We start from the raw sequence: 128,615 nt of genomic DNA on the forward strand, positions 1-128,615 counted from the left end.
AAAAGATTGTCCTTTCTCCATTCAATGGTCTTGGAACACTCATTGAAAATCAACTGACAATATATGCGAGGGTTTATTTCTGGGCTGTGAGCTGAGATTTTAAGAATGAACAGGAGTTAACTAGATGACAAAACAGAAAAAGATCCCTCTAAATTGAGCAACAGTAGGTATTGACTTTCTTTTCAAGGAATGTAGCTTTGATATCTCACTTTTCTATTCCTTTTACACATACTGCATTAAATTAATGTGGTATTTAAAATCTCTTTTGGAGAAGATTCTGAGTTATTTACTCTACTCTGGGGTCTCCAGCAGAATGGTACAGGGCGACACTAAATCCATTCTCCTTCATCTTTCAACCAACGTGGTCATAAATGTGCCACTTTTCTTCTTCTAGTATCCAACAGGTAGCAGTGATTCAGAAAAGCACCACTCACAAGGTCAAACATTAATTCTCATAGATAGTAGAGAACAAAATTACAAGGAGGAAAGACCTAATTATCTAACAATTAGTGAAGTCCACCTTGACCATAATAAAATTAGTAATCGCACTATTATGAAGAGCAGCGTTAGAAAAGCTCCTCCTAGGCTATTAAAGGATTTGAAGGAGGGAAGAAAATGGGGATTGTTTTTGTCAGTAGAGATTTAATGAGAATTAACATGGGAAATTTCTGTAATTTACACTAGTTTTATTTAACTATTTACATTATCTGTGACATGTCTCTACTTCATTAATCTAATTCTAATTCTAATTAATCTAATCTAACTCTTTGTCTCCTGTCACCAGCAGAACTTCAATTTTATTTGTGCAGCATTCATTTCCCCATCCCTTCCAGGTGTGAATGGAACGAATGAATACGATACAGTTAAGAAATTTGATCTATTTTCCAATATGGAAATAAACCATTTCATGTTTTCATTTAAAGTGATTAAAGTCTTTAAGCCTATATTTTTGTTGAATTTAAATGTAACTATACCATGATTTTTCTTAATCATCTCCCACTTCTACACTGCATCCTTCTGGGTTTATAATAAATAAAAAGTGAGCTCATTTCTAAGTTTTATCCCTTTTCACTATTGCTGCTTTAGCTACACAAAGACTCAGATGAAGCCTTGAAATGACTGTTTGTAAGAGCCTAATCAATTTTAAGACAGGTCAACATCTTCTTCCATCTCTCTTTGGGCTGTGAACATGCAGAGAAAGGTGGGAGAGGGAGAGGAGAAGAGGTGGAAAACAGGGAAGAATGGCAATTTTGTCCTTCCAATTGTGTGTGTGTGTTGTATGTGCGTATTTAAACTCCATGGTTTAAATGTTACAAAATTATTTATTTAATTTTAACAGTATTATTTTGCACTGTCACTGATGGTTCCATTTCTATTTGAGAAATTAAAGAGTCAAGTGCCCCCAAAATATATCCCTCTTATATGAATATTTCTGGAAATGCAAAAGACAACAGTTCATTTAAGTATATCACAAAATGTGGAAGAGACTTTTTGTTACTTGCTACAATGAAGAAATTTCACAGTGTTCTTATTCCATTGATTTACCGTAGAAATTGTTCTAGAATATTATGCTTATTAGGAATTGTACTTGGTTTGACATCTGCCACTTTAATTATGCTTTCTATATCTGAATGCTTCCTTGTTAGCTTCTATCTATTTACCTTTAGATAAGTGAACTATATCATTGGCTTTTATCTTCTATCTATGATTTGCAAAGTTAACACCCTATTTTAAAGATAATCTTACATGATAATCTTAAAACATTAAAATTCTTCTAACCTAATTATGCCAACAATAACTACCGACTTCCTTTGATGGATGTCAAGGAAGTTAATGCTGATGACATCCCCATCTTTGCTATTTCCCTTTCATGTTTTGCATTATACTAATCTGGAGTTTAAAATCTCCTTTAAAAAAAAGACTTTCTTTTTATATTTACATTGAATATTTTACTTTTGTTGCTATAATTACCCTCAAATACCTAATTTTCCTCTTATTACTGGCTAATGATTTGCACGTTTGTATTTATTTATCTTATAATTTTAGATAGTTTCAGTGATTATAACCACTTTTTCTCAATCACAACTTCCCTAAAGAAGAATGCAATTGCTTATTCATCTCTTAATTGTTGAGAGTACAATTGTATCTTGCCGGAAAACATACCTGAGTGGTAAATGTTCTAAGAATTTGCAGATCTGAGAATAATCTTATCTTGCCTTTTGAAAAGAATAAGGTCTTGGCTGGGAATCTAATACTTGAGTCTATATCCAATAGATATGTATAAAGCTGCATGTAACAAAAATCACAATTACAGGTGCTTATTTTTCTCATGCCATGAGAAGTGTACGTGCTTGCCGGCTTTGGCTCAGCTGCTAACATGGCTGCTGCAGATCCAGCCATCATGTCTATGGTAGGCAGAATAATGGTCCCCAAAGATATTCACATCCTAGTCCTCGGAATCTGTTATGTTAGATTACATGATAAAGGGGAATTAAGATTGCTAATCAATTGACCGAGAGATGGAGAGATTATCTTGGACTATCGGGAGGTGGGCCCAGTATAAACACAAGGGTCTTTACAAGTGGAGGATGGAGACAGAAGACAGCATGAGAAGGAGCAAGGCCAACATTCTGGGTTTTGAAAACACAGAAGGCCATGAGTTAAGGAACACAGGAGTCTCTAGAAGTCACACTAGAAAAGGCAAGGAAACAGATTCTCCCTAGAGCCTCCAGAAGGAACACAGACCTGCCTCCATTTTGTTTTTTAACTGAATTAGATTCATTTTGGACTTCAGACCTCCAGAACTGTAAGATAATACGTTTGTGTAGTTTTCAGCCACTGGGTTGTTTGTGGCAATGATAGGAAACCAGTACAATGTCTAAAGGATGATTTCAAAGCAAGACAAAGGAAAAAGGGCCGCATTTGTCAAATCTGTGTCTTTTTTATCAGAAACGAAAAGCTTTCTCAGAAGTACCCCCAGCAGAATTCAGTTCTCTTCTCCTGAACCAGATTAGGTCTGTTATCCACTCCTGACTGTGAGGAAGGCTAGGAGGGCAATCATTCAGCTTCCGAGCCTCAATGTTTTAGGTAGATTAGAAGAAGAGTTGGGAATGACTTTTCAGAGGTTGATCAATAGTGTTTTATCCTTTTCTTCTGAAAACTCTGAAAGTCTTATTCCATCACTTCTCATTAATCAATGCCCGTATAAGAAATATGAATGTATCTTGATTTTAACTCTTATTAAAAGTAAACTCTGTGTGTATGTGTGAACCTATAAGGTACTGACTGGAAAACTCTTACCAGAATATATCTTGGCATTGATTTCTGCTTATCAGTTTTGCTTAGAAGATAGCAAAATCTCTAAATTTTCAGTCTCATGACTCTTTTTAGTTAATTCAACTATTTAATAAATATTTGTTAAGTACTTGATATGTGCCAGATGCTAAAATAAATTTCTTGAATTTTGTCTTTTTTTTCGCCCCCTCTCTTGTGTATTTGATCTGTCTTCTCATTCTGGAATTATTGTCATTTTAAGTTTAGAACTCCCTATTGTATTTTCCAGACCTTTTAACTTCTCTGTTATTTAAAAAATAATCTATTTATGTCTCACATCTTGAATGTGTTCCCAGGTTCATGCTATATTTCACTGGTTTGTTTTTCCCAGACTTTTGTCCTTTTTTTTCTTTCTGCATGACTGAGGTTTTATTTTGGCTATTGTGCTTTTTTTTCCCACTCCCTTTTTATCCCAAGCTTCAAAAATAGATTCTGTATCTGCTTTTGACTCACTAAGAATATAAAGTGAAGACTTTTTCTTTACACTCTTATATCGTCACTGCTTTTCCACTTTGCCTTCGATTTTTAAAAGGTCTCTGGTTTTGTTGCTGTTCTTTCCCCATTTTTGATATTGACTTGTTTGTTTGTTATTGGTGCTTGAAGGTCTGATGGGAGAGATTCCAGAATCCCGCATGAAAGTAGCAAGAAAGATATAATCTAGGGGAGGGGAACATCCAGCAGCCTGAGAACCAGGAAATGCTACAGCCACATCTAGAGCTGCAGGCACATCTTGCAGCAATGCAGGTTACCCTTCCTGTTTCAGGGGATGTGGATGTTTTCAGAGAACACCGTGTGGGACCAGAGCAAGAGGACAAGACTGCATTTGACAGGAAGAGCAGACTGAGATCCTCTGCTCCATGATATAGATCACCACATCTCCTGTCTGGATCTGAAGTGGAAGGAGGACACAGCTCAGACAAGGGAAAGAGAACTGTGGCGTCCTGTCCTGCACATGGGGACTGCTCAAATTCTTATTAAAATCTAGAACGTTTTCAACTCTTATTGTTTACATGAGTAACTGTAGAGCATTTGTTTATTGTTCTTTTGAGGTGGTGTCATAGTTGTGTTAGTGAGAGGAGGCTTCTAGCACTTCCATTCACTCCACTAACTTCCTAGGACTCATCTTTAAACATTAAAAATATGTATTAAAGATTATGGTCTGGGGGGGAAATACTGGCAAGGATGTCCTATGAAAAGCCTCTATCTTTGTAAATTGCAGGAAAAGATGTAGATAATCGTGATCATCTTGGCTCCTTTGGGGTGGAGGCTGCTGGTTGCTGGTCTAATATTCTTTGTCTTCTCTCACCAGCAGAACTTCAATTTTATTTGTGCAGCATGCATTTCCCCATCCCTTCCAGGTAAAGGTGGTCATGTGACACAGTCTTGGCTTATAATATATAAGAAATCTCTGGATGGGGCTTCCAGAAAGTTCTTAAAGGGTGCTAACTCAGCTGAAGCTATGCCCTTTATTCCATGTCCATCTTCTTTTTCTTGGCTGAAACTAATGGACATTATAACTGGTGCTCTGGCTGACATGCTGAGAACCTGAGAACAAGTCTTCACCCTAAAGAGGCAGGGCAGAAACCCAAGTCTTATTGACCTGGGGCTTCCATGGCATTCCCGGATTGCTCAATTTGTTTACACCACTGCTGTCCAACTTTTCTGGTACAAGCAGCTGAAGTTAATCTCTAACTGACAAAACATTCTGTTATGAGAGAAGAGCCCTCCTCTTTCTCTCCGTGCACTAATACCTTGGAATGTCTTTTTATTATTGCTTGGTTACAGTAATGTCCAAGTGTAAGACTCTCCTGGGGAAACTGAAGATCACTCAGGGACCATCCATGCTACCAATCACCACTGGGCTACAAATCAGTTGCAAACTAATTTTGTCTTTTAAATAAACCAGTATTATAGGAGAACCCTGGCACACTCTAGAAGTTTCTGAACAGAAAGAAAAAATGAAAAAGTTTCATTGTATACATGGGCATTTGACACTTTTATTGGTTAAACTATTTGGAGACCAGACTCCAGTTTTGGGGAAGTAAGATGCACCCAGAGGCCACAGGCCCTGCAGACAGTTCAGAGAAGGGCCTTGGACCCCGTCAGGTTGTACATCTGGAGCTATAACTAATGTCTTGAATCAGAGATCTGGGGGCTCAGCCAATTCCTTTATTGCTTTTTACTAGAAGTCTTATCACTGAAATTACTTGTAAAGCTCTTTGTTTATAATAACATCATCTTGCACTAGCCATTCTAAAGGGAAATAAGGCAGAAGAAAACTGCACACCCTTGGGGAGTGATAGATGCTGAAGAGAAGAAAGCCCAAGCAGGAGGCAAAAACAGGGGGAAAAAAAAAAGAGGCAGATCGAATCAAAGAACCATCCCAAACCACCTGGACTTTTCTACTCAGGAGCAACTTTTGGCTCCAAATTTACATTTAGATGGCTGTGCCCCAAGATAATGAATTCTGTGAGCCACCAACTTTACTAGGTCCTGCTCTTTAGCACCAAACAAATTTAAATACTATTACTTTTTATTTACTCATTCTGAAACACTTCCAATTTTCGAGTTTCACAACAACAGGAAGAAACAATATATAGCTAGACTCACCAGTGCAAGCGGATTTATTACGTCCCAGTGCAGACTCATTCAACATCATTAGGCTTATTAACTGACTCCAGATATTGGACGTGAACAACCCCCTCGCCAAGTGGGAACTAGTTCAGCCTCCCTTTTCTTTGCTTCTATCACTCATGCAGCCAATTCATTAAAGCCTGTTTGTTTCTCCCAGGTGCCTCCTAATGAGTTTCATTGTTTTGGTTAGCGTGCTTGTTGGCTCATAGATCTCTTTCACAATTTTCCTTGGTTTCTGAAAGCTCCTTAAGTACCAGTTTTATCAGCTCATTTGCAGCTAGTGCTTTAATAAACATGTCTTGGATAAAAGAAGAAAGTAGAATACTATGGGACAGGGTGATATGGGGAGGGGGCAAAGGGCCAGAGGGAATTCCACCAGATGCCTGTATTCTTGTAAGAACCAGCAGGTGGTAGCAACACTTTGTGGGAAGGCCCCCATCGGCGCTGCAGGCCCTGAACAATAGACCCCAAATCCTGCCCTCGGTTTGAAAAGAGGCTAGGGGTGGGCGGAAACATCTTTCCGCGGAGCGCCCCCTCCTTTCCTCAGCCCCTCCTTCCAAGCACCCGCTGCGAGTACCCTCCATCGCCTCTCATCCCTGTGGGAAGTTCTCTCTGGGAAGGGGGCAAGGGAGAAGGCACCCAGAGGTGCAGCGAGTAGCCGAGGCCATGCAAAAGCCAGACACGGACATCAGGCCTCCCCGTTCAGACCCAGGCTTCCATGCCCTTTGGGAGGGTGGAGTCAGAAGCCCCAACGCTGACCAAGATCCAGGGTCACGAAGCCAGAGAGGAGTTTAAGGCTAGATCAGAGGTACTCAGATACCCAGACGCCCCCCTCCCGTGCTTTCTAACCACTTCCACCACCCCCGTACCCTCCGAGATCTCTCAGTTTGTCTTCCCCTCCGCCCCCTTCTTTTGCTTCTTTCTCTTTTCCTCAGCTCACGCCCACCTTAATTCAAACCTGAGTAGGAACTAAAACCCACTGTTTTAGTTCCTAGAGTTGAAGCAGAAAAGCAGGACGGTGAGAGGGCGCGGGTGTTTGGGCCGGCTGCTGCCCTGCCCTGCCCTGCCCTGGGCATCGGCCGCCCGCCAGCCAGGTGCGCTTCCCTCCCGGGGGCCCGAGCCCGCGCCCGCCCCGGGGGTTTTAAAGAAGTCTCCTGGCGTTCGGATTCCCGCCTCCTCCGGGCCCCTCACGCGTGCCAGCCTCCCTGCCCACGTCCCTCCGCCCCCGGCCCAGCGCACAGGCGGGCCCAGGGCGAGCCCCGCGCCCCCACTTCGCTCTCCCCCGCGCGCCGGGGCCGCAGAGCGGGCGCCGCGCATCGCCGCCCAGGCCGGGAGGGCGGGCTCGGCTCCCCGGAAGAGGGGAGAGGGAGGGCGGCCACGGGGCCCGGAGAGGGGCGGGCCGGGCCGGGCTGGGAGGGACGCGGAGGGGGCGGGCCGGGCTGCGCTCGCTCCAGCCGCCTCCCCGGAGCAGAGCAGCGGGCTGCGGGCCCCGCGACCGAGCGCGGCGACTGCGAGCGCGACGCGGGCCCCGCGCGATCCCCCGGCGCCCCGCCTCCGGAGCAGCCCCTGCCGCCAGCCACCGCCCCCCGGCCGCCCCGGAACGCCAGAGACGCACGGCGCCCAGCGGACGGGCCGCGGGGAGCTGAGTCCCCGCACCCGAACGGAGACGCGGGCGGCGCTGGGCGAGCGCGGGGCCTCGGGGGGCGAGAGACCTGCGGAGCCTGCGGCCGGCGGGAAGGTGAGCCGCGGGGTCGCAGGCGGTGTTGAAGGATGGGGGCGGTGTGCCTGGGGACGGAAGGATTAGGTTTGCCAAAGTAGAGGAGCCCTCCAGACCGGGCCTTTGCACATCCTCAGTATCCCTCCCCAAGGCGAGAGCGGGGTTCCTGAGGGGCGAGGAACTGGCCCACCTGGCTCCCCCACCCCACCCCCTTGACTGGCCGTCATTGACACCCCCGTTACTCTTGCTGCTGCGATCCCCCACTGTGTTTGCTGAGGCACTCGTCTGGCACTGATATAGGTAGGGGGTCCTAATACAGGGGTCCTCGCAGAGGCTGGGCTACCAGCCTTCTGAAGAGGTTGCCCACCCCTCTGACCCAGTGGCATCTCTCCAATCCCGGTGGAGCTGGGAGGAGCTAAGAGGTCCATCCCACACCTCCCCCCAGCTCCCTGCAGCCTATCCTGCTCCCCCACGGCCATCACCACACGTAAGCCTTGGTGTGGAGTGAAGGCTTGGCTCGTGCTCCCCAGCCACAACCCCCAAGTTGCAACCGAAGTCTACTGCTTGCTGCGGCCCCAGCTCGTCGTCTTTGTACATCTGGGTGCTTGGCCCTGCCTGTCCCACAACCCCACCCACCAATCTTGGCTGTCTGGCACTCTCTCTCCTCCCATCCCTGGGGGACCTGGCATAGACCCAGCATAGCCGATGTTGTAATGTCCCTGGCACTGCCCACGGAGAGAAGCGGCTGGGCCTGTTCCCAATCAGTTAACCTGGGCCCTCCCCGCCAGGGGAACTTGACTCAGGCTCTGGAAGGGGACATGCTGCTTCAGTGGGAAAGGAGCTGTGGGACTGTTGGCAGTCCATGGAAGCTGTCCAAGTAATAAGACACTGGGAGATGGAGAATTGCTGGGTGCTGTTCAGGGGGGCCACTTGGCTCTTTCAGGGCACTGGGCCTTTTTTGTCCCGGGAAGGTTAGGGTGGGGTCTCCTATGTACCTACCTAGTGGCCTGGGGAGGAGGACTCCTTTGGATTCTATTGGTTCATACAGGGTGCAAGAAGATGGATGGCAATGACCGTTGTTGTCACCAGAATGCTGGGGAGCAACAGGCAGTGATGGGCTGAGCATGAGAAGGGCAGGACCCTTCCGCCTCTGGCCCAGCTGCGCTCCGAGCTCATCACCATCTCCTGAGCTGGGCCCTGGGCCCCTTGTCCCCACCACTCTACCTCTAGCTGGAAGGGTTCCAGGGGTTCTGGAAGCCTCAGGTTTCCCTTTCTCTACTTCCTGTTACCTCCCTCTCCCAGCCCAGGTGTTTTTGCAGAAGCAACTCCTAGGGCAGAGAGCAGTTCACAGCCTGACTCAGGGTGAGGTAGAGACAGACCCAGGATGAGAGAGGAGGGGAAGGGCTCATGGGTGTCTGCCACCAGCATGAGGACCACTCTGGATGGGCACTGCTCTGCATGCTCTCACACACACATACCTCCCAGCGTGCACCATCCTGCTCCACACCTATCTCACCTCATGCACACTCCCTTACTCAGTCTCACACTTGCTCTCATAGGCTCTGGTCCTGGCACTCGTGGGCTTTCTTCCACAATCATCCACTTACTCATCCCGTGCACATTTACAGACCGCCCCACTGCCCTTCCTTATGTCCTTTTCCAGAGCCACACACGTCCCCGGTCAGGGCACAGCCAGAGCAGCTCGTTCTAAGTGGCTGTCTGGCTAGACCCAGACACTGCCTGCATCTTAAAAGCCTCCCCCAGCTCCACAGCCTGGGAGTGGGAGGCATATTCATTTGTCTGCATCTGCGTGCTCTGGGGGACATTCTCGGAGACTGGAGGCCTCAGGGGACACAGGACTGTTCTCTGCTAGGTTATCCACAAATTGGCTTCTCCAGCCAGGGCAGAAGGGGCTAGAAGCACTGGAGGACAGCTGCCTCTTCACTGTCTGCTTTGGAAGCCACTGTAAAGGCCAATGGGATCCTTTTCAAGGCGGGCAGCCAGAGCTAGAAGAGAGTGGTCCCAAAACCATATCCAAGGTGGAGATTAAAGGGTGGAGGCTGCAGCATTAAGCTGATCAAGGATTATACAGGAATTTCCTGGGTGTTGAACAGCTGCAGAACAGGATAGAGGACTGAGCCTGTGGTGCTGACCCCTCCCACGCTGACCCTGTGGCTAACAGGTGTGAGGACCAGCTCAACAACCACCCCAGACATCAAACCATTGACCTTCTGCCTTTGAGACTTTCCCTCGCCCCGCTGGCCCCTGCAGCCTGCTCTGCCTCAATGAATGTTCCTGTCTGGGCTCAGTTTGTAGCAATGCCACTCGTCGTGTGATCTGAATGTACAGCCTCCTCTGGTCCCTTTTTCCCTTTGAAGTCACCGTCCTTTGCTGGACACCATGTAAGGGTAGCACGATATTGTCAGTGGGACAATTTGAACTTCTTGGGGAGCGAAGCTTAAACAAAATCAAAGGAAAAAAGTTATTTTGCTCATTCATTCCCAGCTCCTACTTTCTCTCCATCTCTGCTGTCTTCTTATACATGAAAATTTCTAGGTATTTCGAAACCTAGAGGGAAAAAGGGAAGGGGGGATAAAATTTAAACATATGCTCTACTGGTCTAGGTTTTGAAAATATTTTCCTATTTTTTGTTTAGATTTTAATTATGGGATTTTATTTTAATTATAAACTAGGATATGCTCATTGTAACAAGAAAAACAATCAAGAATGTGTAAGACAAACTTAATATTCCCCCCACCTACCATCCTCCACTTCTACCTCCTACAGGAACCAATTTTAATGCCCGATATATCTCCCAGCCTGTCTTCCTCCAAGCTTATTTGGCTTACATTTTTAAATTTTTTAAAATTCACTTTGTGGATTGAGGCGCAAAAGCTATATTGTCAGCTTGGTTTGTTCATAAGATTATCATGTTTAACACTTTAATTTGAGCACGGTTAATTTTTTAAATTCTTACAGATTTACTCATTTAATTTATTTTTAAATCTTTCATTTTTATACATAACGGAACTCATAAGCTATGATTTAGAGGGTAAGATTCCACAAATCTTTAATCTATGCCAGTTTCTGAAAACAAAATACATCGGGACGATGCCTACAAAACTGTTATATTTTTGTAAAGCAAAGAAATGTAGCAGACTTGTGGATGTGGTGTCGCTACAGTATCAAAAAGACATAAAGTGATATATCCAGAAAAGGAGCTGAGAAAAAAAAATGTGAAGTCATAGAATGCAATTTTTGTTACAGGAAACTTTGTGTAATCAGTCTCATTTTCTGAGCTATCATTTCACATCCACATTTCTGCTGCTTCTGGTGTTTTACATTTTTAAAACCATATACACATCTGAAATTTGAATGTTTTCCTGATTGAGAGAAATTTTCTGCTCTTTTGTGGGTTGGAGGATTTCTAAACACTGACCAGTTCCTTTCATGAGCTGGAGAAGTTTGAGGATTCTGAAGCAGACCACGAGGAAGAAGAGCAGGGGCCTGGCCTTGCTGTCCCCCTCCGTGTGACAGTGGGAGGCTGCTCCCAGAGTGCTCCCCTGGACCAAATGTGGAAAGATGTCCTAGTCCTCAGCCATTGAAGGCACCTTTGAAAATCAAGTTCTAAGTCCTGATTGTTTCGTATTCCAGGCATGTGGATGGAACAGCCGTGTTCTTGTCACTTACATTTCTGCCTTTGAAACTTGTTTCAAAAGAATCTGCAGCAGTAGGAATTAGTTCACAGCAATTTATTCCATATCTTCATAAAGTTCCCTCTTTATTTTTATTCTAGCCATAGAGATACACTCAGATTCTCTTCATGTATTAAAAAATAAAAGTTAGATTGATCTGGTTTGTTTGATAAGCAAGAACTGACCTAACTTCTTAGTCTCGCTCAGCCACAATTTTTTCCTGAGGAAACTTGTTTATAACCTTCGATCTTCTGAATTCGAATCTAAAAGCTGTCCTCATCAAATAAGAAGAGTACACTTCTGGGTACTTGAAGGTCCTCAAGCATTTCTTGTTAGTGAATATCTTTGTTAGTGAAATTTCAAAAAATTACTGAAGTGGCAATCCATAGGCAGTCTCCATTTTATTCTTTTCTTTCTGATTCCTCTTGATGACAGAGGCTGAGTGGCTTTAACATGTGTCATAACTGTTTTTGTTTTTTTCTGGATTTTCTGGAGAGAGGCCAGCTTCATGTTGTCACTAAGATGCATGCTAAGGCTGAGTATGCACACTCCACTGCAGCTACAAGTCACTGTGTTACTTGTAGTGTGGGTCATCAGAGCAAATGCTTTTCCATTCGTCCTCTTCTAGAATGTTCCATATTGCACAGCTGATATTATCTGCAGTGCATCTCTTTCTCATGTTTTGCTGTTTTTCAAAAAAATTCAATGAGATGTATCCAAAGTATTTATTCTTCCCTCTCCATGACTAGCTGTCTAGCTGTAAGTTTAGGAAGACACAGTTCTTATAGTTTCTTCTTTGTACAGATTCCAGAATCCATCCATGTTCTGACTGAAAGAAGCTATTTTAAAGAATATCTGCTGGGCAAATGGTATAATAGCCTTCATTGTTTAAAGATTTTCTGCTGGCATTTTAGATCTTGATAACAGCATTCCTAAAGATTCTCCAGCCCTGGACAGAATCTGATCTGCTTTGGTGTGACAACTGTGTCTCCTCTTTAAGCCATTGAGAATTTGGGGTGTACCTACAATATGAATTATTTCAGGATTTTTTTTAATTCTTTTTTTTTTTTTTTTGGAAAGATTTGCCCTGAGCTAACATCTGTTGCCAGTCTTCCTCTTTTTCTTTTTTTTCTTTCTCCCCAAAGCCTCAGTGCATGATTGTATATCCTAGTTGTAAGTCCTTCTAGTTCTTCTATGTGAGAACCACAACATGGCAACTGATAGATGGGTGGTGTGGTTCTGCGACTGGGAAACAAACCCAGGCCACTAAAGTGGTAACAGCAGTGAACTTTAACCAGTAGGCCATCAGGGCTGGCATGTCAGGATACTTTTTAAATAGCCATTGGTGACGGGGCCGTGCTTTTTACTTCATAATCTCCCTGTACTTTTTTGAAGCATTTATTCAATCTGCAAATGATTCTAGTAGCATTTGAGGTAGTATTTGCAAACAACCTCTGTTTGTTAGGAATAATTTGCCAAATGGAAATGCTTCTTTTTTTCCCCCAGCTTTATTGAGATACAATTAAGATATAACATTGTGCAAGTTTAAGATACACAACGTGATGATTTGGAAATGCTTCTTACTTGCCTCCATATGCTATATGTTGAATTCTCTTTCACAAATAGGGTTCCAGAGGCATGAAGGGTAAATTTCAGTGGCTAGCTGGCAGATACCCACTACACAGCAGCCCATAAAGGTGTAGAAACAGTGTCCTTCCACAATAACCACATAGACATAACACTGAAGGCTTCATCTTACAGTATAGCTAGCATTACCAGAAAAAATTAGATTAGTAGGAATCAAATTATGATTTTCATATTCATCAAAGTTAAATATAGTTTAATCGATTTCAGCTTCACTGTGAAATATGTAGTTTTGGATAGCACTGTGCATCACATGGCCACAAATATCCAGGAGGAACCAGGTTCTAACCTCCGACTGGCTTCTTTTTAATTCTCAATTTCCTGTCTTTTGAGCAATATGCTTCTTGTTTTCTTCTCAAGGGAAATAAATGGAATCTACTGCTCTTATCCATGCAACTCACAGATTTTTGAGACTCAGTCACAGGAGAGAGATAGGTCACCACCAATCTCTAGACCCACAAGCGAAGGAAGGCCTGAGCCGTTTGTCTTCCCTGCGACAGTGGAGGCGGCCGTGCCTCCAGGCCATGTGCGTGTGAGCTGTAGTGTGTGTTTATAAGGGCTTGGGAACGTTTTATATAAGAGGGTAGCTTACTCCATAGTCCCGGAAAGCATTTTAAAGGTATAAACACTATTTTGATTCATTTTACTAACAAGTTATTATGTACAGATTTAAAGGAAACCTTAATTAATGATTTAATTGAAAAGATAATGTATATACAAGATTTTAAAAATACAAAAATCAAAGAGAATGCAGTGAGCATAAGTCTCCCTTGTACTAGCCCTGTCCTGGCCCTCTCCCTTTCTCCCCAGGTTTGTCTATCCTTTATAAAAATCCTTACATACATATGTATTTGTATGTGTATGTCCTTCTCGAGTTACCAATCAGGAGCATCCTTTCTACTGTTCTACACTGGACTACTTTCACTTGGAAAGTATTTTCACATCGGCACAGTAGCCCATATTCCTTTTTAACGTTGTGCCATAATTGTTTAACCTCTTCCTATGGATCAGCAGCTAGTTTACAGTCTTTCCCCTTGCAAACAATTCTGCAATGAATATTCTTGTTCACTCATCTGTGGAAACGGATCCAAGTATACGGTACCTGAAGGACAAATTCTTAGAAGTGAAGCTGCTGAAGAGACATTGCCGAGGAGATTCCAATTTGAACTCCTCAGCGCAGTGAATATAAGAGAGCCTATTTCCTCTACCTTCTGTAACCCAGTGCATTGCTAATCTCATAGGACAGAATGGCATGTCATTGCTGTTTCAACATGCCTTTTGTTCATTATGAGCAGATTTGAAGCATCTTTTCATGTATTTAAGACGTACATTTATTTTTCTGTAAGCCACGGAAAAAATGTGCTGGTTATGCAGAGAGGATCTTTGTTCACAAAATGTAGGTATGCCAACCTACATAGGTCCATCCCTTCTCTATACTGGCTCATTTATCAGACAGAATCTTTATGCCTCTGTTCTTTCTGCATCTGTTCTCACACGCTCCCTCCCATCATACCCCACAGCTCTCCTTCTGTGGTCCCTCTCGCTTCACTGCCTCTGAAATGTCTAGAGTGTCCAAGTCTGATGGGGGTCAGGAAGTGTTGGGGGGGGGGGCGGAATCTGTGTGTCCCTAGGGAAGGAGTAGCTTTTAAACCCCTGTTTTTAATAAGAAGAACTTCTGGCTTCCAATACAGGTCAGGAGGAAGAGAAGAGAGTAAATGAAGAGAGAGAACTGGAATAGCTCCTCCCAGAAGAAAAGGGTAAGATTGGCCCAGAACTAACTACCCTGAGTTAGAAGAGGGAGGGCCATGAGAAATGAATGCTCAGAGATGGGGTCACCTACAGGGAGTAGGGAGGGAGCAACTCTGCACATGGCCGTCCAAGATGGTGGACTTTGCACAGATCAGGAGAAAGGCAGGGCTCTGCCAGCTCTCACCCTGTGGTTGCTGCTGGGGCAGTTTGAGAATGTAGGAGGAGATACAGCATCAGGTTTTGGAGCCTGGGCCATCCGAGAAGCAATGCAGTTACCTCCCTCTTCTGTTCCTAGGAAGTAAGCTTGGCTGCAGACCCCAGTCTTGCAAAGCAGCAGCCCCGCCTTGGAGCAGGGTGGTGGCCTGGGCAATGGTGAGAGCCCTGAAGATGTCCCATGGCTGCTGAGGGGGCTGCCTGGTCAGGAAGCGGAGTGGTGGGCATGGTGTGCAGCCTGTGCAGCCTGGTCCTGGTGTCCTCAGTTCTGGCGCTGGAAGGTAAGAGGAAGTGGAGACCAGAGAACCCCCAATTGCCAGTAGAGACCCAGCTCAGGTGGGAAATGGGAAAGATTCAGAAAAGGCAGAAAAGAGTGAAGATATCAAATGGGAGAAGAGAATGGGGAGAGTTTCAGAGAAAGTCTCCTGACAGACAGCTGTACTCCTGCTGGTTAATTAAATGGACCAGGGAGGGAAATCCCTTTTTCCTCATAGGAATGGGGAGGGGGTTAGCAGTGCTGGCTAGAGGCTTGGCCACTGCGTGCCCCTTCTTATCTCTGGGCAGAGGTATTGCTGGACACCACTGGAGAGACATCTGAGATTGGCTGGCTCACCTACCCGCCAGGTGGAGTGAGTGTCACTCTTTCATTCTGAACCCATCACCCCTCCTCCTCCCTGCTTGCTAGAGTGCAGAATTCAGGAAGGAAACCCTGGGTAGAGATTGATGGGCTAAGACTCCTTCCCTCTTCCCTCTGGAGGAACAGGGCTTGGGATAGCCTCACCCTGCTTTGTATGTCGTTAATTTTAAGTCTCAGCTATGCCCACCACCGCCGTGCACCATCCAATCTCTGAGCAGCTAACACTGTCCTTGCCCCCCCTCCCTGCAGTGGGATGAAGTGAGCGTTCTGGACGACCAGCGACGCCTGACTCGGACCTTCGAGGCATGCCACGTGGCAGGGGCCCGTCCAGGCACTGGGCAGGACAACTGGCTGCAAACCCACTTTGTGGAGCGGCGAGGGGCCCAGAGGGCACACATCCGACTCCACTTCTCTGTGCGGGCCTGCTCCAGCCTGGGCGTGGCCGGAGGCACCTGCCGGGAGACCTTCACGCTCTACTACCGCCAGGCCGAGGAGCCCGACAGCTCCGATGGCATTGCCACCTGGCACCACAAACGCTGGACCAAGGTGGACACAATTGCAGCAGATGAGAGCTTCCCTGCCTCCTCCGCGTGGACTGTGGGGCCTCGTGGCTCCGGGCAGCGGGCTGGGCTGCAATTGAATGTCAAAGAGCGGAGCTTCGGCCCCCTCACCCAGCGCGGCTTCTACGTGGCCTTCCAGGACACCGGGGCCTGCCTGGCCCTCGTGGCGGTCAAACTCTTCTCCTACGCCTGCCCCTCCGTGCTCCGTGCCTTTGCCTCTTTTCCTGAGACGCAGGCCAGTGGGGCCGGGGGGGCCTCCCTGGTGGCAGCCGTGGGCACTTGTGTGGCTCATGCAGAGCCAGAGGAGGATGGAGGGGGTGGCCAGGCAGGGGTCAGCACCCCCAGGCTGCACTGCAACGGGGAGGGCAAGTGGATGGTAGCTGTTGGGGGCTGCCGCTGCCAGCCGGGGCACCAGCCCATGCGTGGAGACAAGGCCTGCCAAGGTGAGACCCTGCTGCCTTACACTTGCCCCAGATGCCGCCATATGCCTCCAATCTTCAGGTTCCTCTCCTAGACACTCCAAACTACGTTTTGTCCTCAAAAGTTCAGGGATTAGCTATTTTAGGAAAGGACTCCTGTTTTCTCCAGATCTATTTCCTAAAACACACAGACTTGCTCTCATTTGCTCATCGGAAATTTCCAGAACCTTCTGGAGACTTCTGCAGCCGTTCCTGAGGATCCTAGGGCTGCAGGCCTGAGAAGTGATGGGGATCAAGAGGAGTTAAACTCCTGGGTTATCATGGGATGGGGTCCTTTGTCCACTTTGGCCATCTAATTAGGGAGGAATCATCCCAGGGCTGGGTGACCAGGATGCAGGTGGGAGAAGGCAGTGGATGCCGGCTAAGGAGAATGATTCTGCTGCTAGGTGGAGGATGCAGGAGGCCTCAGCAGAGGGATTATGCAATCAAGTCAGACACCTACATCTAGTGCTTGGCCTGCCCATAGGCCCCACCCACCTCATTTTTTCCATCAGTAGAAATGCAATTCCACCTAGCGAAATGGCAGAAGTAATCTCTGTGAGAGGGAGGGAAAGAGGGGAGAGAGGGGTTGGGGTTAGATCTCAGGAGGAAAGGAGGAAGCGACCCTGGGGAATGGAATGGAAGGTTGGGAAGCCGCCTCTGTGCAGCTGTGTGGGGCTCAGGAGAGGGTAGACAGTGAGCCTGATGCCTACACCCTCCTCTACTCCTCAGCCTGCCCCGGGGGCTCCTACAAGGCCTTGGCTGGGAATGCTGCCTGCTCACCGTGCCCTGCCCGCAGCCATGCCCCCGACCCTGCAGCCCCTGTTTGCCCCTGCCTCTCGGGCTTCTACAGGGCCAGTTCTGACCCCCCAGAGGCCCCCTGCACTGGTGAGTCCCCCACCTTCCACAGGGGTGGGAACAGGACTGGAGTGGGGCTAGAAGAGGGGGACCTGAGGGCAACACGGGGGGCTGGTTGCATCTGAGTGACTTCTTTTCCTCCTGTGTTCTTGGTTTCCTCCATGTTGCCCTACCCTTCCCTCTCTACCCTCACTCCCAACCTGGCCCACCTCCTGTGTCTCCTCCCACCTACCTTCTCTGCTTTCTGGTCCCCAACCCATGCTCTCTGTCTCCTCCCCTGCCTCCTTCCTTCCTCAATCTTCCCCACCCCACAACTGCCTCCCATCGTGGCCCTTCCCTGGCTGCACCTGCTGCCTTCACAGGCCCTCCGTCAGCCCCCCGGGAGCTTTGGTTCGAGGTGCAAGGCTCAGCACTCATGTTGCACTGGCGCCTGCCCCAGGAACTTGGAGGGCGAGGGGACCTGCTCTTCAACGTCGTATGCAAGGAGTGTGGAGGCCACCAGGAGCCCAGCAGTGGGACCGCCGCTTGTCGCCGCTGCAGGGATGAGGTGCATTTTGACCCCCGTCAGAGGGGCCTGACTGAGAGCCGAGTGTTAGTCGGGGGTCTCCGGGCACATGTTCCTTACATCTTGGAGGTGCAGGCTGTCAACGGGGTGTCAGAACTTAGCCCCGACCCTCCCCAGGCTGCAGCCATCAATGTCAGCACCAGCCATGCAGGTGAGCCTCACCTTCCACCTAAGGCCTTACCTGCCTAACACCTTCCCTAGCCTCCTTGGAACCCCCTCCCCCACTCCTGCTCCCCAGCCCATGGAAAGCCCCCCTTCTCACCCCCCCCCCCCCCCCCCAGTTCCCTCTGCAGTCCCTGCTGTGCACCAGGTGAGCCGAGCATCCAACAGCATCACAGTGTCCTGGCCACAGCCAGACCAGACCAACGGGAATATCCTGGACTATCAGCTCCGCTACTGTGACCAGGTCGGGAGGAAAGGGGTGCCCAGCAGGGCTGATGGGAACTCTCAGTGCCCCACCATGGGGCTAGAGGTGGGGAGGGCAGGAAAGGTGCCAAGGAGCCCTGTAGCAGGGGGTACAGGGATTGTGGGTGAGGCAGGGATGGGGGGGGAGGGGGCCGGCAGGGAGTGAGTGGCTGTCACCCCCAGGCAGAAGATGAATCCCACTCCTTCACCCTGACCAGCGAGACCAACATGGCCACTGTGACACAGCTGAGCCCAGGCCACATCTATGGCTTCCAGGTGCGGGCGCGGACTGCTGCAGGCCACGGCCCCTACGGGGGCAAGGTCTATTTCCAGACACTGCCTCAAGGTGAGAGGAAGCCTGGATGGGGAAGGAGGCACTGAGGGTAGTGAGAAGAGGCCCAGGGGCCATCGCCTACCACCCTCCAGACCAGAGGCTGTGAGGAGAGTGCTCGTGGCTGAGCAGCTGACCTTCAGGTCTTTGCGTGGGTGTGTGGGGAGGTACATGGGGGGTATGTGGGTGCGTGAGGGGTATGTGGGTGGGGGTGTATATGGGTGCATGCTCTTGTGCAGCCTTGCCCATCTGTGATCCTGGGTGACTGGTTCCTCAGGTGAGCTGTCTGCCCAGCTTCCAGAGAGACTCTCCTTGGTAATTGGGTCCATCCTGGGGGCCTTGGCCTTCCTCTTGCTGGCAGCCATCACCGTGCTGGCTATTGTCTTCCAGAGGTGAGCCTCTCCTGCCACACCACTCATTTCGCAGCGCAACCCCAGGTCCTAACAGCCCCAAAGCCCACTGCAGAAACCCCCACCGACACCCTCTCCCACCATCCAGGCCCCCTCTCTGGGCCCATGTGGAGGTGGGAAGCGGGGACCAGGCATCTCTCACTCCATACATCCCTGGTTGATCAGCAGCCTGAGTGAGTCTAGAAGAGGGAGGAAATGGGAGTGAGTGTCACTCCAGAACTCTGATTTGTCCCTCAGGAAGTGGCGTGGGACAGGCTACACAGAGCAACTGCAGCAGTACAGCAGCCCAGGTGAGGGGGTCGATTGAGGGATGCACCGACGAAGAGCTGGGGGCTCTGGCTGGGAGCACACCAGGCATGGCTGCGTTCCCCCGAGGTTGAGGGGTGCCCCTTGGCACCTTTTTTGGAAGTGGGAGGGCCTGCCTGGGGTGTGTGGGCAGTCAGGCCTTGCACCACCCTCACAACAAACTCCATATGCCTATAGGCCTTGGGGTAAAGTACTACATTGACCCCTCCACATATGAGGACCCCTGCCAGGCTGTCCGAGAATTTGCCCGGGAGGTGGACCCTGCATATGTCAAGATCGAGGAGGTCATTGGGGCAGGTACTGCAGGGGCAGAGGGAGGGCATGGGATGGACTCGCTTGTCCCACCCACCACCATGGGCCTCCATGCAGGATCCCTTCTAAACATATCAGGAAGCCATGAGCCCATGGTTCTTCCTTGACCACCCTCCCAACCTATACCTGTGCTTCCAGGCTCCTTTGGAGAAGTGCGCCGGGGCCGGCTGCAGCCCCGGGGACGGCGGGAGCAGGCAGTGGCCATCCAGGCCCTATGGGCTGGAGGGACTGAGAGCCTACAGATGACATTTCTAGGCCAGGCCGCAGTGCTGGGCCAGTTCCAGCACCCCAACATCCTGAGGCTGGAGGGCGTGGTCACCAAGAGCCGGCCTCTCATGGTGCTGACGGAGCTTATGGAGCTGGGACCCCTGGACAGCTTTCTCAGGGTCAGTTGGGCCTGGGGGAAGGAAGCGGGCCCTTGGCTCTGGGAAAGTTTGCAATTCTCAACTCTCCCAGAGACTGAACACTGTATCTTTGCTCCCTCCCGTCCCATCTCCCTTGGTGCTCTTCATCCTTCATTCCCAGGCCATTTTCTGATTCCCAAATGCCCTCTCCCTCTCCTGTGATGTCTGCTGTGCTGTGTTGAGGTTCCCCACCCAGGTGCTGACCTCTGCCCTCTGCCCTTCAGCAGCGGGAGGGCCAGTTCAGCAGCCTGCAGCTGGTGGCCATGCAGCGAGGGGTGGCCGCCGCCATGCAGTACCTGTCCAGCTTCACCTTCGTCCACCGCACCCTCTCTGCCCACAGTGTACTGGTGAATAGCCACCTGGTGTGCAAAGTGGCTGGTCTTGGCCACAGTCTTCAGGTGAGAGCACAACCTTGGGGCTTCTGCATCCTCAGCGGGTGCTGGAGGATGAGCTGGAACATGGGGTGGGTCCCTCAGTGGCATCATAGTGTCTGAAGGGATGGCACTCACCTGTGCTCCATCCAGGATAGAAGCCTGGGCAAGGAGGGCATGGAGGACTTTCAGGGACCAAGACCACTGGGGAAGGCAGGAGACCTGCGAAAACCTAGAAGCACCTCCTGCCCTTTCCCGGGTGCCCACAGACTCTAGAGTCAGAGCAGCCGGGTACAAATCCTGAGCACTCCACCCTAAGCTCTGTGACTTTGCACAAGTTCATATTTCTCTGTGCCTCACCCTCTGCATCTGTAAAATGGAGATAATATCATCCACCCTACAGCATTCTTGTGAGGATTAAATAAGATATTGATAGAAAACCCTTAACACACATCCACACATGTAGTAGTTGCTCAATAAACTTGACTCCTGTTTTGATTATTGTTGTTACTTTTAACCAACCCTTCAGGGCCCAAATGGGATGCTTCGCTGGGCAGCCCCAGAGGTCATTGCACACGGAAAATACACAACATCCAGCGATGTCTGGAGCTTCGGGATAGTGATGTGGGAAGTGATGAGTTATGGAGAACGGCCCTACTGGGACATGAGTGACCAGGAGGTGAGCTCTTGACCTAGACGTTGCTGATTCCCCACCCGGATCCCTACAACCCTCCAAACCTCACAGATTCACACATTCTAAGACCTCTATTCTCTAATCCCCTCACATTCTGAGATCTCATGGCTCTTGTTTTCCATATTTTTAAGTTCTTTCCCCACACCAGCCTCATGCTCCTCCTGCTCCCAGCCCACCACCTCACCCCTAACAATACACTGCCTTCCACCTGCAATAGCTTCCCCTCACCATAGGCTGCCTGTAACCCCCAGGTGCTAAATGCAATAGAGCAGGAGTTCCGGCTGCCGCCACCTCCAGGCTGTCCTCCTGCACTACATCTGCTTATGCTGGACACTTGGCAGAAGGACCGTACCCAGCGACCTCACTTTGACCAGCTGGTGTCTGCATTTGACAAGATGATCCGCAAGCCAGACACTCTGCAGGCTGGCGGGGGCCCCGGGGACAGGTCTGGAGCTTGGGGCTGCAGCCTGGGAAAGCCAGGGAGGGTAGATGCAAACCAAAAAGAAAAATGAGGAGAGGGGGCTAGGATGAAGAGGGGACTTTGACCTGCTTGCCCCTCCCCCCTTAGACCTTCCCAGGCCCTCCTGAACCCTGTGGCCCTGGACTTTCCTTCTCTGGACTCACCCCAGGCCTGGCTTTCGGCCATTGGACTGGAGTGCTATCAGGACAACTTCTCCAAGTTTGGCCTCTGCACCTTCAGTGATGTGGCTCAGCTCAGCCTGGAGTAAGCAGGGAGAGGTGGGGTGGGGGGAGCCTCTGGGCCCTAGGCCAGGGGTCATGCCTGGGATCTTGGAGAAGCTGGCCCAGACTTGATCCGCTCCTTCCCCACCAGAGACCTGCCTGCCCTGGGCATCACCCTGGCCGGTCACCAGAAGAAACTGCTGCACAACATCCAGCTCCTCCAGCAGCACCTGAGGCAGCCGGGCTCAGTGGAGGTCTGAGGCCCAGGCAGGAAGCTGTGAACTGACACTGCCTACGACCCAGCCCTGGACACAGGTCCAAGGAGGGATATGGGAGACGCAAGCCAGTCTCCATCTTGGCCTCCATGAGAGGCGCCCAGCACACTAAACCCAACCTTCCTGTGGATGCTTCATTCCCCAATTCTCCACCCCTCCACCGCCCTCCCCACATTAAAGGGAAAGAAGGGATTTTGCAAGTTGGAGGTGTGGTGAGGCCTCAGTCTGCAAGGAGGGGCTAGGGAGGCTTTGAGCAGAAGCAGAGGGCAGGGCCGGGATGGCCACGCCGCAGAACAGAATGCACGAGAGGAGCAGAGCAGAGAACAACTTTATTGGAAAGTAGAAGTTAGCAAGACACAGCCAGCTTCACCCCACCCTCAAAGTGGTACCTCTTTCCTCGCTCACACACTTTCCGCAAGCCTCCCCACAAATGTCTGAGCTCTCCCCACCCCCTCGGACACTGAGGTGGAGACTGGATGCCTGTCCTTAAAGTGCTTGGCTTCGACAGTGCAGAGTACTTCAGTAAGGCCCAAGAGCGGGCACAGGCCGGGGCCTCATTGGCTTTCGCACTCAGCCTGTGCTCGGGGTGAGGCATGGGCCACTTCCTTGAGTGCCATTTGCCCCAGAGCTGAAGGAGTAGTGGAGACGTGGGCACAGTTATTCCCATTCCTAGTGCATTCTACTTTCCTTTCCCCTCTGACCTGAGAGATTAGACTTTTAAGTATTTGGGGTTTTGTTTTCGTGTTTGTGATGCTCCCAGGAAAATGAGGGCATCTGCAGCTCTCAGATCTGATATTCCCAGCCCTCCCCATCTTCCAAACCCCTGTTGAGCACTCCCTTCAATTCTCTCCCTAGGGTCCCCTGCCGAAGCCTCTCCCAGTTGGTGCTGCTACGGGAGGTACTCCGAGACACCGAGGGGGTAGCAAGGGACAGGTAGGGGCTGAAGGGGAGGCCCAGCTGCAGTCTTTCAGCATCTTTGTCCAGCGCCGATTCTTTGCCCAGCGCCGATGCCTTGTCCGCCTCATCGTCGGAGCCCGGGTTATGGAAGATCTGTGCATAGCGCCGGAGTCGCTGCTGGTTGAGATCCTGTTTGTCTTCCACCCTGTGAAGAACGGATGGCTTGAGAGGCAGCCAGGGATAGAAGTGCTGATCTCGGGCCAGTGTTTGTCTCCTATCCATACCCCATCCCCACCATGATTGGCCTTTTTCCTTGTCTGTGGCTGGTGTGCACACAGTGGACACCAGCCTCTCAGCAGCCAGGCCTCTCGGGAAGTTGCGCCTCCTGGCCTAGCGGCTCTGTGCATACTTTCAGGGGCCCAAGCACCCAGTGAGCCCCTTCCCTTAGCAGCAACTTCAGTCTGCAGGCATAGAGCCTCAGGAGTGCACAGACCCACACAGGGCCTCTGGAAGCAGGAGGGTGTCTGCGCAGAGGAACCCAGCCCCACACTGTCACTCACCGCAGGAACCAGCGGTCCCCCAGTCCATACTCTCGCCCGCAGATCCCGGACCGAGGCCACAGGCAGCGAGGCATCTTCCGCTCCAGCATCACTGTGGTGGCCACGACCTGCATGTTGGGACAAAAGGGGACATCAGAAGCTGGGTGCAGACTGAGAAATACAGACTGAGAAGAAGGGCAGAGGACAAGAGAGAACATCAGGCAGAGGGACGGCAGTTTAGCAACAGCTAGGAATCTCAGGAGCTCATGGTTTCCCAGAGGTGACAGACAACAGCCCTAAGCTGAGGATGGTGGTGTCAGCTTTGTGGACCCACTTCTTTGGAAGAGAGTCAACGGGACATGAGCCCCAGAATTCTCCGGCCAGTGACCTGACATCCATGCCAATGCCAGGCTGGTCCTGCAGGAGGTTGAGACCTCACTCCAAGGTGACAGGAAAGAGAGCAAAGCAAATAGAAAGGGGGCCTCAGGGCTACAGGGTATTTTGACCCTACAGACGTAAAGCTCATTTATAAATGCAAAGTCCCACTGAGAAATCTAATATCAATACATTTGCATGGAAAAATATCTTCCTGAGCAAACCCCATTTAGCCACTTTAGGGTTTTAACTCCATTTTCTATACAGCACAGTTAAATGCCATCCAATTTTCAGGATTTCCATTTTGCTGAAATTATTTTTGTTGAGATAAATTATTTTGTAAGTGTATTTTTAAATGATGATTTGATTTGTTTAATGGTCTTTTGTCCCCATGATGATGATCTGACTGAAGATAGCTTCTGCTATTATAGGGAGTTTTTGTGGCATTTTTAACATGTTCAATTTTTCTGGGTCGAATTTTGCAGACTTAAATATTTCCAAGATGTGATACACCAGTTTTTATCCAGTAGCAAAACTTACTGAGTGCCCTTTTGGCCACTATTAACTTTATTTCTTGTTGATTATTCTGGAAAAGACTGAGGTTTTAGCTTTTGAGAAAACTGTCAAGTATTTTTTTCAGCTATTCCAATATTGCTCGGTTGTATTGCCAATCCAATTCTTCTGTACACTTTCCATTACTTTGTGTACTATCTAATACCCGTCCAAACATATTTGGGGTCAAAATATCCTGCTTCTCTCTGAGCTCTGCCAGTTCCTTGGCAGGGAGGGAGTGACTTGCGCTAACCCTCCCAGCCACCAGAGGGCTCACCTGGGCCCTCCAGAGCTCATCCCGCTCATGGGCCACCCTCCAGTGAGTGTCACCCATCATGGCGATAAGGAGGTTGAGCATGAGCAGCGTGGCGATGATGGCGAAGGCAGCATAGGTGAGGCTGTACATGAAGGGCAGATTCACGTCATAGTTGGCAGGGCCATCGATGACGGTGAGGAAGAGCTCAAAGGTGCTGAACAGTGCCATGGGGTAATCGTGGAAATGGCCCAGCTCTTTGGGGGACTCTGTCTGGAAGATGATATAGAAGGCTGCCCACCCAAGGGGGTGAGCGTTACCATGGCAACCATGCATGTGACTGGATTACAGCCAGCTGTTTGCTGCCCATTTCAGTCCTGTTTCCCCCATCTCTAGTATCACCATCTCAGCCCTCCATCACTCCATACTTTGGTTTTTTACGTTCTCTTATTTTCCATATGGCTCGTCCTCCTGATCCCAAGAGACACCTCTTCCTAACACTCCCAGCTTTCCCTCACCTGTGAGGGATGTCCCATCTTCAGACACTATAGCACCTCTTACCTCTGCCTTGCCTCCCTTGTTTCCCCAAGTTTATCAGAGGCATTCTGTGCTCTCTGGATGTCTCTCCTCTCCTTCCCATGGCCCCCCCATCCTGGACAGAAGACTTACCTGAGGCAAAGCCCAGGATTACCACTGCCATCAGCCAGCAGAATCGCATCAGGTCACCAAAAATCATCTAGAGAGAGGAGGGAGGGAGACCGTCTCCAGCCCTGTCGCTTGAGCAACTACCCCTTCCAGCCTCCAGCAGACTAACTCTGAGAAGTCCAGACTCGTCCAGAGCACACCTCTAAGACAGGGTTGACAAACTATGACCTGCAGGCCAAATCTACTTGGCCTGTTTTGGTATGGCCCTTGAACAAAGAACGGTTTTAACATTTTTAAAGGATTGTTAAAAATTTTTAAGAAAAGAAAAAGGAGAAAGAAAAAAAGAAGAACATGCAACAATATGTGGCTCACAAAACCTGAGATATCTATTATCTGGCCCTTTACAGAAATGTTTGTAGTCCTGCTTTGGGACCTTTATCTAGGAAGCATGGGGGGAGGCACTGACCTTCTGGATCATGATGGTGAAGGGGCCCAGCATCTGGAATCCTCGGGCAAAGTACATGACGTTGCACCAGCCCAGTACCAGGGCAAAGGACATGGGCACTGCCTCTCCTTCGGTGTTAGTGAGCCGCATCACCATGGTCACCAGCACCATGCAGGAATAGGTGATCCTGGAAAGAGAGCAGGGAGGGGGGTGATGAGAGGGAGACTGGGATTATCCTGGGGACCCAAGAGCAAGAGTGTGACTGAGACAGTACCCACACACTCAGATTCAGCCTTTGCAAGTTCAGTACACAGGGTCACACACACGTCACTGGGGAGGGACCTCTGGAGTTACAGTTCTCCAGGGGTCAGGAATCCAGAGAGTGAAAATGGAATCCTAGGGAGGGAAGGGATGGGAATGAGAGGAAGGAGACTCACGTGATGACATGGAACGGTCCTCCAAGGATGGTCTGTCCAAAGAAGCAAGTGAACCCCACTCTCAAGATGTCTGGAATCTGGAAAGAGGCCAGGAGGAAACATAGGCGCTTATAGACGGGCTTGGTTTGGATCCCTGAGACAAACAGCCTCACCCTGGATCCTGTCCATACCTCACCTCTGCAAGCAGAAGGATCACAGCTCCAACGACACTCACCAGCTCCCCCACCAGTCGGATGCCATCCTTAGGGGTCAAGTAGGCCTCCTAAGGTGGGGGTTGGGGGGATGGGCGGGGAACATGGTCAGAGAACTCAGGGCTTCCATGCATCTGCCCTGCCTGCCCCTGGCCAGAAGTCAATGTCCCTTGTAAGGGTCACCAGCATCATCAGATTCTTTTTAACTTGTTAGATTTGGTTATCTCAAGCTCTCTTCCTAGAGCCTATGTGTGTTTCTGTGTGGACGTAGTTTGAGTTTGTGCCTATATATTTGAGACCTGAGTGAGGGGAGAAATGTGAGTTGTAGGACAGAAAAGGGATAGAAGAGAAAGGGCAGAAAGTTGACCCAAATCCTGCTCCAAAGCTCTGCTGCTCCTAGGGTATCACCTGGAGCAGCTTCTGCTGTAGGATAATGATGTCCTCGGCGCCAGTGCAGTTACTGGTGATGGGCTTGAGGGGGCGGTAGATGCAGCACATGGTGAAGCAGATCATGTACAGCAGGTAAATGGCACCCAGCATGCAGAAGTATGGCTGCCCATATCTTTTCCACTTGAGGCTCACCAGCTCCTTCACCGGCGTCTGGTCCAGGATCTGGCGAGCCTGTGCAGAAAGAATAGAGCAAGCAGCTCAGAGATCCTGACTTCTCTCCCCAGCTACTCTCTAACCTGAAGACCCCATACCTCCCGCTTCTTGGTGGTAACAATAAGTTCCAGCAGAGATTGCTCATCCCCCGAGGAGTCAATCTCCGTGATGTCATAGATAGTGGAGGTCAGCGGCCCACATGTCCACTGGATATGCTTCCGCTTCTGCATCAGGTGCTGGAACATCTAAGAGAGGGGGAGATGCATGAGGAGGGGCAAGCAAAGGGGATGGTCACGGTGTGAGTGGGAAGCTTGTCCAGGAGGGTGGTTGCTCTTCACTCAATGACCATAGCCTTTTGGGCAGAAGAAACTGTCTTCATGCTGACCTCCTACATTCCTCTCCTTCCGCTAGAACTCCGTCTAGAGCTTAGGAAGAGGAGGGGAGAGGCTGGAGGGCTGCTGCTCTGTAGGCTGAAAGGGGGGTGGACATGGGCATTACTACCCCCCTCGGGTGGCATCTAGACTCTATAAGCACCCAACACCTCAGGGGAGAGGAAGTGGGCAAGACATGGGACGGGACAAGAGAGACAGGGGCTGAGAAAGAAATTCCAATCTGAGCTGTAAGTAGGACTGAGCATCAGAGATGAGTGTTCATATCTATTTCCTCAAAGGGCCAGAAGTGAAGGATGAAGTTCTTTAGAAAGACATGTGGGGTTGGGGAGTGTCCCTCACCACAGTGTTGCCCTCCACTCCGGCCAGCTTGAAGGGGGTGAGACCTTGGAGATTGGGCACAAGGTCCAGGGACTGCAGGTGGTTCCCGCGCCCATCATAGGACAGCAGCAGGTTGTACATCTGGCAGGCAAAGGTTTTGTTGGGCTGGAGGATGAGGATGTGCAACACTGTGTTTCCTGGGGGAGGACACTGGTGTCACATGACCACTGGAGCAAAGTCCATGATGTTCCCTGTGCCCACCCTCAGGGTAGGCCTGAGGGCTCTCCCAGCCCCTCCCCTCACACCCCTAGCTCCCCAGCTGTCCTCCCCAGCTCTTACCTAGGGAGTCCTGGGCCCGGATGTCAGCTCCGTGCTCAATAAGCAGCCTCACAATCTCTTCACTGCCCACACAGGCAGCAAAGGACAAAGGGTGCTCCCCTGGGGACACAGAGGGCTCCATGGCAGGAGTGTCTGATGGGATGGGCAGTCTCCCCAAGTGACTGCCTCCTTCCCCTCATCTCACCTCTGGGCTTGGGGAGATTTGTCAGCAGAACCAGAGGAAGGGATGGTGCAAAGGGCAGTGGAGGGAATGGGCTGACCACTCCCAGCTTCCCCAGGGTGGAACCCTCCTCAGCCCACCCCCCCTACTCCTGCCCACCTCTCCACCTCCCCTTCATGCCAGCCGTGGCCATGGCTCTCACCAAAGTAGATACGGTTATGGGGGCTGCGGTGGAAAGCTGTGCCTGTAGCTCTGGCAGAAACACTGGCCCCGTGGGCAAGCAGGGCTCTCACCAAGTTCACATTCTGATTCATAATGGCTACATGCAATGCAGTTTGACCTGGCCCAGAAAGAGTCCTCAGTCAGGGGGTCTGTCCTCGGGATGCTGCAGGGGGTCCTTCCCATATCTATACCTGGTCCTCTTCACCAGAGCAGGCTGGGGTTGGAGGAGGATGGAGAGCCCTGGGGTGGGGGAGGATGGGGAGCCCTGGGGTTGGCAGGGTTCCCAGGGGGTCCAGCTGCTGCTCATCTCTTCCCACTCTCTAGGTCTTCCCATTTCAGAGGTTGGGTGCTCTGATGTTGTGCAGTGAGGACGATAAGGAAGAAGGGAGTTGCAGGGGGGAATAAGGAGTAGGGGGCTCAGATCCCCTCCTTGGTGTCCCCAAATAATCCACCACAGAGACTGACCTGAAATATCCAACAGATCACCCCTTCCCTCCATCCTGGGTCCCTTGCCTCCTCACCCTCAAAGAGCTCAGATGTCATGGGCTCAAAGACAAGTTCCGGGGCAGCCTCCATCAGCACCAAGGCCGCCTCCAAGTTGTCAGAGAGAGCAGCTATGTGCAGTGCTGTCTCCCCCATGGCTCCTGGCATTGACAGAAAGGAGAGTCATATGGTTTCTATTGGGCAGGGCAATGGGGACAATAGAGATTCAGGGGCCCACAGCAGAAGGTCCTGGGCTATACTGGGTTGATCCAGGAGGAGAGCCATGCTGAGGGCTCTGCTCCTTACCTCTCTGGAGCACCTCACAGGCCCCATTCTTGAGCAGCTTGTTGAGAGCCTTTACATCATTCTCTTTGGCAGCTAGAAGGAGAGGGTACTCCCAGATCCTACAAGGGAATGGGATCAGAAAGGTGGCAATAGTGAGTATGCCCAACTGTGGAGCAAGCAGCAATGACTTTGGTCCATCTTACACAAATGTGTGTACCTCAGTGGTAATGAACCCCAAGGTCCCTGATCCAGAGAAGTGAGGCTATTAGGGTACAAGGGGTTGCCTTATCTCTTTTTGCATGATCAGTTAGTTAACCCAAACCAACTTTTCCCCTTTTGGCTTGAATGGGGGAGCCTCAGTGATTCAGTTCCTATCCCCTGGGTGCTGGGGCCAGAATGTTGTGAATGTGTTATCTGTGCATATTAGGTATGGAGGAGAGGAGTTTTACTTAAACACTTGTTGACCTGACCCATTGACTTCTGGAGTAACCCTGTTTTAGCTTCACTAAGTGCCCTGAGATTACCCTTCAAGATAAGCCTTGTTTTCGTGGACTAGGGATACAGGGAATTCCTGCTTCATATTTGTGGAGGAAGTCAACATGTAGAGGCTAGCAGATTTTCTCCTGTTGCACGATGCCCTTCTTTCTAGACCTTTTCAGCAAAGCCCCTTGATCCTGGCACTCTCCTCTCTACAACAGCATCTTCAGGGCTCAATCAAAAAGCAACAGTGGATTCTTTTTTCTTCTGGCTCTTAAGTCAGATTATTGTCTCTTCCTACTTCCTATCTGCTGCTCACTTGTCTCAGGAAAAGTTCATCTTCTCTGATGATTTGGTCTCCAAATCCTCTCTTGAGTTTTATTCCTACAATGAACTAAAAACGTTTTTTAAGTCAAAACTTACTCCAACTAAGATACATGGGCCCCTTTTACTGAATTTTCTCTCTTGGCCTAGAGCCATTTGGCTTTTCAATGGAAGCAAATGAGGTAACACATAGATGGCCAAATATGTGGCATATAAAAAGACACAGACAGAAGCTCACACAATGAAACACTGGCAGTGGCAGGAAATCAACTCCAAGAGTCGGGGTAGGGGGCAGATCAGGAGAGGAGGAATGAGCAGGAGACGCACATCTCCATAAGAGTTGGCTCCAGCCCCTCCTATGCCACCTAGGCAACCACCAGGCCCTGCCAGTTCAACATCTAAAATTCTCTCTCCATTCAGTCCCCACCTCCTCGTCCCTACTGACTCTCATTAATTCATGTCCTCACTCTCCAGCCCAAGATTAGCAAAATATCCTCCTAATTAGTTTCCTGACACCCGAATCCATCCTTCTTGATGCTGCCAAGATGCTCTTTCTAGATGGCAAGTGTAATCACAGCTTACAAAAGTCTGATGGGTCCTGAAATGCTCAAGGAGAGGGAACCCAGAGGTCCTTTACAGTCTTTGTGCAACTACTTTTCCATGCTCTCCTCCTCCCACTCACTCCTCACACCCAGCATTTCCGCCTCACCTCCCCACAGCACACCACTCTCCTGATGCCTGCACGGCAAAAACTCTCCTTCCACTGGAATCCAGCTCCCCACCCACCCTTCATTGTATAGACTTTGCTCCGGATGCCTAGGGATGTGCCCAGCCTCTGGTAAACACCCACCACTATCTGTGGAACAGATAAATCTATAGCAGAGCCAGAAGGTCGTTTGGCTTTACTTATTATCCCCACTGGCCACTTCCTAAGCCAACCTTAGGCAAATATATCATCTACGTAAAAAATAGTATGCTTGGTACACAAAGGCAGCCGCCAAACAAGTTTTCTACATCCTCTTCACCACCACCTTTCTGACCATTTGCCCAAAACCCTACTCTATCCTAGTGACAGAGAGCAACAACTTTCTTATCTTTGCATCCTTTCCCAGCTCTTCTCCAATTAGCTTCTAGTTTTGTGCCCCATTTTGACTAAATGTATGACAGGTTAGTGGATCCAAGGGGGGTCATTACCCAAGTTCCAGATTTGTCATATCTCACTGCTCCCTAAGATATAAGTGGGGAGGTTAGTCAGTGGCAGGCTCAAAGATATTCCTTTTGGTCCCTACACATCTCTGAAGTCCGTAAATGTCCTCCACAAACCTCCATTCCTATGTGTTTCTTTTCTTGCCTCTGCTGACTGCCCCAGTGGGCCTGGGAAGCACAAGGAGCCACTGTCCAGCCTGGGCTTGCCAGATTTACCAAATAAAAATACAAGATGCTCAGTTAGATTTGAATTTTAAATATACAACAAATAATTTTTTTAATAAAGCACTTTTTTTCCTTTTGTTAATTGACGTCACTTTGATTTATAACATAAGTTTCAGGCGTACAACCTTATAATTCAGCTTCTGTCTAGACTATAGGTATGCTCACTATATAAGTATGTCTCATGCAATATTTGGGACATACTTATACTAACCACTTATTCGTTGTTTATTTGAAATTCAAATTTAACTCAGTATCCTCTATTTTATCTGGCAACCCCATTCAGACCACACTCTGCACAAAAACCAGCTTATGACCCAACCCAGCAAGGTTTGTAGAGAAGTGGCCTCCTCTGGTAGCAAACTCCAGAATCCAGCAAAAAGGAAGGCAGTATATGCATGGTTCTGAGGGGATCAGGTCATAAATCAAAGCCATCACTTGCAATAGAATCATAGGGCCACAAGGGGACAGCAGAGAAAGCCCTTGCTCACAGTTCTTGGCAGTAAGGCAGACCCCTCAAAACACCTGACTGCCCTTGGGCCCCATAGAAAGGGCATAAGAGCAGACCTATCCAAAGATTCTTGTGCCTGAGGCACAAATAGTTTCTTCCACAACAACCCAGCACAGAAGTTTAAATCTGGTCTTTGCTATACTCCTCCTTAGTGCAGGAAGAGGGGGAGATCCTGATAAAATATCTTCCAGTTTGGATGGTTAAATTATACTCACTCTCTTCCAGGGGAAAATTTCACTTTATTTGATAGAATAGTTCACATTACTACCAGAAACTCTTATTTACAGTGCTTTGGAGCAGTGGTTCTCCACCAGGAGTGAGCACTTGCCCCCTCCCCAAGGAATTTGGCGATATCTGGAGACATTTTTGGTTGTCATGACTGGGGGAGGAGGTGCTACTGGCATCTAGTGGGTAGAAGGCAAGGATGCCATTAAGCATCTTATACAGGGCAGCGTCCTGTAACAAAGAATTTTCTTGCCCAATGTGTCCGTAGTGCCAAGGTAGACGAATTCTGACTTAGAAGTACAATTATTCATAATCCTTTTTTTTAAAAAAAAGATTGGCCCTGAGCTAACATCTGTTGCCAATCTTTTTTTTCTTTTTCTTCTTCTTCCCAAAGGCTCCCAGTACATAGTTGCATATTCTAGTTGTAAGTCCTTCTAGTCTGCTATGTGGGACGCCGCCTCAGCATGGCTTGATGAGCGGTGCTAGGTCCGCGCCTAGGATCCAAACAGATGAAACCCTGGGCCACCAAAGAGGAGCACACGAACTTAACCACTCAGCCACACGGCCAGCCCTGATAATCCATTTTTTAAAAATGGATTTCTTCACATTAAAAAGAATGAGAAATCCACTATACATGTTTTCTTACAATTAGGTACTTAACTAAAAGAGAGGTAAAAAGGTGAAGCCTTTTAAGCACCCAGTGATTAAGTAGACAAAAGAAATTATAGAGCAAATCTGAAATTATAACAATATGAAAGGTGTTTTCAGGATTTAGAATGTTTTGTTTTGATGGACAATTAATTATAAAATTGAACGGTCTGGTTCAATATTAGACTGGTGGAAAACCCACTCTAGGATTCCTGGCCTAAACCCTAGCACATATTTTGCAGAATAAACACATACTTGGTTTACCCCTCAGGGTTCCCTCTGGGCTATCAAGTGGGGATCTCCCATATCCCTCTCTCTGTTCCCGCCACCCTGTCCTCCCCTCCTCCATTCTTGCAGATGTGTATAGGACTCTGTGTGCACACACTTATGTGTGCAGTGTGCACAAGTGAAGTTTTGTATTTAGTTGCTGGGGAAACAAGACAGGACCAAGAGTGCCTGCAGGAAAATTCAAATCAGAATTTTAGAGCAAGAAAGTCTCTAGAAAATTCATCTAGTCTGTTCACTGTAACAGATGAAGAAAGTGGCCTGGAGTCCTGAAGCGACTTGTCCAAACAAGTCAGAGGCAGAGTTCAACTAGTTTCCCACTGGCCATTTCTCTGTCCCTGTTATCTGTGTTAACCAGGGTTGAAGAGGGGTTACAGGAGGTGCAGAGGACTGTATCCACACGCACGGGTCCCACAAGCACGTCTCAGATGAGTATGCCAACTGGGAAGGAGGGCGCACGCAATATGTAGCTCAGAGTACGGGTTTCCAGGGTGGATACAGTTCTGATAGGAGCAAGCGCACAACCCCTCTAACACTTTTCATCACAATAGTCCCATTTGTTAAATGCGCTTTTCAGCGTCCAAAGCAGCACCTCACTATTGCCACCTTTGTTCCTTACAGCCCTGTAACACAGGCTGAATCAGTCTCTCATTTTCCAGAAAAGGAAAGTGAGGCAGCATAGCCAAATCATTGCCAGAATATCACAGAGTTAAAGGCAGAATGCTTGGCCAAGAACCTAGACTCAGGCTCTCACCACTAAATTATGTGGTTCTTCTAGTTTTACGGCTTTTCTTGATTTTTCTCGGCCAGCCCGGAGCAGTGACCATAGATGAAAGAAAGAGCAGTCATGTGCGGGGAAGAGGCATGCACCGGCCACATGTTGGCCACCTCCCTCCAGCTCAGGTTCTTGGCAATGGGATGAGGAAGCCAAAGCTCCAGGGAAAGTGGCTATTTCCAGACTTGGAGTCCGGCCTCCTTTCTAACTGCCACAACTCCGTCACCTGTGCCTGCAAGTATGCATGTGTGCGTGTGTATTTACTGAGGTAAGGAGTCCTACTATGCTGGATGGAGAGTCCCAGAGCTTACTTTCCACAGACAAGTCAGTTCACATGTATTTACACAGATATCTGTCTAAACAGAGGAGAGCCTCCAGGGTTCCCTCCTTCCCCGGCCAACTAGTGGAAAGGAGGATGTGCCAGCAAGATGGTCAGGTTTGAGGGTCTGTTGGCAGCCCCTGGAAGCTGCCCAGCCTACCCCACACCAGCTGAAATCAGATACTACGCTATCTTCCTCTATGCTCCCACAACACTTGTTTGCATCCTTCTTAGGACACTCATCAAGCTCACTTTTAACCCAAGTAGATGCATATCAGTGCGTGTTACTGATGAGAATGTGAGCTCCTTGAGAGCAGGGAATGTGTCATGTTAATTTTCTGCAAACCTAGCGTAGAACTTTATGCTCAATAAATGTTTAGTATATTGGGTCTCAGGAAATAAGACAATTCAAGGCCCCGGGAGAGAGGATGCAGAAGAAATGGGAGAAAAGTAAGAGTTCAGCTTGGATCCTAATGACGTGAATTTAAGCAGAGGGGGCAGCGTGACTGAGACCCAAGACAAGTCTACCAGACAGAGAGGAACGTTGGGTTCTCAATCATCCTGAGAGACCATAAAACCTTCCCTTTTCATTGGACCATGCTCCACCTCCTGGAATCCTCTCAACCCCACTCATAGTCCCCCTCTAAGCTCTTGTCACAAATCCTGACTTCACCACTTGCTCATTCTGGGCCTGTCTCCTTCACAGGGGGAGAACAGGCCCTACCTCCCAAGGCTGGTTTGGGTATTATATGAGATAAAGAGGCGCCGGTAACATTGTTGGCTGCTTTCGTCCATCAGTTCACCTCCTCACCTGGCACATTGTCCTCGCTTACGTGGTTATCTCATATTTATCTAGTTGCCCACAAGACTTCCCGTAGCCTGGTTCACTGCACAGCCGAGGACACTCCCTTTCCCAGCACTTTCAGTGTCCTTCTAGGGTGTACTCATTCAGAGGGGAATCAGTACTCTAGGCTCCTGGCATCTAGTAAGAAGAGAGCCAAGAAACTGTAGAGTCAGGTGGGGATATCAGGAATGTAGGGGGAACACCTTAAAGTGGTGACATCAGGCTTTCTTAGCCCAAGGTATAAGAAGAGAAGCACCAATTGGTCTTAAGGAAAAATAGGGTCAGAAAAAACAAGTGGAAGCAGCCCACTCCCAGCCAGACTGTCTTTCACTCTGTCTCTGCCTCACGTCACACAGGGAACCTCCGCCACCCCTTCCAAGCCCTAGGCCTTTCTGTTCTCTGTGCCTGGCTCCCCCAGCCCCAGGGTCCTGAGTGGGAAGGGGTGAGTGGAACCAGTGATGACCTCTTCTACAACAACAGTGCCATTCTGTTGCCTCAAGATGTCATCAGCCAAACATGTACTCAGCCCCCACTCTCCCAGCCTGGGGAGGAGAGAGGTGGGTGGCTGATGAGAGAGACAGGAAGCCAAAACTCAAAAAATGAGCACATCCCCAGTCCAGAATCCTCGAGCAGAAGAAGAAAAACCCCAGGGGCTCCAGGCAGCCTCTAACCTCCTTGTCCGGCTCTAGCAGGCCCCTAATCTTGGAGGTAGAGGAAGAGCCTCAGACGCAAAACCTTTGGGCTTTCCCCTATGAACAGCCTATTATCTGCCTTCTTAGGGGCCAGGGAAAGCCTCAATAGGAGGACATCCTTCTAGCGTGCCACCGCCACAGAGACTTTGGAGAAAAAACCACACACAGGAATGGGCTCAAGCTTTGCCATCTCCCCTCCTCCCCAGCTCTCAACTCTAAGCCACTAGCAGGGTGGGGGGACATCAAATGAGTTCAGGGAAGTTTTCAGGGGGCTAGAAGCAACCAGTGAGATTTACTTAGGGCTCCAACTCTAGAACCTCTTAAATTCCTCAACCTGGATGAAAGAATGGATGAGCATTGGTCATAAACACATCTGGTATTTTGGCCAGTCACGCATGCCCCTCTCCACACAATAGACAGTAATAAATTCCGGGGGGTCCCAGCTTTGTTCATCTTCATACCACCCCATCTGCAGTGTCCGGCATTCAGGCCTTAGTCAATGGCTGATGCGATAAATGCAGAGGAATGCTGACCATTACCACAGTTTGTCTTATTTTGTGCTGGTTACCAGTGTCTACAGTTCCCCTCTGCTCTGTTCATTCAATCATTCATTCATTCATTCCCACATACATACATACATGTGCTATGTATTTCTGCCAGAGAGATTGTTCCAGGGGCAGGGAGTAGAGATATATAAGGCATTGTCTCGACCCGCCAGCACCTCTGTGGTAGAGGTTCAATGATACCACAATCCTGTCAAGGCCCAGAAAGGTGCTTGGCCTTTAGGGAAGTACTCAGAAGAGGTTTGCATAATTTAATTGGATCTTAAAGATGGTGAACACCTGTGTCCATGCCAGCCCCCACAGCTTCCACCTGGCATTCTGGGGTGCTAGCCCCACAGACCAAGACTCTTGAGACAAAATGCTCCAGAGGAGCCAGGATTGGAAGGGCAGTCTGTCCAGACAAAGGTGCCAAAAGATGGAGAGGGGGAAAGAGGGAGGCAGAGGGAGAGGAGGGGTGAGGAGCAGATTGAGGCTTACCTCTTCTGCTGCAGCAGGTACTGCTCATCTTGGCTCTGAGCCCAGGACTCCTGTCTCTGGAACCATCTACAGAACTTTCTCCACAGGCAGAGAATGAGCCCCTTTTCCTTGGGGAACGGCAAACCCATGGAGTGTAGGGCCGGCTCCTTGGAGGGCTGAGGCCAAGCCCAGACCCTGACAGGACTCAGCCTTGGGGCCACATGGGCCCCCCTCCGGAGCTGGCCTGCCCTCTCCCAGTAGAGGTCCCTCCGTCTCCTACCTCCCTGGTCCTGGCAGGAGTCTCCCTGAGGCACACCAGCCAGACTGGGGAGAGCTCCAAGTTTGTTGTGCTTGGCAGAAGTGGGACTCCCTCCGCCAGGCTCCTCTGTCAGGAGCTCCTCCTGGGAGTGAGGGCGAGCCTTGCAGACACTCCCTCCCTCCTCCCAAATTACCTGAGATTTAAAGAGACAGACAGCCTGCCATCTGGGACTTTCCTAACTCCTTCTCCACCTGAGTCTCTCTCCCTGCCCCCAGGCGAGTCCACAGAGGAGAGGTCTTCAAAGAGCCTGGAGAGTCCTCCCTTGGACTTTGGAACACTCGGTGACCTTTTATAGAAAGGCCTGGACAGGTCAGAGGAGGCTGAGAGACTCCAGGCAGTGAGGGAGGAGGGGGCGGAGTCAGCAGGCCACTGGGGATTGAGGGGCACCCCGGAGAGCAAGTTGCTGGTGAGCCCTCACCGTTCTCACAGGACCTTTCTATCTTCCTCCCCCTCCTTGTTTTGTGCCTCCCCCTCCTGAGCTTTTCTTGACTCTTCCACTTTAATCTCTTGCCTGACCCAGAATAAGCGTATGAATATTGAAAACTCTTAGTCTCCTTACCAACTATGGGTCAGCAAACTCTTTCTGTAAAGGGCCAGATAGTAAGTGTAAATATTTTAGGCTTTGTAAGCCACATACAGGTATACAGTATCTGACACATAGTCTTCTTTGTTTGGTTGGGGTTTTTTTCACAGCCCTTTAAAGATGTAAAGTCCATTCTTATCTCATGGGCTAGGGCACAAAAGGGAGCTGCGGGCAGGATTTGGCCCCCTGGACAGAGTTCACAGCCCCCTACTATGGATCTGGAGAGACGTTCCCCCCCCCCGCCCAACACAACATATCTGCCCAGTTCAGTTTGAATTTCAGATAAACAATGAAGACTTTTTTTAGTATAAATATTTCCCAAACATTGTGAATATTTTCCCTGGCATCCTCCCGTGGAGGCATCATGGACTTGCCCGCTGCTGCTTACTGGGCCCTTGGTGGAGTGTTCCCATGTAACTCACACAAACCTTCGAGGCAGGTATGATTATCCGCATTTTACTGATGGAAAAGAAATAAAACCCCAAAGCTCAAAGTGGTAAAGTAAATCACCCCAAGTCATATAGTCAGTTAGCGACAGACTGGATTCAGAGCCACTCCCCTGATGCCACAGCCCACCGTCTTTCTGCCCTACCACACCCCTTCATTCCAACTGGCAAAGAAAGTTCTAGAGAGGTGAAGGCACTTGTGCAGACATTGAAGAATGATGACAGAAAGCACAGCCCATCCTAGTCCCACTGCGTAGAACTCTGACATGAGCAAACTGGGAGCCATCATGAACATCTTTTAGTTCAACCTTCTCCTTGGAAAGAAACTGAGACCCCAGCTTATGCAAAGTCCCAGGGCAAGCCAGGGACCAGATGGCCTGGGGCATGGGTGTCTGGGCATTTAGAGTCACAGGTGTGTGTGTGTCACTCCCTAGCTTCAGAGTCTGTTTTCCACTACTTGTCTCTGATTCAGAGAGCTGGAGGCCACAGCGAGGAGAGTGTCTGTGTGTTTGTGTGTGTGGTTTGTGCATGTGCGTAATGTGTGGCATGTGCATATGGATATATGTGTGTGTGGTATATGCATGTGTGTACCTATGTGCATGTGTATGTAGGGGAGAGGGAAAGGTAGGTCCAGGGGTGGGGTGTCTCTGTGGGTGGGTGTAGGAGGCCCACCCTCAAACCTAAAGGGAAAGCAGCGATTCTGTTCCTATTGTTGGGCCCAAGGCCAGGCTATAGCACCCTGAGTAAACAGTGCAGTTCAATTAGCTGCCTTCCCCACCCACCCAGGGGTCAGTGGGTGCGAGCTGGGTGGGGGGAAGCTTCTGGAACCCAAACCTTGAACCCAGGACCTTTGTGCCCATTAAGCCACTGTTTTTCTGTCTGCTGACCCACCCACTTTCTCTGTCCTATTGGGTTCCAGGCAAAGACCCCATTTCAGTGCCTGGTTGGGGAGGAGATTAGCCGATGAGGTATTTGCCACGTAGGGAGGGAGGCTACAGGAGGACTCTGTCATTCCCAACTTTCCTTTCCTTCCTTGGCTTCTTCCACCTAGTGCTGACTTTGCATGGGTCACCATGACAGATGGGAAATTGAGATTCAAAATGGGCAGGGAGGGCTGGGAGGGAAGGAGGCAGTGTGCTGGATACAAGCTTCTGCCGACAGTGCCCTCTCAGTTCTTGAACTCAACATCACGTGCTTGGACGTGAGGGAAGGTGGGCCAGGGGGTGGGTGACACTATCCACATGGGTTCTCTCACATCTTAAAGCCACACTCCCTATACCTCTCCAGGATTGCTGGCTCCAAGGGGACAGGAAGGATGCCCTGGTGCTCCTCCTCTCTTGAGGAGTGTTGCATGGCTCCCTGGCCCGCTCCAAGGCCTGTGCTATTCGGTGCTTGGGCAGCACTTCCTGAGATGGAAGGACTCGGTTGGTTCTGCAACCCAGAATCCAGGACTCGAGCGTCCAAATATAGGAGGCTGTAGGTGAAGGGGGTGAGGGAGCAAGACGGAGATTGGAACTCATAGGAGGATGGTCACAGTTACCAGCCTCACGTAGTGAGACTTGCCATCATACCCTCTCCCCTTGCCCAGAATCCAAATTTAAGAAGACTTTTATGACTCTAGGCAAGTCATTGTCCCTCCCAATGGTCCCATCTGTAATGACAAGTGTATGGACTTGGAATGGCTGACGTCCAGTCTGCCCCTCACCTCATGGTGGTCAGTCTCTGATATACCCTTGGGAGGACTGAAGGGGTCAGAGCCCATGGGGAAGGAAGGACTAGAGGATCAAGCTGGACTGCGTCTGGAACAGGCCGAGAATGCGCAGAAGGCGTCTAGCCAGTTCTTCCTGCCTCAGGCTGAGCTCGAACTCCAAGCAAAAGTTAGGTTCTCAGAATTCAACGGTGGGGCCAGGACCACTAGTTTGTCAACACGAGTATGACTGGCCTCCTCTGGGGGCCACATTGGCAGGGGTTGGAGGTGGTCAGGGAGGTGATGTGTGTGTGCATGTGTCAGTATGTGTAGGACTGGGGCCCAGCCCTGATTGGGGGTGGGGGAGCTGCTTGATGCTGATTTCTGCATTTCGGGCACAGTTTCTCAACCTGGGCACCATTGATATTTTGAAACAAATAATTCTTCAGTGTGGGGCTGTCCTCCGCATTGTCAGATGGTTAGCCACCCCTCACTGGGTGACAGTAGTGTTCCCCCTTTGCTCAGTTGTGACAACCAAAAATGTCTTTTGACATTACCTGTTGTCCCCTGACAGGTAAAATCACTCTCCATTGAGAACTGCTGCTTTAAGGCAAAAAATTATGTATAAGTATTTTTCTTCTGGTTTTGTACCTCTTTTGTTTACTCTCTGTCTTTCTATTTCCGTTTCTCCTCCCTCCCTGGCTCTGTCTCTCTGAAGTTGTATCTGCTCCCTTGGTCTTAGTCTCTATGCCGGTGTGTATGGGGCTTGTGTGCATGTGTGTATGTGAGGCGTGTGTGTGTGGTATATGGGGGATATGGTGTGTGGTGTATCCTGTGTGTGTGGTTGTGGTGTATGATATGGGGTGTGTGTGTATCTGACCACGACTCTGTGGTTTCTTTGTGAACCCTAGCTTTCTTTTTCTTCTTTCTCTTGCTCTCTACCCCTTTGTTTTTTTCCTTGTTGCTAAGTGCGTCACCCCATCCCTGCTCCCTACGCCCTCTTAGAGGGTATCTCTTTAGCTCTGTTGTCATGAGCAGGGTTGACTAGGCAGGCCAAGGGGCTGGAAGGATGGAGCCAGCACAGGGCAACAAGGTCTAAATCGCCGCTCCCTCAGCTTGGAGTTTGTTCCAGTCACTGAGTTCACAAGCCCTTGTTTGCCCGCCCGTGAGGCCGTTCAAGGAGTAGATGACTGATCAGCAGGTAAACACACACACATACACACGTGTCATAAGTACCGCCCAGGGGTCAAGCAGGTTGGTGTACTGCTAAAATGTCTGCCTGGGAGCCAGGTGAGCTGGGCTCTAGTGCTGGATCTGTGGCTACCTAGGTGGCAGTTTGTGCAAGAAGCCCTCTAAAGTCCTTTTCAACTCAAACCTTCTGTGATCCTGAAGAAATATGTCATGTGGTTCCACGTATACCGAAGGAAAGATAAAGGCACTTTAGCTTTCACAGGTCAAAAGGTCTAAATTCATGCAGAACCATCATGTACTTTTCCCTAAAATGTGATCTTTGTCCCCAGTCCCATCCCAGTTGTTCTCATCCCAGTTATTTATTGTAGCTCCATCCCTTTGCCCTCCTCTCCTGCAACCTCTCCATCCTCAAGCCACCTAAGCCCTCACGCCATGGTGACATTGGAAAGGAGCTTCAGACTCTGTGTGCTTTCTTGGAAAGATCTGGGGCAGGCAAAGAAGGTGGTTGGAGAGCTCAGTTGGTGGTGGAAACAGGGCTTAGGGGAGAGGGAAGAGGCCGTGACAAACCTCACTGTGTGGCTAGTTCCACCTTCTCAGATATGGATGTGCACTGTATTTGACATATATTTATGTAGGGTATATTTTATGTCAAATGAATCAATATGTTGTAGCAATGTTTTAGAACAGTTGTGTGTGTGTGCGTATGTGTCTGGTGTCCTTCTAAGTCTGTAGATTTTTAAATTCATAGGCATTGGTCCCCCTGGACCCCTACCCCTTTGCAGAATGTGCCCAAAGGGCATAGATGGGCATATGGATGTAAGCATCTTCCCCTTCCCTTGTCCATTTCCCTCCACTCTCGGCCAGTTCCCCTCCTTCCCCACCTCTGCATGGGAGATCGTCTGATCCAGCCTTGCTAGGTTTGTGGCCCCTTTTGCCTCTCAATGATTTTGAGCTTCTTGTTTCCTAGGTCCCCCATCTCAAAGGTCACTGAGTGCTGCTTGGGGGAGAAGTGGGGGTGCTGGGTCTCCTGGTTTGTGAGAGGAGGCCTGAAGCTTTAGAAGGAGCCTCATCAAGAGCTCTGACCTCACCCTCTCTCTTGAGCCCTCTGCAGGCTGGAGTCATGATTCATGGCCCCAGAGTGGCCCCTCTGGAGATAGGGCAGTGTGCAGGATGGTGTCATAGTCCACAGCCTTCCAGCTGGCCAGGCTTCCCCAAGCCTCTTTTTCCTTTCTCCTTTTTTTCTCTCTTCCTCTTGAGACCCTGAGTGTTTCTCCCTTCCAAAGCCAACCCCTCTGTTCTGCCATCTCCCCCTATCCTCTTTCATCCCACCTTACCTGGCCCTAGTGTCATTTCGTTCAGGCTCTGAAATCAACCAGGAGTGAAGCTGGTGAAATGTGTGCAGCCCCCAAATAGCTTTCCCAATATGCCAAATGTGCCATGAGGCTGGCTTCTGGAAGAGGCAAAACAGAGAACAACTGATATGTAATCAGGACAGCTGCATTCCAACCCCAGTTTGACCAGAAATCACTGTGGGACCTTGGCCAAGTCACTTACCTTTTTCAGTTTCCTGGTCTGCAAAAATAAGGATTCTTAGGTTCTTAAGATTCACTGTTCCTTTCAACATTGTCCACTCCCCCAGGTAGCCCCCCTCAACTTCTACATGCAGAAAAGGTAGAGCTCAAAAGCAGCCTCATTTCAGAAAGGGCTCTTATTTCTCGGGCTAAATCTGTCTCTCTTTGTCTCTGAAACACAGGGGCAGAGGCTCCAAGTGGCAGGGGGAGAGAGAGAAGGTAGGCCGGCAGAACATGGGGACACATGGCTTCTGATCATCCTCTAGCCTGATAAATGGCAAGATCCCGTGACCCCGGTCATTCTGGGTGAGGAGAGGGAGAAGCTCCCTCACCAGGGAGATTCCCAGAGCTCAGGGAGACAGCCTGAGACAGGGCTGGGGACCAGGTGTGTGGTCATTCTGACAAGGCAGGAGCGGGTTAACTCTCCACTCCACTTCATTCCACTCCTGGCAGTGTCCAGACACTGGGCTCAGGGCAGGTGAGAAGGAAGCCACTGGGCCACTAAGCCCAGAGTAAACAGTCTTGGCTTGGGACTCAGGAGACGGGATCCACCCATTATCCCAAATCAGATCATTGCTATCAAAAACCCCAAAGAAAGGCAAGACGCTTTTCCAAAAGCATGTGTTCAAACTGGAAACCACAGCCTTTTCCAGCAGCAGCCCTGCAGTGCAGCATTTTATCAGTAATCTTCCTCCAGTTTGTCCCCATTTGCACTTCTTATGTGTTTTCTCTCCCCACCCCAGCAAACTTAGTGAAAGGGCAGCGGGGCTGTGATAAGAACTCTTTCAAATTCTATTTATTTAGCACAAGCATTCACTCAAACACCCCAGCACCTCTGTCATAAAAACCAAGCAAAATTCCAGACTCATTCTGAAAGTAGGGGCAGTTTTTGAATGTGCACAGCGCTGTGCCAGCCATGGGAGGGAACAGCAGGAACAGGCAAGCGCACTTCCTCCTCAAGGCCTGGGGCTGAGAGTCAGGTATAGGGATCAAGGAGCAGAACAGAGAAGGAAATGCGCTGGGGTCCAAGAGACTGCACACTAAGAGGCAGGCCTGGGAGGAAGCTCTGGGCCTCCTCTTCCTGCAGCTGGGCCTATAAGTTCACCTTGATGGAGCAGCAGCAGGGAGGGGAGGGAGGGCCTCCCCCTGGACTGTGAGGCAGCGCCAAGCTAGGGCATGAGGGGCTGGGCAGACTGTGGCAGATACCAGAGCAGGGCACCGTGGCAGACTGAGAGGAGGGTGGGGAGACTGAAGCCAGGGGGCTAAGAGGTGATGTCCCAGCTGGATACAGGAAGGAACCCAAGCCAAGCAGTACGTTCTCCAGAAGGCTGTTGGGCAATTCTGGACCTACCTAAGCACCAGGAGCCTGAAGTGTCTAGTCAGCCACTACAATAACAGTAGCTAGGAAAGAAAGAAAAAGATGGTAGCTATTCTGCACCTCGCCCTCCTCTCCTGCCCCCAGCCACAGGCTTCCCGGACATGGTGGTGGCCCTGTGCGTGTGGGAGTGTGGCTGTGGGGTTTGTGTCGACACGTAAGCACTGATACATGCATGAGGGCATTTGTGGAGTCTACAGTGATCTCTTGATAGGGATCTGTTCGCAGGCTCTGAGGAATGGCACATCATCCACATGCCGTGCCCTGGGGGCACTTCTCAGGTCACTGGCTCCCCTCCCTGAGCCCTCCTCCTTCTCCTGGCCTTGCTGAAGTTCCCAACTCCAAGAGCTGACTTTGATGTGTCCCCTAGCTACAGGGAAGTCCAGAAACCATTATGTAATCAAGGGCTGGGCCTAAAATACTTGTGAACAGACCAGAGTGCAGGAGACCTCAGAGCCCAGGGCTGCCTGTTGGAATCTACATTGAAGGTGTCAGTGGGTGATTCTGTGGCTGAGGTTGTGTGCCCATCGTCGAGGGTGGCTGATGGATGTCCTAAGACATTTACTCTGAGTTATGCAAGTGCCTGTGAGCTAGCATTGTACTGAGTTGTCTCTGAGACCCTCCACTGTGTTGGCCCTTGCTGCACCCTTGGTATAGAGGGTAGACCCTATCCACTCAGGTCTGGATTTTTCCATCTGTCCATACAGGTAGGTAAGGGAGTCGTTGTGAGGACAGGTCTCTCCAGGAGCCCAGGAGCCCCAGTTACTGTCCTGCTCTGCACTGGTCTGTGACCTCAGTCATACAATCTCTCTGAGAATCAGCTTCCTTGTCTGTAAAATGAGGATAAGAATTCTTCCCTATTATTCTACAGGGTTGTTGTTTTTATTAAAGAAGATAATGGCAATGAAGAGACTTTATATGCTGTACCGTATCATATGAAGGCAACTCATTGCTTTCTCATCTTTGCTTGGATGGGAGTATTTGAAATTGAGCGCATCCAGGAAATAACTTTCTGGTAGAGACCTTAGAGCTGCCTTGTCTCAGGGATCCTGAATCTTGTAGTGGAAGGAGCACAGACCTTAGGGCCAGATAAATTTGGATTCAAAGTCACACTCTGCTAATTACTGGTTGAGTAATGTTGGCCAAATTAGTCCACCTCTCTGAGCCTCAGTTTTTCCGTCTACAAAATGAGCACAGTCGTAGTCACTTGAGCTTGCGCAAGGCCCTCACCCTCTCTGGGCTTTAGTTCCCAGTTGTAAAAGGAGACTAACAACAGCTAAGGTGCAGCAGGTTCATTGTGAGAGTTGGATGCTACAGGCTCAGAGGCACGTGGCTCACAGCAAATGCACAGTGATAGCCTTTGTTTCTAGTCTGTCATTCACTTTTCTGCTGCTTTTTTTTGTGTCTTAGAGACTTTTCAGGGAGCAACTTACTCTCCCATGGGCCAAACCCCGCCATGAGACTAGAGCAGATGCAACTTCAGACTGTTACCACTTGCACAAGGTGGGTTTCTGTGTTATTCATCCCATGGACCTCACCCCCTATCCCTCCCAAAGAAACTGTTTAAATCTAACTCCTTGTTCATTGTTGAACTGAGTAGGGAAGAAATCAGGTGTATGGCATTTCCCCTATACCAGACTCTGTAACCACATCAGTCCTGCCCCTGTTCAAGGAGATGCTTTACATTAATTATCTGGTTTATAAACTCCAGCTCATTCCTTGCAGCTCAACTCAAATGTCATATTCTCCCTTTTCTTTTCTCTGCACCCATCCTCCCCCTGCCAGGGCTAGTCCCAGTCTCCTTTGTGCTCCCAGCTCCCTTTCTTCATGCCCTTTATGTAAAGAATAGTACTGCATTAGCATTGTCCCTTTATATGCTCATCTCTCCTACTTGCAGAACCTTAGAGGAAGAGGCTAAATCACATCATCATCTTCTCCTCCTCATCGGGCACTTGGCATCAAGTGGATGTTGAACTGTGTTTTATGGACCATGATCTGTGCCAAGGCAATTGCAAGCTATTTGCAAGCAATTGCAAATGTATTTCCTTTCCTAGCCCTCAAAGGCAAAGGTGGGCCAATGTGCAAGGTGACAGGGAACAAGGGAAGGTGGCGGGGAACTGTGTATGTGTGTGTGCTTATGGTGTATGTCCTGGGAGGGAGGAGGGTGTTTGTCAATCCCCAGCCCACACACAGAGAAAATAACTTCTGCTCTTGAAAGATTAATTGGCCTGCAGAAGGTGGGAAGTGAGCGGCCGCTGGGATGAAGGGGAGGGTGTGGTGTGTCTAGGTAGCAAAGGCACCTGTGGCTGCAGCCACTCCCTCCATCCCCCCTCCTGTTCTGAGCCTGGCTCCTGGCTGACCTGGGACCCAGGAGGAGGGAGTTATCACTGACTTAAGGTTTAGAGGGTGTAGGCTAGAGGCCACAGTGTCTAAGAGCTGTCTCCCATTTGCCCACCAGGTTTATCCATGGAGGGATAGAGAAGACGAAGAGGCAAAGACTTCTGCCTGGGAAAAGGAAGACCAATTTGCAGCTCTCCTCTCTAGACCTGGTTTATGTGGGGAGAGGCAGGGTTGGGGTCTCAGAGTCCCTGGGAGAAGAGACTAGCCATCCATTTTGGGGTTGTACTCTATGACCCAGGGGCAGGAGAGCATCTCTAAGGACTGGGTCAGAAGTCGCCTTCATGGAACCACAGTCTTTAGTATATCTGTCCCTCTCTCTTACCTTCTTCCTCTGAATTAGAAGGCAGTGCCCAGAGAGGTATGAGGAAAAGCAGAGGGAACGAGAGCGTAAGAGAGGGGAACTAGGGGAAGGCAAAGACATTGCGATAACAACTCCTTACGTCAGTGATGTTTCAGTGACCCTTGTATGTTGTGCTATTGTATTGTCACAACCATGGTAGGTAGGCAAGTCAGGAATCATCAGCTAACATCGTGGCAGAGCAGGTAACTGAAATTGGGTTTTCACCTATACATTTCATCCCTGAAGGGCCCTAGCTCTCCAGTGGGGATGCTCATGGGCATGAGAAAGTTGGCAGAGGCGACCTGAGTGGCCCTCAGGTTAGCTCAGAACTCAAGATAGTCACTGGCCAATGAAGTCCATGGTCGGGGTGAGGTGGGGGTACGGTGGGGAGGAGAGGAAGAGTGACAGTGATGGTGTCTCTTGGAAGAACCTTGTGCCCGATGCCTTGGTTGATCCCACAGCTTGATCAAGAAGGAGTTAGGTGGGCTGGCCCAGTGGCACAGCGGTTGAGTTAGTATGCTCCACTTCAGTGGCCCAGGGTTTGCTGGTTTGGATGCTGGGCGCAGACCTATGCACCGCTTATCAAGCCATGCTGTGACAGGCATCACATATATAAAATAGAGGAAGATGGGCACAGACGTTAGCTCAGAGCCCATCTTCCTCAGAAAAAAGAGGAGGATTGGTGGCAGATGTTAGCTTAGGGTTAATCTTCCTCAAAAAAATAGAAGGAGTTAGGCAATCAACTCCAGCAGGATGGAGAAAAGCAAAAGTGTCGTTGAGAAACCAGCCCATTAAGAACCATTCGCACATGCGCTCACAAGCAGACCCCCTCACAGATGCCTGGCACTGCATAGGTAAGTGGGGACATGCGTGCTCAGTCCCTCCAGCTGCAGCCTGGCCTTGCACAAGCCCCCCACTCCCTCAGGCCCCATGGGCATAAGTGCCTCCTCCTCCATGTTGGGGACAACAAAGAAGAGGTACAAGCAAAGGGAAGTGGGTGTGCCCAGTCCTCCCCCGGGTGGCTCTGCCTGGCTGCCCTCCCAAGGCAGACAGAGGGGGCCACTTACCCAACCTTCTCGTTTGATGTGACACCATTCAGTGCTACCTGATCAAAGTATTTCTTTCCTTGTTCATTTCTCATTTTTTCCTCATTAGCCTTTAACAAACAAGTGGGCCTGGCCCAGGAAAGTAAGTGATCCTTGAGCCCACGTAAGGCACTTTCTCAGCTTTTCATTGAGTGATCTCAGGTGTGTGAAGGGACCTTCTGGACACCACAGTTTGCCCTGTCTTTGCCATGCCATCCCACCACAGGGACCTACAAGTCAGCTCTTTCTTCACTCATCTCCCCTTCCCTTCTCCCTTCCCTCAGCTTCAGTGCTTTAGCTCTTATCTTTCATTTCTTCTGTGTAGTACAAGAGAGGGACATTGACCTCTGCCCTTCATTCCCGAGGCTACAGGCAAAGCCATTCCTCAGGGGCGACATAACCACTCTTACCAGAACCGTGTCAATAAAATACTTTGCAAACAGTTGGGAGAGGACATATTTTTAAAGTCCAATGACACCTGTGAGAACAAGACCTTCCATGGCCTCCTTGCCTCTGGCCTGTGCAGCCCACAGAAGCAAGAATTTTCTATGTTCTGTATTCTGAAGTGACTGGGAAGGGGAAAGGCAGGAGGGGAGAACGGTAATCATTTGGGGTTACCTGAAGTATTCTTGAGGCAGGAACAGCAGTCTTTCTCTTACTTTATTCCTCATGCCTGTCTCCAAAGCCCCATAAATAAGCCTTGCAGCTTCCTGGCAGGACAAGAACATCTGCCAGCTGTTTGAACCCTTCAGCACATGGTTCACTTACCCCATCTGCCGCAGGGTACAGCAACATCTGTGTGTGCTTCTTCTCCTTTCCCACTTGGGCTCCAGAGGGCAGCCGTAGAATCTTGTAGATTGCTTCTTTCAGACGACACCACATCCCAGATGGTTCAGGAGGCTCTGTCCCAGAGCCTTGCTGCTGGAGTTCTTCCCCTCTTTTCCCCTTCTTCATAATATTCCACATCTCCTCTTCCTTATCCTCCTCCTTCTTTCTTCTCTCCTTGTCTCTCTGTCTCTCTGTGTCTTTCTCACACACACAGAAGTATATTTAAGCTGAGAAAATTTCCCTATAATCACTTACATTTGCATTGGTGTTTATTCTTTTCAAAGTGTTTCCGCACACATTATATAGGTGGAAAAATTCCACACATATTTGACAAGTAAAAATAACTGGAGTATGGCCAGTAGGAGAACTTAGAATAAAAACAGGTGAATCATTCGTAGATTCAGTTAGTGACTATTTGTTACACACTACATTGTCCCAGGAATTATGCCAGGCACTGAGAACACAATGATGAATAAGTGGGCACTATCTTTGAATCTGTGTAACTACAGTCTACTGATGAAGGCAGACATTAACTTATTAAACAAATAAGTACAATAGAGTGCAGGATGTATAATAAAAAAGAAACTATAGATGGCCTGGAAACACAGAACAGGTGGACTCTAACATAGCCTGTGAGTCAGGGACCTCCCTCAAACACACACACAAACACGCAGCCAATGTATTATCCTGTTAGGCTGAGAACAGCAGGATAAATAGAAGTTACAAAGATGGAAGGGAGAGTGGGTGCAGAGAGGTGGAAAGGCCCAGAAGTTGTGAAGGCCAAGAAGAAGGAGAATATAGCACCATCCAGGAACTCATAATAATTCAGCTAGGTGAACTAGAGTGCAAGAGGTGTGAGGTATGAGGAGCCTGGAGGGGTTGCCGGGAGTCGCTTCAAGGAAGAATTTCCAGAAGATCACAGTTTGAGGCAGGAGTTGCATCTTACACGATCAGCTTGGCTGTAGTGTCAAGTGTGGACTGCAGAAGTCCAAGGCTTCATGCAAGGAGAGCAGTTAACGAACCTACTCCTGTAATGCAGGCGGGAGATGATGGTGGCCCATTTTAGAATAACGGTAGTAGGACTCGGAGAACCAGAGGTAGTGAATAGTGAAAGTTTTTTTTTACGTTATATTGGTATGGAATTGTCTTCAAAATATGCTAAATGAAAAAAGCAAGAATTATTTTTCTAATATCCTATACTCTTCTATGTGTTGTTAGAAGCGTATATACATAAATATGCTTGGATATGCTTAGAGTATTTTTGGAAGGAGAAGAACGAATTTTTATTCATGAATGTCTCTGAGGAGAATACCTCCAGGGCTAGGACAGAGGTAGGAAAGCATTTTTTCCCTGTGTATCTTGTGTGCTCTTTGAATTTTCACCATTTGATGCATTATCTAACCAAATTTATTATTTTTCAAATAACAGGGAATAGAGTTCACAAGACTTGAGATTTACTGGATACGATCTCAAGAATTAAAGACAGCAGTGTTGAGGACCATGCCTAGGATTCTAGCTTAGGCAACCTGGCCTACTATTTGGTTGGGAAGACTGGTGGAGGAGCAGGTTTGGTGAGGAAGAAAAGCTGTGCAGTTTGGCACACAGTGAGTTTGAGGTGTGTGTAAATTATCCTGGTAGAGCTGTCCAACAGATAGGTGTCCAAGCTGTTCATGCCTGGAGCTCAAGACAATCTACACGGAGATAGCGAGTTGGGAATAGTGAACCTGTGCATGTTAATATAATCTATGGAAGTAGGTTGGACTGTCCAGGTGGTGAGGAAAACAGAGAGCCTTGTGGACCAAAAATATTTAAGGGATTGGTAGACAGAAGAGAAGCAGACAGAGTGGTGGGAGTGTGTGGCACTAGACATGCTGAGAGGTGATGAGTGGTTGACTAAAATCTGAATGCTACAGAGAATTCAAGCAAGATTGAGACTACTCGGTGGGATTAGCCACAGCTAGATAACCTTGTGGGAGTGCTATCAATAGCATGAAGAGGTAAGGTCAAATCACAATGGGCTGAGGATGCTGTGTGAGGGCAGTAGACAATGGAGTCTTTTCTTAAGAAATTTGGCCCTGAAAAGGGAATAAAAAATGATAGGGCACTAGCTGAAAGGAGAGGTGGGGATTGAGGGAGGGCGTAGGCAATTTCTTTGAAGATGGAAAAGAATAGAGCATGGTTATTTGCTGACCCTTAGAGCTAGCTGAGAGGGAGAGGTTGAAGATACACAAATGAGAAGAGTTAGAGGAGACAAGCGATGGACACAGCTGTCTGAAGAGACAGAAAGAAAACTGAATTTGGAACACAGATGGGAGTTTAGCTTTACACAGGCAAGGAAGTGCTTCCATTACAAAAGAAAATAAGAAGAATCCAGGTGACTGAGCAAATAAGAGGAATCACAGTGACTGAGTATTTTTAGACACCATACCTCCTGTGTACCAGCATGTGAGTGTGTGCATGCACATTCATGTGGTCCCTCACTGTTCCACACTCATCTGTGCTTTCCATGAGTAGCTGGATGAACCTGCCTGTAGTTTCGCAAATCCCCCTTAAACACTTTGCTATTCCAGACCACAGTGGTCTTAAAAGTCTTTTATGGCTTTTTAGTGAGGGTGATAATAAGGCTGGGATGAGAAGTAGAGGGATGGAGACAAGAGGGAGGCTGTGCAAGAGCCCCTGTAATGGGTGCCCTGGACACTTAGCTCCCAGTTTCCTTCCTGGAGAGGGATAGCCCATCCTCTGTTTTTGCTGTTCACCCCACAACTCAGCACAGGGGCAAAGGGAGATAGGGGTGAAGGATATCTGCTGCTGGAGGCATAGGTGGTAGCCTGCTACCTCCAGGCACAAGGATGATTAGCTGCCAATGAGCCACCTGAGGGACAGACCACGGACAGTCCCATAACTGGGCCATTCAAGCATAGAAAGGCATAATTTACCACACATGCATAAAAACACACCAGGATGCAAATGAGATATAAATACTTTAGACTCTAAGACTCAAAAAGCAAGGATAAGGCAACTCAAAAATGACAACAAAAAACTCAACACAATTCAAAAATGGGCAAAGGACTTGAATAGACATTTCTCAAAAAAAAAAAAAAAAAGATATACAAATGGCCAATAAGCACATGAAAAATGTTCAATGTCATTAGTCATTAGGGAAATGCAAATCAAAACCTCAATGAGATACCACTTCATACCTATTAGGATGGCTAGTATCAAAAAAACCAGAAAGTAGCAAGTGTTGGTGAGGATGTAGAGAAATTGGAAGCCCTGTGCATTGCTGGAGGAAATGTAAAATAGTGTAGCCACTGTGGAAAACAGTATGGCAGTTCCCAAAAAAATTAAACAGAATTGCCATATGACGGCTAGTCTGGTAGTGTAGTGATTAAGTTCATGCACTCTGCTTCAGCAGCCTGGGTTTTGGGGGTTTGGATCCCAGACATGGACTCACACTGGTCAAACCATGCTTTGGTGGCATCCCACATACCAAATAGAGGAAGACTGGCACAGATGTTAGCTCAGGGACAATCTTCCTCAAGCAAAAAGAGGAAAATTAGCAAGAGACGTTAGCTCAGGCCAATCTTTCTCACCAAAAAAGAAAAAAAAAAAAGTAAATAAAATATTCATCTCTCTTAGGGCCCTCTTATTTAAAAAAAAAAAAAAAGCAGAAAACAGAATCGCCACAAGATCTAGCAATTCCACTTCTAGGTATACACCCAAAGGAATTCAAAACAGGGACTTGAACAGAAAATTGTACACTAGTGTTCATACTCGTATTGCTAACAATAGCCAAAAGGTGGAAACACACAAATGTTCATCAGTGGATGAATGGATAAACAAAATGTGGTACATACATTCAATGAGATATTATTTGGCCTTTAAAAAGGAATGAAATTCCGATACATGCTAAACATGGATGAATCTTGAAAATATTATGCTAAGTGAAATAAGTCAGACACAATAGGATTAAAGTTGTATGATTTCACTTATGTAAGGTACCTAGAGCAGTCAAATTCATAGACACAAAGTAGAATATTGGTGATCAAGGGTTGTGGAAAGGTGAGAGTGGGGAGTTAATGTTTAACGGGTGCAAGAGTTTCAATTTAGGATGATAGAAAAGTTCTATAAATGACTAATAGTGCTGGTTTGACAACAATGTGAATGTACTTAATGCCACTGAATTGTATATCTAAAAGTGCTTAAAATGGTAATTTTATGTTATGTGTATCTTAACACAATAAATTTCTTTGAAAAGATAAAGCAAATACAAAGAACCTTTCTTCTTGTGGTTTTCTAGCTGGGGTTTGGTTACTAGGTGGCAACAGAGTCCTACACGGGTGTAGGGAAAAGAAAAGGACCACAATGCCATGCCTGGCTCTTCCCACATTAAGCCGTGTGGAACCAGGCAGTCTTCACAGATTATCACTTTCTAGTGCCCACTTGGGGCAGAAAGAGAGATGATCCAGACACTAGTCTAGCATTCCTACTTTGGGTCTTTAGATGCCAAGTACAACTTTGATCAAAAAGACACCTTCTTTTCCCAAGATATGGGACTTTCAAGAACCCAGAAGATGTGTGGGACAACAGATGCCGTTTGCTCATCTCCAGAAATGCTGATGTGCAAGGTGAGACATGGCTTTTAGGAATTATTCTGTCTACTCCTTCCCATGATTAACAGGCATGAAAGTTAGAAAGTTGCATAAGCAAGTGTCTGCCTCTCTGCACCCCACCTCAGGTCCCCCTGGAGTCAGGTCAACAGTAACAAGGATCCTAGTCATAAACGATAGATATTTTCCTCTCCATCCTCCTCGCCAAGGTCCAGTCCAAGATTCAAGTGCCCCAGGGTGTTGCGACGAAGGATCTCCCAGCCCCGGTGACTGCTGCTGCTGCGGGATGTGTTCCGGGACAGGGAGGGAGTTGGGAGGAAGAGGGAGGTTCTGGCTTGGGTCCCACTTTCAACCACAGAGGGCTGTTTCTCAGAAAGATTCTCTTGTCCATCCTCCTTGTCTGAGCTCTTGAAAGCTTCCACATAGCGAAGCACTCGCAAAGGATTTTGATCATGGTGGTTCTCAACTCTAAGGAGGGGAAAGGGGAAAGGTCTCAGTTGAGGTGGGGAAAGATGGGCCATGGGGAGAAGTAGAGGTGAAGCACATGTAGGAGACAGGATCAAGAGGAAAGGAAAAGGAAGGGACCAGAATTGAAGCCAAAAGATCATGTAGGATGAAGAGAAGGGAAGTGCAGTGGAACGGAGGATAACCTGGATGGAGGCCAAAGAGGTAAGCAATCAAGATTTGGAGGGTGGTAGGGCTTGTGCATGCGCGTGATTGGGGGGATATGCATAAATATGAAAGAGGAAACCCAGCCAATTAAAAGATAAATGTATTACAAGGGTGAGGAGATGCAGTTAAGGAAATAAATGAGAGAGGAGAGCCAGGTCAGGAGCCGAAGGTAGACTAGGATGGAGGATGTTAGTCTTGAGGCAAGAATATATTAAAAATGGGGGTGAGGTGGGAACAAGACTAGAACACGTAACGCATGCCTGCATCTGAGGAGCATGAACACATATCTGTAGCCTTTCACACATTTCTGCCCTGATGTACTCACAGCCAGGCATTGGCCATCAGCGTTCTTTTTATCCCTCTACTTCAGCTTCACTCTCCTCCTCTAAACAGGTTAATGCAGTCTCAATTTATAGAGTGATGACGTCTCCTTTTGGTCCAATTTAAGAACTCAAGATTGAAGAGGGGGGTGATAAATGTGGGACTGGTCACCCTTGTTCCCATGGCCTCATACATATTGGCAGTTGACACATATACACTGTTACTCACCGCAGGAACCAGCGGTCCCCCAGCCCATACTTGCACCCGCAGATCCCAGAGCGAGGCCACAGGAAGCGAGGCAGTTTCCGCTCCAACATCACCGTGGTGGCCACGACCTGGAAGGAGGTGAGAGGTAGAGGAAGAACTCAGAAAGAGCCATGAGGTTCAGAGAACACTGAAGCCACCAACAGAGGGAACTAAAAGGAGCCTGTGGGATGAGGACACCAGAGATCAGTGGAGATGACAGCCATTCATTCATCCCCTAGTCTGTGCCAGGCATCATGCTGCCTGCTTTCCCCACCATTCATCATAAAAGGAAAGAGGATATTTTATGAGTGTTTTGAATAAAACAATGACCCCTACATTACGATTCAGATTCATGGAAAATGAGTCATTCCAAACTAATCTCATTTACTTTTTCATAGGAAAGCCACAGGACAATTATCTTAATTTAATTAAAATGATTAAACAGAATATCTAAGGTCTTGGGGATGAAATGATGCTGCTGGTGTTCAGGGAATTTGCAGCAAATTAAATATCCACATCCTAGAAAGGAAAAGGGTGAGTTAATGATCACAAACCTGGCGGGGAAAATTCTAGTGGCACGTCACATGTTCCATCTTTTGCCCAGCCCACATTAATTACTTAGATGAAACACAGAAGACAAGCTTATCAAATATGCCTTTGACACAAAACTGTAATGTAATATGTGAGGTGACAGAAGCATTATAAAAATGATCTCACCAGACTGGAATGCTAGTCAAACCACCAATGAGAGGAAATTTAAGAAAACCAAATGTAACATTCTACATTTATTTTTAAGACTATAGTATCTGTGTAAGTACAGGAAAATGGTAAAGGAACTTAGCTAAGTAAGTCATGTAACAAAGATGTACGGGTTCTAGTCGATCATAAGCTTAATAAGGGCCATTGTGTATTTGCTGAAACACCTGACTCAATTTTAAGTGCTATTTATAGTGTAGTATCCAAAGCAAGAAAAGGCATGGCCCCTTTTAAAACGCATTCCTCTAATCATATCAGGGATCATTCTAGTTTCAGAAGGACCATGATCTATTAGGCCATGAACAGAAGGGTGCAGCCAGGATGGATTGTGGCCAGGAAGCTTTATTAATTGAAGGAACTAGTAATCCTTAAAATAGCCTAATTCTTCACTTCCTATGCTTCTACTCCCCAACTTTCTTAGTACTCCACGCATCTCTCGGCCTTCTCTCAGTTTCTTACTTATACCAAATTCCCTCCAACCTCAGGACTTTCAATCATTCTCTTCCCTTCCCCCAGAAAGCTTTTCTCCTTCTTTACTTTGAAAAGGACAGTTACTGTTTCTCTGTGTACCTTTAATCAGCCCCTACTTTCTTCTGGTAACAGAACCCATCTTTCATTTAGAGAATCACTCCTTCGCTCCTCTCAGTCCATCAGTTAGAGTAGACTGGACTGAACACAATCAATTAGTCTACTCTTCCCCAGAAATTCACGACCACCACGACTACCACTCTCCAGTCCTTGGCCTTAACCTTAAATTCAAGGATGCATCTATGACTCAAATTTATTGCAATGAAATGGAATCTAGACTTGGTTCACTGGGGGAAAGACACTTTTAAAGGCTATATATTTCACAACATCAGGAGGCACACAGAATACAATGTGAATGGGGCCCTTAGAATTGAGTAATGAAGTATACCTGCTCCTTTCCTTGGGAGTTTAGGACTTCTGTAAACTATCTCACCAACATGATGGGAGAGACTGACTTAGAAGAGAGTAAGGACAAAAGAGAGCAGAACAGAGAAACTGATGTAATGTGTGAAATGGAGATCTGGGTTCTGGCCACACACGCTAAAGCGAGTTTAATGCTTTAAACTTTCAAGTTATGAGGAGCAACACATCCTCCTCCCACTGCCTTTTTAAAAAGTCTATTTGAGTTTGGTTTTCTGTCCCTGTAGCCAAAACTTCAGATTAATAAAAACCCTAACATCCATCCTTTCCCCTTATTCTTCTTAACTGGCTAATTCTTACCCATGTTTAGGAGCTCATCTTAAATGTCACTCCATCAGGAAACCATTTTCTACCTTTCCAGTCAGTCTCTTTTGTTGAATGCTGCTTTTAGCATCTTCTACTTCCCTATGACACTTTTATAACTATAATTGTATAGCCTTCTGTGAAGTCACTTGTTTCTCTGTCTTCCCAACCAGGCTGTAAGCTCCATGAGAGCATAGACTGTATCTGTTGTGTCCACACTTGTGTCCTCAGATCCTAGACATTTTCCAACACATAGCAGGCTCTAAATAATTATTGTTAAATGAATGAAAAGTCCAAGGGTATAAATAATGGCTGTATTCAAATATATGAGTGGTACTCACATGGAAGAGTGCATTCTGTGTTATATGAGAAGAAAAGACTGGAGCCAAAGAATAAAATTGTAGAAAGATAGATTTCAGCTCAATGGAACATGGTCCTTTCTAATAACAAAAACTTTTGAAATATGAAAAAGCTCTCCTCTTCCCAACCATTGCCCAAATCCATGTGATAATAAGGCCTTAGTTAGCATTAAAGAAGATACTGAACGACCCTCTGATAAATTTTTTTCAGATGATTATTTGTTGGACAGAAACTCAACTAGAAGACCACTAAATGTACTTCCAACACTAACATTTTATTAGCCAGTGACAATATAAAGAAAAGATCATAGAGAAACAGGGAGTTATAGAAGCAAATAAAAGAGAAAATTCAAATTGAAAACTAGAATATTTCAGAACAAGACAGTTCTTAGTTCTCATTGGACTCAAGGATGACTCCTGGATCTACTTTCCCCCTGTGATCAAGACCCCCAGCTCTTGGGTGTTGATCCTAGCCCTATTCTACTATTTTGCTTCCTTTGTTCCCTCTGCATATCCAAATGTACTTCCATTGAGGTGACAGCCCCACTCAGTTGTTCTGTGACTCTCGTAAGAGTCAGCTAATATATTCAACTTTGATTTTTCTCTCCATGCCCTGCCCCTTAGTAAGACCAACACTAATAAACTCACCTGGGCCCTCCAGAGCTCATCCTGTTCATGGGCCACTCGCCAGTGTGTGTCACCCATCATGGCAATGAACAGGTTGAGCATCAGCAGTGTGGCAATGATGGCGAAGGCAAAGTAGACAATGCTAAACATGAAGGGCAAGTTCACGTCGTAGTTGGCGGGCCCATCAATGAGGGTGAGGAAAAGTTCAAAGGTGCTGAACAGTGCCATGGTGTAGTCATAGAATTGCCCCAGATTGTTTGGGTCTTCTGTCTGGAAAATGACAAAGAACGCTGCTCCGCCCAGGAAGAAGGCATGGAGATGGGGAAATAGGGAGTTACCACAATAAGCATGGGAATGGTCAGCATTTATTTTACCTCCAGTATGTATCCCCATACATTCATACGCATGCACACACACTTACCCATCAATGTAGATGTGTGAATGTAAGTTTCCTTGTGGACCTGGCTACCCTGAAATGTCCTATGACCAAGTTCATCACTCTGGTTAATGGTTATACTCAGCCAGGTAGCAAAAAAGTATATATAAAATAAGTCACTGACAATATTTTTACATTTTAGAAAACCAAATATTTAAAAGACAAGTTGTTACAAGAATGCATGAAATCTCCAACAGTTTTAAAGAACTGCACACACAAAAAGGCTAAAAGAAAAGCATCTTTTAAGAAAATCTCACTGTCTTCCAGATAACCATCCATTACCATGAGATTCCCTGGGTGAACTTGGACCCGCATGGAAAAGTTTTCCCTGCTCCATGTGTAGCCTACTGGATGGTGCTAGGCATCTCAGAACCTTGTTACAGCATTAGAACCTTTAAAAGACTCCTCTCTGTAAGGGGAACTGAAATATAAACAAGGCGATCCCCAGAGCAGAAATAAGGTCTATGACAAAGCATTGCTTTTTTATTTACATAAGAAAAAGTAAGTGCAACAACCAAGAAGAGAGAATTTAGGAGATTCTGGGTATGGGACATCTACATCTACAACAGAAAACGACTATGGAATTCCCTCATTTTGTACATGTGTAGACACATATGGGGTAGAGGGTTGGGGGAAAGTGTACATGGGGAATCCTTCAAACAGGCAGCCAACCTCCATTTCATCCTTTTGTAGTTCAGATCTTGGTGTATTTTTTGGCCTACTGTTTTGTGGGACCCTTCATTAAACAGAGTAATTCCCAGGACAGAGGTGATGTCCTTTGTACTGAGCCATGGTCTTTTAAGAGTCGGGGATCTTCAAATACTGTGTAGTACATCTCCTTGTCTTACGGATATTCAGTTGCAGACACTGAGGACTGGATTAGAGTTGCTGCCTTTCGCTCTCCCTTCCTCTTCCTGCCTTTCCCTAAGAACTTTCTTCTACTCATTCACTTTCCCTCTCGCTCCCTCTGGCTGTGCCTCTGGCTCTGGCTCTGCCTTTGACTTTCTTGCCTTGTCCCTTCCTCTCCTCCCTGGCACTCTCTCACTGTGCCTTGGGCTTTGATTGAGTCCTTGATGGCCTCTCTTTCCAAGTCTCTCTTCACAACTCTTCTTCTGTTTTCCTCTCTCATTCTTCAAACTCTCCAAACTCTTTTTCTGCACCTCCTTTTTTGAATTCTTTACTTTTCTCTCAACTTTGACCACACATTTAAAAAAAGCACGTGATGTGTTATTAAATGCTCTATGCTTCTTCGTCTGAAGAGTAAACATAGGGGAGTTAAATCTTGCACCGTCCCTGTTTGCCTGCATAGTTTTCCGAGATCCACAACCAGCCAGTCTTTCCTGTTTAATGTCTGTCTCTCTCCAAAGCCTTTCTCCATCTCTCCTTTAAAGATCTTGTAGGGCAGTTAGTCAAATGAATGTTATTGGCCCAGAAATTCAGAGCACATGGGTCTACATCCTAGACCAACCTGGGTGACGTTGATCCTATGGCTGGGAGAGTGCTTTTTGACTCACTTTCCACGAGGAAAACAAACCAAAAACACAAAATGGAGTGCAAATGAGAACTGAGAGCAAGAGCCAGAGTGAACTTTCTGAAGAACCAGATCCAATAATCTAGCGGAGGAGGGACTGGTGCTCTTACCTGAGGCAAATCCCACAATAACCACAGCCATCAGCCAGCAGAAGCGCATTAAGTCTCCAAAAATCATCTATAGGAAATAGAAAAAGAGAAGGAAGGTGAAGTGATCCTTTCTCCACCTGTCCCTCAGCCCGTAGTGCTAACAGATCGGAAAGTCCACATAGTTTCATCAGATCCATTCTGAACAGCATTTTCCTTTTTCCTCTCACTCCCTCCCTTGTCTGGGAAGGTCCTATGGCTAAAGCCAGAGGAAACTTTGGGGAAAGCACTGACCTTCTGGATCATGATGGTGAAGGGACCCAGCATCTGGAATCCTCGAGCAAAGTACATAATACTGCACCAACCCAGCACCAGGGCAATGGACATGGGCACCACCTCCCCATTCATGTTGCAAAGGCGCATCACCATGGTCACCAGCACCAGGAAGGCATAGGTGATGCTGCGGGGAGAGCAGGGAGCAGTAAGCAGGGAGGACTGGAAATATTCTAGGTCCCCTCCAGCATGGTGGTAACTCAGGTGGTGCCCACACACTCAGGCTTAAACTATACACCTAAAGCAGATATACAGTCACACATACAACCCCACGAGAGAGAAATCCCTGGAGGTGAGGGTCAGCTCAGGTATAGGTCCCAGAGAGTGAACAGGAAGCCTGGAACAATTCTGGCAAAGGCAGGCAGGGGCTGGAAGGAAAGGGCACTCACATGATGACATGGAATGGTCCCCCAAGGACAGTCTGTCCAAAATAGCGAGAGACGCCAACCCTGAAGATGTCTGGGATCTGAGAAGAGGCCGGTAAAACAAAAAGACACTGTAGACTGCAGTTCAGTCTGCGGCCTCAGGTGGATGGCCTCAGCTTGGATCCTGCCTGCACCTCACCTCCAGGAGCAGGATGATCACGGCACCAACGACAGTCACCAGCTCCCCTACCATCCGGATTTTATCCTGATGAGTCTCATAGGCCTCCTGTGAGGGGAAATTCAGGATAAGAAATGCTTTCTGATGGATTGAGTCAAATCCTTTTGAACAAGTGATCTAAAGCAACTACGGTCTATTCAAGATGAAGGAAAATTCCTCTTAACACCACCATCAACACCCTCTATCATTGTATTTGCCGCTGTGGCTAACTCTGTGGCCAGAACATTGGCCTATGTATTCAAGGTTTAATATATGCTAATGTGTGTGCTAATGATTTGAGCTGTCACCAAGCAATTCATTTTTTATATATCTATTGTGATCAATAATTTAGGACATGTACACTGAGAGCTGAGATCACATTTTAGAGCACAAAGTAAACCAACAGGAAGAGGTATTAGTGGCTTGGGACGGTTTCAGCTATGCTGAAAGTCCAGCTTTTCCAATCTCATTGTGGTTTCCGGCAGGTAGAAGAAACAACAAACCTGTCACAGAATTCAGGTTCCAGTAAGGACCCAGAACCTACTAGCTCTAGAGAAACTTTGAGTTAGTCACTAAATCCCCCAGAGCTTGAGGTTTTTCATCCGTGAAACGGAAACTATAATGCTTATCTCCTGGGCTTATTGTGAAGATCAAATTAGATGACGTCTTTGGATGTACTTTATAAAACATAAAGCACTATAGGGATGTTCACTGTGGTCTTATTATGATTTGGAAAAACAGAAAAGGGCAGAAAATGGGCTAGAGACACAGTGGGTTTCAGTTCTGAGGAATGGCTCCTGCCTCATCCTGAGCAGTAGGTGTAGGTCAAAGGAAGGTCAAGATGGAAAGAAGCTCATCCTCCTTCTATGTAAATTGCTTCACAGGGAAACGTTGGCAGCATTACAGAGATGCAGTGATAGAATTCTACAATAATAATCCTTAACTTTTTTAAAGTTGTAAGCCCATGAGACTATCATAAAGGTTATGGACCTTCTTTCTAGGAAACTGTGTTCATATATCCACTAATTCCCACATGGAATTGTATAATTTCAACACATTCAAGTACCCTTTAGGCTTTTGGAAACTGTTCTCCAAAGTCACATCTCTGAATAGTGCACCGAAGAAAGGAGTTGAGAGGCCCTGGGGTCAGCGGGAATGTTGAGGATCTAAGCTGGGGCAGGTGTGACTCCTCATTAGGCATAAGGAATACTAATCATCTCTGCTCTGCTAACACACTGGAACCTCTAAGCGTCTCTCTACAGACTACTTCGGCAGTGTTTTCGCTGGTCCAGTGAGAGGCATAGCTTTTGAAATAGGAAGAGGTGCTATGTGGTAGTAGGTGATCTATGGTATAAAGAAGGCACTTACCAGGAACCCCGTGGCTTCTCAGAATGTGTATATCAGCTCAGAAGCAGCCAAGGATATAGTCTTTATGGAAGAGCGGGACCAGACTTACCAACAGATGGTGGAAATGTTTCAGGTAAATCATGTGAGACCATGAAAGACCAGGAAAAGAGTTGGTGTCTATGTACCCAGTGAACAATGTGATCTAACGACTTGTGGCTAGACTTCAGTTACTTTACTATTGTTGTTTAAAGAGTTGATGTTCTGTAAACTTCTCTGACGTTTATCTCTCTTAAGAAACTGGTAAATCTTATTTTATCATATAATGGGTATTCTCTACATCCTTATCGTAATAGAACTTCAATAGATAATGTCTAAATTTAATTAGTGAACAGAGAGAGAAGCATATTATTCAGCAATGCGGTGGTATTGACAAAGATAAAGAACCTAAAAGGGGAAAAAACTGGTTGCCTCAGGGAATAAGACACCGGTAAGGAGGGGCAGGCAGGACACTGTCGCTCTTCATTACATCTGCCATTTTGATTTTTAAATCGTGTGCATGTATTATTTTCATTAGAAGTGTTCATTGTGAGATAAGAATAAAAAAATAAGACCCAGACTACCAAACATGACATACAGAGCCCTCACTGGTGTGGCCTCTGCCCCATGCCCCATACTCTGTGTGAGTTCCAGCCACACTATTAGGGTTCTTGATGAAGCCAGGCCTTCACACAAACTGTGTGCCCTTTTCTTGGATTGCCTTCCTCCACCATGTTTGCCTGGCTCACCCTTACTTAACTCTCAAGACTCAGGTCACACCACTCCTTCCGGGTCTCCCTCCTTTTCTGCTCACTCCACCCCATACCCAGCTCGGGTGTCTTTCCTGTAGGTACGTGGTGCCACTCTCTGCTTACAGCCTTACCCAGCACACCACAGTTGTCTAATACTTCAAGTCTCCCCAGTAATCTGAGAGCTCCTTGAGAGCAGTCGTGTCTTATTCCTACTTTTTATCCACAACAGGCAGTACTACATTCTCCATTATTAAGAAAGGAAAGAAGGAAGGAGAGAAAGGAGCGGGTAAGCAGGCAGGTACAAGCCGAGCATGATCTGAGAGTTGAAGAAGGAGGGAAAGGGGATATCAGCAAGTGGGACTGGGGAGGTAAATGGGGACAAGGATGACAACTAAATGGCATTTAGCTCAAGATCATCCAAGCAGGCCTGCCTGATAATGCACTGAAAAAATACTCCACCCCACCCCTTTACAAATAAATGTCTTCTAACGAGGACTGTAATTCTTTACATCATCACATGACTTGGAATTTCAGGAGTTGTCAATAGCCAAAGCCCCTGCAGAGGGTGAGCATTCACACTCCATTGAGAATTGGCCTAATGAGATTGCTCTCACTTACCAGCTGGCTGAGCTCATGGCCTTGAAGGAAATGCCCAGAGGGGATGGGCATAGCAGAGCCCTGTGTCCCACTGCAGGGAAGGGCAGAAAGCATGGACAACCCTGAGGAAGTGGGAGAACACCAGAAACAGTTGTCAAACCCCAGTCCTGGACCCTCTTTTCCTCTCCAAGGCCCCAGGCTTGCAAAGGAATGAAGGCTCAGAAAGATTCCTGCTGACTTATAATGAAGAATTACTCCAATCCTCTAAACTGTGCAGGGGTTCCTAACCAGCCTGCCCATCAAAATCAGCTGGGAAGTTTTTGTCACAACACACATGCTCAGGCCAACCCTGGGGTCTCTAATTCAATTAGTTTGGAGCTAGGACCTGGCATCTTCTTTTTTAGATGTAGATGTTTCTGACCTGTACCCCAAGTTAAGAACCACTGGGTCAAAAAGGGAAGATCTCTTGCTTTCCATATAAGGCTACCTTCTAAGGGTTATTTCATGTCCTAGTCTCTGCATTTTCGCAGGACGATTAACTTGGGAAATTTCTACTCTCTACAGAGGTGTCCTCGCCCATTCCCAAAGAAGTATGACTTACTTTATACACCATTAGGTTAACCACATCAAAAAATGATGTCTATTATCAAAACTAGAGAATAGATAGTAGCTCCGTAGCCAGGTAGCCAGGGATGGGAGGCACTTCCATGACTGACCCCCTGCCCCTGCACTCCAGAGTCCCTCATCTTGACAGGGAGATATTAGGTGTGGCCAGATAAAGGTGAGTGTGGCAGGCCCTGGCTAGCTCTCAAAGCCTGGAGACATGAATTTCTTATGCAGTGGGTCCCCAAGAAAGAAGGCTGGGGTCCAGCACATCACTCTGGAGGGAGAAATGGCCTGGCTTGGTATTTAAAGAAGAAGGTTCTGAAGTGAAGCAGACCAGAACCCCAATCCCAGAACTGCTCTTACTAGCTGAGTGTCTTTGTCACAGTACTTAACATTTTCTGACCTGATTCATCATTTTTAAATGGTGATAATAATTTTATTTACCTATTAGAATACTAATGAGGATTAAATGATAAAATACTTTGTTATCCAAAATGTGGTCTACATGATCACCGCCACATCAGCATCACCCAGCAGTTAGAAGTGCAGAGTCTCAGGTCCTACCCCAGCCTTGCTGGCAGAATCTGCATTTTAACAAGATGGCAGAAGCACAGGTAAATACATGTCAAGTTCACAGAGCAAGCACTCAGTAGATGTTATTTTTACCTCCTGGGCTCCCTGCTTCTCCTCATCTCTTTCCCTGCTTTTCATTGGCTGTGCTTGTTCCACGATGAGTTGGTTATGACCCCTGAACAAAGTTGTGTAGAACTGCCATCAACTGGTTTTCAAATAGCTGTGGTGTTTTGGATTGTTCAGAGCTTACAAGGGACAGCGATGTGTAGACAAACCAACCCCATTGACTGTGACAGGTAGTGGATGATTTAAAATGAATGGAAATCTGAGTTGTTCCTGCCACGGTCTTCTCCCTGATTCTCCACGTCCATCCATTACATCACAGTGATGCTTTCACCTTCAACAAGTTTCCTGATGCCAACCCCTTCTTTCGGTCTCCCTGTCACATCCCTCAGCCAATCCACCATTGTCTCTTGCTTGCAGAACTGTAATAGCTCTTAACTGGTCTCCTCACATCTTCTCTGGCCCCCTCAAATCTGTCCTCCACCTACAAACAAATAAAGTCATATCAAGTCCTTCCCCTGTTTAAAATGCTTCTGAGCTTCCCATTACCTTTGGGATAAAGAGCAGAGTCCTCAGTGTGGCCTGCAAGGCCCTGCATGATTTGGGAAAGATCTGCCTTGACAGCCTCATCTGGAGGCCTCTACCACAACTTCCTAGCCAGGCTTCTTTCAGTTCCTAGAGGTTGGTGATGCTCTTCATGCCTCAGGGCCTTTGAACACTCATTCTTTCTGCCCAGAACTCATTTTTCACCTTTACCTCATACCCAGATCTTGGCTGAGTTGTTCCTCAGGGAAGCCTTCACTGGCCTCCCAGAGTGCTCAGGCCCCCGTTATAAGCTCTCCTCGCACCCTGTCCTTTTTCTTATCACAGGAAGAAAAATGTGAATTGTACAAATCACAGGTCATAATGAAACATCAATTCATTTAATTAATCTAAACCTGCCTGTAAACTCCAAAAGGACAGCAATCACATGGGCTTTGCTCAGTCGGTGTTGAATTTCCAAAACCCAGAAAAACGTTTAGGCCCTACTAGGCTCTCGAAGATTATTTGCCTAATGAATGAATTCCTGAAATGTTTCTGGGAAAAGGGCAGAGGAGAGAGTGAGGAAATCTTCAAGGCACAAAAAGGAAATCTGACAGAGATCACTACTCTCTCGCTGAACAATGCATCAGGAATCCAAATGATCAGAGCGACTGACTTCAGACTAGAAAGTTGGAGCTGAGCAAATCTCAAAGATGGAAGCCAGTAGTTCTCAGCCCCAGCTGAATATTAGAATCGCTCAAAGTTTCTTAAAAATACCATTGCCAGGGCCTCAGTTTCAGACATTCTGATTTATTAGGTGTAGTGAAGCTCAGGAACCAGTATTTTCACATCTTCTCATGTTTCTAATGTGCAGTCTTGGTCAGAAACCACTGGTTTAGCAAGAGATAGGATCTGCCCAAGGTCAAACAGCTATTTAGTTTTTAAGTTGGACTAAAACCCAAGCCTCCTGACTCCCAGACTTTGAGCTTTCTTCTCACCTGGAAACATTAAAGAACTAGTATTGTAGTGCATGTTGTTCTGCTTAAATCAAGTAGACATTAAATGGAGATAAGAAATTAACTCTACTTGATAAATAGAGTTTTGGGGACCCTCTGGAAAAGCATAACTTTTATGGCTGAACAATGAGGCGTATTAAATTGAAAACACCCATTAAGATATCTCCAAAACTGGACAGAGGTGAACTAACTCCATCCTCATACAGGTCTGCTTTTGTGTAGTTTGTGCCACCTCATATAAATAAACCACTTTTTTTTTCACTTCAATTCTCCAGAGATGATGCCACCAGGCAGCTCTCACTGAGCCGAGTGACTTCTCCAGATCCCATGAGATCCACAGAGGAAATCCTATAGTGACTGAAAGCCCTGAGCATCCAGATTTGTGAATATAATTGGACAGTAAAATATTCATTATCTAAGAAAAAGAACTACAGCCTAACTAATATGTCAACAATTACATTAATTGAGTCAAGACACTATATTGATGCATTTTCATTTTTCTAAGACTTTCAAGTAATAAAAAGTAGATAACAAAGAATTTCCTACATTTTATAAATCTGGTGCATCAGGAAAGCAGAATCTTTCAAATCATGGTGCTAAGTCTGAGAGCCCCTGATTTAATCCAAACTGACTTATTACTGAATGAGAGGAACACAGATGTTCTGTAAACTCAGGACCAAGGCAGAAGGGCCATTGTATGTGCATTTTCTGTAAGAGTAGGCAGCTTTCATTGGTGTTCTTCACTATCCAAATCCCTTATGGCAGCATTCTTAAATCCCCTCTTCCACCAAGAAAAGAATATTTGAAAGTCAAGAGTCTTCTATTTGGGCCAAAGTGGCTTTTCCTAAATGGAAGGCAAAAGGGTAAAAATGTTAACCAGGAACAAGGAAGGAATGGGAGAAAAAACAGAAGAATGGGGAGGTGTACTCAGCTAGAATTATGCTTCACCAAGACCTGAGGCAAGGGAAGAGGATCTTTTAAATATAATCCAGACTATCTGGGTCAAAGGAAATGTTTGTACATAATCAGTCCTGCCCCGAAGAGAAAGAGACACATAGGGAGGAGACTCAGTGGTAATCAATTGCTCAGCATCGCCTAACTCTTAGGCCAGGATGCTATCTACATTCTAAATCCAGAAAATCCCCAAGTAAGTTTGAGACAAAGGAAGGTTGGGAAAGACAGCATGGGAGGAAACTGGGCCAAGGACATTGGAAAAGAAGTCCAGCCACCCCACTTGGTTCATGTTTATACATTTTCCCCGTTTCTAATCACTCCCCCACTCCAGTTGGCCTTCTCCTAAATGTCCTTTCTCCTTGTATAGTCTCCACGCCAGGGAAACCTTCAGGCCCAGTTTGAGAAGTGTGGAACACAACTTCCCTGAGCGCCCCTGTGCCCACCCTTAACCAAGGCAGCCCCACCACATTCAGGCTTGTGTTCTCCAGGCAGCAAACCCTTCTTTGGGAGAGACAGTGGCTCTGGTTACATGAGCACACTGTCTATATGTTGAGAGGCAATTATAGAAGCAGGAGAGATGGAGTGTTTTGTCCTACTTTGGTGTTTAGTGAGGCTCTTTGCTCTGTTCTTTCTCTGTGTAGACCACTCTCTTTGGTCTTATTTGACTTAGGTTTTTGCTCCTTGAGTAGGCAAGTAGTTGATGTTCTCTTTCTCAACCAAACTACCCTTCTTCCTAGTCTAGGTTGAGCTCTCCCTGTGGCTGACCCACCCTGCATAGAGCATAAATCTCCAGTCAGCTAGCTCTTACTTGCCTGGCAAAATTCTTCTTCCTCTGTCTTTTGCTTTCTGCCCACATGCCTGAACCCCTTTTCAGCTATTTTCAGGTCACTGGGACGAAAATTTTGGTTACCTACAAACAATAAGCCAACCCAATGTAACTGTGCTTGTTGAATGGATATGCTCAGAAGTGCTCATTAGAGTCTACTCATTCTGTTACACACAGAGGAGGATTCGCTCCCTTCCACAGCAGACTCTTCATGTACTCCACACCTCTTATCAGCAATCCTCAGCACCCAGGTCTCTAAAGGACACTACAGAACAGCAAGCCCACAGGAGTAAAGCAACCTCAGAGATGGATTAGTTCAACCTACTATGCCATCCAGGTATCCTTCTGATGCCTGTCCGACAGGTGGTCAGACAGCTGACACATGATTGTCAATGTGCTCATATTGACGGTACACAGAAGAGCATGCAGGCCAGAAAGCTGTCAGTGTTGCCTTAACAGACGAGAAACGGACTCAGAAATGGACTTGGAGCACAATTATCCTCCATTTAGAACAACAGGGTTTCTCTTAAAATTCACATGACTAAAGATTGGCCCTCCTTGTAAATTATAAGGAATTTTACAAATGCTCAGTGTTTGTAATACCAAGCATTCTTTCAAAGTTAATGAGAAAAACCACAGCTCCATGGGCACGTGTGCTTCTACTCGTTAAGGTGCCTCTCTCGTCCCCTTATCTCAAGCCTAATATCTGTCTAGGGGATTAGGAGCCTGCAGCTGCTGGAGTCCAGTGAGTGGTGTCTTTCCTGAGGAGTATCATTCTAGTCTTCAGCGCCATCACCCCATGCAACTATTCCCTTTCATCCCCTTCCAAGAGAGTCACCTGTAGTAGTTTCTGTTGGAGGATAGTGTTATCTCGGGAGTTTGTGCGGTTGACACTACGGAACTTGAGGGGGCGGTGGACGCAGCACATGGTGAAGCAGGTCATGTAGAGCACATACAAGGCACCCAGCAGGCAGAAGTACCGCCGCCCGTATTTCTTCCACTTGAAGCTCACCAGCTGCCTTACCGGGGTCTGTTCCAGGATCTGGCGAGCCTGCGATGGAAGAGGAGTATAGCTTGGAGTAACCAACATTGTGAGGAGTACTGGGTTTCCCACTGGGTCCCAGATGGGAAGGTTAGGAATAGCACCAGCATCATTCATCCACCTAGTCAGCCATTTCTTTCACAGACAGCTAGTACATTTCTACTTATGCTAGGCCTCGTGCTAGTGCTGCAGATAAACTACCACAGAAGTAAACATAGGCACTATAACACTATGGAGGCTTTCAAGGTTGAGTAGTAGATAACTGAGTGAAGGAAGGGCTAGGGAAGATCATTACATAGAGTAACAGCAGTTGTCCAGGCAGGAAGGTACAAGAAGACATCTGCAGATGAGGTGTGGTTGGGGCTAAGAGAGAAACTGTTGGAAGTGGTGGGCAGGAGTTGGGTGAAGCAGATTAGGGTCATATCATCCTACATCATGAAAGTCAAGGTAGGGTGTTTGAATTTTTTTTCTGAATGCAACGGAAAGCAATTGGGGATTCAAATAAGGAAGTAGTCAGATTTGTTCTAGAAGTATTGTGGACTGGAGAGGAGCAATGAAGATACAGGTATTAGGATGTGGCAATAATCTAAGCCAGGAGGGTTGATGAGTTAATGTAAGCAGACAGAGAGAGGTTAAAGATACAAATGAGAGACGGTAATGGATGGCATGAGGCATCTGAGAAAGTAGAAAAGGCAAATTCAAAGCATTGCTGGAGGGATTAACCATTAGCAGAACGGTTATCTTTTTCACTGAACCTAGAAGGAAGGAGAGAGACGGTGGGAAGTTTCCAGATATGCTTGGTGGGACAGAGCAAGAAGTTGAAGGACCTTCAGCCAGAGAACCTCAACTTTTGCCATAATGTAAGAGTCTGGATCTTCTGATGGAACTAAGGGTGAAGGCAGTGAGAGATATAAAAAGAACTAGAAAGGAATTTTAAGAGAATAGAAGAGTAGTTGTCCAAGACGAGACTAAAACCTGAGGAGAACATTGAGAGCTAGCTGAAATCAGAGACCAAGGATTTGTAGTGGCACAATCCACCGAAGGGATAAGGGTTCTAATTCCTAAGAAATGCTGTTCGAAGCTTACCTATTTCCAGGCATATTCTCTGAGAAAGTTCACACCACCTGGCCACTCAAGTTTTCTCCTATTTATCGGTACTAAGAATCCTCCAAGTTTTATGGCTCTGGAAGGCTTCCCAGGAAATTGTCAAGTGGCAGATAAACAATGAAAACTATATCTTGCCAATATCTTGGAGGTTCCTAGAAGCTTAAGGTATTTTCTCCTACCAGCCTTCCACAAATTTTCCTTTCCTTCATATCACTCAATTCAGTACTGTCGGAATTATCTATGTGTTTTCCCCTCTCTAGAAAGCTCTCTTTTTCCTCATCTTCCTGATGATTCACAACTCCTCTTTGAAGACCTACTCAAGCACTTCCTCTGTGACACTTTCCCTGGCCCATCCAAGCCAAGTTAACCCAACATCAATTTTGCCACGACTGTGCATAGTACAGACCTCTATGATGGTACTTGTTGTACTGTACTGCAGTTATTGAAGACAAGGACTGGAAATTGAGGACATTGACTGATAGGAACTGTGTTTTATTTATTTCCACATTCTCACTTCCTTGCACAACATCTGAGGAAGAAAAGGTGCTTAATATGCTGAATGAATAAATGAATGAATGATAGGAAGCAATTTCCATTTGAAGAGCTCCTCATCTGAAATATCAGTATGAGAAAGGTAAGCAGAAGGGCCTAGAGCTAAGCAGAGGGACAGTGCAGTCAGGAAAGGGGCATCGATTTGACTCTTCTCCCAAAGGTCCCAAGAGTCTCATCTCCACCTATTGTAAGGCAGGGAAGTGTCTGGAGCCCAGGATCTTAGTAAATGGACGGGCTCTGCATGGCTACAGGACAGTCCCTGATCCTCCATGGCATTCATACCTCCCGCTTCTTGGAGGAGACCACAAGCTCTAGAAAGGACACCTCCTCTCCCCAGGAGTCGATCTCTGTGAGGTCATAGAGAGTGGAAGTCAGTGGCCCACATGTCCACTGGATATGCTTCCGCTTCTGTATCAGGTGCTGGAACATCTGAGAGAGCACAGTGGTGAGTTGGATGGTTAATGTGCGAGAAGCTGGTCAAGGAGAGCAACACCATTGAAGAGGGCTCCTGACCACTCCTTAGGACTGATAGACATTTGGGAATTGGCAAGACTCTGTTTATATGAACTTGTTTTTTACTTTCCAGTTATTTTTCCTTCCCACAAACCCCATAAAGATCTAAAAGAAGAGAATAGGCAAGGGGAGCAGAGCTTTGGGTACTGTGCAGACATTCTAAAGTAAGATTCTCCAATCCTCTGAGCCAGGAATTTCTGAGGCTGACGATTTCAGTGATTGAGTCAGAGGCAAAGGACAACCACCCTTTTGGGGAGGTGGGAAGAAGGGCCATGAGAAGGACAAGTGGGGTTGGGGAGTGTCCCTCACCACAGTGTTGCCCTCCACTCCGGCCAGCTTGAAGGGGGTGAGACCTTGGTGATTGGGCACGAGGTCCAGGGACTGCAGGTGGTCCCCATGCCCATCATAGGACAGCAGCAGGTTGTACATCTGGCAGGCAAAGGTTTTGTTGGGCTGGAAGATGAGGATGTGCAACACTGTGTTTCCTGGGGGAGGACACTGGTGTCACATGACCACTGGAGCAAAGTCCATGGTGGTCTTTGTGCCCACCCCCAGGGTAGGCCTGAGGGCTCTCCCAGCCCCTCATCTCACATCCCTAGCATCCCCAGCTGTCCTCGGCACCCCAGCTCTTACCTAGGGAGTCCTGGGCCCGGATGTCGGCTCCGTGCTCAATGAGCAGCCTTACAATCTCTTCACTGCCCACACAAGCAGCAAAGGACAAAGGGTGCTCCCCTGGGGACACAGAAGGCTCTATGGCAGGAGTGTGGGATGGGAGGGGCAGTCTCCCCAAGTGACTGCCTCCTTCCCCTCATCTCACCTCTGGGCTTGGGGAGATTTGTCAGAAGAACCAGAGGAAGGGATGGTCAGAGGGCAGTAGAGGGAATGGGCTGACCCCTCTGAGCTTCCCCAGGATTGAATTCTCCTCAGCCCACCCTCCCCTTTCTCCTCCTCCCATTTATGCCGGCCCTGGCCATGGCTCTCACCAAAGTAGATGAGGTTATGGGGGCTGCGGTGGAAAGCTGTGCCTGTAGCTCTGGCAGAAACGCTGGCCCCGTGGGCAAGCAGGGCTCTCACCAAGTTCACGTTCTGGTTCATGACAGCTATGTGCAGTGCAGTCTGACCTGGCCCAGAGAGAGCCCTCAGTCAGGGGGTTGTCCTCAATTCTCTCAGGGACACCACATACCCCTAGCTTGCAGGACGTCCCTGACAGATGTTTGCATGAATTTCTGCCCTTGGCCTCAGATTGAGGGCAATTAGTCCCTCAGGTTGCCCACTTCATTATACTTACCTGTTGACTATTAGGAGTGGGGTGTTAATGTAGTGACTTTAGTGTTGCTGTGAAAGAAATGGAGTTCTAGCCTCAGGGAACACCAGAGGAGTTGAAAAGAAATTATAAATGGCTCAAGGAAGTCACGGAAGATGAAAGCCAGGACCAGGAACTTTGCATTCCTCCCAGCTTAAGGGAGTCTTGCTTCCTGAATCCTACATCACCCATTCCCAACGCAGCTTCGGAGGCCCATTTCAAGAGATGACATCGGACTCTCCTCTACATGTTTCCACTTTGAAAAACTGTTCAGGCTCCTCACCTACAAATGGCTCACACATGACAGGCTCCTTGACCAACTCCGGGGAAGCCTCCATCAGCACCATGGCAGCCTCCAGATTGTCATAGAGGGCAGCTATGTGTAGCGCTGTCTCCCCCAGAGCTCCTGGAGCAGAGAAGACAGACGTCAAACTCTTCCCAGAGCCCCTCGAAGAAGGGGCTCTGGGGTCCAGAGCCCCTCTCCAGTCCCCTTTGCAGAAACCCTCAGAGTTCTGGGGTGGAGGGGCAGGTGCTTCTGCCTCCATCTCCATCACATTAAACTCCAGCCCCACCTCTTTGTCGAAAAGCACAGGCTCGGTCCAGCAGAAGTTCCTTCAGGACACACAGGTCATTTTCCTTGGCTGCCTGAAGCAGTGGAGAGTCTCGAATCCTGGGAGAAGATGAACATAAGTCAGATAGAGACAGAATCAGAGAGGCCAAAAGTAGAGCGGTTACATCATGCTAGCTCTTCCCATGTAGGGGGCCTCATAGCTCAGATGAGTGGGAGACTCAACAGAGGGGTGCAGTACCTGAGGTAGGAGGGCCTGGGCTGTGGAATGGGTCACCCTGGTGGCCCTGAGAGGAGGACAACAGGCCTGAGTGAGCAAATATTTTGGGAACCTGGGAAGCTGGTGCTGGTGGAGAAGTGGGAATTTCTACCTGGGTTTCACCCTTGCTCCCAGGCCTGCTGAACCGGCTCTCTTTAGCCGAGGAGAGTTTGAGAGACCAGAACTGGGCTGAGAGGGAGGGATGGGCGGGTTGTTAGAGATTTGGGAGTTGCCAATCAACATTCTGACTACCCCTTCAGGCTGTTCAGATGCATATCCCTGCGGCAGGGGCTGGAGGTGGGGCAGGGGGTTGATATGGGTATGGAGGATCTATCCCTTCTGTGTTTCACCCTTAAACACCATGTTTATAACTGAGGAGGAGTGTAACCTTGGGCTTCTCTGAGGAGACTCCAACCCAGAGCAGGAGAAGCCCTATGGGGATGTCTACCTTATGGTACCTCTGTCGGTTAATCTTTTTCTCTCCCCTACCTGGATGAACCAAAGATGAGATAAAGCTAAAACGGATCCTGCTGGGTAAGTACACATCGGCTCCGAAGGTGAATACAGGATCTGGCAGGTTGAGGATCATGTGGGAGAGATGAAAGGCAGACAAACAGACTGACTGTGGTTCCCATGATGTCCCCCAGCCCCAAATTCCTCTTTTCCAATATCACCGTGAGCCGTGAGCAGGGGAAGAAGGTATTATTTAAAGAAGAAGTTTTTATCTCAAGGCAGAGCTCGGGTCTGTGCATTAGGGAAGCATTCTCAGGAGGGACCTGCAGAGTGAGGGCCAGCCCCCTGTCCATGCCACCTAGACGCTCAGTCTGCATGCACCCAGCTCAGGGTGGCCAGAGCTAGGATTCCAGAGTGCGTCCCTGTGCCGAGGGCACTGCACACAGCCTCAGCACTCTGGACCTCCAGTCAGCTGCTCTCCAGAGGAGAGGTCTGGGACCCAGATCTCTTTCTGAGCCTGCCTTAGTCCCACCCTAAAGCAAGGAGGGAGGTGGGGAGGCCAAAGGTTTCATTGCGGGGCCTGGGATGGGGGTTGGTGAGCAAGCAGAGAGCCTTTCCTGAATGAGGGCTCAGACTGTACCCAGGGACCTCCACAATTTGCAAGGCCCGGGGCAAAAGGAAAATGCAGGCCCCCTTGTTCAAAAATTATTAAGAATTTCAAGATGATGGCAGCAGTGCATTGAACAGAGTGCAGAGCTCTTCTGAAGTGCAGAGGCCTGTGCAACTGCAGAGGCCGCCTGTCCATGAAACCAGCCCTGGCAGAGCCCCACATCTGCTAATGCCTGCTCACCCCATCCCCCAGGCAGCTCTCTGATGGGAGACAAGTCCCCCCAACACTCTGAGGCAGAGCCCCCCCTGCAGGATGGGTCCCTGCCCTGGCGGCTCTTCCAGGGTCTGGATCTCAGGGCCAGCCATGAAATGATCTACCCCCAGGTAGATCAGCCCGGCCTGAACTGAAAGCGCGCCAGGAGCAGGCACGGGCGAATTCAGTCTCTGATTCCTCAGTTCCTAGCACACCACTGCACACAGCAGACTCATAAAAGGTAGATGAACTGAACTAAGGACTCTCCAATGTCACTCGGGTTTCCCTCCTCAGTTGTACAGCTCCAGGTGTCCTTCAAAACAATTCTCCTCTCTCTTTTCCCACACAATCAACTTTCATTCACATTAACGGTAATTTTTCATTTTTTATTCAACCAACAAGTCTTCTCAAGCCCACAGGGTCTCATCCCTTCCCCAACAACCTGCTCCCCACCAGCCTACACCTGCCTGTCCTCCCAAACCCAACACCCTGGCTTCTTCCATCTAGTCCCCTTCAGTCGTCCACCCCAGTCTTCCACCGGTCAGGAGGGTTAGAGCCTTGGCTATCACTGTGCCCCTGCCTTTGAATCTGCATTCCAGATCCCCCTGTGTGGCTCGACACCACAGCCCCCACCACCACTGAGAAGGGCAGATGGGTTTTTGTAATGAGTGGGCTGCGGGGGAAGGGTATATCCAAGTGCCTGGTGCTGAATTCTGGGGCGCTCCACCAGGGAGACAGACCCGTGTGGGTTGGAGGGTTTGAGGATCAGTGAGAGGTGGGATGTGGCATGACATACCTCTTCTGCTGCAGCATATGGGCCTCGTCCACCTGCTGATCCCAGTCTTGCTCTCTGACCAGCCAGGAGGTCAGAAATGTCTGGAGTTGGATCCAGGGTCCTCTTGCCTCTGCTGGAGGAGCCCCCATGTCTTCTCCTTTCAGGTACTGGCAGGTTATGAGAATGTGGTAAAAGGAGCAGGTTTAGGGCTCTGCAGCAACTGAGGAGGAGGCGGGGTCTGTTTGGAGTTGGGACTGAGAGCGAGTATTTCTCCTGTGTGACTTGCTTGTGCAGCGTGCAGTGTGAGGCTGTGTGTGTGTGCACTGAGGGGACTGCAGGCCCTGCCAGCAGAGGGGAGTTTCATCTGGAGGGGGAGGAGCTCTTTCTGGAGCAAGGCCCTGGGGTACAGGGCCTGCCCTAGAGCCCGAGGGAAGAGGGAGAGAACTTAATTCCTGGCAGTAGTCTGAGGGGGCCAGACCGAGGGGTGGGGCTGAGGAATCCAGACAGGCAGCAAGGATAAAACCCTGAAAGTGAGTCAAGAAAGGTGAGTGGTCAGTGGGACACATGAGAGAGGGAAGTAAAGCCTTCCAGCTCTTACTCAGTCAGGTCCTGGTTTGAATCCTGACGGTCGGCCATTACAACTCAGTTAATAAGCTTTCTGCACCTCTGTCTGCTGATCTGTAAAATCGGCATAATACTCATACTCTCCTGGAAGTGTTGGTAAAGCGTGATGGTAAGAGCTTGTAGGGAGCTGGAAATGGCCACCCCAAGATATGTTTCTTTGGCATCAGGATTATTTGAGGCTGATTGCTTTTGATAAACTGGGACAGGGAAGGAGGCTCTGAGGAATGGAACTTGCCCTTTGTTAGGACACATTTACATTTGAAGGTAAATCTCTATCTGTAAAAGGTGCCTCCCTCTCTGTACCAGGAAGAAGAAAGGAGAGGACCTTCTCTCTAGAAACTCTTAATCGATGCCAAAGGCAAGGACTTAAATCTGCATTTTATTGTGCTTCTCTGGTAACCTCCTGTAACTAACTTCCCTCCCCCTCCCAACGTTGGCATTTCTTTAAGGATTAAGCATCTTTCCTTAGGCTAGGAACTGATTGCTGTGCTCACCTGTGACCGCCCAGCTCCAGACAATAGACTTGCCTCCTGCTACGCCCACCGAGATAGCAGACCACTACCTGCTGTGTCCATCAAGCGCTGTGCCAACAGGGCAATCTTGTGACTATTGTGGGAGGGACATTTCATCATATGTGAAACACCCTGTTTGGGGGTATATAACCACTCTGTGCAGCCCACTTCTTCGGTGCCCTTTCTTCCTTTGGGAAGAAAGGCCCTGGGCCATGGTTCCTCATAAAGCTTTGTTTAATTTTCTCTTGCTATTCTGTCTCATGTGAATTTAATTCATTCTCCGGCCAGACGAACCCCCATTTGGGAAGAGGAAATGTCTTCCTTCCCTACAAGCTCAACCACCATTGATTCTCCTTCAGGGATGGTCTCAGAATCCCCCAGGGGCTGCTTCTCCGAGTTGTGGTCACCTCTGTCGTCAACCCTGCAGCCTCACCTCACAGGAATTTCCAGGTCACCCCCCTCCATGAGAAGCCCAGAAGTGACTCCTCTTCCCCTGCAGCTTTGTGGATCCCTCAGTTAGAGGAGACCCCCAGAGGGCCCTGTGTTTCCACAGAGGTTGAACAGCAGGGACTGAGTGGAGGTGGATGATGAAGAAATCTTGATTCCATGTTTGGGACTCTCCAGGAACGAGACAGCAGGAGGAATGAGTACAGTCAAGACAGTGTTATGTTAGTTAATGATATAATAGTTTCTATTTCTCTTCCTGATTGTTTTCAAAGAGTTGTACACATATGATTGAATTGTGGTCATTCAATAGACCTATGAGGTACATGGGAACACGCTGAGGGGTCTCTGTTTCAAAAATGAGAAGACAGAACACAGAGCAGGAGGGTGATTACCCACAGCTAGATGCAAAATGGGGACTGGGTTTAAAGTTGGAATCTTAGCTCAAAACACCTGTCAGACCTTTTTGCTTCTTGGGAGCCTTCTGCCTATAAAGACGTGAGAGACATGGGTTGAGATGGGCTGTGGACCCTCTCCCTTGGGATCTTCAGGAGAGGGGATCTTCCCCTTTTGCTGGAAGAATGAGAGTGCTTCTCTAGAGACTGAAGGACGGACAAAATAACCTTTAGTGTAAGACAAGAATTGAAAGGAAAATAAATAAGGAAAGAAAGAGTAGATACCTAGGCAAGGAGAAAGCATGCTGTCACCCAGGGTGTGGGGAGATGCTGGCTGGGAAGGCGGAGGGGGTCACCTTGTGGGACATTTTTCCGCATTGTTGGGGGTTGGGGCAGTGTGGGGTGGTAATGACCTCTGAAGCCTTGCGACTTCCAGTCTAAGGAGATGGAGGGATCGATAAGGTTAAGGTAGGGGTTGTAGATGCCCTGATAAGCAGGGGCTGGCAGAGGAAACACTCAACCCATTAAGCTAATCCTGGAGGGGGTGGGGGCGGGGAGGGGCTGGCCTGGTCAGAGCCGCACAGAGCAGGTGCACTGGGGCTTCGCCATCAAGGGCAAGGTTCCCAATCTGTGAGGAGGAAAGCAGGGCCCAGTGTGTGGGCCCCCACCTCTGGATCTTCACCGTCTCACTTGCTCTTCTCTGCCTGCACTGTCCTCTCAAATGGGAGGGGCATGTATGAGTTGCCCAAGGGGGACCCAGCTGTACCACCTATCCCAGCTGGTGGCTGGAGCTTTAGAAACTCCTTCCTAATCTTTGAGGAGTTCCCTTCTCTTCTCTCCTCTGGCTTTCCTGCCCACTACTCCTTCACCTTTGTCATATTCCACATCACCATCCTATTTTTCTCTTTTCTCCTCTCATTCTTCTCCATACTCCTTCAGCCTTCTGCAGGCAAGGACACCTACAATCTCTGTCAGGTAGCAGCTTCCCAGCCCAATGATGCCTCAGAGTCCAGCATGAGTCAGTAATGCCTCCCAGGTGTCCAGGAGGAGCAGTCGGGAGCATCTCACTATGCTGTCAGGTCCCAGAACCCCTAGGTGCCAAAGCAGCCAGACCTCTAATTCTGATGTGATAAGGAGGAAGAAAACACATAGTAGCTGCATATTATTTTTCAGGAAATATCCTCCCACCCCACATGGCCAGAGCCATAAAGGGAAAGGATTTGAATACTATACTTCAAAACATTAACAGTGATTATCATTGGATGGTGGAATTATTAGCTTTTTCGTTTTTCATATATTTTTTAATATTTTTGTACGAGGCAAAAAACTTAAAGGGATTCTTGGTTTCCTGCAAGGATTTATCTTTTCTCAGCAAGGGGAGTCGGGCAGGTGGGAGGCATGGAAATGGAGGTAATGGTGCTCAGTACAACCCGGTTCTTTCCATACCAGCCTGCCCTGTAAGACACTCCCCACTCCCAGGCACCCTCCCCGTCGACACCCCCAGAGCTGGAGATGGCTTCTCTTTTAGCTGGGAGCCAGGAGGCTCCTCCCCTGAAATAGCCCGGGGGAGATTAGTGATTTTTTTTCACCCAAGCATCATTCCCTGGGCCGACAGACAGGTCAATGAGTGCAAGGTGGCGGTGAGCAAGGTCATCTGCTTACTTGAATCTTTCCTCCCCCACTGCCAAGTGACCTCCTGTACCACTCCCCAGCCACCCTCTCACCTGTTTGGATCATGCACAGCCCAAGACTTGAGGATCTTCATTTCTGCATCTGATTTGGGCTTCATCCTGTGAAAGCCACTTTCCTTCGAGGAAGGCTGCATGGAAGAGTGGGAAGATGTGATATTCAGAATCACAAGAGTTGATCGAGGATCCTGCTCTGCCCCTTATATTCTGTGTGATCTTGAGTAGGAAAGTCATTTCTTCTGTGAACCTCAACTTCCTCATCTTTATAATTGGCATCATAAAACTGTTACTTTGAGTCCTGGTTGCTATGAAGATCTAGTGATATAATGGATGTGAAAGTATTTCACAAACTCAAGTCATTTTTGTTGTTCTCCACAAGATGACCCACTATGGTCATCCTAGAAGCCTCTGTTGTCCCCAGCTGGCTACTCTCCACTCTCCTGCCTGGCCATGGAACTCTCTAGTGAGCTGGAACAAGGGTCAGGCCCATGGCTGTGATGTCACAGAGCTCATGAAGTCAGAGGTCCTATGGAAAGGAAGGGAAGAAATCGGCGCTGGGAAGGGGTAAGGGCCAGGACGGGGACAAGAGAGGGAGGTGGGGGGAGCCCACTGTGCACACTGTGCACCAGGGAGTAGGGAGGACTGAAGGCCGCAGATGGGCAGGCCCATGACTTCCCTGGGCTCCCAGCTCTGCAGGGCAGCATTCCTGGCAGCCATCCTGCTGCTGCTGCGGGTGAAGGAGGTGAGGCCTCAGAAAGGGAGTCCAAGCCCCGACGAGAGGAGTCAGAAAGAGAAAACAGCATCCACAGGTAGGTAGAGACAAGGGAGGCAACATGGGGAGCTAGGAATCAGACCTCTTTGCAGTCAGGCCCAGATTACTTACCAGGTCAGAATGAAATCTAAGATCGATTTGGGTTATGGGAAATAATCCCAGTCCCCTGTTATTGTAGTACGAAAGCATCATGTGGGGTCTAAAGCAGGGGCTGTCAGCCATGGCCATATTCAGGGGCACACCATGGGCTAGTTGAAATTGCAAGTGGCTTTCCTGTGTATGAGCACAGGTGCATTTTTCTGAGAAGAGGGTCCTTGGTTTTCATCCTTTTCTAAGGTGGTCCTTCACTCCCCAGATGGTCTAGCACTTTGGAGGAGGCAGTCGGAGTTGGAAATGAGGTGTGTGTGCACTTGAGTTGGGGCGGTGGTTGCACTCAGACCAGAAGAGATCTCCACATGGAGCATCACCTCTCTGATCAAGAATAAGGATACAGGCGGTTGAGCTAAAAGCCCCAGGCCCTAACTCTCGCCATATTCTGCAACTTTCCCTTTCTGGTGCAGGCCAGCGGTGGGGTAGCGGCAGGGTAGGGTCAGTCCTCTCAGTGCTTTCCCCTCTCCCCTGTTCCAGACCAGGTTCAAGAGCAGTTCGAAGAGCACTTTGTGGCCTCCTCAGTGGGTGAGATGTGGCAGTTGGTGGACATGGCCCAGCAAGAGGAGGACATGACATCAGAGACGGCAGCTGTTCATGACCACCTATTTGACCTAGCCTTCTGCTTTAATCTGGCCAGCATTATAGTTTTTTTATGAGGGACATTGAGGCTGAGGTGGTGGCCTGGTTCCTGGATGAGGACCTAGATGTCTACCTCCGCTTCATGATAGCTTACTGACCGTCTCTCCCAACTGGGCTCCAGGTCAGTACTCCCGAGGGAGACCTACACACAGCTAACTGCCCCTTGCCAGTGGTCCTTTACCTCAGGATGCAGCATCAGAGAGATCCTGGAGCTGGCCTTTCAATTGTCCATCGCCACTGCCTGATTGCCTCCCCACACTCTGAGCTCCGTCTCCCAGGGCCAGGGACACCAGACCCCTGCCCTCTCTCCCACACTTCTCCTGGCTTTGTTCAAAACAGCAGATTAGGAGGAGGAGGCAACAACAGTAAAAGTAATAGCAATAAAATCTTGACAACAATCGGGGGCAGATTTCTGAGCTTCACCAAAGCCCTTTTGTGTCCAACTAGTCCGTTTAATCGCCCAACCTTTGGCCCACTGACCTTTAGACCCACCAGTTCACCAGTCATTGGTTCTTTCCTTTTCCTGTGTCTATGAAACTCTACATAGCATTTTCTCCCCTTATCTTTTCTGACTTCTAGGCATAAAATGTAGCAGGAAAGAGTCATTAAGAGACAGGCAGAAGCCAAACGCTAGCTTTTATTTTTGGAACAAAAGGTGAGAGGAGATATTTCCATGATTCCATGGAGGGACGGTGAGATGTTGACAAATCTGTTAGATCTGTATTGAGGTCTCTTTGGTAGCCAGGTTACCAGAGTGGGCAGTGGCTGGAAGGGTTCATGAGGGCACCACGTGGACAGCGGAAATATCTGGCAAAGTCTGGGATGTTGCTGAGGGGCCCGTGGATTCGAAGGGTGGGAGGGCTGTGAGTGTCCTGAGAATCCTGGGTGCTGGGATCCCCACACATCACCTGGGGAGGAAGAGAGGTCCACACAGGTAAGGAGAATAGCAGGGTAGATCAGGGTCAGTAGGACAAAGCAGACCTGGAGACTAGGAGCTGACTAGGGACATCAGAGAAAGAAGAGAGCAAGGATAGGAACAAAGGGTCTCGCAAAGAGAGGAAGAGTATTTGCCACTTGCAGGTCATTTAATCTGTCAGTAGGGTCTGGGGGAGGGCCTGGCCATGTAATCAGACCATTTGTAAGTAACTGAGAGGTGAGGTGTGTTGAAAGAACTCTGTGAGGGGGTCTTTAGGTGCACTGAGGAATTAGGAGCAGTGTCTGTTGAGGGACACATGGTACTTAAGGGGTTATGTCAGGTGGGGCCCACACCTGGGGGCAAGGTCTCTGAGGAGGAATGTGGTCTATAGACAGTTTATTAAGGGTCATTTTTATGGGGTCTGGATTTCTAGGAGAAGAAATGAGAGAAGAAAAATGTTGGGCTCATCTCAGGGAGGGATTTGGAAGTAATTTTTTCATTTTTTTTTTGGAGGTGCTGAATTTGGTAGATGAATTTGTAGTAGTATGAAAGCAAAGTCCCGAGAGGGTGTGTGTGAAAGGCTGACAGTGGGCACATCTGCATCAGAGGGCTGGGGGCATTTAGGAGAAGATGTCACATAGAAGAGAGATTCTTTGAGCATTAACAATGGGGTATTTATCTGACACGAAGCACGCTGTGAGAGTTGGCAGCTGCCTACCTGGGCATAGCTTCGGAAGAAGAGTTGCTGGGGGCTGAGGTTCAGGTTGGGTAGGACAGTCTCCCCGCGGTGCCATAATAGCCTCTTTCTATATGCCTAGATATGGGGGTGCAATGGAGAGTAGTCCTTAGGCTCCAGACCCATGGCCATTTGCAAGTCTGATGCCCTACACACAACACCCGAAACCAGCTCATGGCCCTTTTCCCCAAGTTCGGCACTGACACACTGGTGTGAGCCTGGTGAAAATGTACTTGCCAGAAGAACTATGGATATCCTAGAAAAGAGGGATCTATTGTGTAGGAGGGGCATCCCCAAGTTGCCATCTGTTCAGTGGCAATGTGAAGGCCAGAAAGCTTTGTATTGTTTGCATGAGAAGTGGTAGAACAAAAACTTGGAGACAGAGTGTTTATTCTGCAGGCAAAAAGAGATCCTAACCCTTAGGATGTGAGTTACCTTTAGTGCAATAACTAGCCCCCCTGTGTCTGCAGCATTCTCCAGGAGTGTGCGGGAGCCATTGAAGGAAACTCCTCTGGGTAATGGAAAGGCAGCATAGAGGTGCTCCAGGCACAGCAATGCCCCCTGTAGGGCACGGGTGTCACAGGCTGGGCAGCCTCCAGGGAGTACTGTTGAAAATGGGGCAGGGGAATGAAATGGTGAGGTATGGTGCAAGGGTAAGTGCATAGGGGTACCACAGACAGAGCTGGCTCCCAGGAGCATTGCAAAGGTTTCAGTACTGTCCCACCTGGAGCCCTTGCATAACCTCCCTTTCTCCTCCTCTCGGCCTCCTTTGGGGCCTTCACCTGGATTCCCAATGGCCCCATTCCCAATGGCCCACTGTTACCCACAGAGCTTGTAGAAGACATGCAACAGCTCATGGGCCATAATGCTGCCAGCAGCGCCAAAGTTCACAGCTCTGCAGAGAAAATGGTGTGTCTTACCTCCAGAATCCTTCAAAGTTTTTGACTCCAATTCTCCAACAACAAGTGCCATCCATCATAATATTTTTTCATCACTTTTGGGAAACTTCCTCCCCACCCTCAGAGAATGGCCCGTACCTGGGGTAGCCAGGGTGAAAGAACGGGGGTTGGAAGAGTCCGGCAGGGAAGACCACAACATGGTCAGATATTGAGTAGTAAGCATTGACCTCCCAGGGAAGCACCTGCCACCTGGGGGAAGGGCAAATGAACACCAGCTCCATCATTTCTTGCCCTCCTCACCAGACATACGCAGTCCCTCCCACCTACTATCTCTGTTCTTGTTTCCCTGAGACCCCAGCTTGCTTTCCTGTGAATTTTCGATGGATATCTGTGGAATGCAGTGTCCGTGTCTCCCTCGCTCTCATACCTGTGGTGAGGAGAAGGCTGTAAGAAGCTCTGGATAATTCTAGCTCGGAGGGATCGGACACAGCTCAGGTGGGACTGCAGGTAGCTGGATCCAAGTTGTATCTGGAGGAGGCAGGAGGTGACTCGGACACACAGAGACAGATAGAGATGCACGTTGACATGCCCTGAGGGGTACATTTGAACCCAAACAGATAAACTCTGACACACAGATATCCCCAGTACAGAGGAGACCAGCACAATGACACCACCACAGATTGGTACAGACAAGCTTCACACATATCAGCACACAGATAAACACACTCAGGCAAGTCACAAGAATGCTTGTGTGCCTGTGTGCACACACTCATCATGACCTAAAACTTTCCATTCTTCTGCCAGGAAGACCCGCAGTGTGGATCTTCATCCATAAAGCCCAGCCAGCCCCAGGGTAAGGAAGGGGTGGGTTAGGATCATCCAGGGAAAATGGATTGTCTGCTACTCAGGTGGGTCAGGGGTGTGAGAAGTTGAGGACTAAGGAGGAGTTGGAAAGGGCAGGGACTCACATCGTTGTATTCCTGTCTGGCCAGTGCTGGCTCCAGGGCCCATTCTGGGGCCCCCATCTTTACTTGAAGTTGCGTGACCTGGCAAGAGACACAAAAGTTAGAAGGAACTTAGCTACCTTGAGTCTGTCGGACAGAATTTCTCCTGCTTACTGCCCTTGTCCCTGCCTTTTATATTGTCCCTAGGGTATGCGTGCCACACAGTGATATCTATACTTGCTGTGTGCCCTTGTGCCTGTTGAACTCTCCTCCAGTCACTGCGATCTCTTGATCTGATACCTAATTCCACCCCCTGCTCATTCCCACAGTCACTTTCTCCTGGCCTTACCTTGTCCTGGGCCTCTTTCTGGGTCCTCTCATCCATCCAGGGAAGACTTCTGAGACGAGTGATGAGGGCATCCTTGATCTCAGTGAATAATTCCATGGCCTGTGGGCATGAGGGGATGGGAATAGAGAAACAGGATCAAGGCCAGCCTCGGTCTTGGGTCCTGCCCACTGGGCCTCTGGGAGGAGGCCTTGGCCCAGAGAAGTTGGCAGAGAAGGGGGAAGATTTCAGAAAGAGAAAGTGGAAAGTAATATTTACTAGTTGACCAAAAACCCAGGGTACAAAGATCTGTGGAGATAGAAAGGAAGTGCCAAGCACAGAAGGAGAAGGTGGGAGCTGGTCATGCATGTGGGTCAATAGGGGAAACAGTTCCTTTCTGTGGGGAGATAGCAACCTCCAAGAGGAGGGAGACATCCTCCTGACTCTTGGCCAGGCAATGGGCTCAGAAGGTGGAGGGAAGAAGAGAACCATTATTCCCTTCTCTGCTCTTGAGGGCCCTTGTCCTCACACTCTCTTTATCAAGTCATGCATATCCTCTCTGCATCTTCCTGGGATCTTAAGCAAGCTGAAGTCTTCTCGGCTTCATAAGATGACTGTGTAGTTACCGCTTTCCCAAACATCTACCATCTTGTGTATATCTTTTCTTGATGGAGAAAAATGGATGACAATACCAGGAACCTGAGTTTGAATCCCGACTCTGGCATTTGGTAGCTCTGTGACCTTGGGCAAGTTACTTAACTTCTTTGTGCTTCCGTTCTCTCTTCTATAAAGTGGGGATGATACTAGGAATTAAAGTAGTTCATGCAGAGTGTTTACAAGAGTACCGGACACATGGTAGGCACTCAAAAAAGTGTTCAGTATTTATCTGCATTTCTTAAGCTTATGTCATTCCTTTCTCACGTCGTTTCACGTGTTGTTAAAAAATCACAGATAAGAGGTCATGGAGTTCAGTTTTCTCATTTTATGGTTGAAGAGACAGAGCAGGAAAGTTGGGTGACTTGTTCAAGTTAGTTTATATTGTGTACACTTTGTGTCCCATAGCTAAACTGTGCAGACCCTCGAGATGCAGCATGTCCTCCTTTGGGTTCTCTCTCATAGTGAACCCTCTCTCTGTGACTGATTCCCTGACCACACATACCATCAAGAAGGACAAAGTCAACAGAATTAGGAGTGGATGGTTGAGTGGGAGGAGGTGGAGGGACATAGGCTGGGAAGAGCCCTCACATACAGCACTTTGGGTGCTCGGGCTGAAGGCCTCACGAACAAACAAGGCTGCCAGGGTAGGCTGGAAGTAGTCTCCTGTCTCCTTCACGCACTTCATCCATCGAGGGTGGGTGGGCTACAGAGATAAAAGCTAGAATGAGTGGCTCCCATCAAGGGTTCTTCCTCCTCCATTTTCCCAGGCCAGTCTTGTCTAGATCTCACCTCCAGAGGAGGCTCTCTTTTCTGGACTTTCTGAGTTTGTCTCACTTGACTCTATTATCCCCTTTGGTGATACACATGGGGTTATTGCTGCTCAGCAAAATAGGGCTTACGTTCTCCTCCAGGATTAGTCTCATGTGCCTCGGTTGGGCAAATCATCCTTGTTTATTGCCAATTGAATTTGAAAGCAAGGCCTCTGGGGAGCATCCTTCTGGAGAACTGAAAGGCTCCTGGGAAGGAGAGGACTAGATGCCAAACCTCTTACCTTAACAAGTCTGTTGCCAACCCCATCCCCACCCGCCGCACACACAGCCCTGGGAGCCCAGCAATAACTCTCACCCTCCAGTGCTTCTTTGCTTAAAATGGAAATTGGAGAAGGTAATTCCTCCCTGCCTTCCACCAGCTTCCCTCACTCTCTAAATGGTGGTTGTGGATCATATGGTAGAATCTTGTCTAATAAAGGAGAAAATTATCAGAATGAAATTGTGTTCTAGATGCCATATTGTTTGGTAGGAGAAGAGGACAAAATACTAAATCTGTGAATTCAGAGAGCTAAGAAACTTTCAGCCAAATCAGGGAAGGAAAAATAGGATGAGACAATAGATATCTTCCACCTCAAAGGCAGAGAGACAGACAAAAACTCGAGAAGGCCTTGGCAACTAGGGCGTTTTTTTAACAGCAGGATGGAAAGAATAAGAAACACCAGAGAGGGATGCTGGGGAGGTTTTGGGGGTGGGTTTGGATGGCTTTGAAGAGTTGACCAAAGTGTCGGCCCAGAGATGACACAGGGCAGACAGAGAAACACATTCAGGGGCAAGGAATAAGGGAGCTGGCCTAAGGGAAAGCTGAGCTGGGATTTATGAAAGACCAGCTCATGTGCTAATTTGAGTTAAGTGAATGAAGTCACAAGACTACATTCCTGTAAGTTACTTACTCCTCACAGATCTCCTCACAGAGAAGGTAGTTAGGCTGCCACTAAGCTCTCTGGTCCCAAGATTGGAGAGAGAGTTTATGGGACTTCCCACAAAAGAGGAACTAGAAAGGGAAGGCCACGATTGTCATTGCTGAAGAAACTCCCAGTTCTGCCTATAAGGACATTTATTATTTTGGAGGTTGCTCCAGACTTGTTTGCCACAATTTTGTGTTCCTGTCCCTGCACCATGAGGCCTGTTAAGGGCTTTCTCCTCTTGTGAGGAGAAGGGACTCAGACACTTTCTATAGTGCACTAGTCGGAGCTCTGAAACACAGACGTGAAAAGCAAACATGAACTGAAAGGAAACCTGGGTCTGATAGCAATGACTGGGTCAAGTTCAGGCTCTGCTGACTGTCTTCAGTGTCTGTCCCCCACAGGCCTCCCGAGGAGCTTGGCTTTGGGGCTGTACCTGGGGCAGCAGCAAACAGCATCAGCCTTGAGCTTGGTAGCATGGATCTGCCTTCCCTTTCCATACCTCCTGGTTCTTGAGTTGTTTCCTGATTCCTTTTGTTGGTGCCTGCCCATTTCTCCAACAGCCTTTCTGTGCCTGTCCCCATAATCTGGTCCGTGGCAGGCCCTGAACTGGTTACTGGAGAGCATAGATGCCACCTCAGATTACCCATTACTCACCCCTGTGCAATTCTGGGATTTTTTTGGTCACAGTTGTGCTGGGTCACATATGCTGTGAGCAGGAAAGTAATTTCCAGAATCTATAAATAAATGTAGGCCTCAGGGGTGGAGGTTGACAGGTTATATATTCATCTGCTGGGAGTTGTGAGTATCTGTGCTGTCTCTCAAGACACAGAATAATAGAGTATACCATACATACTGAAAACAGAGAAAGAAAGAGAGAAATAGAGGGAGGGGAAAAAATCATCACCAAAATATAGAGGATGGAAGAAATGCTTCAAACCCAAGATAATGAGGCTCAGTACATTAATTTTAGGACACAGAAAAAAAGTTGAAGATATAACCTTAGAACCATGAATAATATATGAGAAATGATAGAAGTCAGGGAAAATCCTAAGAGTCTGGATAGAAGCAAAAGTTTATCCAATTTTCAGTAGGAGGAAATCAGATTTTAGAGATTACAGGCCAGCCGGGAATCCTTAATGCTAATTTCTAAGCAAAATTCTAGAATGAATCATTAAACCAATTGTATTTGAACACTTGGAGAATAATGTGTAACTGCTAAGGGCCAGTGTAGGATCACTGAGCACAAATAATGCCAAAATAATAATTTCTCTGGTTAAATGGTTTACCACACTAAGACATACCATAGACCAGGAGTCACAAACTACAATGGGGGCCATGAGGTAGCCTAACTGAGAGAAGGAGTCCATTATCTGAACCACAGGACCTGAAGAGGCCATGACAAATGAGAGCATGCACCCTGTCTGAACCCAGCTGCATCACTTAGCTCCAGTCAATTGCTGCCCTGGAGAAGGCTGGCCCGGTGCTGCACAAGGCTCACATCTGACTATCGGCATGCCATCTCCTAAAGCTTGAATGTTGGTGACTAATTAAAAGTTGCTAAAGGCTTTAAAAACCAACAAAACACATCCATAGGCCAGACTCATCCTCAAGGACCACCTCAATATTACCTCTGAACAGAGAATTCAGCATTTGCGACACGTGGATTATTAACTTAAGCACCTGTCCTTCAGTTACATGAGCCACAAAACGAGACTAAGGCCTGTTCCAACTTCCTCACGCAGTTGCTTGGAAGATCAGGTGAAGAAATACACAGAAAGTACTCTGTAAATTCTAAAGTGCTACCCCACTCTGTTGGCATTATTTTGATTTCAAGAAGGCATTTGATAAAACCACAAATTAAGTCCTTGTGAATTAGATAGGGAAATCTATGTCAGGCGATGGAGTAATTTGAGTAGATTCTCAGCTGACTGAAGCATAAAGAAACATCAAAGATTAAAGGCGCCAAGTTAGTATGAGCTTCCCTGACCATCTTACTGAAAATTGTAACACACTCCCTCCCCACCGAGCACACGCTCTCTCTCTTTCCTGTTTTGTTTCTCCACAACTCTTATCACCACCTAACATACTGTATTTATTTAGTCTATTGTCTTTCTTCCTCCACAGAACATAAGCAGTCTGAGGGCAGAGATTTTTGTTTGTTTCATTCACTGAGCCTAGAGAAGTGTCTGACATACAATAGTTGCTCAATAAATGTGTGTTGCATAAATGAATGGATGAATCTATAGCTAGGTCTTCAATAACCTGACCTGATGCTCTTCCTTCTTCAGCATCTTAACAATGCTCTAGATGAAGATACACTAAATAAAACTCCAAGTGACCCCAGGTAGAAAAGGAAAGGTAGTATAATGGATGATTGAAATAAACGTTAAAATTATCCAAATAAATTGAGATGTTGGGCTCAATACATATAAATATGTCACATCTAACCAGCATAATGTGAAGTCCTGCTTTTACTGCCTAAAACTCAGCTTCTCAAGTTTAATAAGAGAAAGATCTGTCTTACCAGCTATTTTCATTGACTATATATTCAAATTAATTTTAAAAATATGGTCAGATAATGAGACCTAGCAGCCTTTCTGAATAAGGGCACTATAAAGTAGAATTCACCCAGAAGAATATGGTTAGAAATCTGTAATTGATACACATTGGATAGAACCATAAATTTTGGTCTAATCAAGGCCAAAATCTTGGTAATGTTTTTGACTCCACTCTCCCTCTCACACCACACATCTGTCAGAAATCCGATTGCTTACCTTCAAAATATATTCTTTTAAAACATAAAATAGATAAGTCCTACGAGCCCCTATTTCAAGGAAAGAAAAGCCAAAGTCCTTACAGTGCCCTCCCAGGCCCTGCATGGTCCCCTCCTCCTTTCTCTGATTTTTTCCTTACTGTTATCCTATTTGCTTTCTCTCTTCCAGTTGCACTGGCTTTCTTGCTGATTCCTAACACCTGGGGCATACTCCAGAAGCGACAGACACAGCCTTCTATGCAAACCTAATCATGTCTTCTCAGCTACTAGGCGGATTCTTCATATTGCACTAAGTTTTACCCAGCCTGCTCTAGGCCTTTTCCCAATGAAATGATATCCCTTTCTTTGCCAGAAAATCCCTTCAACTCTCTAGACTTTGCTTCCATCCTACCTCCCGTACAGAGGTCTCACTGGTTATTCAAACTCACCCTGATCTCTCCCTCTTAGGAACTCCAAGAGCATCTATTGTCTAAACCAGAGTTCTCTTGGAACGCAGCTACACCCTTTCATTTACTTAGCGTACAGCTGCTTTTGTGTTACAAGGACAGAGTTGAGTAGTTGCAGCACAGACTGTATGGAACACAAAGATAAAAATATTTATTATCTTGACCTTTATAGAAAGAATTTGCCAGCTCATTGTCTGTACCACCCACTTATTTCTCAATCCTGCACAGTAGGTGGTTAAAAACATGGCCTCATGAGCCACACAGATATGTTTTGGAGTCTATTCTTTCACTTACGAATTGTGTGGTCTTAGAAAAGTTACTTGCCTTTTCCGAGGACCTCAGAGTGTTTCTGGGAGGATGAAATAAAATCTTTCATGCTAGCTGTTCCCTGCAATGCCTGACATAGAGTACTCAATGTATAACAGCTATTATTATTATGTGTCATATTTGGTACTGTTGTTCCAGAAAGGTCAAGTGGCTTCCCCAAAGCCACACAACTATTTGTTGGTAGAGCTTGATTCAGCTTTTAAGCCCAAGGACAATTATACATCCTAATAGATATATAAGGATGTATATAATATATATAAAGGATATATGTAAGTATATAAAGCATGGTGACTAGCAATTTTTAGCCTTCTAAGTTCTTTAAGTGTGAGTTTTAACGTTAGCGCTCTTACAGTCTTCAAGAAGCACCATCACGCCGTGGTTCTGGGATTTACAGGAAGTTGGTTGTTGCCGGGGATTTTGTAGCAACCAAGAAAATTTTGTCGCAATCCCAACTAGTAGGATTTGGGGCTCTGTTCTGCTTCACTGGAGTCAAGAGGAAGGATGGACAAAAGCTTGTTGGGGATTAGCTCCTCTGAGTGAAAGTCCTAAGGATGAGTGCGTCCCCTTTGCCCCCACCCCACAAGGATTAAGCACACAGACCCTGGAGCCAGACTGCTGGAGTTCTAATCCTAGCTCTATCAACTCACTAGTTATACTACCTTGAGCAAGTTCCTTCACTTTTTTACCTCGATCTCCCCATCTATTAAACAAGGACAAAATGGTGTGCCTGCCTCATGGAATTTGTTGTGAGGATTAAGTCAGCTCATATATCAAAAGGGCTTAGAAAAATGTCTAGTACGTTATAAAGTCTTAGTAAGCAATAACTACATTCCAGTCCCTGTGCATACATTTCCCCTCTTTGAATTCCACAGATGTTTCAGGTTGCCAAAGCAGTGAGTTTCTCCAAGGCAGAGAAATGGCCCACAAATTATGAAAACAAAACAAAACAAAAAACAGTGATTTTTCAAGACTACACTGAGGCCTTCATTGAGATTGGGTCATAACTAGCTTCCAGATGCCTCCACATGTATTTGGATGTGTCCAGCCTAGAATTTCAAAATCCTCAGTAAAGGAGTGTCTCCACATCTTCTGTAACACAGTAGGCTTTGGTGAATTAAGTGCATTTGCTACATAGCCCTGTCCTCAGACATAGCAGGATCTGCACCACGAAGCCCACAGTGTGGCCCAACGGATCTCACTGGTTTTCAGAGATGAGCTCTTTGTGAAGGAAATTTGGACATCAAACATTGGAATCACCTAGACAGAGGGCAGGCCATTACTTGCAACACTTGTGTCTCATCTCAGTGAATCCTAAGCTTTAGGTCCAGGTCCTCAGATCACAGAGCTTAGGATAACTAGGCAAATAGTTGAGGGGTCATGACAAAAGAAAAGCAGTTCTTGATAATTTTAGAGTTTTATATTTAAACTTTAATACTCAGCAAAAGGCCACAGAGGTAGCCAGATGTGAGCCTAAAGGTCTAGTACCTGGCACCTCAATTCTCAACGTAAGTATTGTATGCCCAACCTGTCTGCTTCCATAGAAAGCCCACACAGTGAGGGGCATCTGCCTTCATGCTTCCTCCCTGCGAGACATATGCTAATATTTATTCCTCAAAATGGCAGATACTCTTCTAGCCCCCATTCAGACAGGAATTCATCCCCTCCTCTGCTCACCAAGGGTGGTCGTTCTGTCAGCTCCCGTAGTTTCTGGTTCAGCAAAGTATGCGCCTCCTGGAATTTACTGTCCAAGACTGGAGAAAGGGACCCCACCAGCCCCAAGATCATGTGGCTCTGCAGAAAGTCCCTGTGGAGAGAAGAGACCCACACATATACTCCAGGGCTCTGGGGATCCCTCAAGAAAAGCCTCTCCTTGTATAAGCCACCTTGATACTCAGGGGAAGCACCTTTTCCTCTGTATTTATAGAAAATCACTGTCTGACATGGGAACAAGTCAAGAAGAGCTTTTCTTGGTGTGGGTTGGAGAATGATAGAAGGAACTAGATGAAGACTGGACTTAAAAGATTAAACAAAACAGATTCATCTACTTTCACAATCAAGAAATCTCAGCTCATCTTAAAATGTGTTTTCTAAGCACAACAAAGCTGGAATCCAAGACTTTCTTTGCCCTGAAGGTAACTCTCTCACCAGGTGTGATTTTTACCCTTACATAAACCTGCTCACACTGGAATGAATGGTGGTTTGCTTCCCTCAAAAAGAATTTCTAGGTGTTGCTGTCACTGAGTTACCGTGAAAAAGTGCCTTGAGCCCAAGCCCCTGGAAGGAAGCCACCGTCTTCAGGGGGTGGCCACACAGGTATCAAGGATGGCAGAGATCCCAACACAGAGTCTCATTCTAATGTCCCCCACAGTCCCCAGCTTCCAGACCTTTCCCACAAGGGCCCCAGAATGATCTCACCACACCTGAAATAGGCTTTCCCTCAGTTTGTCCCCCAAGAGCACCCCTAGCTTTCACCTCCTCTACCCACCCATCTCATATGCCTCCTCTTCCCTCCTACATCCCTCAGCTGCTGACAAGACATATATGCTGGAGTTGTCCCCAGTGACTAGCTTTCCAGCATCTCCTACAGCTCAGAGGCTCTTCACAGGCTTCGTTCTATCCTCAGCAAACCCCGTGTCTCACTGGGACCTATGTCCCTCATTTCGTGTGTGTTTTCCATTTCCCATGCCCCCAAGCCTCTCATACCTCCTGTTTCCTCCATTCCCTCTTGGGCCCTCCAACTAACCCCTTCTCTGCCCCTACATATACCTGGGTCCTTCCCATTTTCCTGCATAGCTTTTGCCAGTCTGCATTCTCCAAAGTCTCCTCTGTTCGTAAGACTGCTGGGCCTTCAAATTGTCTCTCCATTGCCCTCATACTTCCCCAATCCCACCTGGGGCAAACCTGTGCTTTGACAGCTGTTCTTCCACCAGGTATGACATGTTTTTCAAATACTCCAGGTCATGGACCACAAGGGGCTGGGAGGGGCTCAGGGACATCGATGTGAATATCGCTTGCAAGCAGGACAACCAGTCAATGGCAGGGGCCATTTCCTTAGAGAAGAGATACAAAGGCTGAAGGGAGCCAAGAAGGAGGACTGGAGGCAGGAGAGCGGGCTTCCCCTCCTTCAGGGTTTGAGAAGGTCTGGGGAGGAGGGAGGATGGGGAAAGAATGGAGCCAGAAAACTTATGGATGGCAAGGAATTAGGGAATGAGCAGAAAGAATACAAGGAGGTCAAGAAAGTTTGGGAGGGAGAATCCCATGCTCATCCTCCTCCAGTCCCTGGTTTAAGGCACCTGCAGTTGATCAATAGTGACCATCTGGAAGAGCTTTCCCTGTGCCCGTCGCTGTTCCGGGGGTCTCAGGAATTGAAGCAGCTGCGAGGTAATGGAGATGGACATGGCAGCATGTTCTTGCACCTTTCTTGCGTCTCCTCCCAGCAAGGTTCCCAGCTGATTCAGGTAAGTCAGGTATTCCCGCACGATCTAGGGGAGGGACAATGTCAGTCACAGCCACCAGCAGCCCCTACCTTTCTCCTAGAATCAGAGGTCAGGACCTTTGTCCACAGTGCCATCTTACCTGAGCATAGTTCTTCTGTTCCTGCTCTTGCTTGACAGGAAGGTCAAACTCTGGCTGGTATATCTGGACACAAGAGAGACTGGAGAGAAGTGGGGAGTGTGGAGGAAGGAGATGGCAGATGTAGGGAGATGGAGAGTATACCATGGAAGATGGCCTTAGGAGAAGGTATAAAAAGGAACTAGAGAAGGAGCGAGAGTACAAAGAGAGGGAGGGATGGGGGGGGCGGGTAAGGGGTGTGGGGGAGAGTCCAGACATGGAAATGTGGAGAGATGGTGGGTATTTCAGCCAGTTTTGGGGTGCTCAGTGGTAGAGAGGCATAATAGCCCATGTCCTGAGGGGAACCATTCCCTGTTCTAGGGCCAGGTCTAGGGTTAGCGGAGTGAGATATCCATCTCAAGTGCAAAATTCAAGAGGTACTAAAAACTCAGTAATCAATATAAATAATACCTTACTTGATATTTTTTAAAATCAAAATGAATGCTAAAAATCCATGTAGAATAAAATAGCAAAACTTGGCTCATCGTGGATTTTCTTCTGACAACCCACAATGTATTTTTTTAACTGGAAGTATAGTTGACATCCAGTATTGTATTAGTTTCAGGTGTGCAACATAGTGATTTGACATTTATACACATTACGAAATGAGCACCCTGACAAATCTAACAACTATCTGTCACGGTACAAAGTTATTACACTATTGACTATATTCCCCATGCTCTACCTTACATCCTTGTGCGTTATTTATTTTATAACTGCAAGTTTGTACTTCTTAACCCCCTCCATCCATTTTGCCCATCTCCCATCCTCTCCCCTCTGGGGACCCAGTTTGTTCTTTGTATCTGTGAATTTGTTTCTGTTTTGTTTTGTTTTTCTGGCTTTGTTTTTTAGGTTCCACACATAAGTGAAATCATACAGTATTTGTCTTTCTCTGTTCAATTTATTTCACTTTACATAACACGCTCTAGGTTCATCCATGTTCTCACAAATGGCAAGATTTCATTCTTTTTTATGCATAGTGTATTTTTAATACATTTTGGAAAAAACGTTATTTTTTCAAAAAATCTACAATGAATAAAAACTTGATATTTTGTTCATCATGGATTTTTGCATTTATTTATTCATTTGCATTTATTATTTTGCATTATTTAGCTTGATTACTGAGTTTTGGGTACCCTCTTAAATTTTGCACCCTAGGCAGGTAGCTCACTCACCTTCCTTTCCTCACTTTAGTTCTGGCACTGTTGTGTCCTTGATTCTATTCTGAAGATCTTTGCTCTTACGCTTTTCTTTTTTCTTCTCCAACTATAATATCCCACACCCACCTTGAGCTGTATACTTTTCCCCTATCTTGAAAAAACTTTCACTTGCTTCCTTTGTCACATTTTATGTCCAAACTTTAAAGAACTGAAAGTTATCTATGCCTCTGCTTCAACTTCCTTACCTTCCTCCTAAACTCTGTACAATCTGTGCCCATTTTTATAACTGTTTTGATACTGTCTTCTAGAAGGTTTCCAATGTTGAATTCTCATTCCTTATTTTCTGAGCTTGGAAATCTCCGGAATCAATGATGACTCCTCCCTCCTTAAATTGGCTCCTCCTTGTCTTTGTGGGTCACCTGCACTGGTCTGACTCCCACCTCCCTACCTGTTCTTACTCTTCTCTGCTCCCACACCCCTCACTGGGGTGCTCTCTCTGTAGTCCATTCTCTCTACTTATTCTTCCCCGTAGAGTCCATCCAGTCTCAAATTAATGGAAACTACCTTTCTCCTCTTCACACCAAATCAAAACTGAGGCGTCATTTTCCAATTCCTTCATCTCCTTTGTTTATGTTTAATCAGTCATCAAGTCCTCGCCATGGACCACTACCACTAGGATGAAGTTGCCTACATGCGCATGCCTGGCCTTTCCTTTCCATTTCTACCACAATCATCTTAGTTCAGAACCTCAAAATTGCTCATCTAGATTCCTCAACATCTCCAGGTTGACCTCCCAAATCAGTGACTCTATTTAAGCTCAAATTATGACCATCGTATTTGCAAGGGCTTGGTAGCTCTTTTTTTTTTCTATTATGCTAAAAGTTATCACCTTTGTCTGATGTTTTAGGCCTGGAATAATCAGGCCCAACTTCATGTCCTCAGTTTTACTTTTACCTCCCACTGCACTACACTGTTATACCTAAATCCTCTGTTCAACAGACCCACCTCCTCACTGACCCCACAGAGGTGGTTGATTCACAACCACCATGCTTCAAGGCTCAGCTCACATCCTCCCCTCTCTGAGTCATTCCTTAATCATTTCAGCTCTTAACCAATCTGTAAAGGCCATATCAGTTAAACTCCTGTGTACATCCTTTAGAGCTGAAGTTTAGAATGTCTCATACTTATTATAGTTCTTCTTGTATATTCATCCTTTTGTAATTTTGTGGGATTTTTGAGAGTAGGGGCCAAATTTATAGCATTGCATTGCCTACCGCAATACTGATGCCTCCTGTGTTTTTATTTATTTACTCATTCAACAAACACCTCATGTGGGCCTCTGGATGCCTGGCCCTGTGCTAGATCCTGAGGAACAAAGGTGAATAAGGTGTGGTCCTGTTCTTAAGAGATTCACAGTCTTCAACATGGTGTTAAACACTGAGAGCGTGGAAAAATGGGAGCACAGAACAGTTTACGTAACTCATAGCCAGGGTGTCAGTGAAGATTTCCTGGGAGATATTATAAGCAAAGCCAAACTTTGAAAAATATGTAAGTTTTCCAGGCTCAGTGTGGGGGTTTGGGGAGTAATGCTGTAGTCAAAGGGAGTCATATATGCAAAGAACTGAGGAATATTGTACGAGCTATCAGTGAGTGAACATGGCTTGCGGTGGAAGGGGGAGATAAAGCTGGAGAAGTGTGTAGGGGTCAAATGCAAAAGGACTTGCAAGGCTTTGCTAAGAATTAGGAACTGCATTGTGATGACCTGGTGAAGCACTGAAGGCATTTAAACAGAGACGATAACATAATTAGCTCTTGGTTTAGAAAGGTCCTTCTGGCAAAAATGAAGAGTAAATAAGAGGAGAGCAATACTGGAGATAAGGGATTAGTTAAGAGGTTCTTGAGGTAATCTAGATAAGCAGTAAAATGGAACAACAGAACTACATCTGTCTTCCCAGAACTGGCCCTGCTCCCTTCCCTAATCTCACCTAGTGTCCCTGACTCTCACATCAATAATTTTCCCTAAAGGTAGATCTCTTCTCTACATTATGTATTTGTCCTATTTACCCAACTTTCAACCTCTTTCTAAGAGATGATAATCTAGAATTCAAGGCAGGCCCAGTTCTCACGGTATTTTTGCCAGTGCATCCCTCACCTGGATTACTGGCAAGTGTGGAGGGGTGGGATGAGGTTGCAGATCAGCTCTGAAGAATGGGAAGTGATCATACTGACTCATCAGAAGTCTCAGAGTTCGGTTAAAGTCCAAGGAAGTCCAACTACCAGAAATTCGCCACCCTCCAAGCTGGGAAGAGAGACAGGGCTCAGCATAGGGGTATAGTCTCTGAGACGCATCCCCCATTCCTGAAATAGCTGCTGCTTATTGAATTCTACTCTTGAGTCTTTTGATTTCTCTAGGGTTCCACCTCTATCCTTTTTTCTCTACCACCACCCGAGGTCCTAATACTTCCACAAGGCATTGCCATTTCCTAAAACTTGGAGATTCTGAAACATGGGGATCCCTAAGAGAGACACCCATCCTCTAGGGAAAAAAAAATGGCAGTCTCGAGCATACATTGGTCCTATGCATTATGTATGTGGGAGAAGTTGATGCCCCCGGTTTCACCTCCTCAATAATTTGTCTGAGGGGACCAGCCCCTGCAGCCTCAATGGCATCTGTGTCCATGCAGAAGCTGTAGAATTGGAAGGCTTTCTCTTCCCCAGAGCCCGGGTGCCAGGAACCTGGGGCCTCTAGAAAGGAAATATGGGAGAATTAAATGAGTGGGGCTGGCACAGAGACAAGCAGGGATGGTAAAGACAGAGAGCTTATAGGAAAGAAAGTGAAGACTCTCTGGGAAATGGGAGGAAGGTGAGAAATAGAGGGATGAGGAAAATTGAGAAAATAGGAAATTGGACTGGATCCACCTGATGTAAGAATAAGAGCAGGGAAAAGGAGTGGGGAAAAGACAATGAGGAAAATAAAGGAAACATGAGAAAGAAAATAAAGAGGCAAAGACAGGGAAGAAAAGGAAGAGATGAGAATAAGTAAGATAAAGATAAAGGAGAAAGAATAGAAGTGGAAGGCAGGAGGGAGCTGAATGAAGAAATTAGAAAGATTCAGGAAACCAGAGAAGTTTGAGGGATTGGAGAGAGGAAAACTCATAAGGAAAGGTTTAGCACATAGAAGAAACAAAGGCGGGCTCCCTTAGTCCAGACTCTTCATCTTTGATCCCAGGAAACAAACAGACCCATGACAATTACCCAAACAAGTATCCATTGGACTCATCCACACTCTAATATTGAACATCTCTCCCTTAGTTACCCTGAAGTCTTTTCATTCTATTGTGGCTAGTAGAATTTGTCCTAAACGTATTTTTTCTTTTCATCTCTGTGCCTTAACTGGAAGCATGACCCTCCACCAAGGAAGAGCCCACTTCCACTCTTTCTCCATCACTGGAAGGAGGGCAGAGAGATATATTTATTTCTCTCAAATTCCAACTGATACTGTCAACACGTTCTCTGGGTTCCCCTACACTGGAAATGCATGCCTATCATATATATTTGTATTCCCATATCCTCACCACCATCCACCACCTTCTAGGGACCCACTTCCAACCTTCTAGATGGCCTCAGTTCCTCCCTCATAGTTTTCTTCTCAGTTCTTTTCTCTTCTCCACAGTCACAATCTATAGGAATCTTCCTTAACTTGTGTTTTTAACTTTGCTCTCCTTTTCTTCTAGCATAGCTTTGTACTTATCTGTATTCTCTCCCTTACATGCAACCAGATAAAGCCCTCTCCATAACTTCTCACTCCACTAACCCACTTCTTTCCTCCAACCATCATCTCCAATCATCCATCCCCATTGTCCCACCTCTTCCAGTTCAACTTACATGCCATTGTCCAAGGTTTCAGTGGAGAACAGGACATAATGGTGAGAGAAGAGAGCTAGAAGCAATGGGAGGGAGAGGATTACACTGACAAGGTGACATTAGAAGACAAGAAGGGTATGAATGCTAGAGAATGAGAGTAATACAAGAACTGAAGCGCAATAGGTATTGAGGAGATGCTGGTAGGGAAAGATACCAGCATAGGATAGAAACTGAAGATTTGGGGGAGATAACAAAGAAGATAGAGCTTTGTAAAAAGGAGAACTTGGAGAGAACAGAGTAATCATGGATAAATGGCAAAGGAAAAAGGACAGGGATTAGGTAAAGAAAAGATGAAGAGAGGGGCCAGAAGAGATTGAAGAGTGTTGGTGCCAAGATGAAAGTTACAGTGACAGAGAAGCAAACTGAGGCAGTTCCCTGAGAGCCCGTTGAGGATGGTGCAAATCAGCTGTCCCCCAACCACACTGGGTTCTAGACTCAGAGTCACGCACTGGCACAGAGAATTTCCACCCTGCATTCCTTACCCAGTATTCTCCGAAGTCGGTTCTTGTTCTCCTCTGCAAGAGCCTGAAAAGAATTACTGATCCCTTTGGCCTGTCCACAGGCAAAACTGAAGAAGTCGGTACAGGGAGCCACACTGGTATTCCCAGAGGCCAGGTAACGAGCCAGGAGATCCCAACACACACGCGTCTCACAAGGACCTGTGGGGAAAACCTCAGAGCTGGGAAAGAGAGAGAGACAATGGCTCCCCCAAGGGGCTAGGCAAAGGAAAGCCAGGTGAGGAAAAAGGAGAGAGACCCTGGTGAGAGGGAAAAGATCTAACTGGTGGCCAGGGGTGAAATTCAGGAAGGAAGAAGTAGGGAATAGGGGGAGCAGGAGGGTCAGGACGAATGGTGAGTAAGTCAGTGAGCCTGGAGCCTCAGGATGACAGACAGACAGACGGATGGGGCCCAGGACGGAGGGAGGGCTGACAGGGTTGGGGGGATTCCAGGATCTTGCTTACGAGGGCCACAGCTCCCGAAGATGTAGAACAAGAGCACAGAAGAACCAAGGAGCAGACTCAAAATCAGGACAAGCACCAGCATCCTCCTGACCATGCCCCACACTCTGCTCCTTTCAGTGGGGGGCTCCTCTCCTGGAGGCCTCTGTGAAGGGAACCAGGAAGTGAAAACACAACAGGAAGGGGATGAAGAGGGAGAGGTGGGGGAAAAGGAAGGGGAGAGAAGAGAGAATTAGTTAGTGCTAGGGCACCTCTGGACAAAAATAACTCTCTTCATTCTCCCTAAACCCAGTCCTCTTCAAAACTCTGGGAGATAAAAAAACAGGGCTGTTGCCTGTCTTGGGTAAGGATCAAGCAGGCTGTGAGGGGGAGAGTGTCTGTAGGATGTTAGAGCTGGAAAAGATGTCATAAATCTGCCCCATGCACGTCAAGGGGATCACGTACCTCCTGCCTCCGGAGAGTCGCCATTCCATGCACCAGTCTCAGTCCGCCTCTCCACCCTCCTGAACTGAGTGAGGATGGAGGAGAGAGAAGCTGATTCAGGGACAGGAGTCCATTAAAGAGAGTTGTGTCAGGTAATTTTGACGCGTCCCCCTCCTTACCCTCCCCCCCCCACCACACACATATTTTCATCCCAGTGCATGTTCCCAGATGGGCTTCAGAATGAACCTCTCCCCTGGATGTATCATGACTTCCCTTCCTCTCCCATCAACTCCCTTCATTCCCGTTTCTACTCTCCAAGCCTCACATTCCCTCCTCTCTGGTGGGGGCAGGGCATTTGCACACGACAGCCACCCCCAACCCCCACCCTAGGCATCTGACTCCAAAAGGTAATGGTTTTCTCCAGGGAACTTGCCTTCTGTCTGTCCTCTCTGGCTCCCAGAATCCTTCCTGGTTCTGCACTAGGTGCTGAGTCTGAGGAGTGGCATTCAGGAAACGGCCTCCCTCCTACCCCTAACCCCAGTTCCTTCTTCCTGGAGAAGGGGCACTTCTGCCACTAGACACCCCCGTCCCCATATACACACTATTAGCCTCTGGGTGGAGCCTGTTTATCAGTCAAGAGACACCCAGGCCTGCCCTCCTCCTTTATCTCAACTTCTCAGGGGTGAGAGGGAGTCTTCACTCCCCAAACAATCTTGCCTTTGGGTGGTTCTTCTTGCCCTGCTCTGTGGCTTTGCTCATGGAGTTTTTTATTTATGAAATATTCCTTCTTCTCTCCTTTGTTCTATGATTGAAACCTCTTGGGTCCTTCTATTCTCAGGTCAAATACCACCTTACACAGGAGGTCTCACAGCTCCGTGCCCACTCCCCTACCACCAGCATGCTTGATCACTTCTCTGGATGTGTCATAGCCACAATGGATGCAAGCAGAGCAGTGCATGAAAAAGACCACAAAGTAGGAGATTCTAATCTGCTAATTATTAGCCCTGTGACAGTAAATAAGCCACTTAAACTCTCAGGCAGGTAAGCTACTTTTGTCACCTAGAAAATGAGAATACTATTTGCCTTTGCCTACCTTCTACAAAGGAATGAGGAATTCTGAGCCTCTCTTTCTTCCATTCTGTATTCTGTTACACAGGTGGCTTTCATCTTCATCTCCCTATTGATTGTGGATTATTTAGCGGCAGAGATAATGTCCTTTTTCCTTTCTCATTCACCTCAGATGCTTCTTAATATGTAGGAATGAGTTGCATTCCAAGCCAGAAACTTTCTTTCCCATGTCATACTGAGCCCTTACCTGGGGTCTCAAGGAACACCATCCTGATAGAAGGTATTTCACCTCTCTCCCTTGTTTCCCCATCCCAGGCAAAATGGGATTTATTAGGATAGTCACATTAATGATATCTTGGCAATATTTCCTGATTACATCAGCACCAGGCTATGGTGCATTGTCAGGATGGGGGTAAGGATGGCTCCATGGTTGGAGAAGTGGAATAAGCTACTATGTTGATGGGGGCCATATTATAGAGTATCGTGAAAGTCATGAAGAAAAGTCAGGACTTCGCACATTAGGAAAAAAGGAATTGAAGGCTTTTGAGGAAGGGTTTTGTTACAGAACCAAAGTAGGTTTGTCTCCTGGTGAGTTAAAATCAGACTCTCCACCAGTAGTAGTTGTCACACAAAGTAAAGTATATTTGCAGCAAATAGGAGGCCACCTAGAATCATTTCCACCTTCGTGACTGTCCCTGAGCACAGGACAGCAGGGGCATTTTACTTCAGATGGAGAATGAATATTCAAAAGGGAAAGGTGGGTATTCGCTTGCACAAGCTCAGCTGGAAAACATGCTCCTTTATAAACTGCATGTTATGGTAATAAGGCCTAAGCTCCTCCCTGAGGGAAGATCTTAGCATTAAAAATGAGGCAAATGTCAAAGGCATCATTCTTTTGGTGAGACTTGGTCTGGTTCAGGGTGGTTGTCAATTGCATCTCTTAACCTAACAAAGAGAGAAAAACAGTTTTTTTCTCAAATGCTTCTGAAATCTCCCCTGAGTTCTCCCAGGCAATTAGTCTGTGACAATTTGACATGATGAAAATAATATCTACAAAAGGTTGGTGTGGTCCTGGGCATCTGGATTGATTAGATAAAAGACAAGAGACACAGTGGCTAGATTAGGGGTACAGGAATGACGAAGTGAGGGCCTTGCCCAGGATGACGGTAGAGGGGAGGGAAATACATGGAGAGAAAAATTTTATGGAGGAAAATAAAGTCATGGAAAGTGATGGGATGCAGAGGTGGGTATAACAGTCACAGATGAGTTTCAGGTTTCATTTCTGGATGACCAGGAGAATGGTGATACCAGTGATAGAAAAAGTGGAATTTTGGTTAAGGGTTTGGAATAGGGATCACCTTGAGAGCAAAAAGGTGATTCAGGATTTTGGAGGTTTAGGGTCTGTTTAGATAGAAACTGATTGCGCCTTCTCTACTACTGTCCCTTCCAGAAAGTCCGATATTCTACCCATGAATTTCTAGCTTCCTTCACATCTGTTTCCCTTCCCACTCCTTTTCTGCTAATCAAATCCTCTGGATTGACGTTTCTCTAGGGAAATGATAATAAGGCCAATTCAGATTAGATAAGAGCAAGTTGAGGCACAAGTGTGCTGTGTGACATTAGCCTTATAAACAGCCACTATGGCCTGAGCTGATGTTTTCTCCCTACTGGAGAAGCTGAGCCAACCATGGAGATATGGCGACATGACTGCCAGTCCACCCCTCCCTACCCTGCTGCCTCCTGCAGGCAAAGTAACCTCTGTTCTGGGAGCTGCCTCAGGAGCGTAACTCTCCTTATCTCCCATGTCCTACTCTGCAGTGAGTCATCACAGCAGCCATGCCCAGTCATACCACGCACCTCCAGGGCAGCAGTCATCACTCAGCTCTTAGCAGCAAAGAGAGCTCCAGTTAACAGCCACAGGCTTGTAGAGCGGGCACACATTTATCTTTACAGACACTGCCTTCTGGTTGCTTTAATTGTTCTGTCCAGGCTATTCTAATTCCGGGATCTTTCGTGTGATACCATGAGAATATCAAAAAAATAATAATAGTATCTGCTTTTTACTGAGCACTTCCAATGTGCCAGGACTAGAATGAATGCTTTGTTTATATATATTTTCTCTTCAGTCTTCACAGTAACTCTGTGAGGGAGATAAGAGCTATTACTTCCCCCATTTTACAGATGAGAAAACTGAGATACATGGAAGTACAATAAACTTGCACAAAGTTATAAACTCAACAATTATCAGAACTGGGAATTGAACAAAAGCCTTCACCACTGGGCCTCTCAGTCATTGTGATTCTGTCTTTGGAAGTCTCTTCTCAGCCAGAATCTTCTCTTGTCTAAACTCTCTAAACTATCTTTCACTGCTTGACTGCCTTAGGGGCTGGTAGTCTCCGATCTCTCAAATATCCAATTCTACCTTTTGAAGGCTGTGGCCTTCGTTTTCTACCCATAATCAGCTACTATCTACAGTGGTTAAGGTATCAAAATCAGAGATGGGACATTGACCTACATATTGTGGCATCTGACAGTTCACTTCTAAGATCACTCAATTTCAGTGACAACAACTGAGAAGCCACCTCCTACGGAACAATAGACCCCATTCTGAATGAACCAGAGTAAGCCTTGATGTCCCAGGTAATGCTGGGAAGTTTGACACGAGGAGGGAGAAGCATATCACTGGGGTAGATTTGGGGATGTTCAAATTGATTTTTCAAAGGAAGCCATATTAAGAGTTGGGGATCAACTTTGGGAAAGAGAATTTACGGTTTTTGAAACAATTTAAGTGACAAGTAGATGGACTGCTTTTAATATTTTTATTTGCACATGCATTTTTTCTTACATAGATATGACTAGAACAACACTAGAATACATAATCCCTGTTTAATTAAATTAATAAGCCAATAAAAAATATATTAAAGAGATAATAGTTGAGTTGGTGCTTGAATATGGTAAAAACTTGAAGGTAATGCCTGATAAATAAATGGCAAGCAATAGGATATATTGGAGTATATGAAGAAGCCATTTGGTATAAAACTAATGTGGCCTGACCTTGATTTTCCAAAAAGATCTGACACAGCCATTGAGCCAGCATTGTATATCTGCTTTAAGTGTTTACCACATCCCAAAGACAAGAACAAATGCCCTTAAGATAAAGACGCAACTTCCCCCACATTGGCATTTGCTTAAGGATAAGCATCTCTCCCTAGGCTAGGAATTGATTGCTGTGCTCACCCTGTGACCACCCAGCTTGAGACAATAGACAGGCTACCTGCCGTGTGAATTGTGCTGGCTAGGCAATCTTGTGACTGTTGTAAAAGGGGCAATCATATGTGATACATGCTCTTTGATGGTACATAACCACTCTGTACACTCCACTTCTTTGGTTAGTCCTCAGATCTGGCTCATAATAAACGCACTCTAATTTTGATTTATAGATTGGTTATGGATTATTTGCATCAACATTTCTTGGTGTAGTCATGGCAGGATTTCAGAGAAACCCACCAGAGACCACCTGGAATCTACACTGAACTGGCATTGAGCTCTCCCAGATCACTGCTTCTTCAGGTGATCCTGGTGAGTTCTTCTGAAACTCAGACCTCCTTATTTTAAGTCAATGCTCCAGAGTTTATATAAGCTGTTTCAAACCTTAAGTCTGTGTGTCTTAGGGAAGTACCAGTACACACCCTATGTAAGAAGAATATAGGAGGGAAATTCCAAGGAAAGAGGAACCTAGGGGGAATTCCTAGGCCAGGGGAGCCTAGGAGGAAATGGGGCAGGCTGACTTTTTAAATTTGGCTTTAAATTGTGTAGGGGAGGAAGACATTTCCTCTTCCCAAATGTAGGTTCGTCTGGCCGGAGAACGAATTAAATTCACGAGACAGAATAGCAAGAGAAAATTAAACAAAGCTTTATGAGGAACCATGGCCCAGGGCCTTTCTTCCCGAAGGAAGAAAGGGCACCAAAGAAGTGGGGTGCACAGAGTGGTTATATACCCCCAAAGAGGGTGTTTCACATATGGTTGAAATGTCCCTCCCACAATAGTCACAAGATTGCCCTGTTGGCACTTGATGGACACAGCAGGTAGTGGGTCTGCTATCTCGGTGGGCGGAGCAGGAGGCAAGTCAGTTGTCTGGAGCTGGGCAGTCACAGGTGAGCACAGCAATCAGTTCCTAGCCTAAGGAAAGGTGCTTAATCCTTAAAGAAGTGCCAGGTTTGGGAGGGGCAGGGAAGTTAGTTACAGGAGGTTACCAGAGAAGCACAATAAAATGCAGATTTAAGTCCCTGCCTTTGGTATTGATTAAGAGTTTCTAGAGAGAAGGTCATCTCCTTTCTTCTTCCTGGTACAGAGAGGGAGGCACCTTTACAGATAGAGGTTTACCTTACAAACGTAAATGTGTCCTAACAAAGGGCAAGTTCCATTCCTCAGAGCCTCCTTCCCTGTCCCAGTTTATCAAAAGCAATCAGCCTCAAATAATCCTGATGCCATAGAGACATATCTTGGGCTGGCCAATTTCAGGTCCCTACAATTCGAAAGAACTGTTTTTATAAAGTCTGAACAAACTGCTTGATAGAGCAATGAGAGGCTGAACAGGTTCAGTTCTGAAGAAATGAGACATTGCTCCTCTTGGCCAAAAGGCATTCTCAGTTGACTGAGAACCTTAGTGGCAGTGTTGGAGGGTTACAGTCCTCATCAAGAGTAGTGGTCCCATAGGGAACTCCACTATCTTTCACGTTAATTAATTAAAGGTTCATCCAGGGAATCGCATATGAGAGCTGGTCACCCACACTCCAAGCCCTCATGGAGGTTTTAGGCTGCTGGCGGGAGAAACTGAGACACGTAAGAGAGTGTTCACAACCTTTCTCTAGGGAGTAGTGGTCACAAGCTGGACACTTCTGACCCACTACTGTGTCTTTATGAATTGTTCAGACTTTATAGCAAGACAAAACTAAGACAAAAGCAGGAAATTGAGCTTGTTAAAAAGCTCAGTCAGTTCCCTAATGGCGGCCTCCCCTCCACACCCTGGTTGGCTTCATGCTGGTGACTTGCACGTGCTTAATGAAAAGGGAGATTCCCATCCCAGATTCTTCAGACTGAAAGAAAGAAAAAAAATGGGGAAAGAAGTTTTTGCAGACATAGTCTGCTGTGAAGTCACCCTTGCCCAAAAATCTAAGGAAAATCTTTGTTGTATCTGTCTGTCATTTATGTATATCTATATATGTATGTTATAAATGTGTGATATTTTACCTCCAGATGGTATAATTACTAAAGAGCTCTATTCAATTGACTTAAAGTAAGCACTTACAAATGTTTTTTTCTAAATGCAACTAACCCAAATGTCTTTTGAGTTAACGTGATATGAAATAATCTTTGGTAAATAAAAGCTTGTTTAAGTTTGTTGGTTTGATTAAAACAGATATGTCCTCAAAATTATCAGCATTGGATGTGATGCAGATAATAAATGCAGCCTTTATTCTACATTTATTGGTCACATAAGCTGATGTTATCACTATTACAAAACTGGTTAACATAAATAATAACTTAAAATGATGGCTAATTTTGTCTAATGTCTTGTGAAGTCTTGTAGACAATCTAAATAATTATTGGGAACAAGTAACTGGAAGTGAAAAAGATGAGTGTTGGGTGAACTTTTAACAATAATTATGTGTTATGGTGCATGTACTTAAAATAGCTTCCAAAATCTCTTTAATAACTTGAACCTTTGAAGTTTTGCCAGGTTATTTTAACTGATAAAAATTCATTAAATATCTAGATCATATCTAAATAAGATAAAATATTAAATATTAATTATTATATATAAGTTTACGTTGGCTTCTTATTATAGAAAAACTAAAAGTTGTTTAGGTGTATTAGTAAATGTCTTATATTTTATTAAAAGATTGCACTGTGAAGTAACATGTTTTTAGAAATTATGAAAGGTATTTATAAATTTGCCAAGCCACAGACTGCTAATGTAAAAGAAAGCTTATAATTTCTTACTTCTTAGTTTTCTCAAAAAATTAAGGTTTTTTATTAATCTTGTTTGAAAAAGTGTTTTACAATCTTTTGATATTCTTGACAAGCTCCCCATAATTCATATCCTAAACAAAGTCTTTCTTTTGACTTTCTTCTTTGAGAATTTTCAGAGCGCCCCTGGGACTTCTCAAAGAAATTTGTTCTCTCTTCCTATAAAGAGGAAGATACTGATTAGCTTGTTTGCTATGTTAAATTGTATGGGAAGCATTATCAAGTAAATGATGATAAATCTGCTTAGGTTATATTATGTAAGTAAATATTATTCACTATTTTAACTGTGGTACCTTGCTTCCAACATCATAAAAGGAAATGAACAGGACTGCATTCTATTATTTAACTTGGTTTACAGATGAGTCTTATTTAAAAGATGAGCAAGGATGTTATCAAGCTGGATATGCTGTCCAGCCTCAAGAATGCCTTCTACTTTTTATTAACTCTGCTAACCCAGTAAAAGATGTCCTTCCATAGGCTAAAGAAATCACCATGGAAGGAAAGGAATAAAGTGACAACAAAAGGGGGAAAACAATACTTTTGGAAACTTTCTCCCATAGTGGCCCATACAGCCTATCCTCATTGTGCAATATGCCCAAAATATAATCTAGAGGAACTGTTTCATGCATCACAAGGCCACTTTCCCCTTCCTAAGGGACCTTTTGGGGTATGGAATTGGACTTTGTCCAAATGCCACCATCTCAAGGATATAAATGTATCTTGTGATAATCTGTATGTTCTGACATTTGGTTGAGACCTTTCCTTCAGAAGAATAACAGCTTTAGGTAAATTATTATTGAAAAGGGTAATTCCTGTTTGAGGAATTCTTACTGAGTTACACAGTGATCAAGGAACTCATTTCACCAGACAAATAATTAAAAAATAATTAAATTTATTTGTAACATTTAGCCAATAATGCAGTATTTCCAGGGTGCTTACCATCTCCGGTCCTCAGGATTGGTGGAAAGAAATAATAGGACAATCAAAACTCAATCAACAAAGCTTTCCAAAGCATTTACTCTCATGGCCAAAAGCTCTTCTGTTAGTGCTCCTTAATCTTAGATCTACACCTTTTGGTAAACATCTGCTGTCTCCTTTTGAAATACTAATAGGACATCCTATGCAATTAGATGAGGAAATATATGAATCAGCTTTGCTTAAGGGAAATATATTGCATTGTTGTCAGGGTCTCATGGATGTGCTTAAAAGAAATGAAAGGTTGGTAGCTGATTATTTTCACAGAGAGCTCCAAGACCTCAAGGATCATGGACTATAACCTGGAGAATTTGTTTATCAGAAGAGGCATCAAATAAAAGACTCTTTGCAGCCCTGTCGGAAAGGACAATACCAGGCTGAGAAGAAGATGGCATCTGTTGTAGACAGCCGTCCCAAGATTCCAGACCAGCCCTGTATTCCCAACCTTATATCCTCTAATTTAAACCTTTGTTATGCTTAAACAGTATATCTATTTTATAATTGTTCTGTTTAAGGTTTCAAAATACCATCATACTTAAAGAAAGCGATTGATTTGGAACAGGCTGGTCTTGAAGACCAGGTGTTTATCTGGTTGCTCCTAATGGAACTCAATGGTTATGTGGAACAAATATCTGGCCTTGGCTACTGCCTAGATGGCTAAAACATTGCACCCTGAGTTTCCCTTGGGTGCAGGGATGGATTCACCCCAAGTTAACACCGGTCACCAATCCCCTTCTCTTTAAGGCCAGATGGGCTCATTCAGTGTTCCACTGGTATGGCCACCAAGCAGCTATATTTGTTCCTTCTTTGGGGCTAGGAGATGTCATCATCACATAGAGAAACCCTGACTAAATATACTCAACAAACCCTTAATGATAGTGAAGCAGGAATAGCCTTATTAAATATTTAAATATCTTTAATGAAAAAGGCTGTCTTTCAAAATAGAATGGCTTTAGTATTTTAACTACATCCCAAGGTGGTACATATACAGTAATCAAACTGAATGCTGTGCTTTTATATGTGATGAATCTTCCAATATGTCATCTATGCTAAAGCACATGAAAAAACAGGTGAATGCCTTAAGCAATCCTACACTCAGTCTTGATATGTTTGACGGGCTCCCTTCCAGTAACGGTTCCCTTCTTTAATCCAGATTGCAATTCCTATTTCTATTACTTCTTGGAATTCTTGTACTAGTCATAATAGTCAAAGTAATTGCTGTTTTCTTTACTTAGTGTTGTAAAACTGGCATATAAGCTTGAATAATGGTTGCTCGGTGACTTGAGATGCTCATTAGATCTCATAGTCCTGGGCAAATTCCTTTTCTGATAAAGACTCTGCTAAGAACTCGTTTTAAACTAAAGTTTTTAAATATGTTGAATTATTATCACTGTTACTGTACTTGTTCTATAATTGTGAACAATGTAAACACAAGGGGTCATAGAAAAGCACATGTATAATGTTTGTGCAACAATCTAAAATTAATTGAAAATTGTATAACCTATGAAATGCTTCCTCTGTTAATATATATACCTTTATGCTTGTCTGACCATTTCCCCTCAATGTAGACAACTGGGCAAATAAATGAGATAAAAGCCTAGCACGGAGGGACATGATGAACCCAGCATAGGCAGCAACTGCCCTGGAGCCAAGGGGCAATATTTTGATCATCAATGCTTTCAATCAAAAGATTATAGATCCAAAGGGGAAAAATGATAAATAAATGGCAAACAATAGAATATATTGGAGCATATGAGGAAGCCATTTCGTGTGAAACTAATTCTGCCTGACCTTGTTTTTCCAAAAGGGCCTGATGTGGCCATTGAGCACTCATTGTATATCTACTTTAAGCATTTGCTTGTCCCAAAGACAAGAATAAATGTCTTTAAAATGAAGATGCAACTCCCCCCACATTGCCATTTCCTTAAGGATAAACATCTCCCCCCAGACTAGGAATTGCTGCGCTCACCCTGTGACCACCCAGCTTGAGACAACAGACAGGCTACCTTCTGTATGAATCACTGTGCCAGTTAGGCAATCTTGTGACTATTGTAAAAGGGACATTCCAATCATATGTAATGCATGCTTTTTGACAATATATAACCACTCTGTACACTTCTTTGGTGCCCTGGAAGGAAGGCCCCAGGCTAGTCCTCAGATCTGGCTCATAAGAAACTCACCCCAATTTTGATTTATAGATTTGTTATGGATTATTTGCATTAACATGCTCCAAAGACTGAACTTTGAATGTGCACAGAATGTTCTGTATGTCTGGTTTGACGTGTCTCAAAAGGAGGATTACTAGCCTTTATTTTTCTTGGTATTTTTTTCCATGCCACCACTCCCTTCTTCCCAATCCAACAGGAGTCCAGGGCAATACTCTGAACACAGAAAACTCTAATTGACACAGGTGTCAATTCAATGTATGTGTCCTTAGAATTTGCATAAGATCTTGCTAAGCCTGCTGTCTTAGTCAGCTACTACCATAATAATGCTTTGTAACAAACTGTTCAAAACTCAATGATTACAAAAATAAGCATTTATTCTCATGTTCAAATATCTGTGTGTTGACTGCTGTTCCTCTGATGTAGGCTGTGTTCTTTTGTGCTTCAGGGTGTATTTGGATCAGCTTAAATCTAGGGCATAGGTTCATGTAGCTCTGCCACATGTGTGATTGTTCTGGGGCCCAGGCCAAAGGGGCAGAGGCTAAGCAAGTCATGTTTTCCCATTTAAGATCACCAGAGTACAAGATTCAAACCAAACCTCACAAGTAATTTTAAGACTCAGTTTTCATCATGTTTGCTAATATTCCATTGGCCAAAGTAAGTCACAATATCAATGGACCAGGAGACATCTTTTGCTCATAGTGGGAGAAGGATAGTGAATATTTGCTGAATAATAAATCCAAACCATCACACTCAGTTTATTGAAAATCTCACATACTTTCTAGCCAGGAGTTTGGTCCACCTGTGTGGCAGCAGAAATATTGGCACCCTATGTGAGACCAGCAGAAATCTACACAGAAAAAGATGGCAGGAACCCAACTGGGTCAGCCTTCTACGTGAGGAATGCCCACAAATACTTACATCACAAAATGATGACCCTCAAGTACTGGAGGGCATCTCAGATAACATGGCAATGTGGCATTCCCTCATCTACGAACTTTTAAACTGGCATTTCTACTCATGCAAATGGTCATTATACAACCCTACTTTTGCAGAAAAAATTTGCAAACTCTGATCATTTTAATTGACCTTGACCACTTAATTTCTTCTGATTCTGCTTCTGATTCTTGGCCCTGGGACCTCTTTGAGGCCTAGCGCTTATCCTTCAGAGTTGAGACCTGAGCTTGCTTACACAGATTTAGGCTTGTACATACTCTAAGGACTTTAGCTTTAACTCTTACCTTGGATCTTCAACTTTTGGCAGACTTGGGTAAAGTCCTATAATCCAGTTCCATACTCACAGACCTTTATTCTCAATCTCCAACACTAGCTTGCTAATTCCTCAGGTGGACCAGAAATGGGAATTAGAGAAGGCAGATATCATTTGGGCACCATGAATAGAAAACTCAAAAATAAAGGCTGAGTTTAGAACCTAAGTCATCAGTAAGATGAGTAGAGTTCAAGAGCTAGATATGGAACGAAGCTATCAGGGTTAACACGGAAACTAGGCTCAGGAAGAAGATATATAACATTAGAGCATGGAGAAACTTGCGTAGGTAGCTATCAGCCATGTCTTGTCTCTTTGGAGTCCAAAGATTTACACCTTTGCCTGGCTTCATGCCCTGATTCTTAATTAAAGCATATGCTATCAATAGCATTTAATAGCTACTGACTGATGGTGTTGTCACACAACAAAGGAAGCTTACTGTGAATTGAAGTTGAGAATCTCCAACCTGGGATGCTATTCCCTTTACTCCTTCTTCCCTTCCTTTCTTATGCTCCAAAAATTCAGTTCTTTAATTCCCTTACTTCTATTTACATATGTACACACACATAGAGCCTCATCTAGAAAATATTATATAAATATATAATGCATATGGTATATATACACATATATATATACAAATACAGGAAATATAAAAATATAGAAAAATAGAAAAGTAAACTCCCCTACTTAAGGAGAAGAGCTGCAAAGAATTTGCAGCTACATTTAGTATGCCACAAAGAGAAAGACAGCCCTCCCTCTGAGGCAACATGTCATGAAGAGATCACTGGACTAAGAATCAGAAAACCTGATTTGCATACAACAGTTCTCATAACCTAGTGGTGTGAATTTTACGTAATTTTTGAGATCTGTAAAATCTAGTTCTCAAAGCTTATGATTCTAGGTTTCTGATTTAATTTCAATTTCTTTTTTCTCTGAGGGCCTTAGAAGTTCCTTTAGGTCTAAAGTCAGAGCATCAGCATCAATGTGTCGGAACTGCTTCTCTCTCCCCATTAAAGATTACCATAGACCAGAGAAGGAATGATCTGAGCCCATTCATCCCCACTCCTGAAAGTTCTGGCCAAAGGGATGTAAGCAGAAAGTATCACACAGTAACTATTTAGAATCTTTCTCAGGAGATATTTCGCATTTTCCCATTGCCTCTCCTTTTTTTGTTTTTTGGTCCCTTCCGCCATTCTGCTACCTGGAAGACACATGCTCCATGGATTATAAGAATGAAGTTCACACTCAAGGGATGGCAGACTGGTGCGTGGAAAGAAATCCAGTGTCTGGGTGGCTGTGGACTTTGTGGAGATGAGCGGCATATCAGCCCTGAATTTTGTCCCTACAGACTTTTTTCTGTGAGAAAATTACTGTTTTCTTTAGGCTGCTGTAGGTTTTTTCCCACCTCTCAGAGTTGACTCTAGTCTTACTGATGAACAGATACCACTATACAAATGAGGTTTGGACAAAGTCTACCCACCCAAACTCGTTAGATACAGGTGACTGTGACGGGAACTGCACAACTCTAAGGTTTGCCAATTACACAAACTAGCATGTAAATTGGTTGTGCCATATGGCAACACTATACCTAGCAACTAGCATGATGCAAAAAGAGGAGGCAGATCTCATACTGCTATGTTATTCCTATAATGCTTGCTGGTTTGCCCAGAGACTTGGATGTCCTCATTCAAACTTGGCGTTATTTTAGTGAGAGTCTTTAACAGTTAGAATCCTCCCAAGGTAACAGAAACCACTCTAGGTATTTTTTTTTCTCCCCAAAGCCCCAGTATGTAGTTGTATATCCTAGTTGTAAGTCATTCTAGTTCTTCTACGTGGGACACCACCACAGAATGACCTGATGAGTGGTGTATAGGTCCGAGCCCAGTATCTGAACCAATGAACCCCAGGCCACAAAGGCGGAGTGTACCAACTTAACCACTTGGCCACAGGGCCAGCCTCTCTAGGTGTTTCTAACAGAGAAAATTTAATACATGTAACTGGATATAAAGATGATGGAAGAATTGAGAAGCACTATGTATGGGAGCACAATGAGACAACCCCAAAATTACTAACAGAAAGAAGCTACTACAACCCTTAAGGCTAGAGAAACAAAGGGGAGGAAGTGTTACCAGAGCCTTGGACCTGGGGCCACCCAGCAGAAAATGGAATCGTATTGAACCTGCTCGGCAAGCTGGAACCTTACGAGAAAGAGCTGTCCAGTGAGAGCTGGAGCCACAGAGGAGATACAGCTGCCACCAGAGGTGCCACCTAAAGCAGCGAAAGAGAAGGAAAAACACCCTGGCTTCATCTCTACTTCCACACTCTTCTGCTTGGTTGAATCTTCTAAGAAGTCAGAGAGGAAGGGGCCTTGGGAAATTTAGTTTCTTGTGATACAGAGCAAGGCAGAAGAAGTCAGGTAATTGATCTGCAAATACGAAAATGACTGTAAGAGCACTTGGCTCATTTGTAAGGCTCTGGGCACGTGCACTACTGCTTCAAGGCCCAGATGATTAAGGGTGACTCAAAGCTGGGCACAAACAAACAAACAAACAAACCTCTATCTTCTCTTGTGCAGAACTCATCAGTATCTTGAGAATTAGATGTTTTTCATCATCTAGAAACAGCATACTTGGAACTGGCATTGCTATTCTCACGATAGTCTGCCATCTATGGATTCACTACAATCCCTATCAAAATCCCAATGATATCTTTTACATAAATAGAAAAAACAATTCTAAAATTCATATGGAGCTACAAAGGACCCAGAAGAGCTAAAGAAATCTTGAAAAAGAACAACTAAGATGGAGGCATCATACTTCCTGACTTCAAAATATATTACGAAGCTGTGGTAACCAAAACAGTACTCCATCAATGACCAAGTAGAATTTGGAATTAAAAATGCAATAACATTTATGTTAGCACCCCCAAAATGAAATACTTAGGCATAAATCTAACAAAAATATGTATAAGAGCTATATAAGGAAAACTGCAAATCTGTGATGAACAAAATCAAAGAACTAAATAAATTGAAAAATATTACATATTTGTGCATAGAAAAACTCAACATTGTCAGGATGTCAGTTGTTTCCAATTGATCTGTAGATTCAATGCAATTCCAATAAAAATCCCAGGAAGTTGTCTTTTGGATATTGACAAACTGGTTTTAACGTTTATGTAGAGAGGCAAAAGACCCAGAATAAGCAACACAGTATTGAAGGAGAAGAACAAAGTTAGAGGACTGACACTACTCAACTTCATGTTACCTACTTGACTTACTATAAAGCTACAGTAATCAAGACAGTGTGGTGGGGCTGGCCCAGTGACAAAGTGGTTAAGTTTGCATGCTCAGCTTCAGCAGTCCAGGGTTTGTGGGTTTGCACCCCAGGTGCGTATCTACACGTTGCTCCTCAAGCCATGCTGTGGCAGCATCGCACATACAAAACAGTGGAATATTGGTAAAGATGTTAGCTCAGGGACAATCTTCCTCACTAAAAAAAAAAAAAAAAAAAAAGGACACTGTGGTATTGCCAAAAGACCGGACATATAGATCAGTGGAACAGAATAAAGATCCCAGAAATAGATTCACATAAATATAGGCAATTGATCTTTGAAAAAGGAGCAAAGGCAATACAACGGAGCAAAGTGTCTTTTCAACAAAGGCTGCTGGAACAACTGGATACTCATAAGCAAAAAAATGAATCTAGACAGAGTTCTTACACTCTTCACAAAAGTTAACCCAAAATGGACCACAGACCTAAATATAAAACTCAAAACTATAAAACTCCTAAAATATAACATAGGAGAAAACCTAGATGACCTTGGGTACGGTGATGATTTTTTAGATAAAACACCAAAAGCATGATCCATGAAAGAAATAATTGACAAGCTGAACATTAAAATTAAAAAATTCTGCACTATGAAAGACAATAGAAAGAGAATGAGAAGCCGTAGAATAGGAGAAATATTTGCAAAAGACCTATCTGATAAAGAAATGTTATCCAAAATATACAAAAACTCTTAAAACCCAACAATCAGAAAACAATCTGACTAAAAAATGGCCCAAAGATATTTTTTATTTTATTTTATTATTTTTTTTTTGAGGAAGATTAGCCCTGAGCTAACATCCATGCCCATCTTCCTCTACTTTATACGTGTGACGCCTGTGACAGCATGGCTTAACAAGCAGTATGTAGGTCAGCATTTGCCATCCAAACCAGTGAACCCAGGGCTGTTGAAGCAGAACATTTGAACTTAACTGCTGTGCCACAGGGCTGGCCTCGGTCCAAAGATCTTAACAGACAATTCACCGAAGAAGATATACAGATGGAGAATAAGTAGATGAAAATATGCTCCACATCATATGTCATTAGTGAAATGCAAATTAAAATAACAATGAGATACCACCACACACCTGTTAGAATGGCCAAAATCCAGAACACTGACAACACCAAATGCTGATGAGGATGTAGAGCAACAGGGACTCTCATTGATTGCTGGTGGGAATGCAACATGGTGCAACCACCTTAGAAGACAGTTTGGTGGTCTCTTACAATATACTCTTACCACATGATCCAGCAATCATGCTCTTTGGTATTTACCCAAAGGAGCTGGAAACTTATGGCCACACAAAAACACACAGATATTTATAACAGTTTTATTCATAATTACCAAAACTTGGAAGCAATCAAGATGTCCTTTAGTATAAAAATGAATACATAAATTGTGGTACATGTAGACAATGGAACATTATCCAGTGCCAAAAGGAAGTGCACTATGAAGCCATAAAAAGACATAGAGGAACCTTAAATGCATATTACTATGTGAAAGAAGCCACTCTGAAAAAGATCAGTGGTTGCCAGGGGTTGTCGGGGGAGAGGGGCAGGGATTAATTGGTGGACCACAGAGGAGTTTAGGGCAGTGAAACTACTCTGTATGATACCATAATAATGGATACATGTCACTAGACATTTGTCCAGACCCATAGAATATACAACAACAAGAGTGAACCCTAAGGTAAACTGCAGACTTTGGGTGATTATGACATGTTAATGTAGGTTCATCAATTGTAACAAATGTACCACTCTGGTAAGGGATATTGACAATGAGGGGGGTTATACATGTTGGGGGATAGGCAATATATGGGAAATCTCTATACCTTCCTGTTAATTTTACTGTGAACCTGAAACTGGCCTAAAAAACAAAGTCTTAAAAAAGAACAATGTGGTATTGTTATAAAGCCGCACATACAGACCAATGGAACAGAAGAGAGAGCCCAGAAATAAACCCAGTCTACTGATCATAGACAAGGAGCCAAGAATACAAAATGGGGACAGGATAGTCTGTTTAACAAATGGTGTTGGGAAAATTGGATATCCACATGCAAAAGAACGAAACTGAACCCTTATCTTACACCATACATAGAAATCAACTCAGGGGCGGGCCCGGTGGTACAGTGGTTAAGTGCACACGTTCCACTTCAGCAGCCCCGGGTTCGCTGGTTCAGATCCCGGGTGCAGACACAGCACCACTCAGAAGGCCATGCTGTGGTAGGCATCCCACATATAAAGTGGAGGAAGATGGGCGTGGATGTTAGTTCAGGGCCAGTCTTCCTCAGCAAAAAGAGGAGGATTGGGAGCAGATGTTAGCTCAGGGCCAATCTTCCCAAAAACAAAAAACAAACAAACAAACAAATAAATAAATAAATAAAATCAACTCAATTGGATTAAAAACTTAAATGTCAGACCTGAAACTGTGGAACTCCCAGAAGAAAACATAGGGGAAACCTTTCTGATATTGATCTTGGCAACAATTTCTTGGATACGTCACCAAAAGCATAGGCAACAAAAGCAAAAACAAGCAAGTAGGACTACATCAAACTAAAGTGCTTCTGACCAGTGAAAGAAACTTTACAACCAAATGAAAATACAACACATAGAATGGGAGAAAATATTGTAAGCCATGTATCAGATAGGCAGTTAATATCCAAACTGTATAACTCATATAACTCAATACTAAATAATAAATAAATAAATAACCTGATTAAAAAATGGACAGAAGAGGGGCTGGCCCCTTGGCCAAATGGTTAAAGTTCTGTGCACTCCACTCCCGCGGCCCAGGGTTCGTGGGTTTGGATCCCTGGTGTGGATCTACTCCACTCATCAGCCATGCTGTGAAGGCATCCCACATACAAAAAGTAGAGGAAGATTGGCATGGATGTTAGCTCAGGGCTACTCTTCCTCGAACAAACAAACAAAATGGGCAAAGGAACTGAATAGACATTTTTCCAAAGAAGACATACAAAAGGACAATAGATATATGAAAAGAAACTCAATATCACTAATCATCAGGGAAATGCAAATCAAAACCACAATGAGATATCACCTCACATCTGTTAGAATAGCTGTTACCGAAAAGATAAGAGATAAGTGTTGGTGAGGATGTGGACCAAAGGGAACCCTTGTAGATTGTTAGCAGGAATGTAAATTGGTGCAGCCACTATGGAAAATAGTATGGCGGCTCCCCCAAAAATCAAAAACAGAACTACCATATGATCCAGCAATCTCACTTCTGGATATATATTGGAAGGAAACGAAATCAGGATCTTGAAGAGATGTCTGCACCCCAATGTTTAGTTTTCATATTCTAAATTATATGTGTGTATATATATATATATGTATATATCATATATAAGGAATATTATTCAGCCATAAAAATAAGGAAATTCTGCCATTTGTGAGAACATGGATAAACCTTGAGGGTATTATGCTAAGTGAAATAAGTCAGACAGAGAAATACAAATACTGTATAATATCACAATATATGTGGATTCTGAAAAAAAGATGAATTGACAGAAACGGTGAGTAGAATGGTGGTTTCCAAGGACAGGGGTTTGGAGAAATGGGGAGATGCTGGTCAAAAGGTACAAACTTCCAGTTATAAGATGAATAAATTTGGGGGATCTAATATACAGCACTGTGACTAGAGTTAACAATAGTATATTATATACTTGAAAACTGCCAAGAGAATAGATCTTAAATGTTCTCACTACAAAAAAAATGTTAATTATATTAGGTGATGGATGCTCTAGCTAACCTTATTGTGGTAATCATTTCATTCATATATATATATGTGTATATATATATATATATATAACATATGTGTGTATCAAGTCATATATATATGCGTGTGTGTGTGTGTCAAATCATCACATTGTACACCTTAATTTACACAGTGTTATATATCAATTATATCTCATTGAAGTTGGGGGAAAAAAAAAGGATCACCCTCACCAATGTGGGTGGGCATCATCCAACAGGCTGGGTGCCAAAAAGAAACAAAAAGGCAGAGGAAGAGCAAATCTGCTACCTTTGCTTGAGGTGGAACATGTCCTTGGACATTGGAGCTCCTGGTTCTCAGGCCGTTGAACCAAAAGCACAATCCAGAAAAGGAAGAATTAATAAATTAGACTTCACCAAAATTAAAAATTTTTACTGTGCAACAAACCATGTTAACAGGATGAAAAGACAGACTACAGACTGGGAAAAATTATTTGCAAACTAAATATCCAACAAAGAACTAGTATCTAAAGTACACATTTTTAAAAACCTCTCAAAACTCAATGTTCAGAAAAATAAGCGCGCCAATTAGAAAATGGGCAGTAGACATAGACAGTTCTCCAAAGAGGATATAAAGATAGCAAATAAGTACACTGAAAGATGCTCAATACCATTAGCCATTAGAGAAATTAATGCAAATTAAAGCTGCAATGAGAAACCACGATTACTTATCAGAATGTCTAAAATAAGTAGCGAGAGCCAAATACGAGCTAATAGGTAGAGAAACTGGATCACTTCTATATTGCTGCTAGGAATGTAAAATGGTATAGCCCTTCTAGAAAACAGTTTGGCAGTTTCTCAAAAACTAAATTTTCAACTGCTGTATGACCCAGAGACTGCAATTCTTGCCTGACTCCCAAAGAAATAAAAACTTCTATTTCCACAAAACCTGTACACGAATATTGTAGCAGCTTTATTCATAAAAGACAAACTGGAAACAACTCAGATGGCCTTCAGTGGGTGGGTAGTTAAACTGTGGTAACCCATACCATGGAATATTACTCAGCAATTTAAAAAGAACAACCTATCAATACACACGACACTCTGGATGACTCTCCAAACAATTATGCTGAGTGAAAAAAAGGTCAATCCCAAAAGATTGCATATGATTCCATTTATATAATACACTTTCCATGCCAAAATAATAGAAGTGGAGAACAAATTAGTGGTTTTGAGGGGTCAAAGAGAAATAGGGGTAGGATGGCAGAGGGCATGGCTGTAAAATGGGGACAGGAAGGATCCTTGTGGTGATGGAAATGTTCTATATGTTGACTGTACCCATGTCATGTAAATATCAATGTCCCGGTTGTGAAATTGTACTAGAGTTTCACAAGACATGACCACTGTGGGGAACTGAGTAAAGGGTACGTGAATCTCTCTATATTATTCCTTACCACTGCCTATGAATCTTCAAGTATCTCAAAATAAAAAATTTAATTTACAAGTGATTGTCAAGTTGCAAGGAAGCTTCCATAATTGTCTGGCAGAGTGAACTGGTTAATGAATCAATCCGATTCTTTACTGCAAGCAACAGAATCTATTCTAGATAGTTTAGTCAGAAAAGAAATCTATTCAATGATATGTGGAAGTTCACAATATCTGGGATTGGCAGAGAGAGAGAATCAGAGACTATGCAGCAACAATGCTAGAACCACACCGTGTTCTGGCCGAGGTACCCTCCTGCTGCCACTGCTGCCCAGACCCTGTGGCCCCCACCAGTGATGCTGGGGAACAGACAGCAGAGTCTTGAGCTACATTTGCCGCAAATTGATCCACGCTACATCTCTTTCTCTCATTTTTCACTTTGCAATTGATGCCTGGTGCAGGAATCTCTCTCTGATTGGTGAAGCCTAGATCATGGCCTGTGTCTGACTGAGGGAGAGTCCGAGAGAGCATAGCCTGACTTATACCCTGGAGAAGAGCATTTATAACATGGGAAATCCCCAAACATAGGAAGATGTTCAAAAGATGCTTGTCAGCCACAGACATGACAAATGCCCACCACAGGTATAATGCCATGTCTTGCAAAAAAGGGATTATTTATTTTTTGAAAATTTAAAGAAAATTTTCAAATCCTGGAAAATAGGGTAGGTAGAGGAAGGGAGCACGCCTCTTTGGTAACTTACCCATTTTCCTCTTCAGTTCTTGTTACTCTCGATTTCTTGATTCAATATTGATATATCCTATTTTTATAGAAAAGTCATATATTTCACTTATTTTTTTGATTTTATTAACTTTGCCTAACATTTCTTAATTAGTTTTAACATTTTCTCCAGTGCTATATATCCTCTTTATTTCTAATTTTCTTTTATTTTGTATTCCATTTTCTTTTTTGTTACAAAATACAGGTTCATTATAGCAAATTTTAAAATCACAAAAGCATAAAAAAGAAAACAAAAAGCGTTTGAAATCTAGGACCCAGTAAAAACTCCAGTGAGCTCCCCAATATCCATCTACTTGTATCCCATTGTAAATGCAGTTTAGGTGGATGGACTCCACCAGCATACTTGGAGCAGGCCCTACTTGACCTAAAGCAATCAGAGTGATTGCATACACACCCCCACCCCCACCTCCCTTTCACTGTGATTAGCTCAGATATAATCAATCAGTGCCTGGCATCCTCCTGACCACAGTGATTAGTTCAAGAGCGGGCAAGTGACCTAAGCTGGTCCAGTTTTAAAGAAGCCCAAGATCCATGTTTGTTAGAAGAGACACTCTCGTCCCCCACCACCGTCCGGGCCTGGCTAGCGTAAAAGAGAAAGCCTTTAGCCCCAGAGCTGCTGGAAGCCTGTATGGAAGCAGAGCTTGTATTCGTGACCAGGAGTTAAAATGGAGACAGAGAAACTACATGCTCATCCCATCATTTGAGTTCCTAACACCAGAGTCTCGTAATTCCAGTCCCAGGTTGTTTTCACTTCTTAATTAAGACAAGATTTCCAGATTTATCATTTGACAACAAGAAAATGTGTGTCATGCCTCTACCCCTGCTCTAAATCTACCCATGTGGCTGTCTTGGTGGGGGGGTCTTCAGGACAACTCTCTTTCGAGGACTGGAGTCTCCCAAGCAAATTTTATTTTGAGAAGAAATTTTCCTACTTTGCTTTCCAGATTGTCCTCTCCGTTTTCGAAAGCCTGTGGTCCATAAATATAGAACTGGCGGATGTAACTTGATTTTAGTATAGCAGTTAGTGTTTTGGTGCCAATGCTATGTTTGAAACATGAGTGTTATTGGATTTGTACTATCTATATTTAAAAGACTGGTGGGTTACTTGAGCCTGGAATGCCTAACTGCTCTTGATAAGTGTCAAAACCACACTTTGCAGTTCTCCAAAAAAGATACGATCCAGAGGCTGTCTCTCTGTGGATGTCTGAAGTTACAGGATGTGCACCTCTGTCCAGGCTGACTCCTGAGCTTACCGAAACCCACTTAAAAGTGCTGTTCCTCCACTAACTGACCTGAGTACAGCCAATTTTCTTGAGAGTCCACAGACTATTGAGACAACCCCCCAACTTCTCTCCCAGCGCTTCCATACACGCCGTGCCTGGAGTAGTGAGAAGCCATAAAATAACCCTTTAATCCTTTCTTTGATTTAAGATTCTCCCCTGTGACTAGAAGTGGATTGGAGCTAGTGTGCTTTGTTTTTACCTTGAGATTCACTTAGAGAAATTAAAAATCCATCCAGCTCGACCCCAGAACTAGAAAGATAGTCCAAGAAAAGTGACCATCAACTCCCATTCTCATATTTCTGATGGCAGGTAGCACTTGCAGGCCTTGTCTATATTTCTAGCATGTATTCTTAGTACAGTTCTTCTCTCCTGAGGTCATAGCTTCTCAGCTTTGTGTGGAAACTCCAATCCCCAGCATGTGTTGAAACTACTGTGTTCATTGTACCTGCTCTGAGCATGACATAGGGGAGCCTCCCACAGCCTGGACAGTGCACTACCTTCTCCAGGCCTCCACTCCACCTTCTTGCCTAGGTATTTTCAGGAATTTCTATTTCTACGTAGATTTTTTTTTTTTTTTAATGTAATAGAGGTCGGCATGGCAAGGGTGTATGCAATGTTCTGACACCCAGAGAGAGAGATAGGCGGATGGTAAACAAGTACACAAATAAATACTGCAATTGTAGGTAGTGATAACTGCTGTGAGGAAAAATAAAACAGGATAAGGGGGCGGAGAGAGATGGATGGTGGTGGTAATGAAGTACCATTTTTGATAACATGATATGGCATTTCAGCAGAAAGAGTAAAGAAGTCAACCTCGTGATCTGAGGGAAGTCTTTGAGCTTTCTTTTTATGTTTGGTGGGAAATCATTGGACAGTTTTTAAAGGATCATCAGTCTCCTGGGGGAGGTGGTGTTGAATAGGAGCAGCAAGGCTGGTGAGGAAACTATTAGAATCATCGCAAGATCCAGGGAAGAGATGATGAAGATATGGATTAAAGTGATAGCAATGAAGGTGGTAAGAAGCAGCCAAAACCTAGGTATATTCAAAGATAGCACCAATAGGATTAGCTGATGGATTCCATGGGAGATGAAATGAGAGAGATGTATCAAGTATCATGCCTAGGTTTGATACCTGAACAGCCATTTCCTAAGGGAAAGAAAATTGAGAGAAGAATGAACTGTGAGTGGGTGCATTCAGAGAGCTCTGTTTTAGGTGTTTAAATAAGCAAATCTTATTACACATTGAAGTAGAGATGTTGAGTAGGAAATTAAATGTAAATGTCTAGGGCTCAAGGGAAAGGTCAAAGCTAAAGACAATAAATTGAATGTTTGAATTTAAGTAGATTATCTTTAAAGTCAAGGGAGCAGAGGAGATCAGCTAGGAATGAATTTAAGAGGTCAGAGCATGGGTCACTCCAATATTTGATGGCCAGAAAGAGAAGAAGCCAGTAAAAGAGGTTAATTTGGGGAATGTCAGGATTTTTCATCTATGTGTGTATGTGTGTGTGTGTGTGTATACATTGATTTTTTTAATTGACAGATGTTGCAGAAATCTAAGAGATATGATGGAGATGGATGGGTATCCACATAGATATCTTTATGAACTAGAATTGTTCTGTCTTTTTAATTGTATTTCTGAGAGGTTTATCAATTTTCTTCTTCTCTTCAAATAATCAGCTCTTAATTTTACGTATGATTTATACCACTTATTTTCAATGTTATTAATTTACATTTTTATATTATTTTCCTGTTTTGCTTTAAATTAATACTTTGTTCTATTATAGAATTTACAATATAATAGTTTTTTCATTAATATCTCTTTTTAAAATTTCTTCTTATTAAAGACGTTTAAGTGAGTACATTTTCTTCTAAACACTGTTTTGGCCACATCCCAACACATTTTGATATGCAGAGCTGTGTTTATTATTACTTTAAAATAGATTTCTATTGCATTCTTAATTTCTTTCCTAAGCCAATTTTTACTTATAAAAAGTATTCTTAACATCCCAAGAAATTAAGCAATTTGTTAATATTTTAATTATTCATTTCTTCTTCAAATGTGTTATCGTTAGAGAAAGTGTTGGGCACAATTCCTGTTATTAGGAGGTTGGTGGTTGGTATTTTAAAAATACCACCATGGCCCATTTATGATTTTTTTTGATGACAGCCATACATAGTTACATTTTCCATTTTTCTCATCTAATTTTACAATAATTTCTTAAATTGCCTGAATAATTGAATTATCCAAGTCTTTGGTATTTTTATTAGTTCATTTTATCATGTTGATGTCAGTCCCTGCCTTTCCCAACCCTAAGAATCACAACTCTTTTTGAGGTAATCCTGACCGACAAGAATCACATTATAGGTCTTAGTACTATGAGTATGAGGAGTTTGTGATCAGTGTTGTTGCTCCTAACAGATTCTTTGTGGTGGTAAGAGGGGCCTCTTGGGCCATTGCTTTCCCTCCAGCACCTCTACATTGACTGATGCCATAGAACTTCTGTGTCCATTTCTGGTTGGAATCTCCACTAGAACTGGATTTCAGCTCTACCCCAACCATTGCTCTTGCCTGGGAAGCTTGATTCTGCTCCCTGAGCTCTCTGCACTAGATGAATGGACGACCCAACCACAATTACACACTCCGGTTACTGCCTGGTGCTAATGCTTCCTGCATTTGAGGCCCTCTGCTATTTGGGATCTTCTCAAAGTGCTGAATTCTGCCAAAAGGAAATCCATGTTTGCCCCTGGGATCTACCCACCTTGGGAAGTCACTATATTAAGTCTAATTCTGACTTCCTTCTCATGCCATGTCTGAAATGTTAAGATTCTAGCATGCCTGCTACCTGAACTTGCTGAGACAGCTCACATTCTGCTACTGTGCAGCTCTCCCCACAAATGCATTATTTTGTCACTCTCTCTGAGCTATCAGAGAACTAGATGCCAAGACCAGATTAACTGTGCAAGTGTTTGTTAGGGAAATTCCTGGGAAACAATATGCGCAGGGAGCCAGAGAAGGCTGGGAGAGTCATCAAGCACAATGCAAGTCTGACCCAGAGTAAAGGAAAGAGGGAGAGAAGGTGGGTGGAAGCATTTTAGACTGCCACACAGTCTAAGGAGGCTTGGGAAATCACTGAGGAATCCTCAAGGAGAAGTTTCAGTCAGAGGAATCCCTTGTCTCCAGGAATGGGTGTGCCTTAGATCCCATGGGAGCAGCCTGTGGGTGGCATAGTCTCCCCCAGTGATGGGTTTCACAGCCCAGCAGCTGGAGCTCTTCTCAATGTCCTTGGAGGTTTGCAAGGAGAGTTCTGATGGCTGCCATATTCTCCTCTATTTGAAGCAAGTTTTTATTAATATGTTTTAATGCTATATTGTTTGACTGAATGTAAAATTGTTAAAGTGTTCTTTTCTCATTGTGCCTTTTCATTATCTTATATAGCGACTATTATGATGAATAGTTTATGCATTGATTTCTATTATATCGAATATTATTTATACTTTCCCTATAATTTAGTAGTGTCTTAGCTCATCTTCTATTTTTAAACTTTATAAATTGGCTTTGCTTTTAAATATAGAATAGGATTTTTTTTTTGAGAGGTGAATTTTATCCTTTTGAAAAATAGTAGTTTCTGAAATCCACTCTACTGAATTGTTTTTTCCCTTCTATACTTGTTACTGTTTTGCTTTAACAATTATGCCTTTTGATACATAAACTGTATTTACATGTACTACTTTCTAAAAGAGGTTGAAGATAGCTTTACTAAACTCAATTCTACAAGGTTAACTGACAAAGACAGTCTTATCTCTATGTTAAACACTGAAAATAGAAACTTTGGACTCCTTTCTGCGACATGAAGTTTTGTGCTAATTGCTCTATGTCTTAATGTGTGTTTCATTCATTCTCTTTTTTGATCTCATATATGGTTTTGAATCCAGCATAATACTGATTAGGACATCTAGATACCTAATAACTGCTAGAGTTTTCAATTAAGTCTTTTCAACATTATTTTCCCACACAGTAAACTACCGAAAATAGCTTTTAAATGTTATTTAGAGATGAGATATGTGGCCAGAAAATCTATGGCCTTTGAACCTGTGAAAAATCATACTACCTTTTTTTTTCCCAAATGATTGATCACTCAACCACAAAAATGGTCTTTGGAGGAATAGGTTTTCCTTAAGAACTTACAAATATTGCCCTGTTACAGGACTTTATGGTTTAAGTTCTGAAAGTTGTAGTCATTCTAATCTAAATCTTTGGAATATTATCACTTCCTTTTTAGATTCATGTATCATCGTTAACTGCCATTGAAATGAAGGTGGAAGCAAATAAATGTGTTAGCCTGCTCACCATTTTTTTTTCATTATTAGCCAGTATGCTTCTGGTTTTGAAGGACAGAAACTCAACCTGAACTAAACTAGTCAAAAAGGAGAACTGTTTTCTCATCTAACCACAGAAAGGAAGCAGGGCAGCGCTCAGAGTTGGGCTATTTTGCTCTCCATCTCTCACCGCAGCTTCTTTCAAATATTGGCTCATTATCCTCTGCAAACCGGCCTCTTCCACATGGTGTTTACTGCTCCAGAGATGCACTTTCTTTAATTCTCACCATCAAAGAAAGAATAAGTCTTCTTCTCCTCCATGTCCAGTTTGAAAAATACCAAGATAGAGCTGTGATTGGTCTTGCCTGGGTCAGGTATGTACCTACATCATCAATTATAATTGAGGTGACGTGGTGGTATTTATATGGTTGGCTCGGTTTGGGTTAGATGCTTGCCTTTTGTCCTATCACTTGTGCTCAGGGGCATAGACTTGGAAAGAAATTGCATATTCTTCAAAGCAAATGTTCACAAAAGGGAAAGTAGTCTTTCTTTCCCAAGGGCAAGGGGTGCTGGCCCAGAGAAAGGAGGGAGGAGTTTTAGGCAGACAAAACAATCCTTATTCATCATAAGAAATTTTACTGATTTGAAACCAATTATTTAGGAATTTCATTTAAACCCAAGAGAGATTATTGTACATCATTCTCAAGTTCAGTCATTTTTATGACTTTATTTTAATCCAATTATACTTTGTGTTTGTTTTCCTATTCTAGCCCATCAATTGGATTTTTCAGAGTTAACAACAATATCCTTCTTTTTAAACATTTAAAAAGATATTTTTAAATCAAGTAATACAGCTATGTGTAAAGTAAAATGTGAAAATTTCTGGCCTGTTGCCCATCCCCCAAATACCCAGTCAACTGATAGAACAGCGTGATGTGTATCTTTCTAACCCTTTGTCCATTCACATCCTCACACAAAAATGCACAAGTACACACATACACAGAAGTTATTTAAATAAAATATATAATGCTTTAAATGATGTTCTGCAACTCACTTTTTTATTTATTTTAAAGGATTCACTTTTATATATCAGTATATATAATATTCCCTCATTCTGCTTAATGACTACATAGTATTCCATTGAACAAATATAACATATTTATTTAACCACTCTCTTTTTAGTGGACATTTAAGTTGCTTCTAGTTTCATTATTTCAAAGCAAAAGATATGCATGTTTCCAACAAGGGTATATATATCCTTGTGTAAATATCTATTCACCTTACGTAAGTATATCTAGAAGAATTCTAGAAATAGCCGGTTCAAAGAGTATGCCAGCACTATTCTTAATTGCTCTATTATAGTTAATCATTGTGTTACTATTTCTTTCTTTCTAACCTGTCCTAGATAAATGACTGCTAAGATTCTTCTCATATCTTTGCTAATAGATATTTTACATTCTTTCCATTTTAGTCATGATTTTTGGAGTCATTCCATTACAGAGAAGTTGTAAATTTCTTCTGGGCATTTATGTATTAGGAAATTGTTTCATTGAGCTAGAATATTTTGCTTGCCTCATTTTTGCATGACCTACTCTCAATTTTAGATATTGATGTTTTCATTTGTGTGGCTTTGTGTTGGAATTTCGTTGTGTGACTTAGAAAAGGAATCTCTGACCAATTAGTCTGCCATTTTGATGATGTCTCCAGCTAAATATTTTAAAAAATACACTCTAAAACACCACCTATCTGAAATATATTATTCTATTTCCCAGAGAGCCTAAGTTTTATACTCTTTATCATCAAAAGTTTTTCTATTTCATCTAGACATTGGGAATGAAAACCAGTCTCAACACATCCTACTGAGTGTAGCTGAATG

The 128,615-nt window shown here is 45.8% G+C and overlaps 5 protein-coding genes across 18 annotated transcripts; 2 read left to right on the forward strand and 3 right to left on the reverse strand.

Moving 5' to 3' along the window:
• The first annotated feature begins 13,530 nt into the window (after positions 1–13,530).
• On the forward strand, positions 13,531–22,452 carry EPHB6 (EPH receptor B6). 3 transcript variants are annotated; one of them, XM_070616632.1, is made up of 18 exons: positions 13,531–13,549; positions 14,715–14,780; positions 15,068–15,266; positions 15,550–15,614; positions 15,872–16,625; positions 17,373–17,528; positions 17,861–18,214; positions 18,345–18,469; positions 18,745–18,814; positions 19,077–19,191; positions 19,447–19,499; positions 19,693–19,812; positions 19,966–20,213; positions 20,456–20,629; positions 21,132–21,281; positions 21,548–21,741; positions 21,865–22,020; positions 22,129–22,452. In XM_070616632.1, the coding sequence occupies exons 3-18, from the start codon at positions 15,167–15,169 to the stop codon at positions 22,235–22,237; spliced, it is 2,943 nt and encodes a 980-aa protein (XP_070472733.1). In that variant the 5' UTR covers positions 13,531–13,549; positions 14,715–14,780; positions 15,068–15,166; the 3' UTR covers positions 22,238–22,452. The 3 variants fall into 3 exon arrangements, with proteins under 3 accessions (XP_070472733.1, XP_070472732.1, XP_070472734.1); XM_070616631.1 differs by lacking the exon at positions 13,531–13,549 and having other exon boundaries at positions 18,652–18,814; XM_070616633.1 differs by lacking the exons at positions 13,531–13,549; positions 15,550–15,614 and having other exon boundaries at positions 18,652–18,814.
• Positions 22,453–22,563: 111 nt separating this feature from the next.
• Positions 22,564–48,963, reverse strand: TRPV6 (transient receptor potential cation channel subfamily V member 6). 3 transcript variants are annotated; one of them, XM_070616634.1, is made up of 16 exons: positions 48,701–48,963; positions 42,496–42,611; positions 29,410–29,507; positions 29,142–29,264; positions 28,601–28,738; positions 28,239–28,337; positions 27,921–28,096; positions 27,288–27,434; positions 26,995–27,207; positions 26,571–26,657; positions 26,396–26,472; positions 25,980–26,145; positions 25,538–25,604; positions 24,893–25,161; positions 23,710–23,816; positions 22,564–23,354 (listed from the first exon to the last, which is right to left on the reverse strand). In XM_070616634.1, exons 1-16 carry the CDS (start codon positions 48,896–48,898, stop codon positions 23,036–23,038), a joined length of 2,400 nt encoding a protein of 799 aa, XP_070472735.1. In that variant the 5' UTR covers positions 48,899–48,963; the 3' UTR covers positions 22,564–23,035. The 3 variants fall into 3 exon arrangements, with proteins under 3 accessions (XP_070472735.1, XP_070472737.1, XP_008536724.1); XM_070616636.1 differs by lacking the exon at positions 42,496–42,611 and having other exon boundaries at positions 48,701–48,957; XM_008538502.2 differs by lacking the exons at positions 42,496–42,611; positions 48,701–48,963 and adding an exon at positions 36,957–37,518.
• Positions 48,964–49,011: 48 nt separating this feature from the next.
• LOC103563208 (transient receptor potential cation channel subfamily V member 5) lies at positions 49,012–79,434 on the reverse strand. Of its 3 annotated transcripts, XM_070616638.1 has the most exons (17): positions 78,996–79,434; positions 75,318–75,463; positions 73,696–73,776; positions 72,952–73,049; positions 72,663–72,785; positions 72,060–72,197; positions 71,710–71,808; positions 71,386–71,561; positions 70,846–70,992; positions 68,701–68,913; positions 60,553–60,639; positions 60,378–60,454; positions 59,950–60,115; positions 59,680–59,746; positions 57,624–57,892; positions 54,592–54,698; positions 49,012–53,838 (listed from the first exon to the last, which is right to left on the reverse strand). In XM_070616638.1, the coding sequence occupies exons 5-17, from the start codon at positions 72,724–72,726 to the stop codon at positions 53,538–53,540; spliced, it is 1,911 nt and encodes a 636-aa protein (XP_070472739.1). In that variant the 5' UTR covers positions 72,727–72,785; positions 72,952–73,049; positions 73,696–73,776; positions 75,318–75,463; positions 78,996–79,434; the 3' UTR covers positions 49,012–53,537. The 3 variants fall into 3 exon arrangements, with proteins under 3 accessions (XP_070472739.1, XP_008536715.1, XP_070472738.1); XM_008538493.2 differs by lacking the exon at positions 73,696–73,776 and having other exon boundaries at positions 78,996–79,418; XM_070616637.1 differs by lacking the exons at positions 70,846–70,992; positions 73,696–73,776 and having other exon boundaries at positions 78,996–79,418.
• LLCFC1 (LLLL and CFNLAS motif containing 1) lies at positions 79,388–92,466 on the forward strand. 3 transcript variants are annotated; one of them, XR_011539292.1, is made up of 5 exons: positions 79,388–79,523; positions 79,648–79,768; positions 80,359–80,641; positions 81,100–81,175; positions 92,203–92,466. XR_011539292.1 is itself a non-coding variant. In XM_008538504.2 (3 exons), the coding sequence occupies exons 1-3, from the start codon at positions 79,488–79,490 to the stop codon at positions 80,535–80,537; spliced, it is 336 nt and encodes a 111-aa protein (XP_008536726.2). In that variant the 5' UTR covers positions 79,388–79,487; the 3' UTR covers positions 80,538–80,929. The 3 variants fall into 3 exon arrangements, 1 of the variants encoding a protein (XP_008536726.2); XR_011539291.1 differs by lacking the exon at positions 81,100–81,175; XM_008538504.2 differs by lacking the exons at positions 81,100–81,175; positions 92,203–92,466 and having other exon boundaries at positions 80,359–80,929.
• On the reverse strand, positions 81,140–100,970 carry KEL (Kell metallo-endopeptidase (Kell blood group)). 6 transcript variants are annotated; one of them, XM_070616639.1, is made up of 19 exons: positions 100,789–100,970; positions 100,377–100,440; positions 99,936–100,077; positions 99,457–99,633; positions 97,671–97,795; positions 97,203–97,349; positions 93,855–93,917; positions 93,572–93,760; positions 93,180–93,328; positions 91,953–92,082; positions 85,590–85,700; positions 84,365–84,463; positions 84,040–84,117; positions 83,499–83,599; positions 83,210–83,320; positions 83,000–83,067; positions 82,608–82,777; positions 82,155–82,250; positions 81,140–81,428 (listed from the first exon to the last, which is right to left on the reverse strand). In XM_070616639.1, exons 2-19 carry the CDS (start codon positions 100,398–100,400, stop codon positions 81,267–81,269), a joined length of 2,142 nt encoding a protein of 713 aa, XP_070472740.1. In that variant the 5' UTR covers positions 100,401–100,440; positions 100,789–100,970; the 3' UTR covers positions 81,140–81,266. The 6 variants fall into 6 exon arrangements, 5 of the variants coding, with proteins under 5 accessions (XP_070472740.1, XP_070472741.1, XP_008536727.1 ...); XM_070616640.1 differs by having other exon boundaries at positions 100,377–100,466; positions 100,789–100,927; XM_008538505.2 differs by having other exon boundaries at positions 100,377–100,435; positions 100,789–100,924.
• Positions 100,971–128,615: the final 27,645 nt, after the last annotated feature.

This window comes from Equus przewalskii, chromosome 4, assembly GCF_037783145.1.
Source record: "Equus przewalskii isolate Varuska chromosome 4, EquPr2, whole genome shotgun sequence".
Classification (NCBI taxonomy): domain Eukaryota; kingdom Metazoa; phylum Chordata; class Mammalia; order Perissodactyla; family Equidae; genus Equus; species Equus przewalskii.

What these genes read in the sequence shown, in the direction of transcription:
- KEL (XM_070616639.1), bottom strand. Translation starts at nt 100,400, where the DNA reads ATGGCGACTCTCCGGAGGCAGGAG. An exon ending in CACACTTGCCAGTAATCCAG is followed by an intron (nt 93,918 to 97,202) that starts GTGAGGGATGCA and finishes TCTTGTGTCCAG; the next exon opens with ATATACCAGCCAGAGTTTGA. An exon ending in TTTCACCCTGGCTACCCCAG is followed by an intron (nt 83,068 to 83,209) that starts GTACGGGCCATT and finishes TTTTCTCTGCAG; the next exon opens with AGCTGTGAACTTTGGCGCTG.
- LLCFC1 (XM_008538504.2), top strand. Translation starts at nt 79,488, where the DNA reads ATGGAAAGGAAGGGAAGAAATCGGCGCTGGGAAGGG. An exon ending in GAAATCGGCGCTGGGAAGGG is followed by an intron (nt 79,524 to 79,647) that starts GTAAGGGCCAGG and finishes CTGGGCTCCCAG; the next exon opens with CTCTGCAGGGCAGCATTCCT. An exon ending in AGAGAAAACAGCATCCACAG is followed by an intron (nt 79,769 to 80,358) that starts GTAGGTAGAGAC and finishes CCCCTGTTCCAG; the next exon opens with ACCAGGTTCAAGAGCAGTTC.
- TRPV6 (XM_070616634.1), bottom strand. Translation starts at nt 48,898, where the DNA reads ATGTGGAATATTATGAAGAAGGGGAAAAGAGGGGAAGAACTCCAGCAG. An exon ending in TGTACCCTGCGGCAGATGGG is followed by an intron (nt 42,612 to 48,700) that starts GTAAGTGAACCA and finishes TGCCTCTTCCAG; the next exon opens with AAGCCAGCCTCATGGCACAT. An exon ending in CCGGGCCCAGGACTCCCTAG is followed by an intron (nt 28,097 to 28,238) that starts GTAAGAGCTGGG and finishes GTCCTCCCCCAG; the next exon opens with GAAACACAGTGTTGCACATC.
- EPHB6 (XM_070616631.1), top strand. Translation starts at nt 15,167, where the DNA reads ATGGCTGCTGAGGGGGCTGCCTGGTCAGGAAGCGGAGTGGTGGGCATG. An exon ending in CTGGCTATTGTCTTCCAGAG is followed by an intron (nt 19,192 to 19,446) that starts GTGAGCCTCTCC and finishes TTTGTCCCTCAG; the next exon opens with GAAGTGGCGTGGGACAGGCT. An exon ending in GCAGCAGTACAGCAGCCCAG is followed by an intron (nt 19,500 to 19,692) that starts GTGAGGGGGTCG and finishes ATATGCCTATAG; the next exon opens with GCCTTGGGGTAAAGTACTAC.
- LOC103563208 (XM_008538493.2), bottom strand. Translation starts at nt 75,445, where the DNA reads ATGGGGGCTCCTCCAGCAGAGGCAAGAGGACCCTGGATCCAACTCCAG. An exon ending in CCATAACCTCATCTACTTTG is followed by an intron (nt 71,809 to 72,059) that starts GTGAGAGCCATG and finishes CTGTGTCCCCAG; the next exon opens with GGGAGCACCCTTTGTCCTTT. An exon ending in GGGGACCGCTGGTTCCTGCG is followed by an intron (nt 53,839 to 54,591) that starts GTGAGTAACAGT and finishes TCCCCTCCTTAG; the next exon opens with AGTTGAGAACCACCATGATC.